The sequence below is a fragment of the Leptopilina heterotoma genome, unplaced genomic scaffold (assembly GCF_015476425.1).
Source record: "Leptopilina heterotoma isolate Lh14 unplaced genomic scaffold, ASM1547642v1 Lhet_81, whole genome shotgun sequence".
Lineage (NCBI taxonomy): Eukaryota > Metazoa > Arthropoda > Insecta > Hymenoptera > Figitidae > Leptopilina > Leptopilina heterotoma.
In genome coordinates this window covers 786,900-909,194 of record NW_025111185.1, presented here as the reverse complement: position 1 = coordinate 909,194, position 122,295 = coordinate 786,900, and the positions used below count along the sequence as shown (strand labels likewise).

General features: G+C 22.7%; 9 protein-coding genes, 2 long non-coding RNA genes and 4 other non-coding genes across 18 annotated transcripts in view; 6 read left to right on the top strand and 9 right to left on the bottom strand.

Moving 5' to 3' along the window:
- Positions 1-3,317: 3,317 nt before the first annotated feature.
- On the top strand, positions 3,318-8,245 carry LOC122511158 (probable cytochrome P450 6a14). The gene is made up of 6 exons (XM_043626225.1): positions 3,318-4,247; positions 4,839-5,202; positions 5,613-5,947; positions 6,151-6,384; positions 6,691-6,942; positions 7,783-8,245. Exons 1-6 carry the CDS (start codon positions 4,061-4,063, stop codon positions 7,950-7,952), a joined length of 1,542 nt encoding a protein of 513 aa, XP_043482160.1. The 5' UTR covers positions 3,318-4,060; the 3' UTR covers positions 7,953-8,245.
- Positions 8,246-10,666: 2,421 nt separating this feature from the next.
- Positions 10,667-28,178, bottom strand: LOC122511270. Of its 2 annotated transcripts, none has more exons than XM_043626415.1 (3): positions 28,116-28,178; positions 15,168-15,699; positions 10,667-11,522 (listed from the first exon to the last, which is right to left on the bottom strand). In XM_043626415.1, exons 2-3 carry the CDS (start codon positions 15,672-15,674, stop codon positions 10,923-10,925), a joined length of 1,107 nt encoding a protein of 368 aa, XP_043482350.1. In that variant the 5' UTR covers positions 15,675-15,699; positions 28,116-28,178; the 3' UTR covers positions 10,667-10,922. The 2 variants fall into 2 exon arrangements, with proteins under 2 accessions (XP_043482350.1, XP_043482351.1); XM_043626416.1 differs by lacking the exon at positions 28,116-28,178 and adding an exon at positions 19,383-19,478.
- A 4,261-nt stretch (positions 28,179-32,439) lies between these two features.
- LOC122511196 lies at positions 32,440-33,328 on the bottom strand. Its single transcript, XR_006302496.1, has 2 exons — positions 33,253-33,328; positions 32,440-32,584 (listed from the first exon to the last, which is right to left on the bottom strand). It is a non-coding gene; the product is annotated as an uncharacterized LOC122511196 (long non-coding RNA).
- A 1,101-nt stretch (positions 33,329-34,429) lies between these two features.
- Positions 34,430-34,498, bottom strand: LOC122511395. Its single transcript, XR_006302510.1, has one exon. It is a non-coding gene; the product is annotated as a small nucleolar RNA SNORD31 (small nucleolar RNA).
- A 291-nt stretch (positions 34,499-34,789) lies between these two features.
- LOC122511195 lies at positions 34,790-36,104 on the bottom strand. The gene is made up of 4 exons (XR_006302495.1): positions 35,861-36,104; positions 35,531-35,575; positions 35,266-35,319; positions 34,790-34,832 (listed from the first exon to the last, which is right to left on the bottom strand). It is a non-coding gene; the product is annotated as an uncharacterized LOC122511195 (long non-coding RNA).
- On the bottom strand, positions 34,907-34,976 carry LOC122511394. The gene has a single exon (XR_006302509.1). It is a non-coding gene; the product is annotated as a small nucleolar RNA SNORD31 (small nucleolar RNA).
- On the bottom strand, positions 35,393-35,462 carry LOC122511393. The gene has a single exon (XR_006302508.1). It is a non-coding gene; the product is annotated as a small nucleolar RNA SNORD31 (small nucleolar RNA).
- Positions 36,105-43,530: 7,426 nt separating the features above from the next.
- Positions 43,531-61,536, top strand: LOC122511222. The gene is made up of 4 exons (XM_043626352.1): positions 43,531-44,275; positions 47,040-48,611; positions 56,884-57,265; positions 61,402-61,536. Exons 1-4 carry the CDS (start codon positions 43,680-43,682, stop codon positions 61,525-61,527), a joined length of 2,676 nt encoding a protein of 891 aa, XP_043482287.1. The 5' UTR covers positions 43,531-43,679; the 3' UTR covers positions 61,528-61,536.
- A 42-nt stretch (positions 61,537-61,578) lies between these two features.
- Positions 61,579-66,730, bottom strand: LOC122511224 (coiled-coil domain-containing protein 124). Its single transcript, XM_043626354.1, has 4 exons — positions 66,574-66,730; positions 65,865-66,030; positions 64,525-64,793; positions 61,579-62,384 (listed from the first exon to the last, which is right to left on the bottom strand). Exons 2-4 carry the CDS (start codon positions 66,021-66,023, stop codon positions 62,189-62,191), a joined length of 624 nt encoding a protein of 207 aa, XP_043482289.1. The 5' UTR covers positions 66,024-66,030; positions 66,574-66,730; the 3' UTR covers positions 61,579-62,188.
- Positions 66,308-69,844, top strand: LOC122511226 (UPF0235 protein C15orf40 homolog). Its single transcript, XM_043626355.1, has 5 exons — positions 66,308-66,551; positions 67,640-67,730; positions 67,804-67,931; positions 68,064-68,169; positions 69,602-69,844. Exons 1-4 carry the CDS (start codon positions 66,408-66,410, stop codon positions 68,151-68,153), a joined length of 453 nt encoding a protein of 150 aa, XP_043482290.1. The 5' UTR covers positions 66,308-66,407; the 3' UTR covers positions 68,154-68,169; positions 69,602-69,844.
- Positions 69,301-82,760, bottom strand: LOC122511223 (arrestin domain-containing protein 17). Its single transcript, XM_043626353.1, has 6 exons — positions 82,193-82,760; positions 79,066-79,190; positions 77,110-77,327; positions 73,862-74,008; positions 71,726-71,947; positions 69,301-69,773 (listed from the first exon to the last, which is right to left on the bottom strand). The coding sequence occupies exons 1-6, from the start codon at positions 82,303-82,305 to the stop codon at positions 69,582-69,584; spliced, it is 1,017 nt and encodes a 338-aa protein (XP_043482288.1). The 5' UTR covers positions 82,306-82,760; the 3' UTR covers positions 69,301-69,581.
- A 1,767-nt stretch (positions 82,761-84,527) lies between these two features.
- On the top strand, positions 84,528-91,300 carry LOC122511295 (BUD13 homolog). The gene is made up of 5 exons (XM_043626446.1): positions 84,528-84,719; positions 85,884-87,348; positions 90,017-90,171; positions 90,524-90,708; positions 91,028-91,300. The coding sequence occupies exons 1-5, from the start codon at positions 84,619-84,621 to the stop codon at positions 91,195-91,197; spliced, it is 2,076 nt and encodes a 691-aa protein (XP_043482381.1). The 5' UTR covers positions 84,528-84,618; the 3' UTR covers positions 91,198-91,300.
- Positions 91,301-95,132: 3,832 nt separating this feature from the next.
- On the bottom strand, positions 95,133-96,528 carry LOC122511314. Its single transcript, XM_043626473.1, has 2 exons — positions 95,538-96,528; positions 95,133-95,220 (listed from the first exon to the last, which is right to left on the bottom strand). Exon 1 carries the CDS (start codon positions 96,526-96,528, stop codon positions 95,551-95,553), a length of 978 nt encoding a protein of 325 aa, XP_043482408.1. The 3' UTR covers positions 95,133-95,220; positions 95,538-95,550.
- A 21,071-nt stretch (positions 96,529-117,599) lies between these two features.
- Positions 117,600-117,681, top strand: Trnas-gcu. The gene has a single exon. It is a non-coding gene; the product is annotated as a tRNA-Ser (tRNA).
- Positions 117,682-120,975: 3,294 nt separating this feature from the next.
- Positions 120,976-122,295, top strand: part of LOC122511172 (nucleolin) — a 165,912-nt gene continuing 164,592 nt past the window's right edge. The window contains exon 1 of one of the 3 annotated variants that reach the window (XM_043626264.1): positions 120,976-121,072. The gene's annotated coding sequence lies outside the window, so the exon portion shown is untranslated. Of the gene's footprint in view, positions 121,073-122,205 lie in introns of those variants that run through there. The other 2 variants (XM_043626267.1, XM_043626266.1) reach the window with 2 other exon arrangements.

Sequence of the window (122,295 nt, the reverse complement as noted above, 5' to 3'; positions counted from 1 at the left end):
CAAATAAAATTTATTTGAAACAAATCAAATTTATTAGCGCAATAAAATAATAAAATTTATTTCGAAACAAATAGAATGTTTTTGGAACCAATAAAATTAATTAGAAAGAAATAAAATTTGTTTGTGCCAATAAAATTTACTTGAAGCAAATAAATATATTTCTTGGCGCAAATGAAATTTATTTCGAAACAAATGAAATTTCTTTTTTGGCATTACTCACAGACAAAAGTAGCGTTGGTCAGTGTTTTGAATAAATTTCGAGTGACTTTGGGACCAAATACTCCAGTGCCACTTGTAATTAACGCACAGTCAAGTGTCACGTACTCATCGAAGGAAATTAATTTGCGCTTTGAGCGATTGTAAATATAAACATTTTAAAAAGTTATATTTAAATGAAAAATGTAAATACTCCAAAAAAAGTAAAATTAAAAAGTATAAAGATAAAAGTATCAAATAATATAAAAACTGTAAAAAGTATATTACAAAAAGTAAAAGTAAAATTAAAAACTAAAAAATAGCAAATAATGAAGACTGTAAAAATAAAAAATACCTACAAAAAGTGAAATTGAAAAATAATAAAGACTGTAAAAATAAAAAAAGTAAAATTAAAAACAAAAGAGTAGCAAATAATAAAGACTATAAAATACAAAAAGTAAAATTAAAAACTAAAAAGTATCGAATAATAAAGACTGTAAAAAATGAAAAAAATTTGAAAAATAAAAAAGTTTATTTAAAAAAAATTCACGATCATTTCCCGGTCCATTCCCTGGTCATGAATTATTTTTCCCGGTCATAAAGAATAACTCTGAAAATAAATTATTCCATGAAAAATTGAAAGAATTCCCTGATTCTTGGACAAAACTTTGACTTTTTCCCAAACCCAAAAAATATTTTAATTTACTCTAAAAATAATTGAAACTCCAAAATATGTTTATAATACATTTTTTTGAATTTCTTTAACTATGTAAAATCATTTAGAACTTAAATAGATTTTTTGAAATAAATATTTAATTATTATCCATTATTTTTCCATATAGGTATTAAGATTTAAAAAAAATTCAAATTTCAAATCCTTTAAAATCGAATAATTTTTAAGAATTGCTACTGTAACTTATTAAAAATTATTTTCAAAATTTCAATTCAATTATTTTCTAGAAATTTTAACTAAAATATTTCTAAAATCCACTTGTTTACAAGACAATTTCATGAAATTTTGAATAATTTAAAAATTTTTCAATTAAAAATTATATATTTAAAAATATTAATTAATTAATTAACTATATAATAATTTGAATGTTATAATTTTCATTTATTAACTTTCATTTAACTTTTAATTAACTTTCATTCATTAACTTTTTCTGTCCCTCACACTTTGAAGTTGTCTTTTGTTTATATTTTTGTTTTTTGTCATCTTTAGATAGATTGTAGGTATATTTATATTATTATGTTATAATTAATTCAAAATTGTAATGAAAAATAGAAATCATCAGAATTTTTTTCACTTCTTTTCATTAAAAAACTAAAATTTTGTTAAATATTATGTTTTGTCAAATTGAATTTATGCAGATTTTTGTTTTTTACTTCTAAACAAAATTAGAAAATTGTTAAACAACTGTGATTAAGAAATAGAAAATTTATTTATTTTGCATTATTTTTGTTTATGAATCACAATTTTTTTAACAAAATTATTATTTTGTTTTAGAAAAAGAAGAAAAATATTTGCACAATTTCTATTTTTAATATTATTTTTGGAACAGAATTTTCCACAGGAATTAAGACATTCAAAAATTTTAAATTCAAACCTTTTTTAAATTAAACAATTTATAAAAATATTTGTTATAAAACATGAAGATATCGATTGTGCAAAAATTAAAAAATAAATAAATAAAAAATAAATTGTGCAAAAATATTTGCACAATTTCTATTTTTAATATTATTTTTGGAACAGAATTTTCCACAGGAATTAAGACATTCAAAAATTTTAAATTCAAACCTTTTTTAAATTAAACAATTTATAAAAATATTTGTTATAAAACATGAAGATATCTTCATGTTTTATAATAATTAAAAATGACCGAGTGATAAAATCATTTTCATCATTTTAATTCAATTATTATTTTCTAGAATTTTAAATTATTTTTTATGAAAATAATTGAATTCCTTAAAAAAGTTTTATTATTTATGAAAATAATTAAATGTTTGCATACAATTTTATTAAAATTTTTTTTTAAATAATTGAATTTTTTTGGGGGAATTTTATTAAAATATTAGATATTGAAAATCATTGAAATTAGAAATTTTTTAAAAATAATTGAAATTAGGACAAGAATTTTATTAAAATTTTTGAAAATAATTTAACTTTGGAAAAGAATTTTGTTATTTATAAAGATAATTGGGATTTTTACGAGAATTTTTTCCAAATTTTGAACATATGTAGTTTAATTTTGTTTTTTTTTTAAATAATTGAATTTCTTAAAAAAATTTTATTATTTATAAAAATAATTGAATTCCTGTGAAATTTTTATTATTTATGAAAATAATTAAATGTTTACATACTATTTTATTAGAATTTTTTTTTAAATAATTGAATTCGTTTTGGGAAATTTTATTAAAATAGTAGATATTAAAAATCATTGAAATTAGAAAAATTTTTGAAAATAATTAAAATTAGGACAAGAATTTTTTTTTTGACAGTTATAAAAATAATTGAACTTTGGAAAAGAATTTTGTTATTTATAAAGATAATTGGGATTTTTACGAGAAATTTTTTTTAAATTTTGAACATAGAATTTTAGAAGAAGAATTTTTTTTTTTTTTTTTGAAAATAATTGAATTTCTGCAATTATTTGTAATTTCTCCAAAATTGAAAATTTTTTTAGTGTTTTAAACAAAAATTTATATTAGAAAATTTTTAAAATTACTAATTTTATATAAAAAAGGCAGTAAGAAGTTAGCCACGCGCGAATTGTTGCTATTTACATAAAAAATTTATAAATCTAAACATATAAAACACTGAGTAATTATTCGTAGTTTTACTTGAAAGAAAAAAAACCTGAGGTCACACAAAGAAATGAGAATGATAATAAAAAAAAAATGTTATGCAAAAAGGACATAATTCTTTGATAAATACTTATTACTTAATTGTGCAAATAAGTCCATAATACGACGATTCATGAAATATTGAGTGCATAAAGAATAAAAAAAACATGTCATTATATGTTATCAGGAGCGTACCCTTATACCAGCACTGCCTCCCACTACCCACCTCTTGTCTTAAATTACTTTTATAATATAACTTACCTAACAGTTCGTTTCCATCGCTTGGCATAACGACTTATGTGTATATAATATAAACTCGAGTCACGATCACTTGCAATGCGCAGTTTTTATTCTCAATTTACTTCAAAAATTTTTTTTTTTTAATTTGCCAGATCACTTTAATTAATAGTAATGCCGTTACTGTGTGTTATTAGAAATTTTTTTTTTCAAAACCTTTCGTGATGTTAAACGCTAGTTTTAGTTTGATTTTCATCGTGCAATGTCAATAAATTTTTGTAAAAATTATTTTTTTGCGAAAAAAAAAGAATTTAGTATTTTTCAATACTAACGTAAATTTTTTCATTAACGTAAAAAAAATTAATTTGTAATGTGTTTATTTGTTAAGTGAATGAATTTAAGTTAACTCGATGAAATAAATTTAAATTAAATGAATTGTGATTTATTGTTCCGTATAATTCTCAAAACTAAATAAATAGATAGATAAATAAAGAATTAAATAAATTTATTAATTAATTTTAAGTTAAAGAAGTTGTAAATAAATTTAAATTTAAGAAGGTGTAAATAAGTTTAAATTAAAGAAGGTGTAAATAAGTTTCAATTGAAGGAGTTGTAAATAAATTTAAATTAAAGGTGTTGTAAATAAATTTAAATTAAAGGAGTTGTAAATAAATTTAAATTAAAAAAGATGTAACTAAATTTAAATTAAATAAGTTATTAAAAAAATTTGAATGAAGTTTTTGAAAATCGAGAGAAATAATTATTTTAATAAAAATTGACGAATATGGCAATAATTATGAGTAGTTTTGTTCTGGAATTTTTTGGAGTTGTGACGATAGTGCTCCTTGGTGTCTACTTGTATTTTAAATTATTTATTTACAATTATTGGGAAAAAAATGGAGTCCAATATATAAAACCCATAGTGCCAATTGGGAATATTTTGAACGCCGTTATTGGAAAAGAGCACATTGGTATTTATTGCAACATAAATTATTAGAATAATAAATAATAGCAAAAAATAATAAAGAAAGAAAAAAAAAACTATTAATATATGCATAAAAATAAAAAGAGTCCTAAAGAAAAAATTACAAAAAACCTATTAGAATGAAATAATAATAAAAATAAATAGTAACAAAAAATAATAAAGAAAGGAAAAAAACTATTAATATGCATCAAAATAAAAAGAGTCTTAAAGAAATGATGAGAAGTACCTATTAGACTAAAATAATAATAATAAAAAGCCATTGAGTCAAATCGGATCAAGAAATATTAAAATATATTTGAATAATAAAAAAAAAGTTTTATTTGTAAAAAAAATAAAAAATAATAAAAAATAATATTGAAGAAAATAATAAAAAACATTTGAATAAAATAGAATAAGAAAATAATAGCAAATAAAATGAGTGAAAATAAATAGATATAAATAGATTGAAAAAAAAATAAACTTTAGAATAAAGTAGAATAAATGAAATGAAAATGAAAAAAAAAGAATAAGAAGTAAAAAAAATATTTTGGCAATAAAAAACAATAAATATTGGAATTAAATTTTTTTTGTTTTTCAGGTGTTTGTTTTGAGAAAGGCTATGAGAAATTGAAGAAATATCGATATGGTGGACTGTACACATTACACAAACCAAGTTTACTAATAGCCGATCTTGATTTAGTAAAAATGGTGTTGACAAAAGAATTCGCACATTTTCACGATCGGGGTCTTTATTGTAATGAATCATTTGATCCTCTCTCGGGACACATTTTTCTACTGTCGGGACAAAAGTGGAAAAATTTACGTGCAAAATTGACGCCAACTTTTACTTCGGGAAAATTGAAAGGAATGTTTGGAATTTTAACAGGAAAGGGCGATCATTTGTGTGAAATTATAGAGGGTCACAATCAGGAAGTTATTGAAGTGAAAGATATGATGGCACGGTAACTATTATTATTAATTAATTAGTATTTAAATCAATTTAAATTTAAGTCAATTTCAATTAATCTAAGTTAAACAAATTTTTACTTTATTTTATAACTTTATTATTTATGAAATAATTTAAATATTTGAAATTTGAAGCAAATACCATTTAATTGAGGCAAATAAAAATTATTTCTGATTCAGGTAAATATTTAATTGATTTTACTTTATTTGAATTGATAAATTAAATTAAAGTAAATATTTAATTGATTTTACTTTAATTTAATTGACAGATTAAATTATAATACTAATTAAAATTACTCAATTAGTCAAGTGATCGGTTATATTTGAATAAAATAATTTTTTTTTTCGTTTTCATTGCCATTTATCATTTGTAGATAAAATATTTAAGATATATATTTTTTTATAGATACGCAACTGATGTGATTTTTACAATAGCATTCGGAGTGAATCCAAATAGTCTTGATAATCCACAAAGTGAATTTCGCTATTATGGGAAAAAAATATTTGAAATAAGTTCAGTGAAAACTGCCCTCGCATTTTTTGGACCAAGTATTATGGATTTTTTCAAAATCCCCCTCATCGATAGAGGTAGTAGTAAATTTTTCATAAAAGTTTTCACAGAAACCTTTGAATATAGATTAAAAAATAATGTAAGAAGAAAGGATTTTTTGGATTATTTATTGCAACTTGTCAATTATGGACGTTTAGAAGAAGATGATGATGAAACATCAACGATAGCGGGTAATTTATTTTTCGAAATAAAAAAAAACATAATTTTAAAAAATAACAAAATAAAGAATGTAAATAATAAATTTAATAAAAAAAATAATAAAATAAAATAAAAAAATAATAAATGAGAAAAATTAAAAAAATAAAATAAAATACAAAAATAATAAATTAATATAAATAATAATTATAAAAATGTCCTTTGAATTTATTTCCAGATTCTTTGCATGGTAAAATAACATTTTTGGAAGCTGCGGCGCAAGCTTTTGTTTTCTATTTAGGCGGTTTTGAAACTTCATCGGCAACAATTTCCCATTGTTTATACGAATTGGCCATTCATCAGGAAATACAAGAAAAAGTTCGGGAAGAAATTAAATTAGCTTTGGAAAAACATGGACAACTTAGTTATGACAGTTTGAATAGTATGTCATATCTTCATCAATGTGTTTCTGGTAAAAACATTAAAAAATCAAAATTTTAATTGAATTTTATTTTAATTTTAATATTTAATTTAATTATTAGTTTACTATTTAATTTTATGCAGGTATAAAAATCAAATATTAAATTTAACATAAAGGGAATAATTAAAAAAAATTTTTATAAAAATTAAATAAATATATCAAAAATCAAAAATTTCATAAATAAAAATTAAATAATAAATATTAAAATCGAATATTAAATTTTACATATAATGCAGTTAAAAATATTGTATTTAATTTTTAAGAGACTTTTTCTAATATATATTAAAACTATTTTAGAAACTATGAGACTATATCCAGCGTTGGCCATTTTAAATCGCGTGTGCACGAAGGATATCGATTTACCAACAACTAATTTACATGTGAAAAAGGGTGTCGACGTTGTAATTCCTGTTTTGGGAATTCATTTGGATCCGGAAATTTATCCCGATCCTTTGAAATTTGATCCTGAAAGATTTACTCCAGAAAATATTGCCGCTAGACATTCATACGCTTATTTACCCTTTGGCGAAGGTCCAAGAATTTGCATTGGTAACGTTCATTTTTTTTAGTAATTTTACAATTAAAATATTAAATTACATTACAGTATTTAATTAATATATTATAGTAAATAAATAAGTTAATTAATTTATAAGTTAAATTATATTTGAAACAAAGAACTTTGTTGCAGTAAATAAAATTTATTTGAAACGAATATTAATTTCTTAGCTCAAATAAAATTTATTTGAATCGAATAAAAATTTTTTAGTTCAAAAAAAGTTTATTATGAAAGAAATAAAAAAATTTCTTGGCGGTAGTAAAATTTATTTGAAACTAATAAAAATTTTTTGCCCCGAATAAAGTTTATTTGAAAGAAATAAAACTTTTTTGGCGCAAAGAATATTAATTTAAAAGAAATCAAAATTTCTTAGCGCATGTATCTAAAATTTATTTGAAACGAATAAAAATTTCTTGGCGCAAATAAAATATATTTGAAACGAATAAAAATTTCTTGGCGCAAATAAAATTATATTTGAAACGAATAAAGAATTTTTGGCGCAAATAAATTTAATTTGAAACGAATAAAAATTCTTGGCGCAAATAAAATTATATTTGAAACGAATAAAGAATTTTTGGCGCAAATAAATTTAATTTGAAACAAAAATTTCTTGCCGCGAATAAATTTTATTTGAAACAAATAAAAATTTCATGGCGCAAATATTTTATTTAAAACAAAAATATTTTTTTGAGTTTATTTTATTATATTTAAAACATTTAATTTTTTTTGAGTTCATTTTATTGTATTTAAAACATTAACTTTTTTTGAGTTTATTTACATAATATGAAGAAATATTTTTGAATAATATTCAAAAAGAATTGAATTTTTTTCAGGAATGAGAATGGGTTTGGCACAAACAAAAGTAGCACTGGCCAGTGTTTTGAATAAATTTCGAGTGACTTTGGGACCAAATACTCCAGTGCCACTTGTAATTAATCCAAAGTCCAGTGTCACCTATTCATCGGAGGAAATAAATTTGCGCTTTGAGCGTTTGTCAATATAATCATTTTCTAAAAAAAATTGTTCAAAAAAAATATTTACAAGTAAAAATACTTGTAGTTATCGTAATTTAAATTATTTTAAAAATAATTTAAAAACTTACACCTATCGCAATTTACAATAATTGTATAATTCCTATAATTTACCATGCTTCTCATTTCGCTTCGATGAAAAATTTACGAAAATTAATTATATTAGGTAATTTCTAAATGATATAATCAAATCAAATCAGTTATATCACTTTATAAACCTAAAGAAATTGCAATCAAAATAAGTAAATAAATGTAAATACCACAATATTGTAAGAATATTTTTTTTAATAATACAAAATAATAATAATAATAATATTGTATGTTCTAAAAAACAATAAATAGTATATTTTATAAATTTGAGTTTATGTGATTTATTTTTAATACTAATAAATATTATTTATTATTTCATTTAATAGAATAAATAAAGAATTCGATCGACTGTGACGTAAAGAGAATTGTATTTTTACTTTTTAAAGATTTTATCATGAGTAATGGTCGCATATTAGAACTTGTGTAGTAACGAATAGATTTTTTTTATTTCTACACTTTTTATGAATCATTGACTTTCACTCTCATTTATTTCTAAGACCTAATAGGAGAGTCAACAAATGATAATATTGAAATATAAAATGGCAACAATATTTTTTTTATTTGCACAACACAAATTGATAAAAAAAAAACTACCAAAAATTATTATCCAAATATCTAGTATGTGGAATAATTTATAAATTTACATTATCAAAATGAGAAATGTTGACAAATATTTTTTTTTTTGTATTTTATCCTGGAAACTATTTTCATTTGGTTCGAAGGATAAAAAATTTTTTTGAATTAGGAAATTTTTTAATTTCTTTGTCTTTATGACTGTTTTTTTTTCTGTCTTCTTCTTCTGCTTGCACTCAGAAAAAATTTATTTTACTCGGAAGCTTTAGAAACTTTTTATTATTTGTGAAATAAATTTTATTTGGTTAAAGCAATAATTTTTAATTTGGTTCTAATAAGAATTTTTTTAATTGCTTCAAATTAAATTTGTTAGTTTAAATCAAAATTGTTTGGTTCAGTTCGAATAAAGTTTATTCGGTTCAAATAAAGTTTATTTGGTTCAAATAAATTTTGTTTTGTTCGAATAAAATTGATTCGGTTCAAATAAAATTGATTCGGTTCAAATAAAGTTAATTTGGTTCAAATAAAGTTAATTTGGTTCAAATAAAGTTTATTCGGATCAAATAAATTTTTTTTGTGCAAATAAATTTTATTCAGTTCAAATAACAATTTTTTTATTTGACTCAAAAAAAAATTTTACTCACTTCAAATAAATTTTATTCGAATAAAATAAATTATATTTGGTTCAAGTAACAATTTTTTTGGTTCAGTTCCAATAAAGTTTATTCGGTTAAAATAAATTCTATTTAATTGAATAAAAATTTTTTAATTTGTTTAAATAAAACTTTAAATTTTTAATTAATTTGCATTTTATTTGTTTCAAATAAACTTTATTTGATTCAAATAAATATGTTAATTGGTTCAACTAAAAATTTTACTTGGTTTAAATAAAGTTTATTCAGATCAAATAAATTTTTTTGTGCAAATAAATTCTATTCAGTTCAAATAACAATTTTTTTATTTGACTTAAATAAATTTTATTTGTGCCAAACTGCCAACAAAATTTCATTTGCGCGCAAAATTTTTTAGTTGCAAAAAAGTTTTATTTATTTCAAATAAATGTTATTCGGATCGAGTAAACTTTATTTGGTTAAAAAAAAAGTTATTTGATTCAAATAAAAATGTTATTTGGTTCAAAAAAAAAAAATTTTACTTACTTCAAATAAATGTTATTCGGTTAAAATAAATTCTATTTGATTGAATAAAAATTTTTTAATTTGTTCAAATAAAACTTTAAATTTTAAATTAATTTACATTTTATTTATTTCAAATAAAGTTTATTCGGTTAAAATAAATTTTATTCGTGTTTAAATAACAGTTTTGTTACCAAGAGAGTTTTATTTCCTTCAAATAATCTTTATTTAGTTAAATTAATTTTTATTTGCTTCAAATAAATATGTTATTTAGTTCAACTAAAAATTTTACTTGGATTTAATAAATTTTATTCGATTCAAAGAAATTTTGATTTAGTTTTAGTTAAATTAATTTTTATTTGCTTCAAATAAACTTTATTTGATTCAAATAAATATGTTAAAAAAATATAACATAAATAAAATTTTACTAGGACTAAAAACTTTACTAGGATTAAATAAATTTTATTCGATTCAAAGAAATTTTGATTTAGTTTTAGTTAAATTAATTTTTATTTGCTTCAAATAAACTTTAATTGATTCAAATAAACTTTATTTGATTCAAATAAATATGTTATTTGGTTCAATTTAAAGTTTTACTTGGATAAAATAAATTGTATTCGATTCAAATAAATTTTGATTGATTCTGACTGAAAAATATACTTTTATTAAATTCAAGTAAATTATATACTTGATTCAAATAAAATTTTTTCTGGGTGTGCCGATTGGAAATTATTTTTGTCTCATAAATTATTTTTTTTCTAAAAAGAACAATTGCTAAAAAAATAATAGGTAAAAAGGACAATTGGTAAAAAAAAACAATTAATAGCAATTGAAAATTGCTGAAAAAAATTGGTAAAAAGAAAAATTGCTAAAAAGAATAATTGGTGCAAAGAGAAATTGATATAAAGAACAATTTTTTAATAAAACAATTGGTAAAAAGAAAAATCGATTAAAAGAATAATTTGTAAAAAGAAGAATTAAAAAAAGAAAAATGAGTAAAAAAAGGAATTTTCTCTCTCAAAAAAAGAAAAAAACATTCAAATGATGGAATGTGAAGAATCGCTTTCGAGGCGCATCAAATCGACTAAAATGAAGATAACCTTCTCTCCGGATGTGCGAATGATTGATGATAATAATTGATGAAATTTAATAACCATAGTCTAATACCCTTGGCGAGCTTTTATAATCGTAGTCTAAGGACGTCGATGATGGATAGGACGAGGGTGCTATCGCGGACGTTGTATAGGGACTGGCAGTTTCGTAGGAATTCGTAGAATAATTTTCTTCGCTGCCCGGTCCATTCAGGGGGCCACTCTGGTCCACTGGACCCGCGTCCTGAGCGACGGAATTCGGTTGCACATTAATCGAATCGCGAATGAGGAATTTGGCGAAAGGATGCATTTTCACGGAATTCTGAATAGTATTCTGAAGAGCCTCGTGGTCGTTCTTGGTGGCGACGGCTTGCGCCGCAGCCTCACTCGCGGCTTGAGCGGCATGAGCGGCAGCCGCAGCGGCGTTGCTCTGCGCCTTTTGAGCGAGGGCCGCTGCTTTTTGAGCGGCAGCTTGCGTCGCCTCAAAGTCAACTCTAGCGGCCTCCAATTGCTCGTCGATCGCTCGAGCGCTGGCCTTGGCCTGACCGAGCATTGTTGTTTGCGCCGCTAATTCGGCAGCGGCTTCGGCGGAAGCCTGAGCCGCGTGTTCCGATGTCACTTGAGCGGCATTCAAAGCTGTTGTTATTATTTGTACCTGCGAAAAGAAATCGGGCTCTGAAAAATATTGAAATTTGGGAATTTTGAAACTTTAAGGACGTTTATCCAAAGAAATTTTGCAGACCTCTATAGAAAAGAAATTAATTTCTGTAGAATTTTTTTTTTTAAAAATGATTCGATTTTAATGTAATTTTGACTAATTTTCTTCAAAAAATAGTTCTCAACAACTTCACCATTCAGATTCTTAGTTCAGATTTTTAAATATGATGAAAAATTTGAATCTATTATAAATTGTTAAAATAAATAAATTTTTCGATTGCCAATTTTTTTTCATGAAAATTGATAATTTAATTTTTATAGAAAATACAATTAATAATAATATTTAAATTACTCAGATGTTAATTAATTTCTTTTCTAGAGATCTGCATTCTATGAGATGAACCACCTTAAAGGTGACCACTTAAATCTGTCTCTGAAAAGTATAAAAATTCAAAAATTTGGATAATTTAAAAGTGACTTAAATCAGTCTCTGAAAAATATTAAAATTCAAAAATTCGGAAACTTTAAACGTGACAACATATTTTTAAAAAAATAATTACAGTAGCTAACTTCTGTTGATTATTTTCAAAAATTTCAATAAACTTCTTTAGAAATTCAATTATTTTCTATTGAATATTTTAGCAAAATTTCAATTATTGTAAAAATTTTCAATTAAACTAGAATTGTAAAAATTCAATTATTTTTAATACAATTCTTAAAAAACAATTCTAAAAAAATACAATTCAAAAATTATCAATTACTTAAAGGTAAAAATTTAATTATTTTTTAAAGAATTTTAACAAATTTTCATTAATTCAAAAATTTTCTACTTGTTGACTTAAAAACTTAAATTATTTTTTTAAAGAATTTTAGGAAATTCCATTTATTTGATACTTAAAATTCAATTATATTTAATAAAATTTTAGTAAAATGTTCAATTATTTTCAAATTTTTAATTATTTTATTGTTAAATTATTTTTTATAGAATTTTAAAAAATTTATATTATTTCAAAAATTTTAATAACATTTTTAGAAAATAAAAATATTTTCAATGTTTTTCAAAAACTTTTCAAAAATTCAAATATTTCTAATAAAATTTTAGAAAATTCCAATTTCTCCCATTATTTCAATTACTTAATAGTAAAAATTACATTACTTTTAATTAAATTTTAAGAAAGTTCAATTATTTCAAAATTTTTCAATCACTTGATTGTAAAAATTAAATATTTTATAGAATTTTAGAAAATTTTCCATTATTTCAAGACTTTCAAATTAAAATTCCATTTAACAAATTTTAATAGAATTTTAGATAAATTCAATCAAATTTGATAAAAATTCAATTATGATTAATAAAATATTAGGAAATTTCAATTATTTCAAAAACTTTCAATTACTTGATTGTAAAAAATCAATTACTTTCAACAAAATTTTAGAAAATTTCAACTATTTCATAAATTTCCAACGAATTGATTTAAAAAATTCCTATATTTTTTTTAAAAATGTTATCAAATTTCAATTATTTCATAAATTGTTAGCTACATGGTTTGAAAAAATTCAATTATTTCTAATAAAAGTTTAGGAAATTTCAATTATTCACAAAATTTTAATTACTTGATAGTAAAAATTCTATTACTTTTAATAAAATTTTAAGAATTTTCAATTATTTAAAAAAAATTTCAATTATTTGATCAAAAAAATTAAATTAATTTTAATAGAATTTTAATAAAATTTGAATTCTTTCAAATTCAATTGTTTCAAATTGAATTTTAAGAAATTTTAATTATTTATAAAATTTTGAATTATATTTGATTATTTAAAAATTCAGTTATCTAAAAGAAAAAGAACTGAAATATTTTAAAAACACAAGTGTTCATAATTTTGAATAAATTTGTTAATCTAAATATTTTCAAATAGTATTTTAAACATTTCAATTATCTCAAAATATTTTCAAATACACTTGATTGTAAAAATTCAATTTTTTGGAATCGAAAATTTGAAAAAATCAATTATTTCATAAATTTTACAAAATTTTAATTAACTTTTTAGCTTTTCAGTTAATTTTCTTTTGAAAAATTCAAGTAATTTTAAAAAATTAAATTCAAATTTCTCATAAAACAAAATTTTTTCAGAATTTTTTATAAAATTATTTAAAACACAAATAATATTTTAATATAATTTTTTTTTAATTTTCTTTATACAGAACTTTAAATTTTCGAAAAATTTCTGTTTAAAACCTTATCTCAAATGCAATTATTACTGAAAACAGCAACTATTTTTTATATAAAATTGTTTTTATGCTAAATATAAATTTTAATCTGTTCTTATTACTATAAATTCATACTTTTTAATAATTAATGAATGATTAATTATTATCAACAAAACGAAAATAGAAAAATAAATAAAGAAATTAATAAAATTATTATAATAGAAAATAATATGAAATTTTAATTTATAATTTTTATTAATTTCTTTATTTATTTTTAATGTTATTAATAATTGTAATTTATAAAAAGAAAAGCGTTTAAAATAATTTAAAAGAGTGATTAAACTGACACATGAATAGAATAGAAAATAATTGTAAATTAAAAATAGTTGTAAAAAAACGTATTTCATTCCGAAAAACTATATTGTTTGGATTGAAAAATAAAATTAGAAAAATTAAATTAGGGAATTATGAAAATTTTAATGTAATTTATTGAGTCATGTGAGTTCTTTAGTGAGTTTTTTTTTGGGAAAATTTAATTCATTTTGAGTTCTGAGCAGAGTTCTGGTATCAGTAATCAGAGTTCTGCACACAATTTCAATAAACTTCTGTTCTAAACTTAAAATCGAAAAAACTACGGAACTTTGACAATTTATTAAAAATAATATTTTTACAAAAAATTCATTCTTCATGATTTTTGAGCAAAGTTCTGGTATCAGTAAAAAGAGTTCTATACATATTCTTAACAAACTTTCCTTCTGAACTCAAAAGTGAAAAAACTACAGAACTTTGAAAATTTTAAAATGTAGAGTTCTGAGAGTTTTAGCATCGGCATAAAGAGTTCTACAAGTAATGCCTTATTTTTATGCCGATGCCAGAACTCTAATCAGAACTCTAAATTTTTAAATTTCAACATTTTTTAAAATTTCCTAAGTTCTGTATTTTTTTCAATTTTGAGTTTAGAAAGGAAGTTTGTTGGAAATATGTATAGAACTCTTTTTACTGATACCAGAACTCTGCTCAGAGCTCTTAAAGAATTAAATTGTTGCAAAAACAATTTTTTTTTGTAATTTTTCATAGTTCTGTAGTTTTTTCTATTTTAAGTTTAGAAGAAAAGTTTATTGAGATTATGTGCAGAACTCTCATTACTGTCACCAGAATTCTGCTCAAAACTCAAGAAGAATTAATTTTTTGGAAAAAAAAATTGTTCTTGAAATTTTTCAAAGTTTTATAGTTTTTAGTATTTTACGGAACTATTCATTTTTTTATGAGAGAACTCTAGAACAGTTAATTAGCTATCAGAATACCATGTTAGAACTCTTTTTGCGAAAATTGTAGTTCTACGCGAAATTAGCAACTAATTTTTTCATATTGTTTTTTAGTGTCAATTTTTTTTTCTTTTTTTTTTTTTGAAAAATCAGGGAACTCCTAAAAAAATACCTGATGCATAGCCTGTTGAGCGGAATTTTGAGCAGCAGTGGCAGAACGTTGGGCCTGTTGCAATTGTGTTTTTTCCGAATTGACAGCCTGATGAGCATTGTAGGACTGTTGCTCGAGGCCCATGAGGATAATTTGCTTTCCCGCGAGAGCAGCGGCTGCAGTTGCGGCTGATTGAGCGGCAGCTTGAGCCAATGTGTTCTTGGCAACGTAGGCAGCTTGTCCAGCAGCCGAAGGTTGATTCACAACTGAATTGTGAGCAGCATTGGCTGCACCCTGAGCAATGCTCACCAATCCACCACCCACGCTGAAACCAGTTTTTGGTCTTGGTTGAGCCAAGGGCACAGGTGCTTCGGCATATTCGGCCGAATATCCCGGATCCTGTTTGATATAATCAAAATCTAATCCCTCGATAAGTTGGTCAACTTGTTTCTTGTCCAGGACGTGGGACTGCTTCGTGGGACCCGCCACTACCAACGTCACGCAAAACGATATCAACACTAGCTTCATTGCAATCCTTATTGTCTTAATTTCTCTGAAAAATTTCATATTCATTAGAAATTGTGTCGAAATCAGCAGAGGATTTACACAAAATAGTTATTATCGTATCAAGGGCGCAAAATAGGTGATTGGGACGATGGCGAGATGAAGGGACCGAGGGGACATTTTCGCGTCCGAGGCGAAGCCGAGGGTGCGAAAGTGTCCCCGAGGTCCCGAAATCTCGCCAAAGTCGTAATCACCTTTGCGCCCATGTTGCGAACATAATTTTTTGTCCTAACTGCATGAAAAGTATGGCATTGAGGGCACGAGCGAAGCGGGCGTAAAAGTACTTTTGCGCCCGCTTGTGTGACGTCAGCGGGCGTAAAAGAACTTTTGCGCCCGCTTCCCCGACCCCGGGCGAGAATCAGTTACTTTGCGCCCACTTTAAGTGCCCGAAATGACATACTTTTCGTGCAGGTAGGAGAAAAAATTCATTTTGTTTTTCCCTGATTTTCAGACAAAATTTTTATTTTTTCCCTGATCCTAAAGAATATTCTGATTTACTATAAAAATTATTAGATATACTCAACAAAAATTTTTGAATTTTTGTTTCGAATTTTTTTTATTGTAACACTCGGCAAGCCCACAAGTCATTTAAGAAAAAGAAGAAGAAGAAGAATAACTTCTTTTTTAAATAAATATTTAATCATTATTTTTTCACAGGAATCAAGATTTTCAAAATTTTAAAATAAAAACCTTTTGAAATTCAATAACTTTTATAAATATTATTAAAAAACATATAGATAACAAACACTCCGAGTCGAAGACTCGGAGTGCTCGTTATCCTTATGTTTTATAATAATTTTAATTTACATAAAATTTTTCAAAAAAGAATTAAATTATTTATAATAAAATCCTTCGCAACAATTCAATTATTTTTATAATACAATTTTCACATCAATTAATTTATTTTAGAAAATGTAATAAATAAAATTCGTTGTAAGAATTCAATTATTCTTATAAATAATAAAATATTTCATAGGATTTCAATTATTTTTAATACAATATTTTAAATCAATTGCTCGAAAAATATAAATATTTAAAAATTTTTTTCAAGAATACAATTATTTAAAAAAAATGTAATAAAATTCGTTACAAGAATTCAATTATATTCATAAACAATAAAATTCTTTACAGAATTTCAATTATTTAAAAAAAATTTAATGTAATTCGTTGCAAGAAGTCAATTATTTTCTTAAATAAAATTCTTTACATGTAGTCAATTATTTAAAAAAATGTAATAAAAATTCGTTGTAAGAATTCAATTATTTTCATTGTAAATAATAAAATTTGCATAGGATTTCAATTATTCTTATTTTATTCGTTACAGGAATTCAATTATTTTCATAAATAATAAAATTTCCATAGGATTTCAATTATTTTTATTTTTTTTTCGTTGTAAGAATTCAATTACAACTCTTTACTCTTTACAGGATTTCAATTACTTGCAAAAAATTTCATATAATTCGTTCCAAGAATTCAATTACTTTCATAAATACTAAAATATTTCATAGGATTTCAATTATTTTTAATACAATAATTTAAATCAGTTGATCGAAAAATGTAAATATTTAAAAATTGTTTTCAAGAATTCAATTATTTAAATAAAATGTAATAAAATTCGTTACAAGAATTTAATTATTTTCATAAATAATAAAATTCTTTACAAAATTTCAATTATTTAAAAAAAATTTTAATGTAATTCGTTGCAAGAATTCAATTATATATTCTTCAATAAAATTCTTTACACGTAGTCAATTATTTAAAAAAATGTAATAAAAAATTCGTTGTAAGAATTCAATTATTTTCATAAATAATAAAATTTCCATAGGCGGATTTCAATTATTTTTATTCTCTTTCGTTACAAGAATTCAATTATTTTTATAACTAATAAAATTCTTTACAGAATTTCAATTATTAAAAAAAAAATTAATAAAATTCGTTGCAAGAATTCAATTATTTTTACAAGAAAAAAAATTCTTTACAGGATTTCAATTACTTACAAAAAATTTAATATAATTCGTTGCAAGAATTCAATTATTTTCCAAAATAACAATATTCTTTACATGAATGCAATTATTTTTATAAATAATAAAATTTGTCGTATGATTTCAATTAAAAATGTAATTATTTCCAAAATTTTTTGCAAGAATTAAATTACATTTTTCAAATAATGAAATTCTTCGCGGAAATTAAAATATTTTAAAAATCTACTATTTTAATAAAATTTTTCAAAAGAATTCAATTTAAAAAAAAAAATATATTATAATAAAATTCGTTGCAAGAATTCAATTATTTTTATAAATAATAAAATTCTTCACAGGATTTCAATTATTTTTAATACTTTTTTTGCAAAAATTTCTTGAGAATTTTCAAATTCATTTGTTTAAAATTCAATTTTACAAAATTTCGATTATTCAGAAATTCTTCAATTATAAATATTTAGAGAAAAGAAAACTTGAAATAATTTCAAAAGAAAAAAATTCAATTAAACTTTTTCATAAAAAATAATTCTATACATATAATATATTTTCAAAGATATTAATATAAAAACTTTTTAAAATTCAATTATTTTTGAAAATTCATACAATAATGTATTTAAATTTTTAAATAATTGACATTCTTTGAAGAATGTTAATAAAATTTTCAAAAATAATTACATTTTTGGAGGAATTCGATTAATTCGATTAAAATTGTATTGAAAATAATTGAAATTCTATGAGTTTATTAGTCATGAAAATAATATTGAACCTCGTTAAAAAATTTTTATTATTTATGCAAATAATTGAATTATTGCGAAGAGATTTATAAAAAAAAAATTTGTAAATAGTTGAATTCATGTGAAATTTTTATTATTTATGAAAATAATTTAATGTTTTCTTTGAATTTTATCAACACTTTTTTAAATAATTGAATTTTTTTTTTGAAAATTTTTTTTAAAATAGTTGATACGGAAAATTATTGAATTGAGGAAAACTTTGGAAAAATAATTGAATTTTGGAGAAGAATTTTATTATTTTTAAAGATAATTAAAATTTTTACAAGAATTTTTTTCAAAAAAAAAAAAAAAGTTTTGAACATATATAATTGAATTTCTGCTAAGAATTCTATTACTTTTGAAAATAATTGAATTTCTCCAATTATTATTTTTAACTTTTTCAAAATTCAATTTTTTTCAGTACTTTAATAAAAATCCATGACTTTTTCCTGAAGTTCCTGACCAGAATTGGGTTCAAAAATAATTTCAATATAAAATGAGGGGAAAAAAATAATTAATTAGAAAAGTTTTCGTAGGAGAATAAATTTTCAAAAATGACTTTTCTCCCTCTTATTCAGAGGCAAATTATTTAATTAACAATTAACATATTGAAAAAAAGGAAAATAATTACAAAAAGTTTAGAAAAAAGAGAAGAAAAAAATGTTTAAAAAAAAATTGAAAGACTACATATTTGAACTCATGTTTAAATTATACGCATATAACAAGCGAGGTGCAATCAAATTATCCTTTAATTTATTCGAACAAATTTTTCTCCTTTTTCCAATATATAATAATATCTTATGTCAGAAAATGCGAACAGCTCGCCAGCGATTTTTTTTTTCCAACGACAATTTTCATCAGTACCCACTCATATCAAGTTTAAACATATAAATTGAAATCTAATAGTTCTTGAAACAGACCTTCGTCTATGAGAACTGCTTTACGCCTTGTCGATTTTCTTTAGATGTAGATTATTTCTCATAAATAGTATATAACCTATGGTAATTGTAAAAGCCACATACATACTAATACACTTTGAGTCCGCGGGGATTTGAAAGGGCGGTGTCTGAAAAACTTTTATCTTTTACATACACACACTTTCCACCACAGATAATAGACAGACGGATATATATTTCTCTCTCTCTCTCTCTCTCTCCTTGAAAGAGAGAAAAAATATATAGCTATATATATAGAGAGAGAGAGAAAGAGAGAGAAAAAAATATATATATTTTTCTCTCTCCTTGAAAGAGAGAAAAAATATATAGCTATATATAGAGGGAGAGAAAGAGAGAGAAAAAAAATATATATTTCTCTCTCTTTCTCTCTCTCTCTCCTTGAAAGAGAGAAAAAATATATAGCTATAGAGAGAGAGAGAGAGAGAGAAATATATATCTACATATAGAGGGAGAGACAGAGAGAGAAAAAAAATAATATACATATAGATGGAGAGAGAGAGAGAGCGAGAGAGAGAAATATTCTAATACACTTACAAATATGCGTGAGTAAATTTAGCAAAAAAAAAAAAAAATAAAAAATGTACAACTGTTAAAGGCTATTAATGCATACAACACGATTACAAACAAACTATTAATGTACGTAAAGCATTTACATTATATAGAAACTTTTTAAAAGTGTCGAGTCGGATATTTTTGAGTTTCAACAATTGCAATAACCCTGCTTGCGAAATAAATGCTGCCCTGGAAAATAGTCACGCTCAAAACTGTTTGGCTTTTAACATTTTTGCCGTGAGACATGCAGCAGTTGTGACCAATCCTTATTTAAAGATTATGTTTAGAAAAAAAAAAAAAATAGCACGAACCGTTCTCATTGTTGAAAGTAAAGTCGCGAATCAGGTGGAGTTGCGATAAATCATTTCGTTCATTTATTCTCCTTGAATATTTATAAAAAAAAAATACAAAAACGGAATATATCATTTTTCTTTCGCGATATTATTAATTCAAATATAAATGTTTTCTATTTATTTATTTAACACTTTTCAATTTTCTCACAAATGATTTATGGATGTATAAAAAGTAAATATATTAATTGAAAAGAATTATTTATATTGAAATACATGGACAGAGACCTTTTGATATAATTAATTATGTTGATTTTTCTATAGTGAAAGGAATAGTTTCATTTTCGATTTCAATTTAATTATATAACAAATTAACAGGGTTGCGATACAAAAATTTTATTTTATTTTTTTCTGATTTCCAGACAAAATTTTCACTTTTTCCCTGAACCTATGAAGAATATTTTCTGATTCACTCGAAAAATTATTAGACACAGACAAAAAATGTTCTATTACATTTATTTACGAATTTCTTTAATTGTAAAATTATTCTGTTTCATCAATAACTTCTTTCTCAATAAATACTAGCAACTAACTTCTTTTACTACCTTTTTTTTAAAAATAAAATTAGTAATTTTAAAAATAATAGAATTTAAAAATTTTCTAATTTAAATTTTTTGTTGAAAACACTAAAAAAATTCAATTTTTGAGAAATTACAAATAATTGGAGAAATTCAATTATTTAATAAAAAAAAAAAATTCTTATAAAAATCCCAATTATCTTTATAAATAACAAAATTCAATTATTTTCAAAAATAAGATGCATTTTTCTATAATTTCAATGATTTTCAATATATCTACAATTTTCATAAAATTTCCCAAAAAGAATTCAATTATTTAAAAAAAAACTTTAATTAAATTGTATGCAAACATTTAATTATTTTCATAAATAATAAAAATTTTACAGGAATTCAATTATTTTCATAAATAATAACAATTTTTTAAGGAATTCAATTATTATTTTCATAAAAAATAATTTAAAATTCTAGAAAATAATAATTGAATTAAAATGATGAAAATAATTTCGAAGAAGTTAGAGTAACAATAATTTTATATAAAATAATAATTTTTTCCCTGAGTTATCGTTAATTATTATAAAAACATGGGTTGCAAGAAATCGATCACTCCGAGTCTTCGACTTGGAGCAATCGATATCTTCATGTTTTATAACAATACTTTCAAAAAATTGTTAGAAATTTAATTTAATTCCTGTGGAAAATTCTGTTCTAAAAACAAGATTAAAAATAGAAATTGTGCAAATAATATTCTTGTTTCTAAAACAAAATAATAATTTTGTTAAAAAAATTGTGATTCATAAAGAAAACTAATGCAAAATAAATAAATTTTCTATTTCTTAATCACAGTTGTTTAACAATTTTCTAATTTTGTTTAGAAGTATAAAGAACAAAAATCTGCATAATTTCAATTTATCGAGAATTCAATTATTTAAATGCAAAAATAAATAATTTATTAAATAATTGAATATTTCTTAAAATTGAAATTTTATGAAGAATTTTATCAAAATTTTTTAAAATAATTGAATTTCAGAGAAAAATATTATTTATTTATGAAAAAAAATTAATTTATTCAAATTTTTTAAAATAATTGAATTTCTCAAATTTTATAAAACATTCTAAGTTATAAAACTTTTTTTAAATAATTAAATTCCATCGAGAAATTTCATTAAAAAATTGAAAATAATTGAAATCTGGCGAAGAATTTTAATAATTTTTTTTTTAAATAATTGAATTCTTTTGTGAAGAATTTTATTAAAGTTTCTTAAATAATTGAATTGCTTTGAAGAATTTTATTTTTTACGAAAATAATTGAATTGTTACGAAGATTTTTACAAACATTTTATTGTATTCTTATGAAGAATGTTATATTTTACGAAAATAATAAATTGTATTCTTTGATCAATTTTCAAATTTCATGAAAATTTTTTAAAATAATTAAATTCTCGAGAAAAGTTTTATTATTTATGAAAATAATTGATTTCTTGAGAAGAATTTTATTCAAACTTTTTTAAATAATTGAATTCCTATAAAAAATGTTTTATTTGTGAAAATAATTGAATTCTTAAGAAGAATTGTATTAAAAATATTTGAATTGTTAGGAAAATTTTATTAACTAACTCTTGTAAATAATTTTTTCGAAATTTTTTTAAATAATAGAATTTTTAAAAAAATTTTATTTAAATTTTTCGGAACAATTGAATTTCTCAGAACTATTATTTTTTTTCAATTCTCTGAATATATTTGAATTCTTTCGAGAAACTTCATTAAAAAATTAAAAATAATTGAATTGGTGCGAAGAAATTTATAAAAAAATTGATAAATAATTGAATTCTTGGGAAATTATTATAAAAATTTTGTTTAAATAATTGAATTTCGGAGAAGAATTTTATTACTTATAAAGATAATTGAAATTTTGACGAGAATTTAACAAAATTTTTTAACACAATTGAATTGATGCGAAGAATAGTTTATCACTATTGAAAACCTTTGAAGTTCTTCTATTTATGAAGATTGTAAACTCAACTCTTTTAAAATCCAATTAATTTAAAAATTTTCAAGTAAAATTATTCATTAAATAATTTATAAATAATAATTTTATGATAGTTCTTCAAGAATTATGTTATTTAAACATAAATTATTGTCAGAAATAGAAAAAATTTTAAGGTTTTGTATTAAAATTCTTGGAAATTTCGACCTATTTCAAGAATATTTGAATTTACAATGTTAAAAGCAAAAAATGAAATTAGGAATGTTGAAAAAAAAATTTAATTAGTTTGTGATAAAATGTAACATTCCCAAGTTTAAATTAGAGTTCAGGATCACAGAACAATTGTAGATTTTTAATTTTATAAATGATTTAATTAACCCAAATTTCACTTTTATGAAATTTTTAAACGTTTTAAGATAATTCTTTATTCCAGATTTCAATGAATCTTCATTTGAATTACTGGAAATATTTCTTGATAAACAAAATTATAATTTAAAATTATAATCGATCTAAAATTGAAATTAAGTTTAAATGTAATTAAAATTATGATTATCAAAATTTCAATTTTATTAAATTTTATTCAATATTAAAAATTTTAATTAATAAAAATACCAAAATTCCAATCTTAATTAAAATTTCAATTTAAATAAAAATTTCATTTGAAATTGTTATCGACTGAAACTAAAATTGATTATTATTTTAATTAATCTTCACTTAAATTAATACTTAATACTTTAATTTAATTATTTCAAATTTCAAATTAGCAAAATTTTAATTTCATAAAATTTTATTCCATTAAAATTTTTAATTATTAAAAATTTCAATTTTATTCAAATAATTCAATTTTTAATTGATACATATACACTTTTGGTTAAATTCTTATTATTTTCAAAATAAATTTGTTTTTAGTAATTTTGGAATTATTTTGAATTTAATTGTTTCTATATTGAATTTATTTCTATTTTAATAATTCATTTTATTTTTCTTATTTAAATTTCAATAACCATTTTAATTTTACTAAAACTCAAATTAAATACATTAAAAGTTAAAGGTTGAATATGCAAATCCTTAGTCTTTGGTGTAAAGAAAAAAAAATCTAACACTTAATTTTATATAAATATTATTATTTTGTAATATCACTTACACAATAGTGTTATATATATTTTCAAATCCTCTCTGAGATAACTTTTTAATTACTATGGTACTTGATTGCAAATAAATTAGAAAGCGATATCTTTTTTTTGCGAAAAAAGCATTCTCTCTCTTTTCATATTTACTCTCAAGAAATTCTAGAGGGAAAATTAAAAAGACACCGCAATTGATGAGGGGAGAAGAGGAAAAATAAATAGGATAATTTCTTTTTCCTTTGAAATCGATCAAAAAGTATACGTCAGTTCCGTTTAGTATATAATAATCAACCGAGCAGATTGCCTACCTTATTTTATATATATAGAGAGAAATTGGCAACAATCAAAGAAAGAATTAAAGAAAAAAGTCTTGCAAATAAAAAGTTATTGTATAATTTTCAGGCATAAGTGACAATTGGAAGTATTATAGAGCATTGCTTTTCAATTTATTCCAACTCTATTATGTCTCTAGCTAGATACTTTCATTTTCTATCCTCATTGTCATGGGAACTACTGAATTTATAATTTATTATCGATCACGCGCTTATAACGGTTTATGTATATATACATCTAGTGTTTATAATTGGGTTATGCGGTAATCGATATGCGTGAGTGATTTTCGCGATTTAAATTTAAATCATTGAATTTATTTATTTTTATTTGCGAAGCGTATTCGATTTAATTTAATTTCAAAGAATTCTATAATCTAATCAAAATTAAATTTAGACGAAATATCACACATTAGAATTTTAATGAGTCGAAATTTTAAATTTCAAACTTTTCATTTTTTCGGATTTTCATTTGTCCGAAATATTTATTTGCACGAATTGCTATTTGATATGAAACTCTTTGAAACGAGGAATAAAGATTCTGTAAATTTTATATTTTTGTCATCTTAAGAGTTCCATTAAATGAAAATTCGGGCAAATAAAAATTCGGACAATTGAAAATCCGAAAAAATGAAAATCTCTTAAATTTAAAAAATTCGGCAATAAAAGATCCAAAAAAAAATAAAAATCATAAAATTTGAATTTTCCCAGAATTTTTCACGAAAATCATAAAAATAAAATCACCATAAAAATCATCCACAAAAAATGCATAAAAAAATAAAAATAAAAAAAAATATAATAATTTAGAAATGAAAATAAATAATATATTCATTATTTATTTTTATAATAATAAATATTTAGAAAAATTTATATTTACATTGTGAATATTTATTATAACATTAATATTTATATTGTGAATATTTATTAATATTAATATTTATATTCTGAATATTTATTAATATTTATTTACTATTTATTAATTAATTACTTATTTATTATTAAAAAGACTTAACAATATTCCAGAAAATAATATTGCTATAGGAATTTTCAATATTGAGAGAACAACTTCAACTTCTGTAATAATTTTCATAAATAAATAATTGCGAATAATTTTCATTATTAAAAGAACAACTTCTACTGATTATCCTTTTGTATATTTTATGTTATAATAATTCACAAGCGAGTAAACAATTTTTATTTAAATTGTTTTAGGTACGCATTTTATTTCCTTCTTTCTATTAACATGTAACTTTGTTTGTAAAATGTTTCCATTATCGTTGAAATATTTCTATCTCTCCATTGTAGTGAAATATGAATAAATTACTACGATATTATAAAGTTAGTGGAATTAATTATTCAACTTCAAAAAAATAAAATTAATAAATAATCTGTAACTGGAATATATAAATTATAGGTTGAAAACTTTTCTTTTAGAAATAAATATTTTTGTAGGTATGCGTGAATAAAATTCTGAAAATATTTTATAAATATTTTACAAAATATATATTCTGATTACTTTACAAAATTTTTAAATAAATATTTAGCAAAATATTTTATAATTTTTCTCAAAAATATTTTATACTTTTTTTCAAAAATATTTTTCACATTTAAAAAATGTTGAAAACAATTTTTATCAAATAATTAAATCTCAATTATCGTTGATAACAATTATGATTATTAATGAAAAAAATAAGATTAGAAAATATTAATAATTTTTAAAAATTCCATTAAACTTATTGAGAAAAATTAATTCTATAGAATTCTTAATTAAAAGTATGAAAAGTTCAAATTTTCAAAGATTTCAATTTGAAATTCATTTTTGAATCAATATTTATTGGAAAATTTTACGAGAATTTCAATTATTTAACTATAAAAATAAATATTTTATTAAACAATTGAATTTTCATAAGGAATTTTATCAACAAATTTTTAAATAATTGAATTCTTTTGACAAATTTAAATAAAATTTTTAAAAATAATTGCATTTTTCGAGAAATTTGATGAAAATTGTATAAAAAATAATTGAAATTCTGACAAAAATTTTATAAAAAGTTTTGAAAATAATTGAATATCGGAGAAAAATGTTATTATATTTATAAAGATAATTGAAATTTTTACAAGAATTTTTGTAAATTTTTAAACATAATTGAAATTCTTTGAAGAATTTTATTAAAATTATTTTGAAAAAAATTGAATTGTTACGCAAAGAATTTCATTAAAATTTTTGAAAATAAATTTATTCTTTAAAGAAATTTAATTAAAAATGTATATTGAAAATAATACTTAAATTCTAATAAATAAATTGTAGTAAAGGTTATTAAAATAATTAAATTTATTGATAAATATTAATAAAATTTTTAAGAATAATAACTTTTTTCGAGGAATTCCATTAAAATTATATTAAAAATAATTGAAATTCAGCATTGGGTTTTATTATTTATGAAAATAATTGAATGTTTGCGTAGAATTATATTAAAATTTTTTTTTAACTAATTTGAATTCTTTTAGGAATTTTTATTAAAGTTGTAGATATTCAAAAACATTAAATTGAGGAAAGTTTTTGAAAGTAATTAAAATTTTGCCAAGAATTTTATTAAAATTTTTGAAAAATAATTGAATTTCTGAGAAGAATTTTACTACTTTTGAAAATAATTGAATTTCTGCAATCATTCGTAACTTCTTCAAAACTCAATTTGTTTTAGTGTTTTTAACTAAAATTCTTCTATAAAAATTCATTATTTTTAATAAACAATTAAATATAGATAATATTAAAAAATTTAACTAATTTCAGAAGAATTTTATTTAAAAAAATTTGTTTTAAATCTAAATTTTTTTATATTTCTAATTAAATTCATTTAAAATTAAAATTTTACAAGATTTTTAATCAAATTATTATGTTCTTAAATTGTTTTATTTTTTTTTTTATTTATAGTTTCATTTTTCGCGTTTTCATCAAAATGAGAAAATAAATTTGAAAATTTTTACAATAAACTACCAAAACATAAATGAATATCAAAGAATTTGCAAATTTTAATTGTCTTATTCTTTTTTGTAACCATATAAAAATTGAAGAGTAAAAAAATAAATAAAAAATAAGAGTAAAAAATATTAAAATTAAAAAATAAGAGTAAAAAAATAAATAAATAAAAAATAAGAGTAAAAATAGTAAAAATAAAAAAATAAGAGTAAAAAAATAAATAAATAAAAAATAAGAAATAAGAGTAAAAAATAGTACAAATAAAAAAATGAAATAAGAGTAAAAAAAATAAAAAATGAGTAAAAAATAGTAAGAATGCAATATAATAAAAAATAACAGTAAGAAAATAAAAAAATAAGAGTAAAAAAATAATAAATAAAAAAGAACAAAAAATAAAAAAATAAGGGCAGAAGCTTTCCAAAAAAAAAAGAAAGAAAAAAGTTGAACGAGGTTCTACTGTACTTTTGCGAAAAAGAAGTAATTGTTTAAAACTCGTATTGAGTTCGAAAAAAGCACAAATACTGAAGAAAAAACACTCGCGTTAAAGATTCATAAAAAAAAATATGAAAATCGTCCAATTATTTAAAAAAAAACACTAAAAAACGACACTCGTTCACAATATTTTGCACTACGATTTTTTTTCTCTAATTTTTCCCTCCTCACTCTGAGGAAGTTCTTTTGTATAATTAATATTGTCGCTCACTGTGAGAAAATCGCGGTTGTTCTCTTCGACTTTGAACTTGAGGCCAACATCCTGATGTCGCTTACAATAAATCACAAATGAAGCATTTTCCGTTTTTCTTTTTTCTATTTTTTTTTTTTTTAAATTTATCTATCTACTAATTCTCTGATATACTTACAAATAATAATACACCAGACTTTCGCTTGAAATTTAGAACTGTCCTTGCTCTGGGTAGAAGTTAAGAACTGGTACCACTTTGTTCAGACATTGAAGCTCTTATAGTCTTGCTGGTCCAGAGAGTTTGATCCTTTCGGACGAAAGGGATTGTGTACATTCGAAATAGGCGTGTGCTTAACGTTTGTTTATTCATCATTTTATGTTTAAATAAATTAATGCAATTTAATTATAATTGAAAATAATTCATTGAAAATCAACAGAAAATTAACCAATTGAAAATAAATAATGGAAAATTAATTAACAGAAAATTAGAAATTTAATTGTTTGAAAATAAATTAATAGAAATTTAAATATTTGAAAATGAATCAATATAAAATTAATTAATTGAAAATAAATAGTAAAAAATTAATTTTTAGAAAACTAACTAATAGAAAATTAATTAACAGAAAATTTAATTATTAGAAAATTTATTAACAGAAAATTAATTAATTAATTGAAAATAAATAATAGAAAATTAATTAATTGAAAATAAATAATAGAAAATTAATTTATTAAAAATAAATAATAGAAATTAATTAATTAGTTATAATAAAAAGTAATGAATAGAAAATTAATTTTTGAAAACGGAAAAAAATTGAATGACCATTGACGTTGAAAATTAAAAAGATTAATCTCTAGGAATTCTTTTCTCGTTCAGGTATTAAATGATATACTAAAAATTGTGATTTGTTTTAAATCGGAAAGTAAAATTCTATATTTAGCAATGTGGATAATAGATTTACGATTTTATGATAAACTTGTGTTTATTTAAATTATTCGAGACCGCATGTAAATTATGCAATGCGATCAGGGTTATCTTGCAAGGGGTTAAAAAAAACTGTCAAGAACTGTAAAATATAAACCTATAAAATAAAAAAAAAATGAAAAGAAATTAAGTTTTTTTCTTAACCCTTGCAAGAACTAAAAAACTAGAACTACAAAAAAATTATTTAATTATAATTATTATTATATTATTATTATTATTATAAATAATAATTAAATAAATATAAATATAAAATATAATAAAACTACATCAAAAATTTTTAAACAATCAATTAATTTAAACTCTAATTATTTTTTTTTAATTAATTAATTAATTTTTATTTAAATTCTTTTATTAATTTTAGTTAATTTTATTTTAATTGAGTCCCTACGTTAATTTTTTTTATTTGAAAAGAAAAAAATATTTTACTCTTCAAATTTTTGACTGGAAATTTGACATTCAATTATTCATCAACAAATTCAAAAAATAAAAATTTGTAAACAAAAACTATTGTTTTTTGAGTAAAAAATATTTTATTCTTACAATCGTTGGATCATAAACGTTGTGAACTTCACAAACTTCACAAATTATTTATGTAAACAATAAATAAATTAATTATTCATGTGGATAAATTAATTTCTTATTTTATATAAACAATAAATTAATTATATTTTGTAAATATAGTAAATTATTGAATTATTTATTTTAACAACAAAAAAAATGAATTATTTACACAAATAATAAATTAATTGCTAATTCATGTAAGTAATAAATAAATTAATTGTGTAAATAATTTAATTGCTTGTTTTATGTAAATAATAAATAAATTATTTATGTAAACAATAAATTATTTTTTATAAATAATAAATTAATAAATTATTTAAACAATAAAAATTAATTATTTATGCAAATAGGTAAATTATTATAAATAACAATTGCAATAACAAATTCACATTGCAGTATTGAAGTTTAGTATAATGATTATTTCGTGTGAAACGAAATGATTGCTGTTCAAACAAAGTAAAAGTCAACAGTTTCCTATTAGATCATTAGAAGCGATATTGTCTACTACCTTTAAGTATAAAGACTACTAACACTATGACCTGTTACACAAAGAAATGTACCGTAACGAATTTTTATTCTTTATATTCAACAAAACATCTATCGATGAGTTAATAGTTATAGCACAACTACTAATTTTCTGCATTTTCACCCAAATTCTTCAGTTTCTTAATAAAATTTAATGAAAATTACCCGCAAATGAGTTTTTTTTTACCTAAAATATTTAAAACATATAAAAAAGTATATACATACCTATGAATAATTATTATAATTAGTTAATGTTTTCTGCGAATTGAAAATTGTATTCCATTTCTCAGAAAAACTTGTTTAATGGACAAAAACTCCTAGAAGTGATAATGAAAGTAACTCGTTTTAATTTACACAATGAAATAAATTTGCGAGGATATAAATAATTGAATATGTAAAATTTTAAGTCTTGACTTTCAATTTAATCCTAATTGAATTGAATTTTAATTTTTTACTTGAATTGAATTTTTATTTTTTAACTGATTTGATTTATATTTTAATTTAATTTTTATTTTTTAATTGAATTGAATTTTTATTTAATTTGATTTGAATTTTTAAATTGAATTGAATTTCAATTTTTTAATAAAACTAAATTTCAATTTCTAACTCTTAATTCCAATTTCTCTTGGAATTTAATTCAATTCAATTAAGAAATTGAAATTTAATTTAATTAAGAAAATTAAATAAAATTCAATTAAAAAATTGAAATTCAATTTTTAATTCTTAATTCCAATTTCTCTTGGAATTTAATTCAATTTAATTAAGAAATTAAAATTAAATTCAAATAAGAAAGTAAAATAAAATTCAATTAAAAAATTGAAATTCAATTTAAAAATTTTTTCAATTTTTTAATTGAATTGAATTTCTAATTCTTAATTCCAATTTCTCTTGGAATTTAATTCAATTCAATTAAAAAAATTAAATAAAATTCAATTAAAAAATTAAAATTAAATTAAAAAAATTTTTCAATTTTTTAATTGAATTGAATTTCAATTTCTAATTCTTTATTCCAATTTCTCTTGGAATTTAATTCAATTCAATTAAGAAAATTAAATAAAATTCAATTTATTAAAAATTTGAAATTAAATTAAAAAAATTTTCAATTTTTTAATTGAATTGAATTTCAATTTCTAATTCTTTATTCCAATTTCTCTTGGAATTTAATTCAATTCAATTAAGAAATTGAAATTAAATTTAATTAAAAAATAGAAATTCAATTTTAAGCATTTTTTAATTGAATTTCTAATTCATAATTTCAATTTCTCTTGGAATTCAATTCAATTCAATTGAAAAATTCAATTCAATTCAATGCAATTTTTTAATTGAATTGAATTTTAATAGTTTAATGATTCTAAAGTTACGAACGTTCAAATGAACGAGATTTATTTGTTTCTTCTTCAAATAAAATTTTAATTACAATAATTTTGCGTCGAGTAGCAAAAGAGGAAAATTAATTATAAAGTTTCTATAAATTTTAAATTTAGTTTTTTAACTTTCATTACAATCAGTAATATTTGAAATAAAAAATATTTCACTCATTCGAACGTTCAAAACATGTCGATCAAAAGAAGTTTTTGATTTAATTCAATTTTAAATTTAAAAGGTACTAAAAATTCAAAACCATCGTTTCACCTTTGTAAAAATTTAATCCTTTTGAATTTAAATTATAAAAATTATTATTTACAAATGCCAAAAATTTTAAAACTGATTAATAGAATTATATTATGTATATTGTATCACGTGGTTTGAATTTCATGCACATGTGAAATTTAAGATACACTGGTCTAATAATTTCATTTTTCGTTTTTTTTTTGCAACATTCACAGCACAGTTGAAATTTAATATGTGCGAACCTGTATATGTGAAAATGTAAATTTCCGACTCTACTGGGCATTTTAAAGTAAAGAGTAAACTAAATATTTCGTGATATATTCAATGAAACGACTTTTAGCCCTATTTTATGTATTATTTTCTCACGGTCACAGGAGAAATGAAAGTGTGCACTATATATGAAACTTTATCAATCACAAAGATATAAATTTATAGATATACAGACGGATATATCAAGAATCAAAGGCGTTATAATATTATTAGAAAATGGATTTTCATTTCCATTTATTAGAATTTTACTGAAAGCAGGCGAATATTTTTTCTTTCTGTTTTTATTTAATAAAAACGTTTCTCTGAATTAATTTTTTTTAACTGCTTCCAGTAAATATTTTTTCTATGCAAATTTAATTTTTAAAGGATGATAAATTAATAGATAATTAAATAAATTGAGAAATAGAAAATAGAAAATAACTAAAATCAAAATATAAAAACATAAAATATTTAAAGTATAAAAAACGAAAAATAAATAAAAATACAATTTTAATAGTTAAAATTGTTATAGAGTTGTAAAAAAAAACTTAGAGGAGATTAAGAAATACCATCATTTATCAAGAATTCATTTATTAAAGGAAAAATGTCTCCTTCGATAATTCGAAATTCACTTGGAAAATAAATTTCGAATTAATACACAAATATTAAAATTCAATCTACATCACTATTTCTAAAAGGGCCGCGACTTGGATCCACAACTGAAAATGAAAGAAATTTTCTGTTAAATTACGTCTTATTAATCAAAATACTTGATAAATTTTGTATAAAAATTCAGAAATGAGTTGAGTTCACAGAAATTCATTGCGTATATTAAAACATCATATTTTTAATACACTGAAAAAATATTTAATTCAAATAACCAATGAATTGTCTATCAAAAAAATATTTTACTTGAATCGAATAATTTTTATTTAAAGCAAAATTTTTTGTACCTTAAATTATTCTATTCAAAGCAAAATAAATTGTATCAATAATTTCAAGCAAATTATTTAATTGATTTACAGTGAAACCTGTCGAAATGCAACTCGATTTTAAAAATTTTATAACAGTAAACACCAAGAATTTTTTTTTTTTATAATTTTGTAATATTTTTACAATATTCTGTAACTAAGTGAAAATAATTCTTGGACATTTTTAAATATAAAAAAAATTTTTTTAAATAGAGTTCCATTCCAACAGATTCGACTGTAAATGAAAATTATTTGATAAAGACAATTTTTTTCCAGTGTAGAATGCAAATAACAAAATTTTTATACGATATTTATTTATAAAATACTAATTATTAAATTAAATAATCAATATTAATTTTAATTATTAATATTAATTATAAAATGTAATTGTAGGATGCGATATAAATTAAACTTACATAGAAATATTGATATAGAAATTGTTCCATAGAATTTTTCGTTTTGAGAATATTCTTGTAGCGGTAGAATAAATCTGAAACAAAGAAAAATGAAAATTTTAAGACAAATTCCAGATGGAAAGTGGTAAAATAATTTGATATTTTGTACTAATAATCAGTGAGGGCAAGTGCGAATCATGCGGTATCATAATAGCGTATAATTTTGTAACATCATCTTGATATGAAATTGTAAAAAATCAAGAAATTTGAAATTTTTGAAAAATTACCTTATTCACTGGCTGATTGATGAAAAATTACAATTTCCGAGTTCGCAGCAAAAGGAGAAACTGTGAAAAGAAAAGATAATTTATAAAATTTCTGTTTGGAGCAATTTTTCAAAAGTAAAATTCAAAATTATGGGAGAGATCAGTTAAAAGTGTGACATCAAATATGTTCAGTCATATGCTTGTCAAATTATTTTACATCATTTTGTAACTATTTATAAAAAATATTGTTTATAAAAATAAAAATTAACATTTTAAGTAAAAATAATATAATTAAATGTAAATAAACGAAATTTTTTTCAAAATTTAAATATTTTCCGATAAATTTGAAATCTTTTGTATTTGATATTTTCAAAAATTATTATAATTATGGAAAATAAACATTTTCTTAATTAGGAATTAATTTGTTGAATAAACGAAATAATTTTATTTTTAATAAAATACGAACTAAAAATTGTTCGAAACTAGGAAATTATAAAAAATATACCTTTTTCCATTTTCCACTAATGATCTCTCGTAGTCCTTCGCCTCATACTCAATCGTCTCTGAAATAAAAAAACACTTGTTATTAAATATTCTTTTTTACAATATTAATAATTAGTCATTTTTAAAAAATTTCAGATAAATGTATCACCACATTTATGTATGACAGGGATAACTAAAAGCTCATCATTTTAAAAAAAATTCAAAATACTGACAAATTTAAATGATAAATTCGGTAATTTTTGTACCTTAAATTTAATTGTCATAAAAATAAAAATTAAATAATACACACCGTATAAAAGTTGGGATCCTTTTTGAAAACGGTATTTTCCGACTTCACATCGACTATCTGTAAAAAAAATGACAAACTTATTAATTAAATGCGTTAAAACATTAAAATAGCTAATTAAGAATGTTATAAAAATTTAATAATTTTATCAGAATTCTCCAAACAGTCATAGAATTCAGACTGGGGCGGATATTTTAGCATCATTTAAAAAATTACAAATTTTAATTTCTATTTGCTTAGTTAATAAATTCAAATCTTGTATTAATTTAATTTTTAATTAAAAAAATTAAAATTTTATTATTATTAATTCAACTTCTTATCAAAAATTAAAATTTCCTTATTATTAATTTAATTTTGCATTTTAAAAATTAAAATTTATTTTCTTACAATTAATTTTTTCTGTCCAATTTTGTAAATATTTAAATAGTCGAAAAAAATGGCTAATTAACATTTTTTTTTTGCAATACACACCTTTTGATCCACAACCGAATTCTCCTTTAGTTTCCATTCATTCCATGAATTTCATTTAAAGTTCATTTCATCTCCTAAACAGAAAAGAAAAATTGGTTAAAAAAGAATTACGAAATAGAAAATGTGCAATTTATTTTTCTAAAGAGAAATTTAATCAGAATACTTCCAAACAGTCACAGAAATCAGACTGGGGCGGATATTTTGGCATCATTTTAAAAAAAATACTTGAAAAAATTATTTTTTTGATGTTCCTCAAGTTTTGAACGCTCAAACGAACGAAATATTTTTATAAATTACTGATGGTAAAAAAAAACTAAAATTTTACATTTAGAAACACTGAAATTCATTCTTTTTACAGTGACGCAAAATTATTGTAATAAAAATTTTATTTGAAGAAGAAATATATTAATTTCGTTCAATTGAACGTTCAGAATTGTAGAAACATTTTTTCGGGATTTTAAAAGTAGTTAATAGTATTTTTCGAACCGAAAGATTCGTAATACATACCATATTCTTTTTCCACTGAAATTCCAGTTCATCTCTCCTTTTATTGAAAGGATTCTAAAACGATAAACAAATTTAATTGATAAATTATGCCTATTAATTAAAAATCAATTTTTTTTCAAAATGGAAAAATTTATCAGAAATCTACCGATCAGTCACGGAATTCAGACTGGGGCGGTTATTATAGCATCATTTAAAAATAATAAAAATAGAATTTAACTAATTTCTTATACTTTAAAAAATATTTTATTAAATATTAAATTATCACCTTTTTCGTTTATCTTCAACAAAAAGCGACATTCTCGCCAATTACCTTTAAAAGAAAAGAAATTTCTCTTTTAAGCAAAAAAATAAAACTTTCTCTTTATAGAAAATAAATTAAAAATTGCAAAATCAGTAAATGTAAGTAATCATTAATTCATACGAACGAGACTAAGTTTTCATCATTAAAATCAAGTAGAAGAAATAAAATATTCCACGTTTTGAAATATTAGGAATATTTGCAATTTATTTACAATAAAATTTTATTAAAAACTTATTAATTCAGAAGGATGTTCATGGATTTTAATTTAAGAACATAAAATGAAAATTTACTCACCACGTGATTAAGGACGCTATCATTAGATTTCCTCTCATCGTTGTATTCTCTTTTTCGTGGTAGAATTAATTATTTTAGAAATAAAACACTGATTAATTAAATTTCCACTAACAAAGTTTGAAAAACTATCGTTACTAAATTGAAAATACATGATTTTAGTAAAAATTTTGATTAAAGGAAAAAAATTCACGAGAGATGTTTTCAGCTCTAAGTCCAGCAACAAAATGGACGAGGAGACGCGTTTCGTTTGTATTTATACTCAGGTAGAAAGTGCTGCCAATAGGAGGAGATAAAAATTACCAATTTAAATATTGGCGCAAAATTTTAAACTTTCCTCTTATTCATTACTTCTTATTAAATATTATTTATTATCATTAAATAATGATTAAATTAAAATAAAAAGAATTATTAACAGAAGAATTATTATTTATTACATTATAATAATACATAAATAAAAATAAATAAAATTATAAAAATAAAATAATAAAAAAATAAATTATTTATTAAAATTGATTAAAATTATTTATTAAATATTTTAAAATCAAAAAAGAGAAAATTTTATTAAATATAAATTATATTTAATTTTATGAAATAAATTAAATTAACTATATAAATACAAGTTACAGAATTATAAATACAAAATCGATGGAAGAATTAAAAGAAGATTTACTCAACTTATAAAAGTTCGATGCACTGTATTATAATCGTTCTATTGTGAAAAGTATCTAATACTTCAAAAAAAAATTTTTTTTCACATTCCGATAATGAGCCTAAAATCTCACACGGTCCATTCGAACCTATGAAAAAAATTTTAATGGTTAATCTTATAATATTCTCACTAATGGTACTCAATAGAAGGGGAAAATTTAATAAGACGGGTAATTAATGGTTATCTTCTGTTCGCTTTAGAATTAAATTAAAAATATTGATCTTCGTTCTAAATTTCTTTTATATAAAGAATACCATTCAAATATAATTATATACACAAAAAATGAACTCAAGTTAATTAGGAAATTATTTTTTTTTATTAAAAATTATATTTTATGTAAATTTTTATTATTTTACATTATTTTCTATATATAAATTTTATTATTTATTTGATTTAAATATAAAAGTTGAGTTAAAAATGATTTGATTCAAGAAAAAATCGAGATAAAAATTATTTGATTCAAATAAAAATCGAGATAAAAATTATTTGATTCAAATAAATATTTCCTTGAATCAAATAATTTTTATCTTGATTTTTACTTGAATCAAGTAATTTTTATATTGATTTTTATTTTGAAATCAAATAAATTGTATTTGCTTCAAATACTAAAATTATTGTTTCAAATGCAATTTTTTCGATTCAAATAAAAATTCTTTAATCCAAGTATGTATATACGATTACTTGCGTCTATTATTTGATTAAAAAATTAGTTGATTCAAGTAAATATTTATTTGAATCAAAGAATTTTTATCTCGATTTCTTTAATTATATTTATTATTTTTCTAATATAAAATATTGCATAAAAATCACTATAGTAAAAGTTATATTTTCTTCAATTCAACAAGAAAAATAATAATAAAGAAATATGAAAAGGAAAATAAAATTCATCTATTGTCAAATTATCCGAATAAATTGCAAAATAGAATTATCTATTATAACTCGGTTATAAAAATTATTAGCGCATAAATTTCAATTGACAGTGATTATAATTATTGTTGAAAATTATTAAAGCATAAAAAAAATGGGGACATCGAACAGTAATTGTACCAATCAGCCCTAATATCTATTCGCCATTTACCGTTGACCGAACGGAAATGCTTTAGTTGAAAATAAAGAAGTAATTAGCATGCTGCACAACAGGTTACTTAAAAAACAAAACCTCATTGAATAAAATCTGTTCCTTTTGTCTTTTTATAAACCAAATTCAAGTCACAACTGAAAATCAATTTTTGCACTCAAACCGCTCGTCCCGTTTACAAACAAATAAATAATTGATTTTTTAAAATAAAATTATTAATTAAATAAAAGTTTAAATAACATTTTTCTAAGTAAAAAGAATTTCCTAAAATTTTCTTTTATTTATTTTTAAATAATGTCAATAAATGTAAATAAATAAATAGTGCAAGTAGGTGAATAATGTAAACAAATAAATAATAAATAATAATAAAATAATAAATAAATAGTGTGAATTAATAAATAATGTAAAAAAGTAAGTTAATAGTGTTAAATAAGTAAATAAATAGTGTGAATAAATTAATAGTTTGAGTAAATAAATAATTTGAGTAAGTAAGCAAATAGGGTAAATAAAAAATATTGTAAATAAATAAATAATGTAAACGAATAATGTAAGCAAATAAATATTATGTTTAAATAAATAGTGCAAATAAATAAATAATGTAAATAAATAAATAGTGTTAAAAAATAAATAGTGTAAATAAATAATGGAAGTAAATTAACAAATATTGTGAATAAATAAATAATCTAATAATAAATATAAATAGATAAAGTAAAAAAGGCAAATAAATAACGAAAAATGCAATTAACATTCAATACAAGCATAATATTCTTTATAATCTCATTAAAAGCAATTAATCACAATTAACATCGTTTTCACATATGAAAAACCTTTTATCCAAATATAACAGTAAATTTAATAGGTTTTTGGGTTTCTTTTTAAAATGAGGGTTATTATATATACATGTATATCGGTAAAAAGAGAGGTGGAGGGGGGTGGAGAGGAGAAAAGCAGCAGCAGGTGGTGGGAAAAGGGGGGAGGATTGGGCCCCACCTGATCTAACCAGACTACGATCCTGGGTCTTCTATATGGCTGCCGTGATCTTAAGCATATAAACGTCGATCGTTCTCAACGCGTTTACAATTTTTTTTCCTCCTTTTATTATATACATATATATATCTATATATGTATAAACAATAAATATAAATGTAGTCTACGAGTTTGTTTTTTTATTAAAGAAAAAAAAAAAATACAATAATAAACAAATTTAAAAATGTGTCCAAAGTTAAAATTTCTCCAAAGTGAATCTCTTGATATTATTGTGTTTGTTGTGTTTAAATCGCGAAATTATAAAAATATATTTAATTTCTCAGTGTAAAATTTTTATAATTCAAAAACAAGTGCTGAGTGCATAGTGCATAATGCTGAAATTCCTTTGTCACTGTCTACTCATTATTGATAACATAATCTCACGACGAATTCAACACCATATCCTGTATCATCGTTATTTTCTAATTGTCGACTAAAATCGAGGATCTAATTGTTTTTTGAGTGTTAGTTTTGTTTTTGAAACAATGGGAAAAAATGTAAGGGAATAAGGAAGTGGATGATAATAGCGAAGGAGAGAAAAAGGGAAAGGATTTTATTGGAGAAGGAATACAGGAAAGGATATAGAGGAGGAAAAATTTTGTAAAGAAGGCAAAAATTATAGAGAGGGAGAGAGAGAAAGAAGAATTGTTTGCAGAAAGAAGAATAAAAAGAAAGAGAGAGAGAGAGAGAGGAATTATATGGAGAAAGAAGAATTATAAAGAGAAAAGAATTATATAGAGAAAGAAAAATTACATAAGGAAAAAATAAACAAAGGAAGAAAAAATATACAAAGGGAAAAAATTCTAAAGGAAGAGAAAATTGTGTAGAGGAAGAAAAAATTACGTAAAGAAGAAAAAAATGTTTAAAGAAGGAAGTAAGGAAGGAAAAAATTTGTAAAGAAGAAAAATTATTTAAAGAAGAAAACAATATTTGAAAAAGAAAACAATTTAAAGAATAAAACTATTTAAAGAAGAAAACAATATTGAAAGGAAGAAAAATTATATGAAGAAGAAAAAAATATTTAAAGAAAGGAAAACTGCATGAAGAAGGAAAAATATTCAAAGAAAGGAAAATTATGTGAAGAAGAAAAAAATATTTAAAGAAAGAAAAATTATATGAAGCAAGAAACAATTTTGTAAAGAAGGAAAAAATATTTAAAGAAAGAAAAATTATATGAAGCAAGAACAAATTTTTTAAAGAAGAAAAAAATATTTACAGAAAGAAAAATTATAAGAAACAAGAAAAAATTTTGTAAAGAAGGAAAAACTAGTTACGTAAGGAAAAATTATTTACAAAAGGAAAAATTATATGAAGAAAGAAAAAATTAGTAAAGAAGAAAAATTATTTAAAGAAGGAAAAAAATATTTAAAGATGGAAAAATTATAAGAAGAAGGAAAAAATATGTAAAGAGGGAAAAAATACACAAAGAAGGAAAAAGAGAATATTAAAGAAAAAGCGTAAAAGAGAAGGATGCAATAGGAATGTTATAAAAAGATACAACAGAAAGGAAATAAAAAAGAGAAAGGTTCAAGTAGGAAAAATTATTGTTGCAGATAAAACATCGGAGAAAAAATAACAAGATTGACCAAATAAAATATAAACTCATTTTCTTGAACGTAAATAAATAATTCCAATAAAAAAATGAAGACATAAAAAAAGGATTTTTAAACAGGAATAAAAGATAAGTATAAAAAAAGATAAAGAAGAATAAAAAAAAATACACACGAAACAATTGAAAAAATAAATAAATAAAAATAAGAGATTAAAGAAGAATAAAAAGTACCTAATAAAAAATACAAACGACACAATTGAAAAAAGGAAGACACAAACAGGAGGAATTTTATTCGAAACAGAACAAAAAAAAAAGAAGAAATTTAAGAAACTGAACGATAAAATATAAAATTATAATAATAATAATTATCAATTCGTTAAAAAATCGAAAAACTAAAAGGAAACTAAAAATCGACTTTTCCGTTTACAAGGGAAAAGAAAATCAACATTTTTGTTTTACAAAGGAAAATAACACCAACTTTTTGTTTCGCATAGAAATTAAAATCAAATTTTCGTTTTGTGAGGGAAAATAAAATCAACTTTTCGTTTTTCGAGGGAAAATAAAATCAACTTTTCGTTTCACAGAGGAAAATTTTTAACAAAATATAATTAACGTTACAAATTACAAAAGTACAAAAAGCAAATAATACGAAAAGAACACTGTCCTTTTTGTATACACAAAATAAAATCGAAAATATTTGATATACAAAAGTAAAAAATTACAAAAGAAAAAATCTCAGAAGTTGAAAATTACAAAAGAAAAAGTACAAAAGTTAAAAGTGACAAAAGAAAAGGTACAAAAGTTGAAAATTACAAAAGAAAAAGTTACAAAAATTATAAAAGTGACAAGAATTAAAAGTTACAAAAATTAAAAGTTACAAAAATTAAAAGTGACAAAAATTGAAAGTTACAAAAGTTTAGAGTGAAGAAAGTTAAAAGTTACAAACTAAAGTTACAAAAGTTAAAAATTACAAAAAAAATTTACAAAAGTTAAAACTTACAAAATAAATTTACAAAAGTTCCTCCAAAAGACTAACAAAATCCAAAGGTGAAAAAATTACAAAAGCAGAAAATTCGAGACGAACAAAAAAAAAAAAAAAAAATTCGGAACAAAATTTTCAAGAAGAAAGAAGAGAGAAGAAAATCTGTTTTTTTTCGTTTGAAAAAAAGAAGAATGTAAACATTCAAGTTGAGCGACCCTGTCGATGCAACAAGTTGTGTACCCGTCAGCAGCCATATATATATAAGCGGAATGAAAAAAATACTCTATAGATGTAATTTAACGTTTGAATAATAGACTCCTCACATCGTCGACGAATTGGCACTTGTGAACGACAAGAGAGAGTGACGAGGAGCAATAATTGTGCCGAAACGTCAAAAAGGTCTCGTCAAGCAGATGATATTTGCTGTCGCGTCACGCCAACGCGCGCCCTATGATTCACACAATTTCCGCACCTGTATAATACCAACAACAATTTTTCTCCTCGTCCATATATATAGTGAGAAACAATACTCAAAACGGGAATAATTCGCGAAAAAAGAAATTTTTAATGACAATTTAAAACCAATTTTAAAAAATACAATAAAAACAAAAAAAAATAATAATAATAAACTATAAAACAAAAACAATTAAAACGATGAAACAATAAAATAAAAAACAATAAAACTGAAGAGCAATAAAACAATAAACAATAAAACTGAAAAAGAATAAAACAAAAAAAACAATTTTCGAACGAGAATAATTTACGGAAAAAAAATTGCTAAAGACAATTTGTAATAAAAAAATTTTTGTGCGCGTGTAAATAATGTTTTTGTTGGACAATGAACAATTTTTATTGAACAATCATCAAAAAGTTAAAAATTGTTAAATTTAAATAATTTAAAAGTGAAAACAATTAAAGAATTAGAGAATTAAGAGAACGAGAATTTGTTATCGAGAATTTATTATTAGTCACGAGGAATATTTTTTCAAGACTGAGAGACATTTTTTTCAAATAATCGCGATTTTGAAAAATATGCAAATAATATTTGTATTTTGAAGAGAAAATTCATAATATATGCGGTTTACAAAATTCGAATATAATTATTTTATAATTCGAAAATAATTATTTTTCGATTCAGTTATAATTATATGAAATTAATTATTTCGGTCAAATATAAATATTTCGATCAAATAAAATTCTTTAGCTCAAATATAATTACTTGAATCAAATATAAAAAAAATTGTTTCAATCGCATATATAATTTAATTATTCGAATCAAATACAATTATTTGAAAATATTCAAATATCTGCTACCAAAAAGAGAGAAGAAATGACGACTCATCGTTTGTTGCTTAGAACATTCCTGCGAGTACAAAGACGATCCTAAGGAAACTAAATAGAATAGAAAAGTTCAACTTCACTTCTAGATTGAAGATTTAGAAGATATTTTCAGAGGCTTCGATAAGTAATTTTCAAATTAATGTTAAAAATAGCGACTTTTTTTCTGGTAGAAAAAAAAAGGAGGAAGTAGTAGTAGAAGAAGAAGAAGAAGAAAAAGTAGAAGTAGAAACAAAAAAAGTAGAAAAAGAAGAAGTAGTAACAGAAGCAGAAGAAAAAAAGAAGAAACAGTAGTAATAGAAGCAGAAGAAAAAACAGTAGCGGAAGTTGAAAAAGAAGAAGTAGTAGTAATAACAGAAGCAGAAGAAGAAAGAGAAGAAGAAGTAGTAACAGAATCAGAAAAAGAAGAAGTAGTAGCAGTAACAGAAGTAGAAGAAGAAAAAGTAGCAGAAGTAGTAAAAGAAGAAGAAGAAGTAGCAAAAGTAGTAACAGAAGAAGAAGAAGTAGTAACAGAAGAAGTAGCAGTAGAAGTAGAAACAGAAGAAGAAAACGAAGAAGAAGATAAAACAGAACCAAAAACAGGGGAAAATTTCCAAAAAGAGGAAAGAAAATGCAAAATGCCGAGAATATTATTCCTTTATAAAGAAAGAAAATCTCAACAGCAAACTTTTACCCGATTAATTATAAGTGTAAATAAGAATCGGATAATAAATTCCTGATCTTCGTTTGTTGAATTGAATGAGGCATCGTAGCGTGAATGGGGAGAGCATGCGTAACGTTATAATACTTTCGTTTTTTCCAGTTCTTCCCGAGCCACTTGAAAAGCGCGGTAGTCTTTTATTCCTCCATAACCGGTCAAGGCTGATTTTACAAGAATTTAGAAAAAACCAAAAAAAAAAAAAAAATAACAACAAAACACAAAACTAACAATACGAAAAAAGAATAAAACCGCAACATTGGAAATTTTTCATTCCACAACAAAAAAAAATGTACATTTTCCCAGCAGTTTCTAATTTAAAAAAAATCTACAAATGAAGAAGAAAAAAAACAATTTTTGATCTAGTCCCCCCCCCCCCCGAAGAAATTTTCAAGATCTTTTCAAGATTTTTAATGAGTGTTTTTTAATAAGTGACAATGGACAATGAAATGGAAACAAGATCGATGCCACCATGGTATTCGAAGTGTTTTGAATATTTGCGAAATCGAAATCGCATTGGTCCGGGAAAAGTGGAATTGCCGGAGTGTGATTTTTTTTTTGTTGAACCGAGGCGAACATTGAGAATATTGAGACCGGCGTTGAAAAGTGGTAGATTTTATGAGACGAGCGATCACGATAGACCGGAATCGGTGAATGATAATTTTTTTTCACGTTGGTCGAGGAGGCCACATCCATCGGGCAATTGTCGATGTTCATTTCGACAATCGAATAATATTAGTAGACTGAGCACCACTGAGGAGCAAATTATTTCTGCAGAGATTAATCGAATTAGAACGAGTCTTTGTGAGGCGAAAACAGGAGAGGACATTGCTGAAATTGAAAAGAGACTCTCAATAACATTGGAAAATTTGAGGGTCAACAATGCTGATGCTGAGACAAAAATTAGGGATGAGAAAATTTTTGAGAAATCACTGCAGCAACAACAACAACAACAACAACAAAAATTGTGTTGTGATGATGATGATGTTGATGAGGTGGCTGTTAAAAATAAAATTGTTCGTGATTTAGAAAGGTATTTGGTATTTTTAATTTCTTGTCTGTTCTTTTGTTAAATTTCGTATTTTTTTCCCTTTCTTTTGAAATTTATTATTCTTTTCTTTTCTATTGTCAAACTTCTTATTTTTTACTTTTCTTTCTTGAAATTTGGCATTTTTTCCTTTTCTTTTGGGAAATTTGGTATTTTCTTGTTTTCTTTTTTAAAATTTAGTATATTTTTTCATTTCTTTTGGAAATTCAGTACTTAGGGTTGCACGGAACAATTTGTTTTGTTTTTCCTTGATTACCAAACAAAATTTTGACTTTTTCACAAATTTCAAATTGAAAGCCTTCTTAAAATCAATTCTTCCTGGGAAAAAGTTTATTAGTTATAAAAATAATTGAATTATTTAGGTAAATTTTAATATCAATTTGACTAAAATTCTTTATATGAGAATTCAATTATTTTGAATATAATTTGTATTGAATTCCATAAAAAATTTCAATAAGATTCTTCGCAAGGATTCAATTATTTTTATAAATAATAAAATTTTTCGTAAAATTCAATTATTTTTATAAATAATAAAAATTTATTACCTACAGAAATTTAATTATTTTCAATACAATTTTAATAAAAATTCCCAAAAGAATTCAATTATTTTCATAACAAATAAAATAAAAAAATTTTCACAGGAATTGAATTAAATCAAAAAGATTTTAATAGAATTCAATTCGTTATAAAAATAATTGAATTCTTTTGGAAAATTTTAATATTAATTTGACTAAAATATCTTGACAGAAATTCAATTATTTTTAATACAATTTTAATAAAATTTCCTGAAAAAATTCAATTATTCTCAGAAAGCTAGTAAAATTTTTCCTAGGAAATGAATTAATTCAATAAGATTTTAATAAAATTTCTCGTGAAAATTCAATTATTTTTAAAAATAATAGTAAAAATTAGTTATAAAAATAATTGAATTCTTTTGGGAAGTTTTAATATTAATTTGACTAAAATTCTTTACAGAAATTCAATTATTTTTAAAACAATTTTAAAAAAATTTCCCGAAAAAATTAAATTATTTTCATAACCTAGTAAAATTTTTCCCAGGAATTGAATTAATTCAATAAGATTTTAATAAAATTTTTCGTGAAAATTCAATTATTTTTAAAAATAATAGTAAAATTCTTGAAAATAATAAATTCAATTATTTTCGAAAATATTAATAAAATTGTTTAGAATAATTGAATTCCTTTGAAAAATTTTATTAGTTATAAAAATAATTGAATTCTTTTGGTAAATTTTAAAATTAATTTGACTAAAACTCTTTACAGAAATTCAATTATTTTTAATACAATTTTAATAAAATTTCCCAAAAAAATTCAATTATTTTCATAACTAGTAAAATTTTTCCCATGAATTGAATTAATTTAATAAGATTTTAATAAAATTTTTCGTGAAAATTCAATTATTTTTACAAATAATAGTAAAATTCTTGAAAATAATTCAATTATTTTCGAAAATATTAATAAAGAATTAATTTTCTAAATAATAAAATTCTTTACAGGAATTCAATTATTTTCAATACAATTTCAATAAAATTTTCCGAAAGAATTGAATTATTTTTATAACTAATAATACTTTTCACAAAGGATCCATAATTATTTTCCATATAATTTTAATAAAAAATTTTCCAAAAAAATGTAATTATTTTCAAAAATTGTGTTAAAGTTTATTTATTAGAAATTAATTATGTTCATTACAATTTTTAAATGATTTCCTTGAAAGAATTAAATTATTTTCCTAGTTAACAAAATTCTTTAGAAGAATTCAATTATTTTGAATAAACTTCAATAAAAGTTTTCGAAAAATTTCATTTATTTTCATAAATAATAAAATTGTTGGCATGAATTCAATTATTTTCTTAATGAACTAGATTCTTCAGGGGAATTTGATTATTTTGAATAAAATTTCCCGAAAGAATTCAATTATTATCATAAAATAATACAAAATTCTTCGTTGGAATTCAATTATTTCAATAAATAATAAAATTCTTCGCATAAATTCAATTATTTTTATAAATAATAAAATTCTTCACTGGAATTCAATTATTTCCATAAATAGAACAATTCCTCACAGAAATTCAATTATTTTTAATACAAATTCAATAAAATTTCCCTATAAAGAATTGAATTATCTTTATAATTATAATAAAATTATTATTTAAAAAAGTTGTGTTAAAATTTTGTTTATTTGAATTTCATTACGTTCATTACAATTTTTTTATTAAATTCCTTGAAAGGGTTAAATTATTTTCCTAATTAATAAAATTCTTCAGAACAATTTAATTGTTTTGAATAGAATTTTAAAGAAAATTTTTTCTCTTTCTTTTGAAATTTGATATTTTTTTATTTGAAATTTGATTGAAAAATAAAGAATATAATAAATAAATGCAAATATAAATAAGAAATAAAAAAAAACGAATTTAGAACTAGTTTTATTATTTTCTGTCTCAAATTATGTAACATTTATGCAATAAATTATTATACACTGAAAAACGTGACAATAATTAAAAATTTTCTTCTTCCAACTAAAATTGTGGAATTTTTTTTTCCAACAAACAATAGCTATAGTAGTCCAATTTTCGTTTATATATAATTTAAATTTTTAACCGCTACTGTATTATTATATTTGCAGAAGAATGAAAATTTTTATTTTTCACAAATTTAAAAGACAGAAATATATCTATTTTAAATATAACACTACTGATTTGTTTTGTTTTTTTTCTTTTTCGCTACAGTTACATAAACGACCTTCTAGAAGAGATTATGAGCGACACGATCAAATTCATATCCGAGGCTGGGAATTCCTTGGGCAGGAAGTGCTGCAGATCAACTGAAAATATTATTATTAATGACAATAATAATAAGAAGAAGTGTCTTAGGGAAAAAGAAAATTCGGAAAATTCAGAAAATTTGAAAATTGACAAATTTGAAATTAATTTTGCCTTTCCCGATGAAAAAAGTGAAATAACAACTTTTCAATCATCATCGACGAGTGGCTACGTGAATCCTGCTTTCGATGGCACAACTCAGGAACCCGACGCCCTAAATTTCTATCTACGTCGTCAACTTGGCTCGGAAATTATTCTCGAACAATTGGATTGCATTGATTCGGGAATTAACAGCGTTGAAACTGTCGAACTTCAACAGGAACAGGAACCGAGTTTAGAGGAATCTCTCTTGGAGATAATCGACGCCAAATTGGGTCGGACGCCAGTCGGCAAAAGTTGGGAGCATTTGGATCAATTTGAAAAAATTGATAAACAAGTCGAGGATAGTGGGGAGAAATCGAAGCTAAACGGGGAAAAGGGAGAAATCGAGGCGAAAAGTACAGAAGACGAAGAAAAAGGAGAAAAAAAGGCGAAAAGTACAGAAGACGAAGAAAAAGAAACAAAGGCGAAAAGTACAGAAGAAGAAAAAGAAGAAAGAAAAGCGAAAAGTATAGAAAAAAGTAGAGAAAACGAGGCGAAAAGTACTGAAGAAGAAGAAAAAGAAAAAAAAGCGAAAAGTACAGAGAAAAGTAGAGAAAACGAGGCGAACTATACCGAAGAAGAAAAAAAGGAAAGAAAATCGAAAAGTACGGAGGAAAGTAGAGACAAAGCAAAGGAACAAAAAGAAGAAGTAAAAACCCCCCAAAGTATTGAAAAAAAGCCTTTCGAAACAAAAAAGACTGAAACCCTAGAAAAATCGACGATTACCCTCGACACTGTTGATTCAATACCAGAGGATTTTCGCGAACTCGAAGATCTCGTTGACGATCAAAGTTTTGAGAGGCTTCGATTAGAATTTAAAGAAAGTACAAGTACTCCAAAGGCAAAGACAAAACGAATGTCCGTACTCAAAGAAAAATTAGTGAATCGTTTCAATAATACAAATAAAAATCATCGAACATTAAAATGTACAGCAAATCTAACATCATCGTCATCATCATCATCGCCACTTGAATTAAAGGATTATAGGAAAAAACAATGGACAAATTTTGATGTGCCTAATAATAATTCAACTGCTGTAGAATCATTGTGCTCGGATCCAAATGATTTTGTTGTTTTTCGTAGGAATCGTAAACCGACAATTGTATTTATACATGGTTTTGGTTCGTCGGCTGAAATATTTGCACATCAATTGGAATATTTTTCAAATTTAGGATATCCCTGTGTTGCACCTGATTTATTGGGTCATGGAATGAGTTCGGCGCCAAATCGATCGAGAGATTATCATTTTGAGAAATTACTGCAGGATCTTGATTTGGTTTTACATCATTATGCATTTAAACCGGAGCAGAAATGCGTTTTGGTGGCACACAATTATGGGTGAGTTTTTGTTTTATGGATTTTTAGTTTAGTTTTTAATTATAGTTTGAAATTAATTTGAGGTTTTTTTGAATTTTCACTTTGTCTTTAATGCAAATTGAAATTAATTTGACTCCAATTTATTTGGTTTGACTTCTTTTTGATTTAACAAATTTTTTCAATTTTTACTTCATTTTTAATATAAATTAAAATTAATCAACGTTTTTTTAAGATAATTCACTTATTTAATACAATTTAATTCATTAATTGTTTTTTTGTGAATTGGAATCAATTTTTTGAATTTTTAATTCATTTTTATGACAAATTTTAATTAATTTGAGTTTTTTTAAATTTTTTATTTATTTTTAATACAAATTAAAATTAATTTGCCTTTTTTTCATTTTTCAATGCAAATTTAAAATTTATTTGACTTTTTTTCAATTTTTACTTCATCTTTAATGCAAATTAAAATTAATTTCACAAATACAATTAAACTTTCAAACTTATTTTCAATTTCAACAAATTTCATCAATTTTTACATCATTTTGAATGTAAATTGAAATTCATTTGAGTTTTCTTCAAGTTTAATTAATTTTTAATGCAATTTAAAATTAAATTGATTTTCTTCAAATCTTACTGCAATTATTCAATTCTTTAATTAATCTTTTTTTCAATTTGAATCAATTTTTTTGAATTTTTAATTCATTTTTAATTCAAATTTTAATTAATTTGAGTTTTTTAAAAATTTTTATTTATTTTTAATACAAATTAAAATTAATTTTCCTTCTTTTCAATTTTTAATGCAAATTTAAAATTTATTTGACGTTTTTCCAATTTTTACTTCATTTTTTTAATGCAAATTAAAATTAATTTGACAAATCCAATTCTTCGGTATTAAGCTTTTAAACTTTTTTTCAATTTCAACAAATTTCATGAATTTATACATCATTTTAAATGTAAATTGAAATTCATTTGATTTTTCTTCAACTTTAATTCATTTTTAATGCAATTTAAAATTAAATTGAGTTTCTTCAATTTTTATTTAATTTTTACTGCAATTCAATTTTTTAATTTATCTTTTTTCAATTTCAAACAATTTTTTCAATTTTAAATTCGTTTTTAATGCAAATTATAATTAATTTGAGTTTTTTTCAGTTCTTAAATCATTTTTAATACAAATTAAAATTAATTTGCTTTGTTTTCAACTTTTATTGCAAATTTAAAATTTATTTGACTTTTTTCCCATTTTTACTTCATTTTTAAAGCAAATTAAAATTAATTTGACAAATCCAATTCTTCAGTATTAAAATTTTAAATTTTTTTTTCAATTTTAACAAATTTCATCAATTTTTACATTATCTTAAAAATGTAAATCGCAATTCATTTGAGTTTTCTTCAAGTTTAATTCATTTTTAATGCAATTTAAAATTAAATTGAGTTTCTTTAATTTTTTTTACTTAATTTTTACTGCAATTCAATTCTTTAATTTATCTTTTTTTAAAATCAAACAATTTTTTTCAATTTTTCATTAATTTTTAATGCAAATTATAATTAATTTGAGTTTTTTTTAGTTCTTAATTCATTTTTAATACAAATTAAAATTAATTTGTCTTGTTTTCAATTTTGAATTTATTTTTAATGCAAATTGAAATTAATTTTACTTTTTTCCAATTTCTACCTCATCGTTAATGTAAAATAAAATTAATTTCACTTTTTTAAAAATTTTTAGTTCATTTTACTGCATAAATTATAATTTATTCAACAAGTCAATTTCTTTAATTCCTAATTCTTTAATTTCAACAAATTTTCTTCAACTTTTACTTATATTTTTAATTAAAAATTAAAATTCACGTTATTTTTTGTTTTTTCATGTTATTTTCTTTCAATTTTTACTTTCTTTTTATGGCAAATTAAAAATTGATTTCACAAGTCAAATTAATTCGCCTTGTCTTCAAATTTCAAAATTTTTTTTATTCTAGATCGTTTTTTTACAAATTAAAATTAATTTGAGATTTTTTATTTTTAATTCTATCTTAATTGCAAATTAAAAATTAATTTAAGAAGTAAAATTTCTCAATTCGCATTTTTAATTTTTACATTTTCTTTATTAGAAATTTAAATTAGGCAATTAATAAATGATAATTTAATAATAATTTTAAAAATTAGAATAACAATAATAATAATAATAATAATATTAATTATAATAATAATAATATAAAAAATAATAATGATAATAAATGATAGTAACAGTAGCAATAATAATATTAATAATAAAAATTTAATGAACATCAAATAAAATTTTATACAATTTGTTATTTCTATATTTTTAATAATTAAACAATTAATTTTGTTCCAAGTCATAAATTTTTTATATAAAACTGCATTTTTTCTCGAGATGAAGAAGAAAAAAATTGTGATTTATTAATTAAATTTATTTAATTAGAAAATAATTTACGATTTCCATTATAAAGTTATGTTTTTTTGATGAGAGAAAATTGATATGAACATATAACATCTCTATTATTCGTATATATAAAATAAAAATAATTGAATTTGTATACTTTAAATTTTGTATATATTTAAAGAAAAGAAAAAGTTGCTTTTAAAGAATTTTAAGGCATAATACCATAGATAATAGTAAATTATTCGCAGAGATAAAAATCTACTCGTAAAACTAATTATTTTGACGTCATTTTAAAATTTCCACTTTCGCGAGTTTCAATAGCGTAAAGAGTTACACGGAAACTTACTTATTTTAAATTGATATACAAACTACAAAGAAGGATATATAATGAAAATTTAACCCAATTGTAAATCAATTTCCAAGAAATGCAATTTACTTCTAGATATTGATTTATTTTTTTTTATTTATTTTTCTCGCAAAAATTATTTGTTTGATAAAAGAAAATTTATTTACGGTAATTGTTATATTTGTTGCTATAATATTTTTTTATATTACTCGAAAATTATTATTTCGCTAAAAGTAATTTGTTACTTAAATAATTGTTACTATAATATTATTTTTTTATTCTCGAAAATTATTATTTCGCTAAAAATAATTTATTATATTATAATTATTACTGGTATTATTATTTTTTTTATATTATTATAATTTATTTTACAAAAATTTAGTTTCCAAAAATTTACTCTCAAATTTACTTCAATAAATTTTAATGTTTGAAGTTTTAAGAAATTTGAATTTAAATTAATAATTTTGTAAAAAGTAATTGAATGTTAAATAGAAAAATGTCAAATGGAAAAAAATATTTTCTTTGTTTTATGAAATATTGAGTATATTTCTTTATTATCGAACTGTTCGTTTTCACAATGAAAAAAAAAAAGTTCATTGAAACCTATAATTAGGTCACAATGATAATTAAGATGTAATCAAGACAAAACGTGCGTCTAGGAATATTATAATATTAATCTATTCAAGCCCTTCTTGGAATTTAAAATATCAAAACGTTTTTATTATTTCGATTGAGTATTTTAAAACCGGTATTCCAAACTGATGGCCAAAGGTTAAATTTTTTCTTATCTCACGTGCATGCCTAAAATAAAAATATACCTGCCCAAATTTACTATCAACTGCTTTAAATATTTTAATAAAGAAAAAAATATTCTGTTTTTGGTAATATTAAAATATTATTATTATTATTATTATTATTATTATTATTAAATACTCGATTAAATATTAATACTATTATTTATTATTAACATTCGAATATAAAATCTGATTTTAGTATTGTTTCATTAATATTATTAACAATTACCATTGTTCATTATTATTAATATTTATTATTAATAATTAATTAACTTAATTAATTAATTTATTAAATAATAATTTTTTATTAAAATTATTTTACTCTTAATATTTTTGTTAATGAATTCTGACGATTAACTCCTTAATTTGCAATACTAAAACTGATTACTAATTTAAATTAATAAATTTTATTAATAAATACAAATAGTAATTTGTACTAAATTAGTAAAATTTTCAAATTCAAAAGCAAAAAGTTCAAATCAGTAAAAAATTTTACTAATTCGTATTTAGAGAGAATTATTATTAATTATTATGAATTAGTAATTAATTAATATCAATTAAAGTTCTTGAAAGTAATCTTTTACAATTAATTATATTAACATGCGTATTTTTCTTAATCAATACATTATTGTTAATTTTATTAGTAAAATAATAATAATAGTCATCTTCTTCTTATGTAATAATTGTTGTTTTTTTCCAAACAAGAATATTAAACGAATAAAAATAGTAAATTTTCGATAATATTTATCTACTAATTACAAGAAACGCTAAAATCTCTTATTTGCAAAATTTATTAAAAAAAAAAAAATTGCCAAACCAGTTGTTTAATGTTAAAAGAACTGGTTTGAAAGTTATAAGCTATTTATGTAAATTAAGCCATAATTTTCATGAAAATAAACTGTCATCAACAATTTATGATTATATCAATAATATACTTTCACTTTAATACAACTATGATATCAGCGAAAGTGTTTTTTTCCCCCGCAACCAATTTGACATTGAGGAAGTGTTTCCATTATTAAGAATAAAAAGGAAAAAAATTCTATTGATTTGCAATCAAAATGCAATTTAATCTCAAAACAAAATTTTTTTTCTATACTAATTTCTACGCTACGGAATTCGTTGACCGATAAATGAAATTTCTTTTTTCCTTATACTTTCGAGCGAGAGTTGACAATTTAATATAATATCTTATCTCTACAAGTGTTTCTATATAGGGGCTAAGGAAAAAAAAATGCAATGATTTTCTATAACGAAGGTGTGTCTATTTATACGAAAACGATGTGAAACTTTTAGAGATGTATTAAATATATTAAAGAACGTTGCACTCTTACGTGTACATTTCTTTCGCAAATATGATGTATGTCTGAGAGATTCTTTTTTTATGACTGCACATTGCATCGTATTTTAAATTTTCATCCGCAGACGGGGTTATTAAATGTTTTTTTTACAATTTTCAAAACAACAGGTTTTCATCATAAATTTCAATAAATAATCATAAAAAAATAATAATAAAGAGAGAATAATAGTTTTTTCTTAATATTTAAATTAATAAGTCAAATAAATTAATACAGGTTTGCCAACAAAAAAATCAAAAATTTTTTAAATGGAATTTTGAAGAATTTCAATTATTTCAAAAATTGCAATAAAAATTCTTCGGAAATTCAATTATTTTTAATGGAATTCTAATTTCAAAAAACATTCAATTATTTAAAAATTCATTTCTATTTAATGGAATTTTAGTAAAATCCAATTATTTCAAAAATTTTATTCAATTATTTTTATTAGGATTTTAGAAAATTTCAATTATGTAAAAAGTTTAATACTATTCTTAAAAAAATTCAATTATTTTTAATGACATTTTAGAAAATTTCAATAATATTCTTAAAAAAAATTAATAATTTTAAATGGAGTTTTGGAAATTTTTTATTAATTTTATTTTAAAATTTCAACATGTATAATTATAAAAAGATTCAATTATTTTTAATGGAATTTAAGAAAATTGCAATTATTTCAAAAATTTCAATAAAATTCAGAAAAAATTCAATAATTTTTAACGGAGAGTTTTGGAAATTTTCAATTATTTAAAAAAAATTCAGTTTACAAATTATTAAAAGATTCAATTACTTCTAATGGAATTTAAAAAAATTTCAATTATTTAGAAATTCAAAATTCTATTTAAGGGAATTTTAGTAAAATTCAATTATTTAAAAATTTAATAATAATAATCTTAAAAAAATTCTCAATTATTTTTGTTAGGATTTTAGAAAATTTCGAGTATTCAAAAAGTTTAATACTACTATTTTAAAAAAATTCAATTATTTTTAATGACATTCTAGAAAATTTCAATTATTTCAAAAATTTCAATAAAATTCTAAAAAAAAATTAATAATTTTAAATGGAGTTTTGGAAATTTGCAATTTTTTAAAAATTTTATTTAAAAAGTTCAACATGCAATTATTAAAAGATTCAATTATTTTCAATGGAATTTTAGAAACTTGCAATTATTTCAAATATTTCAATGAAATTCTGAAAAAAATTCAATAATTTTAAACGGAGTTTTGTAAATTTTCAATTATTTAAAAAATTCAGTATACAAATTATTCAAAGATTCAATTATTTCTAATGGAATTTTAAAAAATTCAATTATTTAGAATTTCAATTATATTTAATGGAATTTTAGTATAATTCAATTATTTAAAAATTTAATACTAATCTAAAAAAAAATTCTCAATTATTTTTAATGACATTCTAGAAAATTTCAATTATTTCAAAAATTTCAATAAAATTCTAAAAAAAAATAATAATTTTAAATGGAGTTTTGGAAATTTTTAATTTTTTTAAAATTTTATTTAAAAAGTTCAATTATTCAATTATTTTCAATGGAATTTTAGAAACTTGCAATTATTTCAAATATTTCAATGGAATTCTGAAAAAAATTCAATAATTTTAAACGGAGTTTTATAAATTTTCAATTATTTAAAAAATTCAGTATATTATTAAAAGATTGAATTATTTTTAATGGAATTTTAAAAAAGTACAACTATTTCAAAAGTTACAATAACATTGTTAAAAAATTTTATTATTTTTTAATATAATTTTATAAAACTGAAATAAAATTACATTTATAAATTGAATTATTTTTAATAGAGAATTTTAGAAATTTTTAATTAATTTAAAAGTTTCCAATAACTCCTTTATAAACATTCGTGTCTTGTTAAAAAATACAATTTAAATAATTTTAAAAACTTAAGTTTTCAGAATTTTGAAATAAAACTTTTTGGATATTTATTTTGCAAAAAAACTTGGAAATTAAAATTTTTTGATATTAATTAATTGACAAAAATTTTAATTGTATAACTCTTTTAAAGTTCAATTATTTAAGAATTGAATTTTTGAAATTTTTTTTTGAAATTTCTTAAATAATTTAAATTTTCTAAAATTCTATTCAAGAAAATGGAGTTTTTCAAAAATTTTATTTGAATATTCTAAAATTTCATGAAAAAAATAATTAATTTTTATCAAAATTTTCGAAATAATTAAAACTTTCTAAAAGTTTATTGATAATTGAAATTTTTAAGAGTTTTATTGAATTATTCTTAAATTGCATTAAAAATAAATTAATTTAATTGTCTTAAAAAAAATGTAACGAAAATTTTTTAGAATTTAATTTTTTTCATTTTAAATAAAATTATTTTAAACTTTAAAATAAATGTTTAATTGCTATTTAATTCTTCACAGCAAATTATTTTTAAAAAATGTTAGTTCTTAAAGCCTTCTAAAGTTAAATTATTTTTGAAAATTTAATTTTTTTTTTTACTAAAATCTGTTTTAACTTCTAATTTAATTATAATTAATAACATTCAGAAAGTTATTATAAAATTTAATCATTTAAAATATAAATTTAATTTTTTTTTAATTCAATTCTACAAAATTTAAATTAATTTGATAATTCTGTAATACAATTTTTTTTTCAAAATTCAAGTATATTGAAAGAATTGAAATAAAATTGCCTAAAAGCTGAAAGTTCTCTGATTTCCCTGACCAATTTTATTTTTCCTCACTTTTCCCGAATTTTCCTGATTTATGGCAATCCTGTAATAAAAATAATAGAGGTTTTTGTTTTGCTTTTAATATTTAAATTATTAATTAAAATTCAACATGTTTTGAATATTTTAAATAATATTTGAATTTTTCATTGAAGAATTGAAAGAAAAAAAATTTTTCTCCGAGAAAAATGACACATTTAATCTTAATGAAATGATGAATAAAAAAAAAGTGTTTTGTATTGAAATGAAAAATTATTTAAAATATTTTAATTTTTCAATAAAGAATTAGAGGAAAAAAAAATTCCTCGCAGAAAAATGGGACATTGAACTTTAATGAAATGATGAATTGAAAAAAAACAATGTTTTTTATTGAAATGAAAAATTATCTAATTATTACATTAATATTTAAACTTTTCATAGTAAAGAGAGTTAAAAGAAAAAAAAAATTTCCTCGCAGAAAATTGGCACATTGAACCCCAATGAAATGATGAATTGAAAAAGAGTGTTTCACATTGAAATATGAGAAATGACTTGAAGTGTAAATGAAACGACCTACGCTTCTCGAAGTTTCAATAAAGAGACAATGAATTCCATTTATTCTCTATTAATTGCAACATGCCTCTCGTGGGTCGAAGTGATGTGTTTTAATAAAATGATATACTCATTGAGTGGATTAAATAGACATTTGTTTTCCATATAGATGTAGCTTCGCCACGGCCTTGGCCTGCAAATACGAGAGCAGCATTCATCAATTGGTGTTAATATCTGGCGGTGGACCAACGCCATTGGCACCTCCGAGCAACGAGAGCGCCGGACACTGTTGTCTGAGGGCAATGCTCACGCCATTTCTTGTCTGCGGACTTCATCGTGACATTTTGTATTCGGCGAGGGGGCGACAACATCCTTATTGTGGCTCCGAATCAGAGGAACAATGGCCCTCGCACATGAAATACGTATTGAAGGGAATGGCATGGCCGGAAGGCGATTACGTTTTCCATAGAAGGATCTGTACGCCGACACTTTTAATACACGGACTCAGGGATAATAAAGTGTCACTCGTCCAGGAATGTCAAATGGAACGAGTAAGTTCCCGATTCTTATTGTCTACACTGGGAAAAAAATTATTTTATTCAAATCACTCATTTAGTACTTGAATCAACTAATTTTTTATTTAAGTCAATTAAATTTTTACTTGAATCCAATAATTTTTATTCGAGTCAATTGAATATTTACTTGAAGCAAACAATTTTTATTTGAGTCAATTAAATATTTACTTGAATCAAAAAATTTTTATTTGAGTCAAATAAATATTTACTTGAATAAAATAATTTTTATTTGAGTCAAATAAATATTTACTTGAATAAAATAATTTTTATTTGAGTCAATTGAATATTTACTTGAATCAAACAATTTTTATTCGAGTCAATTAACTGGTATTTGAAATACTAAATAATTTCAGTAGATATTTGAAGCAATTACCAATTATTTGACTCAAATAAAAATTATTTGATTCAAGTAGGTAAATATTTAATTGATAATAGTCAAGTAATTGCGGTTATTTGAATCAAATAAATATTTTTTTCAGTCTAGAGTTGTCACAAAAATTCCATTTACATTTTCCCTTAATTACAGAAAAAAATTCAACTTTTCCCTGAGAATTGTAAAAAAAATTTTCAAGGGAAGATCAAAAATACAAAAAGGTTATTTTTAGAAAGGAAATCTTTAATTCTATAAACTTGAAAATTTACGTATTTTACTTTTTTAAAGTTTACCTACTTTTTAAAATAAAATAAATTGTCTCCTTTGACTATTTTCAAAAATTTTAATAAATTTCTTTAAAAATTAAACTGTTTTTAACGAAATTTTAGAAATTTTCAATTATTTCCAGAATTTCAATAAAATTCTCCAAAAATTCAATTATTCTTAATGAAGTTTTAAAAAATTTCAATAAAATTCTACAAAAACTCAATTCTTTTAATGGAATTTTAGAAAATTTTAATAAATTTCTCCAAAAATGAATTAATTTTTAATGAACTTTAAGAAAATTTTACTAAAATATACTTTAAAAATCCAATTTTTAATAGAATTTTAGAAAAATTCAATTATTTCAAAAAATTTTAATAAAAATTTTTAAAAATCTAACTATTCTTAATGAACTTTTAAAAATTTTTACTAAAATTCTTTAAAAATCCAATTTTTTAATGAAATTCTATAGAAATTTTCAATTATTTCAAAAATTTCAATCAAATTCTCCAAAAATGTAATTATTCTTTATCAACTTTTAGAAGATTTCAATAAAATTCTTCAGAAATTTAATTTTTTAAATCAAATTTTAGAAAATTCCAATTATTTCAAAATTTTTAATAAAATTCTCCAAAAATTGAATAATTTTTAATGAACTTTAAGAAAATTTTACTAAAATTCTTTACAAATCAAATTTTTTAATGGAATTTTAGAGAAATTCATTTATTAAAATTTTTCAAAAATTCAATTATTCTTAATGAAATTTTAGAAAATTTCAATCATTTAAAATGTCTATTAAAATTCGTCAAAAATTTAATTACAGGGTGGCCACTTTTTTTGTAAAAAAAAATTCACGGTCATTTCCCGGTCCATTCCCGGTCATAAATAATAACTCTGAAAATAAATTATTCCATGAAAGATTGAAAGAATTTCCTGATTTTTAGACAAAACTTTGACTTTTTCCCAAACCCTAAAAATATTTTAGTTTACTCTAAAAATAATTTTGAACTTAAATAGATTTTTTTAAATAAATATTCAATTATTATCCATTATTTTTCCATATAGAAGGTATTCAAATTTCAAAAAAAAATTCAAATTTCAAATATTTAAATTTGAATAATTTTTAAGAATTGCTACTGCAACTTATTAAAAATTATTTTCAAAATTTCAATTCAATTATATTCTAAAAATAACTAAAATATTTCTAAAATCCACTTGTTTACAAGACAATTTCATGAAATTTTGATTAATTTGAAAATTTTTCAATTAAATATTACATATTTAAAAACATAACTAATTTGAGAAAATGTGAATAAAAATATTTTTAAAGACTAAATTATTCAGAATTTTTAATTAAAATCTTTTAAAATTCAACTTTTCTAAAACTTCAATTTGAAATTTTTTAAAATTCAATCTATAATAATATTAGTATGATATTAATTTAACATTCAAAAAAATCGAAAAATTTGCTTATGAATAATTGTAAAAAAACTAATTGATATTAATGAAAAATACGGTTTTTTAAAATTTCTTTTCTAAGAAAAGAAATTTTATTTATTTTTATTTACTTTATTTATTATTCAAAAATTCATTTTTATAAATTTCGTATCACTTTTGTTCTAATTAGTTCAAATTTTTAATAATTCTTATTTGTTTTGTTATAATATTAATTGCAAAAAATTTTTAAAATGATTTATTTTTCATTATTTTATAGGATGTGAAATTTTTTCTCTTTGAAATTTTTTTGACAAATTTAATTAAAATTATATTTTGTTTAATTATTGTTAGAAATAGAAAGAATTTAAAATTAAATTTAATATTTTCTTTTTCTAAGTCTGTTACGTTGGACAGCAAAATTCATAATTTTCTTATAAATTCTAGAAATTGAATATTTTTATAGTACTTTTTATAAAATTCTCTGACAAAATATAAATAGATTTTATAGAAGATCATTCAATCTTTTTTAATGAAATATAGTTAATACCTAAATCTTAAAATAAATATTTCTATTTTTTCTCACAAAGTAATGTGTGTTTTTAAAAAAAAAATTCCAAAATCCCGGTCAAGATCAAAATTCACTGTCATTTCCCGGTTTTTCCCTGTCCAAAAAAATTCACTGTCATTTCCCGGTTTTCCCGGTTTCCCGGTCCAGCGGCCACCCTGAATTATTTTTAGTAAAATTTCAGAAAATTTCAATTATTTAAAAAATTCCAACAAAATTCTCCAAAAATTACAATTCAATTCTTTGTTCAATTTTTAATTTGAAAAAGATTTAAATTCAAAGTTGTTTTTTAAATAAATGAACTTTCAAATTCTAAAAACTTAAGTTTTTAAAATATTTATATATTATTTTTTTTAACAATAATTACCCAAATGTTTACAAAGAAATTATTGGAAATTTTTAAAATAATTGAAATTTTCTATAATTCCATTAAAAATAATTTAATTGAATTTTTTAAGAATTGTATTGAACTCTTTAATAGTTGAAATTTTCTAAAATCCTATTAAAACAATTGAATTTTTTTAAGAATCAGTAGTTTATTACACATTTTAAATAATTGAAATTTTCTAAAATTCCATTAGAAATAATTGAATTTTTAAAGAACTTTATTGTAACTTTTTTTAAATAATTGAAATATTTTTAAATATCATTAGAAATAATTGATTTTTTAAAGAATTTTTGTTATAAATTTTTAGAATTAAAATTTTCTAAAATCCCACTAAAAAAATTAGATTTTAGAAGAATTTTATTAAAATTATTTAAAAGTTTATTAAGAATAATTATATTAAAGAATTTTATTAAAAATTTTGAAATAATTGATTTCTAAAATTACTTTAAAAACAATTTAATTTTGGAAGAACTTTATTGAAATTTTTTAAAAGTTCATTGAGAATTATTGAATTATTTGAAAATTTTATTAAAATTTTTGAAATAAAATTGAAATTTTGTAAGACACCATTGAAAATAATTAAATTTCTGAAGAATTTTTTTGCAAATTTCTAAAATAATAAAAATTTTCTTTAACGAATTTAATTATTTTCACCTCAATTTCACAAAATTTTAATTCATTTGAAAATTAATTAATAGAATTTTTTCTAAAAATTTAAATATCTGTAAGCAATTGAATTGAAATTTTTTGAATTTTTGATTTTTTTTTCAAATTTTTTAAATAAAGTTATTCAAAACTTAAATAAATTTTTAAATATTCATAATTATTATATTAATTTCCTTGCAGCAATTGAATTTTTTAAAATTTTACTATCAAAACCTTCTGAAATTCAATTATTTTTGAAAATTGCCTTTTTTCCAAAATAAAGTCTTTTCTAATTTAATAGAAATATAAAAAATGTTAATGTTTAAAATAAATTTAATAGTTTACTAAAAAAATATGTAAAAACCAAAAGTAGTATTTCAATTTCTTCTTGTCCTCACAAATTTGTCGTCCTTTTATCAATTCGAATTTTATTTTTCCAGACCATGATCAAGGCATTTCTCGAAGCATTGCCTTCAGCTGGACACATACCAATGACGGACTGTCCAAATCAAATAAATCACATGATTCACTGTTTCATCGACCTCTGGAAGAATAAAAGATGGTGACTAAAAAGTGCAATAAAAATATAAAAAGCAAAGAAATGAAGAACAAAAGTGTTCTTGTTTTCATAAATTATTTTTACTGTACCAACTTAAAAGACTTTTATAACGAAAAAATCTGTAGATAGGTAGATATAGTTCACGTTTTTTTTGTACATTCTGATATAATACTCTTTTTTAATTTCCCCATTTCTTTTTTTTTTGTTTTTTGTTTTTTTACAAGCGCGCTGAGTCGAATGCCACTTTTCACAAAAGTGACGCCGTAAATGTCACGAAAGACACACAAAAAAGTGTCACAAAAAAAGACACTTGTCAAAATTGTCACATCGTAATAATTCTTGTGTCAAAAAAGGCAAAAAAAATACCTTTTTTCAAATGTAAAAAATATTATTTAAAGTGCGCACGTTGTAATTTGTACCAAAGTAATAATAATGTTTATATACTTAACGACTTTTACGGTACCGAGTAATAAATTATTATTAATTTACAAAACGAAAAAAAATTGAGTTATAGATTAAATTACTATTTATATACTCCTTGACGATTTCTCAACCATTTGATGATGCGATGATAATAATTTTAAATAAGAGAATAAAAGAAAATTAAAATCAGTCGTTTTTATATGCACAATTTGCCAGTGTTTCTTTTTTAGAAATAAAATTAAAGACTAGCTATTCAGGAGTCTTTGATTGAGGGGATTCTCGGGCGATTTCATCCATTCTTTCCTTAAAATTTGTTTTAATTGGCTAAGTCTTAGTGTTGGATTTTGATCTTTTATTATCGGCATCATTTTCTCCTCGAATGCCGTATAGGCTGCTTTCATTCTTCTTTCTGGATGTTTGTCAACTTCCGGCGATTTTACACTGTGGAAAAATTAATTTTTTTAATATTTATTTTTATTTTATATACACTGGAAAAAACATTTATTTGATTCAAATAATTGATGAATTGATAATAATCAATTAAATATTTACTTGAATCAAATAATATTTATTAAAGTCAATTAATTGGTTATTTGAATCAAGTTAATATTTTTTTCAGTGTACAGTTTCCACAAAAATTATATTTACATTTTCCCTGAATTCCAGAAAGAAATTCAACTTTTCCCTGATTATTGTAAAAAAAAACTTCAAAGGAAGATCAAAAATACAAAAAAGGTCATTTTTAGAAGGAAAACTTTGATTCTAAAAACTTAAAAATTTACGTATTTTATTTTTCAAAATTTACCTAATTTTTAAAATAAAATAAATTGTCTCCTTTGACTGTTTTCAAAAATGTTAATAAAATTCTTTAAAAATTAAACTGATTTTAACAAAATTTTAGAAATTTTCAATTATTTCAAAAATTTTAATCAAATCCTCCCAAAATTTAATTATTCTTGATGAACTTTTAGAAGATATCAATGAAATTCTTCAAAAATTTAATTCTTTACATGGAATTTTAGAAAATTTCAATTATTTCAAAAAATTTTAATAAAATTTTTTTAAAATTCAATTATTCTTAATAAACTTAAAAAATTTTTTTTTTTAAATTTAATTATTCTTAATAAACTTTTAAAAAATGTTACTAAACTTCTTTAAAAATCTAATTCTATAATGGAATTTTAGAGAAATTCAATTATTAAAATTTTTCAAAAATTCAAACATTCTTAATGAACTTTGAGAAAATGTCAATAAAGTTCATCCAAAATTAAATTATTTTTGAAGTAATTTTAGAGAATTTTAATTATTTCAAAAATTTTAATAAAACTCTCTAAAAATTGAATAATTTTTAATAAACTTTTAAGAATATTTTATTAAAATTCTTTCAAAATCCAATTTTTTAATGAAATTTTAGAAATTTTCAATTATTTCAAAAATTCTAATCAAATTTTTCAAAAATTTAATTATTCTTCAAAACTTTTAAAAGATTTCAATAAAATTCTTCAGAAATTTAATTTTTTATATCAAATTTTAGAGAATTCTAATTATTTCAAAATTTTGAATAAAATTCTCCAAAAATTTAATAACTTTTAATGAAATTTAAGAAAATTTTACTAAAATTCTTTCAAAATCCAATTTTTTAATGAAATTTTAGATATTTTCAATTATTTCAAAAATTCTAATCAAATTCTCCAAAACTTTTAATTATTCTTGATGAACTTTTAGAAGATTTCAATAAAATTCTTCAGAAATTTAATTTTTTAAATCAAATTTTAGAGAATTCTAATTATTTGAAAATTTTTAATAAAATTCTCCAAAAATTGAAGAATTTTTAATGAACTTTTACAAAAATATTACTGAAATTCTTTAAAAATCCAATTTTTTAATGGAATTTCAGAGAAATTCAATTATTAAAATTTTTCAAAAATTCAATTATTCTTAATGAACTTTTAGAAAATTTCAATAAAGTTCTTCTAAAATTAAATTATTTTTAAAGTATTTTTAGAGAATTTTAATTATTTTAAAAATTTTAATAAAATTCACCAAAAATTGAATTATTTTTAATGAACTTTAAGAAAATTTTACTAAAATTCTTCCAAAATCCAATTCTTTAAATGGAATTTTAGAAAAATTCAATTGGTTCAAAAATTAAAATCTTTGCAATAATTCAATTATTCTTTATAATTTTTCAGAAAATATTTTTTTTTCTTTTAGTCATTGATTCTAAACGTTGTCAGTTTCACCAATTTTTTTATTAATAAGTTTAATTTGAAATAAGTTTTTCCTAATGAGTTTAATTCTAAATATTAATTTTTTTAATAACTTTAATTTGAAATAAGTTTCTTTGTAACAATTTTAATTTGAAATACGTTTTTCTTAAAGAGTTTCAATCTAAATAATATTTTTTGGTAATAAGTTTCTTTGTAACAAGTTTAATTTGAACTAAGTTTTTCTTAATGAGTTTAATTTTAAATAATAATTTCTCTTTAATAACTTTAATTTGAAATAAGATTTTTTTAATAATTTTAGTATGCAATAATTTTTTTTTAATTTAAAAATTTCGGTTTGTAGAAAAATTAACCTCAAGACAGAGAGGGCCTCGTCAATTCCGTGAGCTGTTTCGCCCTCGAGAATAATTCGGTTGAGATTCTCCTCAATTGGTTTCTCCTCTTCTTTTTTCTTCATTACAACTTGATTACGTTTTTCAGTTTCGGCCATAATTTCTGCCCGAGTGACTTTCGCTAATGGTTGCTTTCCACCAACTTTAATGGAAGATACTTCTTTTTCTAAAAGAGCTTTGACCTCTGCTTTCTTTTGTAACTGTTCCAGACGTTTCTTCTCCGTCTCCTCCTATGAATGAGTAATATTTTTTACTTTTACGTTTATATTTTTTTATTTCAAGTGAAATTAAAAATTTCAATAATTAAATTTTCAAAGAAATTTCTTAAAAATTATTAAAATTTGTAATGAATTTAGAGAAGAATTTTAGTTGGAAAATTCTAGAAATTAATTGAATTAAAATCTTGAAAATTATTTTGAAGAAATTACAGTAGGTAGCAATTCAAAAAGTTTTAAATTGAAATTTCAGACAATTAAAGTTTTAAATAATTTTTATTAAAAATTACTCCAGAAATTAGTTTTTAAAAAATTTTTTATTTGTCCTTTTTTAAAATTAGTTATAATAATTTTTTTTTTATAATTAGTTAAAATTTCATAAAATTGAATTTTTCATTAAACTTTTTTTAAATTAGTCGAATTTTTAAATATTTAAGTAAAAAATTGTCGAATATTGAATTATTAAAGTTTTAAATAATTTTCATTAAAAATACTCAAGAAATTAGTTTTTGAATATTTTTTAGTTGAATTATTATGAAATTTGATTTTTTTTAATTAAGATTTTTCGAATATATTTAACTGAAAATTAATTTTGAATAATTGATATATCGTAAAATTGAATTTTTAGTTAAATTTTTTTGTAAACAGTTGAATTTTTGAATATATTGAATAATTGTCGAATAATCGAAATTTTGATTGATCAAAAAGTATTAAAAATTTAGTGAAGAATAAAACATTTAGAGAAGAATTTTAGTTGAAAATTCCAGAAAATAATTGAATTGAAATTTTGAAATTAATTTTGAAGAAGTTAGAGTAGCAATTCTCATAAAGTATTAAATTTCAAAAAGTTTCAATTTTAAAGAATTTTAATTAGAAATTCAGAAGAAATTAACTTTTGAAAAACTTTTAGTTAACTTTTTTTGAAATTATAGTTGAATTTTTTACTATTATATTTAACTGAAAAATTTTCAAATAATCCAAATTTCGTAAAATTGAATTTTTAGTTAAAATATTTAATGTGAACTTTGATTCTTTCCTAGAAAATTATTGAATTCTCAAAACATTATTGAAAATAACTGATTTAACCTGTTTTTGTTTCTTCTTTAATAATTGCTTATCGTCATCTTTCCACGCTTTGTCTTCGGCTTCTTGAGCTTTTTTTGAGTTTTCAGATTCTTTAACGGCAGCTTTTCGAGCACGAGCCGCAACAGCTTTGCTGTTTTCGCCAACAAATTTCTTAGGCATGATTATTCTAAAAAATATTAATTATTTAATATCTACTTACATTTTTTTTCTTTTTTGTTGCATAAAAAGCAAATTTTGTCCGTCTTCAAAAAGATTTCAAATCAAGCGTAAAAAATAATTTCACTGAATCGTTTCATTCACTTAAAATAGAGAAGAAATAATAATAAAAAAAAATAAGGAAAGATTAAAAATAATAAAAATTTTTTTTTGAAAAACCAGGAAGAATTTAAATGTTTCCCGGTTAAATTACGTTGGCACAACTGGTGCACATGCGTGATGTCAAAAAAAAAAATCTTGTAGAGGTTAAGAAACTACATGACAACAATTTTCAACAAATTTCATTACAAAAAGAAACATAAATTTCAGTAAGAAAATTATGATTTTATGAAGAAGAAAAACTTCTTAATGTTAGCAATCGGAAAGCAATTAATAAATACAAGAAGAGTTTTAGATTTTCAAATAGTGCAAAAAATGTCTAAGAAGGTGGCAAAGAAAAATGAAAAGTCTGTGTCGACGAAAGTAATTGAGGTAAAAAAAATTTTCTACTCACATTTATATCAGTTTTTTCTAAATGTTGTTTCTAATAATTTTTTTTACAGTATAATCATCTATTTAAATATGAATTTTGCATCTTCCACAAACAATGTTTTCTCAGATGTGTAATGACTTGAGAGTTGAGATAGGTTCAGAAACATTACCAACAATTACCAGGCGTACCAATCGCGGAAAAATTAAATTTCACTTGTCCCCTTAATATTGATTTAAAATTTAATTTTTTAAAATATTTTTTTTAGACAAAATTTATTTATTTATTTATAGAAAAAAAATTTATTCAATTTAAATAAAAAATTTCCTGAATGATTAAATATAATATAAACAAATTTTTTTTTTATAAATATTATAAATTAATTTAATTATTTATCGAAAAAAAATTTATTCAATTTAAATAAAAATTTTTCACAATATATTCTCGTGAAAATTAACTTCTATAACAATATAATATATTGAAGGAACAATATTTATTTTATTTATTTATTTAAATATTTTTCAATATTCAAAATTTATTTATTTTTTAATTTACTTGACAAAAAATCAGTTATTTTGTATTAAATAAATTTTTTCTTCAGTAAAATAAAAACTTTAATTTCAATTTAATTCCAAACAGAAAGAGGAATTTAAAAAAAATTTATTTGATCCAAATAAACGATTATTGTTAAATAAATATTTATTTTTTGTGAAATAACTTTTATCTGAGTCAATTAAATTTTCTTTGATTCAAATACTAGAATTATTGGTTCAAATAAAATTTATTTGATTTCAGTAAAAAATATTTAAAGTAGAAATTATTCAAATAAATATTAATTTACTTGATTTTTTTTTATTTATTTACTTGAATCAAATAAATATTAATTTACTTCAATTTTTTTATTTATTTACTTAAATTAAAGAAATATTGACTTGGATGTTTTTATTTATTTACTTGACAAAAAATCAGTTATTTTGAATTAAATAAATTTTTTCTTCAGTGAAAAATAAAAACTTTAATTATTTAATTTAATTCCAAACAAAAAAAGCAATTTTTCCATGTAAACTGAAGAAATTTTCAATATTTTTAGAAACCTCAAGGACCGATTTCTCTCGAGAAAGATGGAACGATATCAATTAGGATTAAAGCGAAACCAGGTGCAAAACATAATAATATAACAGGTGAGAAAAAAAATTCGAAATTTTGACTAATTGGATAAATTTAAAAAAAAATTTTTTTCATCCTTTTGCATAGATATATCCGAAGAAGGTGTAGGAGTTTCGATATCAGCCCCACCAGTTGAAGGAGAAGCGAATACCGAACTCGTAAAATATATGGCATCTGTTTTGGGTTTAAGAAAATCAGATGTATCCTTGGATAGGGTAAAATTAATTTTAATTATCTAATTAAATACCACATTTCGATGGAAAAAAAATCCAATTAAAAAAAAAATTATTCATAGAAAAAAAATTTATTTAAAGAAAATAATTCATAAAAAATAATCTCATCCACAGGGCTGTCGAAGTCGTCAAAAGAAGATTCTCGTCACTGGCACTAGTATAGAAAAAATAATGGAAAAATTAAAAGAAGAAATGAAGAGTTGACTTTAATTTCTTTGAGGTAAAATCATCGCATTTTCAAATTCATCAATGTACAATATTAATTTATTATTAATCACATTGACATTAGATTTTACATTTCTCTATTGCACTTTCTTATAAAATACAAAGAGCATTGGTCACATATTTAATACAACAAAATCAATAATTCTTCACTGTTAAAGAAAAGTGCTAATACAGGGAAAGAAAATAGATATTAAATTTTACAAAAAGTATTTTACAATTTGGGGAGAAAATTTTACAAAAGTGGAATTTTGAAATAAAAATACAAAAGAAAAAATCTTTTCTTTGCAATTTAGAATAATTATATACCAAATATCAAATTTTAATCAAATTTTACTAAATTTCTTATATTTTTATTATAATTGAAACTCAATGCCCGTGGATAAATAAATAATTTGTAATTTTGTCTTTTGTAAATAAAAATTTCGCTTTGTCGCATTTTTTCTCCAAATTATGTAAAATACCTTCAAAAAAAATTATTTCTTTTCTTTCCATGTAAAAACAGAACTGATTTTAGTATTAAAATAGAACTAAATGACGATTTAGTACAAAAATCAGTATAAAAAATTAAATCCCCCTTTTTTAACAGTGATTCTAAAAGACACTCTCATTTACCCACTAATTATGGCAGTTTTGTCTTTAAACAACATTTGTAAACGTATTACATATAAATGAGGTATAAACATATAAATACAATTGTAAAAATTCGATCATCGTTGTATATAAAATTGATCAATTGGACAATAAGAATTATTCTTCTAAAAAAGAAGAGGTATAAAATGCATTATTTGCAGCATTATGATATCTGTTTCTCGATAAGGACAAACATATTGACGTTGCTTGCTAAAATCGGTATTTTTACATTCTCATCACGTGAGAAGGTATTATTTATATTATATACGGTTTTTTTATATTATATATTATATAATATAAATATTAATACACTGAAAAAAATTTATTTCATTCAAATAACCGATTAACTTGTTTATTAAATAAATATTTACTTAAATAATTTTTATCACAAATAATTTTTAAAGAAATCAAATTTCTGAATCAATAATTTCAGTATTTAAAGCAAATACGATTTGAATGAATTCAACCATTTAATTGACTCGAATAAAAATTATTTGATTCAAATAAATATTTAATTGACAAAAGTCAGATCGGTTATTTTAATGAAATAAATTTTTTTTACAGTGAAGATTTCGTTTCGTGTATTGATTATATATAAGTTTGAAAAATACTCCCTCCATGAGGAAAGTACAAAAAATGTCTGTTAATATCTAAAATTGCGAAGCTGAATTCTTTTAGTATTTGTAGAATATTATACAACTGAAAGTCCTTTAAGTTTTACTTTAAAAAAAAAATGTAAATATACGAGTGTCGTGTGTGTGTTTTTATGTAAAATTTTTATTCCTGAATTTCAAAAGCCTTGTCATCGAGCCAAGGTCTGAAAATTGGTAGAGTCGATGGATAATGAGCTCCTCTCTTCGATGGAGCTGTTCCCACTGGGGCTCCCTCCTGTCTCAGAGGATATGTTGCAAGGACAATAGGAATCTGTAGTTTTATTTCCTTATCCAGGCTCTTTGGACTTATAACGAACTGCGATAAAATACGTTTCATTTTATTCAATTTCAAAAGTGTTTTAATAAATATTTTTTATAAAGTTTTAACATTATTACATATTTTCATTCTCAAAGTTTTTCTCCAGATATCAAATTGAGACAAAAGACGAATCAAAAATGTTGCCTCGCAACACTTTTGATTCGTTTTTTGTAATAAATAAATATTAATTAAAAAATAATTGAATTTCAACGAAGAATTTCATTAAAATTGTCCAAAATAATTCAATTATTTTGAGAAATTTTATTGGAGCATTGATTAAAATTTAATTTTATTGACAATTGAAAAAATAATTGAATTATTTCAAGGAATTTAATTCAAATGATATTAAAATTAATTGAATTCTTTCAAAAAAAATTTTATCAAAATTTTTGAATGTAATTGAATTATTTCCCATAATTATATTAAAATTGAATTGAAAATAATTTTATACTTTCGAGGAATTCAATTATAATTGTATTGAATATAATTGAATTATTATAAACTATTTTATAATATTTTTGCAAAATAATTCAAGAATTCAAGAATTGTCAAAAATATAATTGAATTGCTTCGAAGAATATTATTAAAGTTTTCGATAATAATATTTGAAAAAATAATTGAATTGTTTTCGAGGAATTTAATGCAAATTGTATTTAAAATTAATTGAATTCTTATCAAGATTTTTGAATTATTTCGAGAAATTCTATTAAAAAATTGTATTGAAAATAAATGTATATTTCCGAGGAATTCAATTAAAATTAAATTGTCATAAACAATTTTATAAAATTCTTTAAAAACAAATGAATTTCAACGAAAAATTTGATTAATAATAATTCAATTTTTTCGAGAAATTTCATTAGAGCATTGATTAAAATTGAATTTCAGTGAAGAATTGTTAAAAATAATTGAATTGTTTCGAAGAATTTTATTAAAATTTTCAAAAATAATAATTTGAAAAAATAATTGAATTCTTAATTGAAAAATTTAATTCAAATTGTATTAAAATTAATTGAATTCTTACAAAAATGTTATCGAAATTTTTTAAAATAATTGAATTATTTCCAAATATTTTTATTAAAATTACATTGACAATAACTATATATTTTTCGAGGAATTCAATTATAATTGTATTGAATATAATTGAATTTTTAATTAATTGAATTCTTTCGAAGAATTTAATTCAAAATTGTATTATAAAATTAATTGAATTCTTACAAAAAATGTTATAAAAAATTTTTGGAAAATAATTGAATTCATTTCAAAAATTTTATTAAAATTGTATTGAAAAATATAATTTTAAATTTTCGAGGAATTCAATTATAATTGCATTGAATATAATTGAATTTTTATAAAATATTTTTAAAAAATTTTGGAAAAAAATTTAATTTCAGCGAAGAATTGTCAAAAATAATTGTATTGTTTCGAAGAATAGTATTATAATTTTCGATAATAATAATTGAAAAAATAATTGAATTTTTTTTGTGCGGAATTTAATGCAAATTGTATTAAAATTAATTGAATTCTTATAACAAAGAATTTTATCACAACTTTTGGAAAATAATTGAACTATTTCGAAAAATTTTATTAAAATTGTATTGAAAATAAGTGAATGCTTCTGAGGAATTTAATTTTTATTGTTTTGAATATAATTGAATTCTTTAAAACAATTTTACAAAAATTTTGGAAAATAGTTAAATTTCAGCAAAGAATTTTATTAAAATTGTAAAAAATAATTGAATTGTTTCTATGCTTAAATAAAGTGTGCTAATTTAAAATTAATATTAGTGTTATTTTTATTATTATTATTAGGGCTGTTAATATTATTATATTATTGTTATTTAATTAGTATTTATTAGTAAGTAATTAATAATTAATAATAGTTAGTAATTATTAATTAATTAGTGCGTTAAAAATTGATAAGTATACAATTATGTCCCCTCGGTACTCACATAAACATGATAAAGAATATTAATTAAATGACAGCCTCTCAGGTTCGTTGGAGGCAGGGGTGGAACGTACATTTGTTCATTCAACCACTCTTCACCCTCTCCTGGTCTAATTTTCCCCCTGGAAACACTCGCGAGTTCTCGAGTTTCACTCGCCAGTACTTTACCCCTACATAAATATTGAATTGTTTCCGTGAGCGATGCTTTGGTTGACTTCATTGTCACCTGAGAAAGTAAGCATTCACCATGAGAATATCACATTTCTTCTACAATTACAACAAGATTTTTGAACATTTGAAACATTGAAAAAAAAACTAAAAAACTACAGTAAAAAAAATACCATAAATTTTTGACGAAACTATAAAGAAATAATTAAAGTGGTTCATCCCATAGAATGCAGACCTCTAGAAAATTAATGAATCTTCAAATGGCTTTCAAAATTTTTATTAGAGTTTTTATGAATAATTACATTCTTTTTACGAGTTTCTTTAAATTTTTTGAAAATAATGTTTTTTTTAATAATTTTGATTAACAATTTGAAAAATAATTGAATTAAACAAAGAATTTTTTCATTTTTTTAAAATAATCTTGTCTGTTTATAATTATAATTGAAAATTTGATTAATTTTAATTTTATTAAAATGTATTGATTCTAATTGAATTTCAGCAAAAAATTTTACTATTTATAAAAGTAATTAAATCCTTCAAAAGAATGTTATTATTAATCAAAATAGTTAAATGTTTGCGTTGAATTTTATTTAAATTTTTGAAAATAATTGAATTGTGGAGAACAATTTAATTATTTACAGATGAAGATAATTAAAATTTTTAGAGGATAATTTAAAAAAATTTTTAAGCATAATTGAATTTTTGCGAAGAATTTTATTACTTTTAAAAATAATTGAATTGTTTTTTAGAATTTTATGGAAATTTATTAAAATAATTGAATTCTTGTGAAGAATTTTTTAAAAACTAATATTCAAAAGAATTTAGTAAATCTGAAGAATTTTGCTATTTATGGAAATAATTGAATTCTTGAGAAGAATTTTTTTTATAGTTTTTAGAAATAATTGAATTCTTTCGACGAATTTTAATAAAATTTTTGAGAATAATGACATTTTTCGAGAAATTTGATTAAAATTGTATTAAAAATAATTGAAATTCTGCAATGAGTCTTACCATTTATAAAAATAATTGAATATATTGCGAAGAAATTTTAAAAAATAAAATTATAATTACGGTGACTAACTTCCCTTGATTATTATCGAAAAATTTAAATAAAATTCTTTAAAAGAATTTAATTATTTTTAATAGAATGTAAAAAAATTTCAATTATTTCAAAAAATGTTCAATTATTTGTTTATAAAAATTCAATTATCTTAAAACAATAGAATTGAAAAATTTCAAAAATCTTATTTTTCAGAATTTTCAAAAAAACTTTGCGAAAATTCAATTTTATTAAAAAATTTTAAGTGTGTATCTTTTTTTAAATTAACTAATAAAAATTTTAATTATTACTCTTCGCGCTGAAAAACATGAATACAGAATGTGATTCTATAAAATTCAATTATTTATCAATTATTAAATTAAAATACTTTGAAAATTCGATTTTTTCAAATTTTTAATGAAATTCTTTAACAAATTTAATTATTTTCAGTTCAATTTCACAAAATTTCTATTAATTCGATAATTTTTTGAAAACTTATTTACATACTATATTTGAATCAGTGACTGATTTTTTACAATCAAATCAATTATTTGGAACTAATTCAAATTTAGAGAACATTATAAATATCAATAAAAGTTGAAATAAAAATCGATTTTTTAGAAACAAATTAAAATAATAAAACTATTTTGAATTTGGTGAAAAAATTCCCGGTTTGGCATAGAATTTCCGGCTATTTCCCGGTTAGTATATAGAGAAGCTGTAAATTTTGATAAATTGACAGATAAATATATTGAAAATTGATTTGAGCAGTAAACGAAGGAAAAAATATGCTGTCGATTTGAATAATGAAAAAGTATAAAAGTATAATAATTGATGATGCAAAGGCAAAATGATAAATGAATGGGATTTGACACTGTTTTGCCAAGAATGCATATTGTGAGAGGTGTAATTGATGATGATGAGGACACACACCTTGCTACGATTGCTGACAGTAGCTGAAATACCAATAGTTTCACCAGGGACATATCCACCTCTATCTAAGCTCACTCTACAGAATACAGGTCCACTCGAGACACAAGATACACCTACGCGTTGTTCAACCTCTAATCTTGCCGGTTGCTGCACATAAATATTACACAAGGTATATAATCATATACATACCGATATACAATACTCTCTCTTTCTCTCTCTCTCTCTCCCCGCCGCTTATTATAAACACTATATACTTTTACATCATCTTTCTCTCGTTACCATTATATTTATACTTTAGAAAAGAAGAAAATAAAAATATACTCTTATTCATAGGCAAATTTTTTCTCACTATTCTCTTCTTTTCAGACAAAAAGAGAAAGAGAGAGAGAGAGACTTCTTTTCATGGGTTTTCTTTTCTTGGGGGAAAATTATTTTTTATTAATATTAATTCATTATTAATTAACAGCAAAAACTAAATAATTAACAGGATTTGTTTTCTTTATTCTCTTGTTATTTCAAAGATTCTTTTCTGTAAGAGTTCTCGTCTAATACTCTCTACATTTGAATTAGTAAACATTTTTACTAATTTGAATTAGTAAATTTTACTAATAAATAGTCAATTTTACTAATAAATAGTAAATTTTACTAATAAATAGTAAATTATACTAATAAATAGTCAATTTTACTAATAAATAGTCAATTTTACTAAATAATAGTCAATTTTACTAATACAAAGTCAATTTTACCAATAAATAGTAAATTTTACTAGTAAATAGTAATTTTTAATTAATAGTAAATTTTACTAATAAATAGTAAATTTGACTAATAAATAGTAAATTTAACTAATAAATAGTAAATTTCACGAACAAATAATAAATTTTACTAATAAATAGTAATTTCTAATTAATAGTAAATTTTACTAGTAAATAGTAATTTTTAATTAATAGTAAATTTGACTAATAAATAGTAAATTATACTAATAAATAGTAAATTTTACTAATAAATAGTAATTTCTAATAATTTATTAGTAAAACTTACTAATTCAAAAGCAAAAACTAAGTCACTAATATTTAAATTAGTAATCATTTCTTCTATTTTAAATTTAAAGAATGAAAGGAAAGAATGTTTAGTTAATTTAAAATCACCATTAATTTTAATTAACTATTAATTAACAGTTAATGTATATAAATAATTAGAACTTGAAAAAAAATTAACAGAACTTTTTCTTTTTATTCTCTTCTTTCTAAAAAGTATATACGTGTTTTGGCTACCTGCTATGCAACAAGCCATGTAACCAACAAAAAAAAAAAAAAAAAAAAGTATATTCTCTTCAAGAGTCCTCTTCTAAAGAAAAATAATTTTCAGTTAAAATTATTTCACTGTTAGTATTAATTAACCATTAATTATAATTATTAAATACTATAAATTAAGAGTAAAAATTAAAATTAATCGAATGTTGATAAATAAGTAATAGAATTTTTTTTCTTTAATTCTTCTCTTTCTAAAAAGTCTTCTTGTCAAGAGACCTCTTCTAAAGAAAAATAATTTTTAGTTTAAATTTCTTCACTGTTAATATTAATGAACTATTAATTAGATAATTAATTCCTACGAATAGATTTATTAACATTTTTTATAATATTTCAATTCCTTCGAGAAATTTTAATGAAACAATTTGTTTAAAATTTGATTTCATTGGAAATTGATAATAATTGAATTGTTTCGCATAATTTTATTATTTATATATGCAAATAATTGAATTGTTTCGAACAATTTCATTATTAATAAAAATAATTGAATTGTTTCAAACAATTTCATTATTAATCAAAATAATTGAATTGTTTCGAAGAATTTTTTTAAATTCTTCAAATTTATACTGAACTATTTCGTAGAATTTAATTAAAATTGTATTGAAAATAATTGTATTTTTTCAAGGAATTCAATTATAATTAAGAATTCAATGTAATTGTATTGTTATAAACAATTTTAAAAAAATTTTTGAAAATAATTGAATTTTAGCGAAGAATTTTATAAAAATTGTAAAAAATAATTTAATTCTTTTGAGAAATTGTATTGAAACATTTTTGATCAAAATTTGATTTCATTGACAACTGTAAAATGAATTGAAAATAATTGAATTGGTTCGAAAAATTGTGTTATTTATGCAAAATTCTTGAATTATTTAGAGAAATTTTGTTAAAATTTCCAAATTAACTGAATTATTTCGTTGAATTTTATTAAAAATATATTGAAAATTGTAGGTTTTTTTTTTTTGAGAAATTCAATTATAATTTAATTGTTATAGACAATTATTTAAAATTCTTTAAAAATAATTGAATTTTAACGAAGAATTTGATTAAAATTGTCAAAAATAATTGAATTCTTTCCAGAAATTTTATTGAAACATTATTTAAAATTTCATTTTACTGACAATTGAAAATAATTGAATTGTTTCCAAGAATTTAATTAAAATTTTCGAAAATAATAATTGAAAAAATAATTGAATTCTTTCGAGGAATTTAATTCAAATTATATTAAAATTAATTGAATTCTTACAAAAAATTTTATCAAAATTTTTGAATGTAATTGAATTATTTCCCATAATTTTATTAAATTGAATTGAAAATAGTTTTATACTTTCGAGGAATTCAATTATAATTGTATTGAATATAATTGAATTTTAAAAACTATTTTATAAACTATTTTATAAAATTTTTCGAAAATAATTGAATTTCAGCGAAGAGTTGTCAAAAATAATTGAATTGTTTCGAAGAATTTTATTAAAACTTTTAAAATAATTGAATTATTTCGACAAAAATTTGATTAAAATTGTATTGAAAATAAGTAAATACTTCCGAGGAATTCAATTTTAATTGTTATTCAATGAACATAATTGAATTCTTATGAACAATTTTATAAAAAATTTTGAAAATAATTGAATTTCAGCGAAGAATTTTATTAAACTTTTTAAAAATAATTTAATTCTTTCGAAAAATTTAATTGAAGTATATTCATTAAAATTTGATTTTATTCAGAATTGAAAGATTTTATTGAGAATTAAAAATTTTATTGAAAATAATTGAATTCCTGTGATGAATTTTATTATTAAATTAATGGAATTCTAAATAATTGAATTCTTGAGAAGAATAAATTGTATGAGAATTTTAGAAATTTTTTTTTTAATTGAAGTTAAGATTTATGTTTTTTGTAAAACATTTTGTTCCGATTGTTGTTGTTGTTTGTTTACTCACGGCTAAAATCGGTGGTTCAAGATTCAAGTCAATTGGATTCATGACAATGAACACCTGTTGATTCTTGTGAGTCAATCCGCCAGGTTCCCTGAGCGCGGCCTTGCAATAATACTGAACCCAACCATTTTTGCCGAGAAATGTCGATGGTAATCCTAATGGTAATCCCAACTTGAAAGGAAAACTGTGAATTCCAGGTGACAGTATCGACGGTCCCTCACCTGAGTCACGTAAAAATTTGAAAAGAAAAAGTTGCATCATTATGCTGCGCACGTTACGCTTTTCCAAGTGCAACCGTGGTTAATTATTACCGCAAGAGGTATTTTGAAAGTGAACTTCGGAATTCCAGTTTCAACGAATTATTATAACGAGCTTCGAGTCCGTTACTCATTAAATGAATAAATAAATAAATAAATAAATAAATAGATAAATAAATAAATAAATAAATAAATAAAAACAAAATTAAAATAATGAAATAAGTAAATGAAAAAACAAAATGACTAAATAAGTAGATAAATATAAAAGCAAAATGACTAAATAAGAAGATAAATAAAAGCAAAATGACTAAATAAATATAGATAAATAAAAACAAAATGACTAAATAAATAGATAAGAAAAAAAAATAAATTACTAAGTCGAGAAAAAAAACAAAAAGCAAATAATTAATAATAAATAATAATTACACTGGGTTACAAAAAAATGGTCATATCGTGTTTATTCAAAGTTTCCTGTATTTATTTAAAGTTTAAGTGTCACTGAATAAGAATATACCAGAAAAACATTTTTTCATTCGGTCATTCCCTTAAAAAACGAGTTTAAAGTTTCAAAAAACCGTATTTTTAGCACTTTTTGAGGCAGCGTAACAAGAAAACGCAACATGATAAAAATCTCTACAAGAGCTTAAATAAAATCTTAAACCTTCAACTTTAAGGCTCAGAACTGAAAAGTACTTAAATAATCAATGAAAACCTCCTTAATCAAGCAGTCGCTACATAAAATTGTCAAAAAAAGCTAGAACAGGAAGCAATTGGTAAAAATCGATTTCCCTAACCGGATTCGGTTGCAACTTGTTACTTGAGGTTTTTTGAGGTTTCTAATGACGAATTGGAACTTAGATTTAAAAATTTCAAAATGGCAGACTGAAAATAATGAGTTCACTTAATTTTTCAAAATTTGCGTTGATAATTTTAAAAAATTGAGTCTGCCATTTTGAAATTTTTAAATCTAAGTTCCAATTCGTCATTAGAAACCTCAAGTAACAATTTGCAACCGAATCCGGTTAGATGAATCGATTTTTACCAAGTGCTACTTAACCCAGCTTTTTTGATAATTTCAAATAGCGACTGCAGGTTTTCAGTGCTTATTTAAGTACTTTTCAGTTCTAAGCCTTAAAGTTGAAGGTTTAAGCTTTTGTTTAAGCTTTTGTAGAGATTTTTATCATGTTGCGTTTTCTTGTTACGCTGCCTCAAAAAGTGCTAAAAATACGGTTTTTTGAGACTTTAAACTCGTTTTTTAAGGGAATGACCGAATGAAAAAAAGTTTTTCTGGTATATTCTTATTCAGTGACACCTAAACTTTCAATAAACACAGTAAATTTTAAATAAACACGACATGACTATTTTTTGTAACCCAGTGTTATTATTCAAAAATAAATAAATATACACTGAAAAAAATTTACTTGATTCAAATAAATATTTACTTCAATCAAATAATTTTTTTTAAACCAATTAAATGACATTTACTTCAAATACTGAAATTATTCATTTAAATAAAATTTATTTCAAAAACAATTTCATTTAAATAAAAATTATTTGATTCAAGTAAATATTTATTTGATAATAATAAAAAAGAAAACGGTTATTTGAAGCAAATTTTCCTTCAGTGCAATTTATTATCATTTACTTTATTTACTAACACGAAAAAGCTATTCCTAATTTCTTTTTTGAAAAACTAATTTACCTGGATCTCCCAAAAGTCTCATTCGAAAGTCGATATAATTTTCCTTATCGTAAATCCTTTCGGACCGATGACTTCGAACTCTAACTACTCCTTCTCCGATAACGTGAAAATGTAAACCCGAAACACTAAAAAAAAAATGGAATAAATTTTTCTTTTTCCCAATTTTCATTAAATTTATCAAAAAACAAGAAATTATTTTCGAGACAAAATGCAAATTATAAAACTTTATCAGATTTCTCTAAATTTTTCAACTTTTAAGTGGTAATAAAAAATTCTTTTCTACAGCTTTATACAAACTTTTGTAATCGATATTTTAAATTTTACGAACTACTTTTCTTATCCAAATTTTATTAAAAATAAATAATTAACGAAAAATATTAAAAAAAAAAAAAAAAAATTTAAGAAAAATATTAATATTAACGAATAAAAATAGAATGAAAATAAAAATAATACATTAAGAATAGGTAAATAAAAAAATAAGATAAGAAAATAAGTGTATACAAATAAAAATACAAAATAAATAATAAGTGAACAATAAAAAATACAAATAATTAAAAAAATAATGTAAATAAAAATACATGAAGAATAAAAAATGAAACTAAATAAAGATAAAATCAAAAATGCTATTGATATTGCAATATAAATACAATTTTGAATAATTTTCATCTAAAATTATCGCTTGAACTGGATGAGAAGAATAATTGAGGGTTTCCTCTCAGAATAATTTACATCTGAGACAATGAAATTTGCTTTTGAATTTTTCGTCCTCGAAAATAGAAACTAAAAGTGATCGCTCTCAACGCGTATGGATATATGTAACACGTCAGTTCTCACAATACATTTACCTGAGAAAAATTTTCCTTTGTCGATTAAATTACATTACTTCATCTTTTTTTAGATGCATCTTAATTTGCATATTGGTTACGTATAGAACGGTAATAATTATTCGCAAATATTTTCTCTAAATGCCAATACAGTTATAAACAAATCGTAAAAATAAGTTACTAATAATAGACATTACGAATTAGTGATTATTACCAGTTTTTTACTTTTCAATTACTAATTTTTAATTGCTAATTTTCAATTACCAATTATGTAATAATAATAATAATAAATAAAATTATTTAACGCAAAAAACAGTTAAAAAATATTTCATTTTTTTCAAAAGCACAGAATATAGAAAAACTTCCAATAATATTCTCTTAAATTAATTTCTTCTTATGTGACCCAATGAAACTATTTTTACTGGGCAATAAAATATTCATATCCTCTCGCAAATATAGGAAAATCAATCCCGACATCAATTAAGTAAGTTCAATCACACGAAAATCTGCAGTGTAATAAAATAATAATAAAATACGAATCTTGATAAAGAAAATTTAATTTTTTTTTCTAAATCAATAAAAAGAATCCCAGACGCTAAATAATTATAATAATGATAATAAATAATTAAATTAAAAGACAAAAATAAACAATGGAAAAAAATTTATTCGATTCAAAATAATACCAATAATTTGTCTATTATCAAAGAAATATTTACTTAAATAATTTCCATTTCAAATAATTTTTATTGGAACCAATTAAAATCGTATTTGAACCAATAATATTTCAGTAGTTGGGTTTGAATATGCAATTTATTTGATTTAATTTTTAATTCCTGAATTTATTGGCTTGAATACAATTTATTTGATTTAAATAGGAAAATGATATGATTAAAAGAAATATTTATTTGATAATAGGCAAGTAAATTAGTTATTAGAATCAAACTCTCTAAATTTGAATTAGTAAAAATATTTATTAATTTGAATTAGTGACTGACTTTTTGGTTTTTAATTAAAAAATCTAACTAATTAATAGTAATTTCTACTAATTTATTTTTTAGGCTATTTTTTATATTTTTATTTTTAATTTTTACTAATCAATATAGTAATTTATACTAATTCAATAATTAGATTTACTAATTGAATTAGTAAATTTTACTAATAAGTAGTACTTTCTACTAATTTATGTTTTACTATTTTTTTAATTTCATGTGTTTTCATTTTCATTTTTTAAGTTTCCTAATAAATAGTAATTTCTACTAATAGTTTTACTATTTTTTTAATTTAATTTTTTTATTTTTATTTTTAAATTTTACTAATAAAGAGTCATTTTTACTAATTTATTAGTTAGATTTATTAATTGAATTAGTAAATTTTACTAATAAGTAATACATTCTACTAATTTATTTTTTATTATTCTCTTATTTTCATTTGTATTCATTTTCATTTTTAAAATTTAAAGTTTCCTAATAAATAATAATTTATACTAATAGTTTTACTATTTTTTTAGTTTCATTTTTTGAATTTTTATTTTTGAATTTTACTAATAAATAGCAATTTCTACTAATTGATTAGTTAGATTTACTAACTCAATAGCAAAATGTCAGTTAATAATTCAAATTGGTAAACATTCTCCTAATTTAAAGTTAGAAAGAATAAAATTTCATTTCAGTATAATAATATTAAAAAAAATAAAATTAATAATAGTAAAAAAGATGGTAACGATCACTCTGAGTCAGGTTGAATAAAAAATATTTTTTATAAATAAATAATTAAATAATTAAATAAAATAATAATAATAATAATAATAATAATAATAATAATAATAATAATAATAATAATAATAATAATAATAATAATAATAATAATAATAATAATAATAATAATAATAATAATAATAATAATAATAATAATAATAATAATAACAGTCTAAAGAAGATAATTTTATGTAATTCATCAACTAAAATTTATTTACATTTCTAAATTTAATTTAAAAGAAAAATTCCTTGTGTCTACTATTTTACAAATGAATTCTACAAATGAGAGATAGGTTTTTCAATTTTCAAGGTCTCAGATGTAACAAAATGTGGGAGGCATTTACGCAAATATAACGAAATGGAATTACATTAAATTTTTAACACACTAAACTGGTTGTCGTTTATAAACTTTCTAAATTACAATTAAACAAATAAGAAAAAATAAAAATGATTAAAAAATTTTAGAGAAATATTTGAAAGTCACGGAGAGAATATTTTTTTTCCATATATACAAAAAGAGAGAAAAATATGAAATTCTTTGAAACTTACTATGCTTCATCGTCCAATTCGATGAGGACCCTCCCAGACAAGAAATGTCCCGGAAAATAAAGTAAATTTGTATTATCAAAAAGAATTAAAAATTTACTCAACTTGCGAGTCATTTTCGATATAGGCGATTATATTTTATTTTCTCTCTGAAATTCTATACTTTTTCCAACTTTGAATAAAGCAGTGATGTTGTAATCGTTACGAGGTTTGACCACTGAATGTTGCATCAAGGATGAAGAGTACTTCATATGCAACTTTTAATGGAGAGAGATATCACACTTTTCTGGATCTAGTTTTAGTTTACCATAGCTTTAACACGCGGTTTTTCTTTTATCTCTTCACTCTTCTTTTTTTTTAAAGAAATTTTTCTCTTTTTTCCACTTTTTTAGTCTCTGGTAAAATGTGAATTATCGTCTCTTGGTGTGAATTTTCGTTTTGCCATTTTTTTTTTGGTGTTGGTGGCAAGTAGAGTTGAATTTTTCTTTTTAGTTATATAATAAGTACGTTAATTGTGTTTTTTTTGGAATGAAAATTCGTGGCATACATGCTTGTCAAAAGGCAACTGCATCGGCGCGTGAAACTTTCTGCTGGAGACCACATCAAGGACCCTACCTCTTCCTGCCCATTCTTGGTGTTCAGTTCACTTTCGCTCCCCTACCACATTCACGCTCTTGGTTCTCCAATCGTTGATGTTACCTGATATACCTGGTCTCGACTTGGGCCAATCCTAGGAATTCCCATTGATTCGCTGCTGCATCTCAATTTTTTATCTCTTCTTTAATTTCAATTTTTTTGATTTTTCCATTTTTTTTCTATTTTTATTTCTTTTCCTTTTTTTCGATTTTTTTCTCTTCCTATTTTTTTCTATTTCGATTTTTTTCTCCTTTTGATTTTTCCCCTTTTTCGATTTTTCTTCTTTTTTGATTTTTCTGTTTTGATTTTTTTGTATTTCGACTTTTTCCTCTTAGTTTTTTTCTATTTGGATTTTATTTTTATTTTTTCTGTTTTTATTTTTTCCTATTTCGATTTTCTTTCTCCTTTTGATTTTTCCCCTTTTTCGATTTTTCTTCCTTTTTGATTTTATCTGTTTCGTTTTTTTTTCTATTTCGACATTTTCCTCTTTTGGTTTTTTTCTATTTGGATTTTCTTTCTCTTTCGATTTTTTTCCTCTTTTCGTTTTTTTCTATTTCGATTTTTTTCTATTTTAATTTTTTTCTCTTTCTATATGTCTTTTCCTTTTTCGATTTTTTCTCTTTTTATTTTTTTCCATTTCGATTTTCTTTCTCCTTTTGATTTTTTTCCCTTTTTCGTTTTCTCTTCCTTTTTGATTTTGTCTGTTTTGATTTTTTTCTACTTCGACTTTTTTCTCTTTTGGTTTTTTTTCTATTTATTTGATTTTCTTTCTATTTTGATTTTTTTTTCTCTTTTTATGTCTTTTCCTTTTTCGATTTTTTACTCTATTTTGATTTTCCTTCTCCTTTTGATTTTTTCCCTTTTTCGATTTTTCTTCCTTTTTGATTTTTCCTGTTTTGATTTTTTTCTGTTTCGACTTTTTCCTCTTTTAATTTTTTTCTATTTGAATTTCCTTTTTCTTTTTATTTTCTTCTCTTCTTATTTCTTTCCTTTTTTCGACTTTTTCTCTTTTTATTTTTGTCCATTTCGATTTTCTTTCTTCTTTTGCTTTTTCCCTTTTTCGAATTTTTCTGTTTTAATTTTTTTCTATTTTGAATTTTCCCTCTTTTGGTTTTTTTCTGTTTTGATTTTCTTTCTATTTTGATTTTTTTCTCTTTTTATTTCTTTCCTTTTTTCGATTTTTGATCTTTTTATTTTTTCCCATTTTGATCTTCTTTCTCTTTTGATTTTTTTCCTTTTTTTTATTTTTTTCTATTTTGAATTTCTTTCTCCCTTTGATTTTTTCCCTTTTTCGATTTTTTTCCTTTTTGATTTTTTCGACTTTCTCCTTTATTGGTTTTTTTCTATTTCGATGTTCTTTCTTCTTTTGATTGATTTTATTATTTAATATTAATATTTTTATTTTATAAACTAATATTTACTAAATAGTAAATAATAAAGAGTAAATAATAAATATCCTAAATAATAAATAGTAAGTAGTAAAAAATAAGTAGTAAATGATAAATATAGTGAATAGTAAGAAAATAGTAAATAATAATCCGTAAATAGTAAAAAAATAAATACTAAATAATAAATAATGAACAATAAACCGAAATTAAGTAATTCAAACATTTGAAATTCCCCGCCTCGGTCACTGTTGCCACTACATTTTTCAACAGGTAACCACTGTGACCACCACCAAAACAAAAGACAGAAACGACCATGAAACTTTGAAACGACAACGACAGAATGACAGAAACATAACATAACCTCGAAATGTCAATGTTTTGTTCCGTAAAATCACGAAAATCACAATGTCAACAGCAAAAATCAATCAAAAAGAATATCTGAAGAGATATCTCTCCGGCGATGACAAAAAGAAGAAGAAGAAAAAGAAGAAAATAGGTGTACAAACGTAAGTTGTATTCTGTATGGTCCTTTCACTATTTTTACTTCGATTATAAAGTTGTCTCTTACATTTTTAGGTTATCTTGATAATTTCCCAATAAAAGCAACCTCTCCGGACGTGAAATATTTGGAATATTTACGTGAATTTTCATACAATTTCACTTTCGTGTAAAATTGAATGACACGCAATGAACAACAATTACAGTAATTTCAATAATTAGAATAATTACAGTAATTAGATGAATTACATGCGGAACGTTGTAGTAGTGTCACTATACTCAAATTTTAAACCTATTTTGCCTTTGTGCATTTTTAGAAAATCCCAAAATTACATATTATAAAAAATGATAAATTAGAAAATTATGAAATTATAATTTTTCTAAAGTTTTGAACGTTTAAATGAACGAATTTTTTTTTTGTTTGAATATTTTCTAAACAATCTATATTAATAATAATCGTTGTATTCCGGCAATCTGTTCGCAGTTTGATCTTTTGTTTTCTAACATTTGAAATAATTTTTCTTTTTAAATGTTTTTAATTTTAAAATTAATTTACTGCCAATCATTGAATTCTTGCAAAGTATTTATCAAAAAATTTGAAAATAATTGAATTCATTAAAAGAATTTTATCAACATTTTTTTTAATAATTGAATTCTTTCGACAAAATGTAATTAAAATTTTATTGAAAATAATATAATTATTGCTAAGATTTTTATTCAAATTCTTTAAAATAATTGAAATGTTTTGAAGAATTTTTTTTTCAATTTTCTTGAAAATAATGCAGTTTTTTTTTAATAATTTATTTTCCTAGAAATTTTATTAAAATTGGTTTGAAAATAATTAAATTATTCAGAAGAATTTTATTATTTATAAAAATAATTGATTTCTTGTCAAGAATTTACAATTTTATAAAAATAATTGAATTGTTTCGAAGAATTTTATCTGAATTGTTGATAATAATTGAATTTTTATGAAAATTCTTCTAAATAATTGAATTTATATTAAAATTCTTGAAAATAATCGAATTTAATTAATATTTTCAAAAATAATTGTATTCTTTAGTAAAAAAAATTATCGTTTATTTGAACGTTCAAAAACTTTAGGAACATAAATTATATATTTAAAAAATTATTTCGTCAGTTGTGAAAATTTTTAAGTATGTTTTTTCTAGAGTGAAAATCATTGATGACGACATAGACCTGCAGAAACTCAGACCCCTAGACGACGCTGAATTTGAAATTCTAAACAACACAGAGGATGCTCCGCAAATTGTCGGCATTGTCGATGATCGAGGACCAACGGATTTTTCCGACAAGAGTAAATGGAGAATTATCGCTGACGATGGAATGGGTGATATTAGCATTAAGGAGCAGAGGACCAGTAGAAGAGACGAAGATAATGATTTCGATGAAAATTCGCGGGAGGAGCAACAAGAAGAGACGGGGAAAAATAATTCTGATTCTGCCGACGATTTTAGTCCACCGAGACAGAAAAAGCAAAAATCGAGTAAACGAAGAGATTCTTCCGAATCGAGTCCAGAAAGAAGTGGAAATATTTCCAGTCCACCTAGAAAATCGAAAAAGAAGTCAAACGATTCCGATTTGAGTCCGCCTAGAAAATCGGGGAAAGCAAAATGTGATTCTGACTCGAGTCCACCGAGGAAGGCGAAAAAGAAAAATTACGATTCAGATTCGAGTCCACCGAGGAAGTCGAGGAAGGAGAAATACGATTCAGATCCAAGTCCTCCGAGAAAGACGAAAAAGAAAAATTACGATTCTGATTTAAGTCCACCACGAAGAAAATCTAAAGAAGGAAAATCAAAGAGTAGAAATTCCGATTCCGATCAAAGTCCACCGAGAAGATCCAAAAAGAAAAATTACGATTCCGACTTGAGTCCACCGAGGAAGTCGAGAAAGGAAAAATACGATTCAGATCCAAGTCCTCCGAGGAAGACGAAAAAGAAAAATTACGATTCAGATCTCAGTCCGCCAAGAAGGGACAAAAAGAAAACCTACGATTCAGATCTAAGTCCCCCAAGAAAGGAGAAATCAAGAAAGAAGGCGAACAATTCCGATTCCGATCTAAGTCCACCAAGAAGGGACAAAAACAAAAATTACGATTCCGATCAAAGTCCCCCAAGAAAATCGAGACAGAACGACAACAATTCAGATCTGAGTCCACCTCGAAGGGGAATGAATAAAAAATACGAATCGAGTCCGCCACGGAGGGACAATAGAAATAAACACGAGAAATTTGATTCGAATCGAAGAAAATATGATTCACATTCGAAATATCATGAGGTGGAAAGTTCCAGGAACAGGGAGAGAAGGCAGGATAAAAATGAGAGATTCGACAGGCAGCGAGGCGACAATAGACGTAATTTCGAGAGGAATTCACCGGAAAGGAGAAATAGAAGGAGATCAGAGTCACCAGCAGCAGCAGCAGCAGCATCATCGTCAAGACAGCCGAGAAAATCGAGATGGAATCGTGAGAGTAGATCAAAAAGTCCGGAAGTCGACAGGGATAAGCGAATGAAGAAGACTTTAGACGGTAAACAAGCGGGATTACAGGACGCAAAAGCTTTACGAGAGGAAACGGCTGCTCACAGGAAAAGGGAAGCTGACATGTTCAATAAGGTATTTATTTTTATTTTACAAAGTAATAAATTAAAAATTTAATTAAATTACGGAAAATTGAAACTGAAAAAAATAATTTCAAATTATTTTTTGTTTTTACATTTTTTTTAATTCAGGTTAAATGTCAGGGAATTTTATAAACCTTGAAAAAAACCTGGAAAAGTAAGGAAATTTTTATCGGAATCCTGGAAAATTATTGTTTTCTAAAGTTATTGTGCTTATTCTTGAAATCTAATTTTTCTTAAATATTTCAAAATTAATTCAATTTTAAAAGAGTTGCGTTTACAATTTTCATAAATAGATCAACTTCAAAAGGTTTTAATTTAAAATTTTGTAAAATTTCAATTTTGAATGAATTAATTAAATAATAAAAATTTCCCAGGAATTCTATTATTTACAAATTCTTTACATAAATTTCAATAATTTATCAAAATTCAATTATTTTCAATATCTACTATTCCAATAAAATTTCACAAAAGAATTCAATTATTTAAAAAGAAATATTATTAAAATTCGTCTCAAGAATTCAATTATTTTCAAAAGTAATAAAATTTTGTCGCAGAAATTCAATTATGGTCAAAAGTTTAAAAATTATAGTCAAAATTTCAATTATCTTTAAAAATAATAAAATTTTTCTCCAAAATTCAATTATTTTCAAAAATTTTAATAAAATTCTTGGCAAAATTTCAATTGTTTTCAAAAACTTTTCTCAATTTAATCAAATTTTTCACAGAGATTCAATTATTTTCATAAATAATAAAAAACTTTATGGGTTTTCATTGATTTTTATAAATAATAAAACTCATCGCCGAATTTCAATTATTTTTAATAACAATTTTAATGGAATTTCACGAAAAATGTAATTATTCTTAAAAATTTTATTAAAATTCATCAAAGAAATTCAATTATTTTAAAAAACCTTCCTATAATTTATTTATTAGAATTTAAGTATTATTGTCAATACATTTTTAATTAAATTTCTTGAAAGAATTAAATTATTTTCAAAAATTTTAATAAAATTCTTTTTAGAAAAGAAAAAATAGAAATTTAATTAGTAGAAATTTAATTAGTTTTCAATAATTTATCAAAATTCAATTATTTTCAATATCTAGTATTTCAATAAAATTTCACAAAAGAATTTAATTATTTAAAAAGAAATATTATTAAAATTCGTCTCAAGAATTCAATTATTTTCAAAAGTAATAAAATTCTTCGCAGAAATTCAATTATGGTAGAAATTTTGAAAAAATCTTTTCAAAATTTTAATTATTTTTATAAATAATGAAATTTTCCTCCAAAATTCAATTATTTTCAAAAATGTTAATAAAATTCTTGGCAAAATTTCAATTATTTTCAAAAATTTTTCTCAATTCAATCAAATTTCTTTAACAGAGAATCAATTATTTTTAATACAATTTTAATCTAATTTCTCGAAAAATGAAATTATTTTTAAAAATTTTATTGAAATTCGTCAAATGTATTTTAATTATCTATTTAAAAATTTGTTGATAGAATTCTTTAAATGTAAACATGTTTTCTGATTTGAATTAGTGACTGACCTTTTGCTTTTGAATTAGCAAATTTTACTAATAAATAGTCGTTTCCACTAATTTAATAGTAAAATTTACTAATTCAAAAGCAAAAAGTCAGTCACTAATTCCAATAAGTAAACATTTTTACTAATTTAAATTTAGAGAGAAAGTATTATAGCGTGAATATTTAGAAATAATTGAATTTTTAAAAGGTATCAAATTATAATCTTTAAATGTTTGAATTTTGTAAAATTTACCTGAAAATAATTAATTTTTTCAAGTATTTTATTACAATTTTTGAAAATCAACTTTTAAAGAATTTTAATTGCAAATTTTGAAAATAATTGAATTCTCAAAAATTTTAATGAAAAATCTTCAAGTGTAAATTTATAAATATGAAAATTAGCTTCTAAAAATTATATTAAAATATTTTTGGAAAAATCTAATTTTTAGAACTTTTTCCTTCTAATTTTTTAAAAATCAATTATTTTCAAAATTTCAATTTTATTTTTATAAGATTTTACTAAATTTCAATTATTTGGAAATATTTCAATTGTGTAAATTAAAAACCTATTTAACTTCCAAAAATTATTTAAAATTATTTCAATATTTTTGGTTAAATATTTTCTGTAATTAATAACTTTTATAAAAAAGGACGATAATCAATTACAATTATTATGAAAAATTGATTTTTTATTTATTACTATTATTTTTTTTATTAAAAAATATATTTATTCGGATTAATTTCTGGAATATTAATTTCTACTATTTTTTTCTATTGTTATTTTTATTTATTGATATTATTCACTGAATTTTTATTTACTGCTATTATTTATTGAATTTTTATTTATTTCTATTATTTATTCCATTTTTATTACTATGTTTATTTTTTACTATTCTTTATTTTATTTCTAACGTTTCTAAAGTTTTTGACGTTCAAATGAAGGACAATATTTTTTTTTTAATTTGTATTTTTTTTTTCAAAAAAATTATTTTGTATATTTTATTTTTATTAATTTATTCGCATTAATTTCTGGGCTATTTTTCGAAATATTTTATAGCCAATCAAGAAACAATAATATTTATATATAATGAATTGTGTGGTATTTTTCTAAAATTAATTAAACTTGTTTCAGTTAAGTGCAGAAGTAAGTGGACAGGGTCAATCGATTGTTATTCGAGACAGAAAAACTGGAAGAAGACGAGATTTGCAAGCGGAAGCTGCTGTGGAACGTGAAAAACAGGAAAAACAGCGAGAAGTGAATGAACAATATGCAAAATGGGGACGAGGGTAAATGAAGAATTTAATTTAATATAATTGTGTGTAATATGATACAATTTAGTTTCGTATAATAGAATTTAATTTAATAAGAATTCAATTAAATTAAATAGAATTTAATTTAATACAAATTTAATTAGGTAAATTAAAATTACTTTAATAAAAATTTAATTGAATTGAACTTAATTTAATAAGAATTCAATTAAATTGAACTGAATTTAATAAGGATTCAATTAAATTGAGATTAATTTAATAAGCATTCAATTAAATTGAAATTAATTTAATAAGAATTATTTAATTAAATTATTGAATAGTTGTTGTTAGTAAAAATCGAACGAAACAATAAGTGGGAATTTTCTTTTAGACTGAAGCAAGATGAAGATCGTGAGGAGAAATTGAGGGACGACCTCCACGAAATGAAGAAGCCTTTAGCTAGATACGAAGATGATGAGGATCTTGTGAGATTGCAGAAAAATACAATTCGCGATGATGATCCTATGTTGCAATTCGGCAGAGATAAATTGGAAGAGCAAGGCCTAATTAAAACAGGTGCAATTTATTTCACAACCTCCTTGAAGTTCACTAAATTTATAGTTAATTTTTAGACGCAAAAAAAAAATTATTTTTGAAAAGAAGAATTTTTTTGTTTAAAAATTTCCTTCAAGGTTTTTCAAAACGAAAAAAAAATGTATTTTAAATTCATATTGTGTTTGAGCAATTGTCCTTTAAGTAAAAAGTAATATCTGAAAAATTTGAGATAAATTTAAATTGTAAAAAAATTCTGTTTCGTTTTTTTGTTCTTTTAAAAATTTCAAAGAAATAATCGATAAAAATAATAATAATTAATAGCAATTGTTTTTGTTTTTAGCTACCAAGCAGCAACTATCAGCACCTCCTAATCGCTTCGGTATTTTGCCAGATGAAAAATGGGATGGTGTCGATCGTAGCAATGGCTATGAGAAAAAATGGTTCGAGGCACAAAACGCGAAGAAAGCCCGGAGGGAGGAAGCTTATAAATACAGTACTTCTGATATGTGAAACATTTTCCATCTATTTTTCACGAAATTTGTAAAAAAAATCTGTCAATAAGTTAATTATTGCAAGGAATTATTATAATAAAGCAGTTATTGATTCCGTAAAATACAATAATTTTTTTATTCGAATTAACAACCAACCAAAGTTACAAATTAATTTAAGGGAAAAAAAATTATTTTTTCACTGTATTTTAAATTAAAATTGCTAAATTAAAGAAATTTGGTTCTAATTGAAGAAACAAAATTGTTTTGTAAGAAATAAAATTGATTTGATAGAAACAAAATTGTTTTGGAAGAAATAAAATTGTTTTATAAGAAACAAAATTGTTTTCTAAAAATCAAAATTGTTTTATTAGAAATAAAATTGTTGTTTAAGAAACAAAAATGTTTTGTAATTAACCATATTATTTTTGTCAAAAACAAACTTATTTTGTGTAAAATAAAATTATTTTTCAAGTAACAAAATTGTTTTATAGGAAACAAAATTATTTTCTAATAAACAAAAATTTTTCCCACAAAACAATTTTGTTTTTTGGAAAATAATTTTGTTTCCTACAAAATAAGTTTTTTTTTGTAAAAGTCAAATTTTTTTTGTAGAAAACAAAAATTATTTTTGCTAAGAAACAAAATCGTTTTGTAAGAGATAAAAATGTTTTACTGAAAATGAAATTGTTCTGTAATGAACAAAATTATTTTGTAAAAAACGAAAATGATTTTCCAAAAAACAATATTATTTTGTAGGAAACAAATTTATTTTGTAAAAAATAATATTATTTGTGAAAAAACAATATTTTTTTGTAAAAACAAACTTATTTTGTGTAAAACAAAATTATTTTCCAAAAAATAAAATTGTTTTGTAAGAAGCAAAACTATTTTCTGATAAACTAATTTTTTTCCAACAAAACAATTTTGTTTCTTAGATAATATTGTTACAAACATTGTTTAGTAGTGTTACGATCCTAATTATTATAATTTCCCTAATGTTTCCCGATTTTATTTTAAAATTAATTAAAATAGGGACGGGGTAGTAAATAACAAGAAATTACTTTAGTTGAACCAATATATGAGGCATTTTACGTGAAATGTCCTAAGTTGAAATTTCAACTTCTTGAAAAAAATTGAAACTCGAGGAATTTGTTGTTCTATCAAGTAGAAATGTGACCCAAAAAATATTTTTGATTTTTTCGAAAAATTGGAGGGGGTAGAGGGGGGTCAATTTGACCAATTTTGCCAACATCGGCTACTTTGTGAATTTTTTCTGAACATACTTGTAATGGGAAAATTTTTTTAGAATATGTTTCTGAAAGGTTTTTTCGTCCTCTTTCCAATGGTGTATTTTATTTTTTAATATTTTAAAAATTTACCCTAATTTTTGATAATTTATATTTAATTTTCAATTTCCCAAAAATCGGTCCGTTTTTTTTTAAAATAAATTATTGCAAACGAAAGCTGAGGTTTTTTCCTATCGGCATGTAAATTTTCAGAATGCCCTTTTTTTTTGTTTTTGAGTTATTGAATTTCAAAGAATAAATTGCGGCGCGCAGCGTCCCGGGCGCCTCGTCTCACGCCGGTTGCCATGGGTTGCCACGCGGCTCAGTGCAACCGCGACGCAGCGCGCCGCAATTTATTCTTTGAAATTCAATAACTCAAAAACAAAAAAAAAGGGCATTCTGAAAATTTACATGCCGATAGGAAAAAACCTCAGCTTTCGTTTGCAATAATTTATTTTAAAAAAAAACGGACCGATTTTTGGGAAATTGAAAATTAAATATAAATTATCAAAAATTAGGGTAAATTTTTAAAATATTAAAAAATAAAATACACTATTGGAAAGAGGACGAAAAAACCTTTCAGAAACATATTCTAAAAAATTTTTCCCATTACAAGTATGTTCAGAAAAAATTCACAAAGTAGCCGATGTTGGCAAAATTGGTCAAATTGAACCCCCTCTACCCCCTCCAATTTTTCGAAAAAATCAAAAATATTTTTTGGGTCACATTTCTACTTGATAGAACAACAAATTCCTCGAGTTTCAATTTTTTTCAAGAAGTTGAAATTTCAACTTAGGACATTTCACGTAAAATGCCTCATATGTGTATTTTATAAAATAAGATAAAATTGATGAAAATAAGAGATGGACATAGGCTTTCTAATGTGAGTCTTAGAGTGGTTGATTGTTTACCTTGGGACAAAGGGTGATGCTAGTCGCTCAGGTATAATGGCACTAATGTCCGCACAGAAAGTCTTTGCCCCTCAAAATTTGTTGACTTTGAAAGCTTATAATTCTATTAAAAAAAATTTTTCAATTTTGTAATAAACAGTAAATAAAGCCTAGTTTATCTGCGCAAATAAAGATATGCTATTCATAAACAGAAAAAATTTTCTTTCTTATTTGTAATCAAATATGTATAAAAATGTCCCTTAAAAATGACACTTTATAAAATATATGCACTTTCACTAGTCCCTGTGATGTTATTAACAATGGAAAAAATTTACAAAATGTATAGCAGATTTGTTAATATCTAACCTTTATAAAGAAGTTTAAAAAATCCTAAAATTATGTTAATTAACGTTGTAATGAGCAATTTTATGCTAATGTGCTATCTGGCTTTAGAATAAAGATACAGCTTCGCGATAAATTGTAAAATGTATATTTTGGAAAATTAAACAAAATTTGAAGACTTGTATCTGAATGCAATTTAAATTTTGCTCTCTATCCCTTTAGAAAGTTTTCAATTTTTAATGAGGTGTCGATTTCACTTTTAGCAAAAAAAAACGTAGAAAAAAAGGGTCGCATAGACAAGTGCAACTTGCCGACCGGAGAGTTTCTTACGGTCAATTTCAAGGCCAATCCCTTGTAGGCCTTTAAAGTCAGGGATGTGTCATGGAAAATCGTCGGCTGGGTACAGAATGGTGCCAATTCAGACTAGTCGTGAAAAACACGTGAGAAATCTACCATTTGAGCTGAGATTTGGAAAACATGCTAAATTGCTAACTCAGAATTGACGTTCATTTTTTTAATTTGAAGTACAAGAAAGAGGTTGTTCATCAAATAATAAATAATCAACAAATTAATTTAATAAATTAGTCCAAAATATTCCTTTAAAAAAAATAACAATTATGCAAAATGCAACTAGAAAAATCATTTTTGTATAACTTTATAACCTTTTCTTCAAATTTTTTCTGTACTGACAAGTGTCAACCTAAAATAAAAAAATGAACGTCAATTCTGAGTTGGCATGTTTTTCAAATCTCAGTTGAAATGGCAAGTTTCTCATGTGTTTTTTGAAACGGCACGTTTTTCACGACTAGTCTGAATTGACACCTTTCTGCACTCAACCGACGAAATCAGAATAGCTGAAAACCCTTCAATGCTGTGCCAAATGTTAATATTGTCATGTAATAATACCATGTAATATTAACATGGTAATATTAACATGGTAATATTACATGATAATATTACATGGTAATATTAAATGGTAATATTACATGGTAATATTACATGGTAATATTAAATGGTAATTTTAAAATGGTAATATTAAATGGTAATATTACATGGTAATATTAAATGGTAATATTACATGGTAATATTCAATGCTAATATTACATGGTAATATTAAATGGTAATTTTAAAATGGTAATATTACATGGTAATATTAAATGGTAATATTACATGGTAATATTACATGTGAATATTACATGGTAATATTACATGGTAATATTACTGTGATGTTACAGTAAAAGAAAGAACGCAAAATTTTGTATAAGAAGAATTTTTTATACTCTATTATTATCGTGCAACATTGTTGTATCATTACCTATAATATTACTTGCTACTTAGGATAATAAATAGGCGTCATGAAATTATTATAATTAATTTTTTTTTTACTATTTGTACATATTTTATTTTTCAAATTTTTGTAAATGTTTTTACTTTAAAATAAAATTACTGAACAGCCATTGAACGTATTATGTTAAATAAAATGTGCTCGTGCATTATAGGTTTCCAATGCTGCTGTACCATTACCTGCGCAGAAATAATAATAGTAAAGATAATAATAATAAATATAATAACCCAGACAGCACATAACCTTGCGGCAACATTGTCGCAATGTTCCCACGTAGTGTAAGCAATGTTGCAGTAAGGTATACTTTGTGACTACATTGCACAATAACTTTGCAGCAACTTTACACGGCATGATTACTGTTCAATTTTGTGGCAACGTTGCATTTCAAGGTTGCGAGGTAAGACATATTTAGCTCGCATAAACATTGCAGAAATTTTGCCTCAAGATTATGTACTGTCATGGAATAATAATATTAATAATAATTACAAATTCTCACCATTAGAAACATTTTAATATTCTTCTAAATCCTCATTTTCGCTACTATTGTAGCTATCTGTGTCACTATCGTTTGCTCTTACTTGAATTATGATATTATCAACATTGTGCTGTACTATTGATTCTGATTCTCTGTATTTATTTTCTTCTTTTAAGGAATGATTACAACACTTTGACCACAAATCTTCAGGAACATTCTCCATTGCATGCACACACAAGTTATAGACATCTTGCAATTTAAAAGTTGTATTGTGCTTCGCTACATAATTCTTAACAAATGCCCAAATTAGCTCTATCGGATTGAATTCGCAGTGTGCAACTGGTAACCAAAGTAGCTTAACTTCATCACCACGAATTTCTTTTGTAATAGTGTCTAATTTATATATTTTCGGGAAATGGTACGGACGACATCGCTCAATTAATTGTGGTTTTGTAAGGGAATAATACGTTAATCTTCCTTCTGGCAGAGGAACTTTGCGATTCTCAGCCCATTCTATTATATCATCTTTTCTCCATGCTGTTGTTGGGTTCCGAAATTCAGGATCGATTGTTGTGTGATAGGTTGCTTGGTCCAAAACTATCACTGACTTTGAAGGGATTAAATTTAAAATTGTACGAAACCATTCTTCATAATGTTGTGAATTCATTTCATTATGATAGTCTGCTGAGTCTTTTTTTGCAATGAAACAATTCATACCGTTCGGTAAAAAGCCATCAGAACTTCCAATATGAAGAATTATAATTCTTTTTCCTGCTCCTGACGGTTTCACAAATCCACCACGAAATCCGTCAATTTCTTGAACTGATCCTCGATATTGATCAAAATTTGAAAAATCTTTCTCTGAGATTTTTTCTATCCAACCAAATTGACGTGTATGGTTTTTTCCGCACCAAGTCTCATCGGTATAATAAATTTTAAAATCATTCTCCCTATGTTTTTCAATTTCCATAAGATAATCTGCCCTTTGTGCACGTATTTTATTACTCTCCATCCAAATTGGCTTATGTCTAAGTTTGGTAAACGAAAATTTTAAGGTTTTTCATCCAATTGCGTAGTGTGCTGTCGCTAAATTCTGGTAGGTCAAAAATATCTTCCCTTAATTTTGTGTGGAGGTCTGTCACTGTTGGATATTGCTTTTGAACATAAAATTCATAAATTTTCCTTCTTATTGCATTCTGTAAAAATTCATCACATTCAATAGGAGGTCTTCCACTTTTTTCTTTTTGCTCAAACAGCTGCCTACTTTTCCACTGTTTACTAATCATTTTCACTGTTCTTTCAGAAATTTTTGTACACTGAGAAGTCCGTAACACTACTTGATTTATATCATTTGAATTTCCAGCATCTTTTTCTGCTTGAAAGTATTTCCTTACATTGATTATTATTTGCTTTTCTCTGGGTTGAAAATTTTTTTTACAATAACTTAATTCGGCTGGATCTATATTTTCAATATCGCTTATGTCACTTTCTTCTGTAGATACTGACAAGTCAATAGTACTATCACAAATTTCACTTTGTAACACAGGCATTGATAAGTCAACAGGAACTTCAATAACTTCACTTTCTTCTATTCCAATAACGTTGCAATTGTCATCAGAAACTTCACATGTTTCCATAATTTCATTTACAACTTTCGGAATTAAAAGTTGAAAATGTCCAGTATTACTGTTAGCAGTATGCATTCCTGTCAGAAGCAGGAATATTGTTGGGGAGTTTGTATTTATTTCAAATGGTAAAGTAAAGAAATCCTTATTTTGTAATAACCGAATAACAGTCACATTAACGTTATAACATTCAGAAGCCGCCCGACATTCTAATAACGAAGCATAGACATTACTTTTGTTCATAAGATCTCTATACTTTGCAGAGGTACTGCAATCAAGAACATTTTTTATTTCATCTTTGTAAACAGGCCAATTGTTAATAACATGCAACACTATTTTTTGGCGAATTTCATATGCACTGCGAATATTTTAAGCAATAGAAAGAGCGTGAAAAAAACAGTTCCCATTGCGATTGGTTTCTCGTACTTCAAACTCTTTATTATTCACAATTATTGATTCAACCATTTTGAACACACGAAAAATAAATGCACTCAAAAACTATTCACCTTGTCATAACAGCAGAGTATGCAAAGAGAGACTAAATTGGAAAATTTAGACTTGCTTTGAAACCAAAAGTAAAACCCTGCCGTTACTGAACCATTACTTTTTACTTAGAAATTACTTAAAATCTAATTAGGAAGTATACACTTAGGCCTAAAAGTTTCAACCATCATATAATCATTAAATATTTCTTACAGGCTAACCATTGCATATAAAATTGTGCAAACACTTGTTTTACGTTTCGCAATAAAATGATTTTACTCTCTAAATCTGAATCAGTGAAATTCCACTGAAAATCAGTGAAATTTGACTGAGAATCAGTGACTCTATTCTCGCGATTTGAATCAGTGGAATTTCATTGAAAATCAGTTAAAAATAACTGAAATTTCAGTCATTTTCCACTGATTCGACAATTAAAAACTACTGAAAATTTCAGTTATTTTTTAATTGACCAATCAGTGAAAAAGGACTGAAATTTCAATAAGGGGCTGTCCATAAATTACGTAACACGTTTAGGGGGGAGGGGGGGTTCGAGAAAATGTTATCATATGTTACATGGGAGGGGGGATCAATCATCATTGTTACGTAATATTTATAAAGAACTTAATCTCTTTATAATGGATAAATTTTTGAAAAGCTGTCCCTTGCCGCCACTTCAATATAAGTAAAAATCGAATCATTTCGCGAACCGATTCTTGGGAATAATATACAATTTTTATTGTTAAAAAATCAATGCTATATTTTTGGTTGTTCAGTATGATTAATAAAATTATTCCTCTAAATGTTTTTTATATTTAACTTAATTTTGTATTGCTATTGTACGATATAAATACTAAAAATAACAGTAATAAACAAATTTGTTTCGAAAAACGTTAGTAAAAAAATATTTTTAAAAATTACGTAACATTGATAAGGAGGGGGGGTGTAAAACGATTTTGTTACAACTTGTTACATAGGGGGAGGGGGGGTTCAAAATTTCACTAAAAACGTGTTACGTAATTTATGGACGGTCCCTAATTTTAAACTGATCTTCAGTGAAATTTCACTGATTCAAATCGCGAGAATATAGTCACTGATTCTCAGTCAAATTTCACTGATTCAGTTTTAGAGAGTATATAAATTATGCAAAAATCTCAAGTAACACGCAATATTAATATAATATTTACATGCGATATTAAAATATTACAATTTAATATTATAGCGATATTAAAATTTGCTCCTTAAGATAATATCACTGGTAATATTACATGGTATATATTGTAATATTACTGTAATACTGCAGGTAATTTGACAACAATATTATCGTAATATTACATTAATTGTACTATTAATTAATTAATTATTAATATTACAGTAAATGTACAAAAAATTCTACATACGAAGAATTTTATGAAATTTTCACAATTACCATAAAATATAACTGTAATATTACCTGTATTATTACCTCTTTGTGGATATTTTAATATTACTGTAATAATACATTGTAATATTACATGTAATATCATAGTAATTATACAATGAATTATTACTAATATTGCAGTAACATATATTACGTGTTACTTGGCTATTTAGCCGTGCAATAATAAATATTTGAATTTTTTAAATTACTTTTTTATACCTATAATTTAAATTAAATTTATTATTAGTATTTATTTATTATTATGCTTAATTATAAATAATTAATTATTTATCAGTTTTCATTTAGTCTTAAATATTTTATGCTAAAGGGGCCTTCACCTACTGCAATATTCCATGATACATCCCTGACCCCAAAGCCCAGATGTAGTACTGGTGATCCCTGTTTCCGAGCAGCAAGTGGCAGTACATTTTTTTGACATTTTTTTTCTATTCAATATTCAATTCAAAAAACGCTTTTTTCTTGAACATTTAAATTGTTAATTAACAACTTGTTAACTTAAATAGTTTTGAATATTTTACTTGATATTTTACAATTTATCGCGAAGCTGTATCTTTATTCTAAAGCCAGATAGCACATTAGCATAAAATTGCTCATTACAACGTTAATTAACATAATTTTAGGATTTTTTAAACTTCTTTATAAAGGTTAGATATTAACAAATCTGCTATACATTTTGTAAATTTTTTCCATTGTTAATAACATCACAGGGACTAGTGAAAGTGCATATATTTTATAAAGTGTCATTTTTAAGGGACATTTTTATACATATTTGATTACAAATAAGAAAGAAAATTTTTTCTGTTTATGAATAGCATATCTTTATTTGCGCAGATAAACTAGGCTTTATTTACTGTTTATTACAAAATTGAAAAAATTTTTTTAATAGAATTATAAGCTTTCAAAGTCAACAAATTTTGAGGGGCAAAGACTTTCTGTGCGGACATTAGTCCGTTAATGGTTGACTAAGTGGATGCAGTATTGTGTCTCGAGAAACACACGGAGAGAAAAATCAAGCGTTTGTAGTATGGACAGTTAAGCTTATTTCGTAAAAGAATGCACATGCGCAATATGCGTAAAACTTCTGCTGTATTTGTATAAATTTCTACGTTATCAGCATAAAAGTTCTACCTGTAACGCATGGGACGTCAGTATACTACGATTGCAAGAGATCCATGCTTTTTTAGTATATGTTTCATGCAACTGAGGTATAAAAACATGCCTCTTTAGCAGGACGTTCATACAAAATTAGCATAGGAAGTCTCCATACTACAAACGCTTGATTTTTCTCTCCGTGCAGGAACACTCTTTTCAAATGGCAAATTTGACTTCTAGATTGACTTTCCAAAATGCACTTTTGAAATATACGTAGAGTAAAGGACAACTACTGAAACTGGGTTTAGAGCACTGTATCGTGAAGAACCACTTGTTATAAATAAAATTTTAAGACTAAAGATCGTTTGATGGTCTAGTCCTTCTAATACCCAAATTTCCTGTGTATTTTAGAAATTGTTCGACTTTTCATGTATTTTAGTTATTTAGTATTTTTGTATTTTTGCGTATTTTTTTAATTTTGGTGTATTTTTGCGTATTTTTCTAATTTTGGCGTATTTTTTTAATTTTGGCGTATTTTTCCGTATTTTTCGTATTTTTGCGTATTTTTTTAATTTTGGTGTATTTTTCCGTATTTTTTGTATTTTTGCGTATTTTTTTAATTTTGGCGTATTTTTCCGTATTTTTTGTATTTTTGCGTATTTTTTTAATTTTGGCGTATTTTTCCGTATTTTTTGTATTTTTGCGTATTTTTTTAATTTTGGCATATTTTTCCGTATTTTTTTAATTTTAGCGTATTTTTCCGTATTTTTTTAATTTTAGCGTATTTTTTTAATTTTGGCGTATTTTTCCGTATTTTTTGTATTTTTCCGTATTTTTCTAATTTTGGCGTATTTTTCCGTATTTTTTGTATTTTTGCGTATTTTTTTAATTTTGGCGTATTTTTTTAATTTTGGTGTATTTTTCCGTATTTTTTGTATTTTTGCGTATTTTTCCGTATTTTTTTAATTTTAGCGTATTTTTCTGTATTTTTGCGTATTTTTTTTAATTTTAGCGTATTTTTCCGTATTTTTTTGTATTTTTGCGTATTTTTTTAATTTTGGCGTATTTTTCCGTATTTTTTTAATTTTAGCGTATTTTTTGTATTTTTGCGTATTTTTTTAATTTTGGTGTATTTTTCCGTATTTTTTGTATTTTTGCGTATTTTTTTAATTTTGGTGTATTTTTCCGTATTTTTTGTATTTTAGCGTATTTTTCCGTATTTTTTGTATTTTTGCGTATTTTTTTAATTTTGGTGTATTTTTCCGTATTTTTTGTATTTTTGCGTATTTTTCCGTATTTTTTTAATTTTAGCGTATTTTTCTGTATTTTTGCGTATTTTTTTAATTTTATCGTATTTTTCCGTATTTTTTTGTATTTTTGCGTATTTTTTTAATTTTGGCGTATTTTTCCGTATTTTTTTAATTATAGCGTATTTTTCCGTATTTTTTGTTTTTTTTTAATTTTGGTGTATTTTTCCGTATTTTTTGTATTTTTGCGTATTTTTCCGTATTTTTTTAATTTTAGCGTATTTTTTTAATTTTAGCGTATTTTTCCGTATTTTTGCGTATTTTTTTAATTTTAGCGTATTTTTTTAATTTTGGCGTATTTTTCCGTATTTTTTGTATTTTTCCGTATTTTTCTAATTTTGGCGTATTTTTCCGTATTTTTTGTATTTTTGCGTATTTTTTTAATTTTGGCGTATTTTTTTAATTTTGGTGTATTTTTCCGTATTTTTTGTATTTTTGCGTATTTTTCCGTATTTTTTTAATTTTAGCGTATTTTTCTGTATTTTTGCGTATTTTTTTAATTTTAGCGTATTTTTCCGTATTTTTTTGTATTTTTGCGTATTTTTTTAATTTTGGCGTATTTTTCCGTATTTTTTTAATTTTAGCGTATTTTTCCGTATTTTTTGTATTTTTTTAATTTTGGTGTATTTTTCCGTATTTTTTGTATTTTTGCGTATTTTTTTAATTTTGGTGTATTTTTCCGTATTTTTTGTATTTTTGCGTATTTTTCCGTATTTTTTTAATTTAAGCGTATTTTTCTGTATTTTTGCGTATTTTTTTAATTTTATCGTATTTTTCCGTATTTTTTTGTATTTTTGCGTATTTTTTTAATTTTGGCGTATTTTTCCGTATTTTTTTAATTATAGCGTATTTTTCCGTATTTTTTGTATTTTTTTAATTTTGGTGTATTTTTCCGTATTTTTTGTATTTTTGCGTATTTTTCCGTATTTTTTTAATTTTAGCGTATTTTTTTAATTTTAGCATATTTTTCCGTATTTTTTTGTATTTTTGCGTATTTTTTTAATTTTGGCGTATTTTTCCGTATTTTTTGTATTTTTGCGTATTTTTTTAATTTTGGTGTATTGTTCCGTATTTTTTGTATTTTTGCGTATTTTTCCGTATTTTTTTAATTTTAGCGTATTTTTCTGTATTTTTGCGTATTTTTTTAATTTTAGCGTATTTTTCCGTATTTTTTTGTATTTTTGCGTATTTTTTTAATTTTGGCGTATTTTTCCGTATTTTTTTAATTTTAGCGTATTTTTCCGTATTTTTTGTATTTTTTTAATTTTGGTGTATTTTTCCGTATTTTTTGTATTTTTGCGTATTTTTCCGTATTTTTTTAATTTTAGCGTATTTTTCTGTATTTTTTGTATTCTTGCGTATTTTTTTAATTTTAGCGTATTTTTCCGTATTTTTTTGTATTTTTGCGTATTTTTTTAATTTTGGCGTATTTTTCCGTATTTTTGGTATTTTTGCGTATTTTTCTAATTTTGGCGTATTTTTCCGTATTTTTTGTATTTTTGCGTATTTTTTTAATTTTGGCGTATTTTTCCGTATTTTTTGTATTTTTGCGTATTTTTCTAATTTTGGCGTATTTTTCCGTATTTTTTGTATTTTTGCGTATTTTTTTAATTTTGGCGTATTTTTCTGTATTTTTTGTATTTTTGCGTATTTTTTTAATTTTGATGTATTTTTCCGTATTTTTTGTATTTTTGCGTATTTTTTTAATTTTGGCGTATTATTCCGTATTTTTTTAATTTTGGCGTATTTTTCCGTATTTTTTGTATTTTTGCGTATTTTTTTAATTTTGGCGTATTTTTCCGTATTTTTTGTATTTTTGCGTATTTTTCTAATTTTGGCGTATTTTTCCGTATTTTTTGTATTTTTGCGTATTTTTTTAATTTTGGCGTATTTTTCCGTATTTTTTGTATTTTTGCATATTTTTTTAATTTTGGTGTATTTTTCCGTATTTTTTGTATTTTTGCGTATTTTTTTAATTTTAGCGTATTTTTCCGTATTTTTTTGTATTTTTGCGTATTTTTTTTAATTTTGGCGTATTTTTCCGTATTTTTTGTATTTTTTTAATTTTGGTGTATTTTTCCGTATTTTTTTAATTTTGGCGTATTTTTCCGTATTTTTTGTATTTTTGCGTATTTTTTTAATTTTGGCGTATTTTTCTGTATTTTTTGTATTTTTGCGTATTTTTTTAATTTTAGCGTATTTTTCCGTATTTTTTTGTATTTTTGCGTATTTTTTTTAATTTTGGCGTATTTTTCCGTATTTTTTGTATTTTTTTAATTTTGGTGTATTTTTCCGTATTTTTTTAATTTTAGCGTATTTTTCCGTATTTTTTTGTATTTTTGCGTATTTTTTTTAATTTTGGCGTATTTTTCCGTATTTTTTGTATTTTTTTAATTTTGGTGTATTTTTCCGTATTTTTTTAATTTTAGCGTATTTTTCCGTATTTTTTTGTATTTTTGCGTATTTTTTTTAATTTTGGCGTATTTTTCCGTATTTTTTGTATTTTTTTAATTTTGGTGTATTTTTCCGTATTTTTTTAATTTTGGCGTATTTTTCCGTATTTTTTGTATTTTTGCGTATTTTTTTAATTTTGGCGTATTTTTCTGTATTTTTTGTATTTTTGCGTATTTTTTTAATTTTGGTGTATTTTTCCGTATTTTTTGTATTTTTGCGTATTTTTTAAATTTTGGCGTATTTTTCCGTATTTTTTTAATTTTAGCGTATTTTTTCGTATTTTTTGTTTTTTTGCGTATTTTTTTAATTTTGGCGTATTTTTCCGTATTTTTTTAATTTTGGCGTATTTTTGCGTATTTTTTTAATTTTAGCGTATTATTCCGTATTTTTTGTATTTTTACGTATTTTTTTAATTTTAGCGTATTTTTATGTATTTTTTGTATTTCTGCGTATTTTTTTAATTTTAGCGTATTTTTTAATTTTGGCATATTTTTCCGTATGTTTTGTATTTTTGCGTATTTTTCTAATTTTGGCGTATTTTTCCGTATTTTTTGTATTTTTGCGTATTTTTTTAATTTTGGCGTATTTTTCTGTATTTTTTGTATTTTTGCGTATTTTTTTAATTTTGATGTATTTTTCCGTATTTTTTGTATTTTTGCGTATTTTTTTAATTTTGGCGTATTTTTGCGTATTTTTTTAATTTTAGCGTATTATTCCGTATTTTTTGTATTTTTACGTATTTTTTTAATTTTAGCGTATTTTTCCGTATTTTTTGTATTTCTGCGTATTTTTTTATTTTTAGCGTATTTTTCCGTATTTTTTGTATTTCTGCGTATTTTTTTAATTTTAGCGTATTTTTTAATTTTGGCATATTTTTCCGTATGTTTTGTATTTTTGCGTATTTTTCTAATTTTGGCGTATTTTTCCGTATTTTTTGTATTTTTGCGTATTTTTTTAATTTTGGCGTATTTTTCTGTATTTTTTGTATTTTTGCGTATTTTTTTAATTTTGATGTATTTTTCCGTATTTTTTGTATTTTTGCGTATTTTTTTAATTTTGGCGTATTTTTGCGTATTTTTTTAATTTTAGCGTATTATTCCGTATTTTTTGTATTTTTACGTATTTTTTTAATTTTAGCGTATTTTTCCGTATTTTTTGTATTTCTGCGTATTTTTTTATTTTTAGCGTATTTTTCCGTATTTTTTGTATTTTTCTGTATTTTTTTGTATTTTTTTGTATTTTTTGTATTTTTGTGTATTTTTTGTATTTTTTTGTATTTTTTGTATTTTTCTGTATTTTTGTATTTTTCTGTATTTTTCTGCATTTTTTGTATTTTACTGTATTTTTTGTATTTTTCTGTATTTTTTTGTATTTTTCTGTATTTTTTCGTATTTTTTGTATTTTTTTTGTATATTTTGTATTTTTTTAATTTTTAAAAATTTTTTAAATATTTTTTTAATTTTTCTGTATTTTTCCGTATTTTTTGTATTTTTGCGTATTTTTTTAATTTTACCGTATTTTTTGTATTTTTTGTATTTTTGCGTATTTTTTTAAATTTTTCTTTGCTGAAATTAAAATATTTTCCAAATCTACTATTTTAATGAAATGTCTTAAATGAATTTAATTATTTTTTAAAAATGTTATAATTTATTAAATAAATTAATGTTAATCAAAATTTAATCCTTATAAAGAATTTCATCGACAAATTTTTAAATAATTGAATTTTTTCGCCTAATTTCAATAAAATTCTCATTTAAATTTTTCGAGGAATTTTACTTAATTTGTATTAAAAATAATTGAAATTCTATGATGAGTTTTATTATTTACGAAAATAATTTAATCTTGGTAAAAAATTTTAGTATTTATGCAAATAATTCAATTATTGGAAGAAATTTAAAAAAAAATTGTACATAGTTGAATTCCTGTTAATTTTCTATTATTTATAAAAATTATCAAGTGTTTGCTTAGAATTTTATCAACACTTTTTTTTAAATAATTGAAATCTTTTAAAAAAATTTATTAAAATAGTAAAGGTGACTGTCTTAGAAAGTGAACTGGTAGATCAGAGACAAGTAATTGTTCAGTTGGGAAAGCTTTTAGAAAAATCCGTATTTTAAAAAATTATAAAAAGTTGTTTTATATCAATTAATTTATATTATAATAATTTAAGTTCTACAAATTGACAAACATTGTTCTTTGCATTTGAATTAGTTAAACATAACTAATTTGATAATAAAGTGTCATTTCCTTATTCAAATAGTAATATTTTCTAATGAAATAGTTAATGGTAATTAATTATTATTTTTTTCTGGTCAAAATAAATTCCTGGCTTTTTCCCTGTTTTCCACTTTGGTAGACACACTCTAAGTGTATCGGTAGAAAATAAAACCCGTCGAAGACGGGTACGACAGTAGCTAATTTTGTATGAAACAAAATTATTGTTTTTTATGAAAACAAAATTGTTTTTTAGGAAGCAAAATTATTTTGTAAAAAACAAATTTATTTGGAAAAAACAAACTTATTTTGTACAAAACAAAATTATTTTACAAGAAAAAAAAATAATGTAAAAAATAATAATTTCTCGAAAGTTAAACAAAATCCCCCCCTCGCTAATAAAGAAGTCTAGAATTTTGATTGAACGAAGAATAAGTTCCTCCTAAGCATGCTAAATCAATTAATACAATCGGAAATGAAGAGATTTCCCTTACGGAAGAGGGAAGAATCGTTTATTATTTCTCCACGCAAATGGATTTTCATTGTCTGACTCTGAAACCCTTTAGAGTAACGAGAAATGACTATAGGCTAGATTAAATGATCGCTGCTGGAATTTCGATCGGTGTACTTGGAATGGCGTGGTTGCTGTTTAATGTTAGACTAGATAACAGACAGCTCACTAAATGTAAGTTTGCTTTAGAGTGTACGTTAAACGAGTACATCCAAAGTGCCTCTGGTATTTATATATTTATATGCAATCCTTCTATTCTATGTACATAGTGTGAGACTCAATATTTTATTATATTGGAAATTTAGTGTAATTTCTTTTGATTCGAAAGAGACTACTTGATATTTTCACTATTATATATGTCGGTAAAAGAAATTCAATTTCACATTTTTTTTTCATTTTTATTTTAGAAGTTTATTCGATTTAGTAATTTTTTTATTAATTAACTATAATAATTTGAATGTTCTTTCATTCATTCACTTTTTCTGTCCCTCACACTCTGAAGTTGTCTTTTGTTTATACTTTTGTTTTTTGTTCAAAATGACAAATAGAAATTATAAGAATTTTTTCACTTCTTCTCATTAAAAGACTAAAATTTTGTTAAATATTATGTTTTATCAAATTGAAATTGTGCAGATTTTTGCTATTTACTTCTAAACAAAATTAGAAAATTGTTAAACAACTATGATTAAGAAATAAAAAATTTATTTATTTTGCATTATTTTTCTTTATGAATCACAATTTTTTTTAACAAAATTATTAATTTGTTTTATAAAAAGAAGAAAAATATTTACACAATTTATATTTTTAATCTTATTTTTGGAACAGGATTTTCCACAGGAATTAAGACATTCAAAAATTTCAAATTCAAACCATTTTTAAATTAAACAACTTATAAAAGTATTCTTATAAAACATGAAGATATCGATTGCTCCGAGTCGAAGACTCGGAGTGATCGATTTCTTCATGTTTTATAATAATTAAAGATGACTGAGAGATAAAATCATTATTTTATATTATAAGAATATTGTTACTGCGACTTCATCAAAATTATTTTCATCATTTTAATTCAATTACTATTTTCTAGAATTTTAAATTATTTTTTATAAAAATAATAATTGAATTCCTTTAAAAAATTGTATTATTAATGAAAATAATTGAATTTCTGTGAATTTTTTATTATTTATGAAAATAATTAAATGTTTGCATCCAATTCTATTAAAATAGTAGATATTGAAAATAATTGAAATTAGAAAAATTTTTGAAAATAATTCAAATTACAATAAGAATTTTTTTTTACATGTAGGATAAAAATAATTGAACTTTGGAGAAGAATTTTGTTATTTATAAAGTTAATGGGGATTTCTACGAGAATTTTTTTCAAATTTTGAACATAGTTGAATTTTATTAGAAGAATTTTTTTTTTTTTTTTTTTTGAAAATAATTGAATTTCTACAATTATTTTTGAATTCTTAAAAGAATTTTATTACATTTTTTTTAATAATTGAATTGATGTTAAAAATATTAAAAATTGTAAAAATAATTGAATTCTTAGGAAGGATTTTATTTTAATTTTTATAAATAATTTAATTTTTGTTTACAATTTTTTGTATTTTTTTGTATTTTTCCATATTTATCGTATTTTTCCGTATTTTTTGTATTTTTGCGTATTTTTTGTATTTTTTGTATTTTTTCGTATTTTTTGTATTTTCCCGTATTTTTTGTATTTTCGCGAATTTTTTTTTATTTTTCCGTATTTTTTGTAATTTGCGTATTTTTTGTATTTTTTTGTATTTTCCCTTATTTTCTGTATTTTTTGTATTTTCGCGTATTTTTCCGTATTTTTTCGTATTTTTTTGTATTTTTCTGTATTTTTCTGTATTTTTTTGTATTTTTCTGTAGGTATTTTTTGTATTTTTGCGTATTTTTTGTATTTTTTTGAATTTTTTTGTATTTTTGCGTTTTTTTTAAATAATTGAATTTCTACAATTATTTGTAATTTCTCCAAAATTAAATTTATTTTAGTGTTTTCAACAAAAATTTTAATTAGAAAATTTTTTAATTGTATATTAATTTTAAAATTGCTAATTTTATTTATTACTCACTTATTTTATTTCACTTATTTTATTTTATTGACTAATAAATTAGTAACAAATATTTAATTTATTTAGTAATTTATTTTGCGCTTGAATTTATTTAGTAAAAAATATTAATAAGTTTGTAAGAAATATTTAGTAATAAATATTTAATCTATTTGATAAGAAATTAATAACAAATATTTAATTTATTTACTAGTTTCTACATTATTTTATTTAATAATTTCTTTATATTATTTAAATTTATTCAGTAATTTATTTTACGTTTCAATTTATTTTAGTAACAAATATTTAATTTATCTGGTATTTTTTTTATTTATTAATTTTATTTTATTTAGTGATTTATTTAGTATTTTAATTTATTTAGTTCTATATTTTATTTATTATATTGGATTCATATGTATGACCTTTCGGCCTTTTACATTTCCCGTACATAAATATTTTCTTCGAATCTTTAACATAAATAACTTAAATTAATTTAACACTAGATTTTAAACATTTAAATATCTTAAATTATAAACCGCTTTGTTTACATTTTGATAAATCTTCAAAGGCTCTTGCGTATCTGCAGAGAGCGAGGATCGGTTTGCCAGACATTGTTGACCAAATTTTTTGCAAGCTTAAATTTTTGCCGCAATCGGTCCACTTATCAACTTCTTCCACCCACTTTTTATCAATTAGCTCCCTAGCTTTTTTACACACCCAAATATGCTCTATGTTCTCTGTTTCTGATCCACAGAGTCTACAACTTACATCTGTGAAACCCTTATTCCCGGCCCTCCCTACATTGCCACATCTAATCCGAGCCCATTGTTCCTTGTCCTTGAAACTTAGTTCTTTAATTTCCCAGTAATTTTCTCTCCCTATTTTAGATTTCCATTTCCCATAATTTTTGCAATATGAAGACTTATCAATTTTATACCACTGTTGTTGAATGTCCTGATCCATTTTGACTTTTATATTTCTTTTTATATTTTCGGAAATCTCTCTCATATTTTCTTCTGGACCCAATAATTGAATTGTTCTGCCGTCTCCTACTTCGCTAAGAACTTTTTGGACTTTTGCTCCCCATGCTGATGGAAAATTGTTTTTAATGCCTCTTAGTTCCTCATTTAGGCATATTCTCGGAAGTCTGTTTTCTTCCATGTTTAAAATTTCTTTGAGATATTTAAATACCCTTCGTTTAGCTTCTACATCTAGACTAACTCTTCCAGATTCCATTTTCCAGATGTAATCTGGGGTGTTGATGTCCAGTCCCATCGCCATTTTCACAAATCTTCCTTGCGCTTTTTCCATTGTATCCCATTTTTCCCATCCCCAAATTTCAACTCCATATAAACCTCCCGATTTAGACAAAATATCCATAATATAAAGTCTTGTATTTAGTCCCCCTATTCTAGCTCTCGTTAAGACGCCCCAAGCAGCATTTGTTGCTTTTTGCATTTTACCTGCCATTTTTTTTACGTGCCTTCCATGAGATCCTTTTGTAGAGAACCAAAAGCCTAAATATTTGTATTCGTTGACAATTTCTAGTTTTTCTCCGAATATTTCCCATTTTTCCCCTTTCTTTAGTTTACCCCCTTTCCTAAACACTATGACCTTCGATTTTTTAATATTAACTTCTAATCCATTTTTTGTAACGTACCCTTCTAGTGATTTTAGCATTTGCCTCAACCCTTCTGGAAAATCTGCCAATAATACTAAATCGTCTGCGAACTTCAAAGAATAAATTTTAACTTTCCCTATGACCGTGCCACCCTCTTTCTTAATTTCCCAAATTTCATCCATGTCCTCTATAAAAATGTTAAACAATGTAGGACTAAGAGGACATCCTTGCCTTACTCCTCTATTTGTTTCAAATGAGTCCGTAAGTCCTTCTTCAGTCACTACTTCATTCGATGTTACTCTATATATTTCCATGATCATTTTGAGCATTTTTCCTTTTATTCCTAAGTTCGACAGCTTCCTAAAGAGAATTTCTCTATCGACTGTGTCGAAAGCTTTTTTAAAATCAATAAATGCGGCGTGTAGTTTACCTTTCTCCCTTTTTAAGTTATTTTTTATCAATGAATTTAGGACAAAAATATGATCTCTGGTTGACCTTTTTTTGCGAAACCCTGCTTGATTTTCTTTACACAATTTGTTTTTTTCTAACCAGTTTCTAATGCGCTCGTCTAAAAGTGAAGCTAAAATTTTGTAACCCGTATCCAGCAAAGATATACCCCTGTAGTTATTTGTGTCATTTTCGTCTCCATCCTTATAGATAGCTATAATTCTCGCTTTTTCCCAACCTTTTCCTAATTTACCTTGATTCCAAAAACCGTTTATTATTTTATGTAACTCTAAAGCCCATACTCTAGGAATTCCTATTATGAACTCTATTGGTACCCCATCTTCTCCAGGAGCTGTCCCTTTTTTCATTCTCATGATACATTTAGCTAATTCATCGAAAGATATATCTGCATTTAAGTCGTTGTCATCCTCGTCATTGTCTGTTTCTATGCTTGAACCTACTTCTCTATTTTCTGAATTATTATTCCCTGTTGCATTTTCCCTAGTTGTTTCATTTATATTTTCATTATTCCCATTTAATAATCCCTGAAAATGATGCAACCATCTTTCTTTTTTTACTGCCATCCCTCTTTTCTTTTTCTTTCGCGGTCTAAAATCCCCTATCGCTTTCCAGAAACTATTCATGCTTTTGCTTTCTTTTACTTTATTCCATTTTTCCTCTTTTATTTCTTTTTCTTTTGAATCGCATAATTTTTTCAGTTTTCTTTTTTCCCTTTTTAATTTTAATCTACTTTCGTCATCTCTTTTTTTACGAAATTCTTTTAAACTTTTCCATACTTTCGATCTCTGTTCTACGCAATCCTTATCGAAACCTGTTTTTACTGTAAAATTTCCATTACTTTCCTTTCTTATAAGCCCTACTAATTCCGCAGCTTTCCATATGCTTTGTTTAAAATTATTCCATCTATCTTCCCAGATTTCGCTTTTTTCCCCCTCGTCCCATAAGTTCTCCATTTCCCTTCTATATTCTTCTTCTTTTTCTTTTTCCCACTTGAGAATGTTTCTCCTTTGTTTCCTAACCCTATCCTTCTGGTCTACTCTAACTAATTTACCCTCTAATTCTAAGTTAAAGCAAATTGGAAAGTGGTCCGATTCAATTCTAGGTTCAACTTCCAATTTCTTTACTGGACATTCATCACTGTTTTCCATTACTATTATATAGTCCAAAACCGATCCCCCCTCTCCACAGATACACGTCCAATTTCCTTCTGTATCTCCTTCTATTCTACCATTCAAAATTCTTAAACCTTGTTCTTCACAAATTTCCAAAAGTTTTTTGCCTTCAGCATTAAGAACCTTATCCTTAGATTTCCGATCTCTAGTGTACCCCCTGTAAGGATCTAGTCTATCCCATTCACATCCTCCCAATTCCTCCCCCGTTCTCGCATTCCAATCTCCTACAATGATTAATTCTTCCCCTTCACGTCGAGATTTTTCTATACATTTAATTAGTTCTTCTTTTAATTTAGATATACCAACATTGTTATAAGTAGAAATAATACGCACCTTCTTTCCGTTTGCTTTCCACCCCCCATACAATATCAAACCAAATTCCCATTCCTCAAATTTCACTTTATCACTCACCTCTTTTTTTACTCCAATTAATATCCCCCCTTTAGCTCTACCTTTTTTACACTGTCTAGTTGCTGATTTAGTCGACCAATAAAAATCTTTACTTAACTTATTCTTAAAGTCCGCTACGTTTTTCTCCTCCAACCAAGTTTCTTGAAAAATAACGAGATCGAAATTTTCCCAAAAGTTCTTCGAATCCAACACGTTTTTAGTTCCAGCAATATTCCAAGAAATAACTTTGATAATCCTTTCTTCTTCATTACCTCGATTGACGAAACCACTTGTCTTCGGTTATTCCTTCTTCTTCATTCCAGCGAAAATTGCGATTCCCCACTGTCCACCTCATATACCGGTACCTGGCTTCAAATCCTTGATTTTGTACTTTTTTAACCTCTTGCCTTATCCATTTCTTGATTTCCTCCTCTCTAGGCGTTAAATCGTCTTGTATCCAGATGTCCGTTCCATGTAATTTACCTTTGTTTCTCAAAAGATACTTTTTTTCTTCCAAAGAGTACAATTTTACTAGAATTCCCCCTTCAATAACCCTCACTTGTTTTATCGTAATTTGAACACCGGTTAGTCCCCTTAAGACTTCCTGAATTTCGTTTTTCATATGTGGCCCTCGTACAACACTGAATCCCGTCACTTTTATCCAACATCTTCTTTTTCTTCTTTCTTTGAATTCCCATTCTAATTCATTTTTTTGCAAGAGTTCGGGTATTTTTGCTCGATTATCCTCGCTTGTTAGATTTATTTCTTCCTCATTTTTGTTTTGAGTATCATCGCTGTTTTCCATTCTCAATTGAGTGTTGTCTCCTTCTTCCTGGCTTTGGTTTCTCGGATATTGGTTAAATTCGCTTAAATTTCTTCCGGGCGTTCGCTTCTTTTTTCTAGCTCCATTCTCTAAATTTTGAATTGATGAATTTAATTTTTGAACTTCCTCTTTGAGTCGATTGATTTCAGCCTTCAATTTAATTTCTCTTTCTCTTGCTTTCCTTACAGCTGTTAATGCTGCTTCCTCTCTCGTGATCCTTTCTTCTTCAGCTTCTTGCGAGACCGCATCTTTTTCTGCACGTTTGAGTAACTCTGTCAATTCTTTTGTTTTTTTGTCCCACCATGTATCCAAAATTTTTTCTAACTCATCTTCCTCAATAACACACACTTCCTCTTCAATATTAGAGTTCTGATCTAGCAATTTATTTATCGTTTCACTTCTTGATTTTTCTGTGTCTTTTTCTGATTGTTTAGATGCATTTCCACCACTATTTACAAACTCACTTTTCCCTGTTATTTCGGACATTTTTTCATCCCATTTCTTATTAAAATACTTATCTAAATTTTTAACACCCTTGTTGTTTTTCCTTTTCGCAAGTTCCGCCTTGGAAGGTCGTCCTCTTTTTTTTTTTATTATTACTCCTTTTGTACTCCCCCTTTTCGTTGACTCCAAAACTGCGCCACGCGGAGAATCTACTTTATCTTCCGTAGATCGGCTTCTATTAAATGGCGTCATCTGTTGGGACTCTCTTGAATTATCTTCGTCTTCCATGTTCGCTGAACTTGCTATCGACATAACCTCAACTATCTCCAGCTCCACTTTTTAATAATCAAATTTTTCATCATTCATTCAATCCCCCACTTTACAAACATTTCCTTGAACAACTCACACCTCACTTTAATAACTGCAATAAAAATCGCAAGTCCACTAACCCTTTAAACCAAAAAGAAACAACTTTTTCAGCCCGCGGTTACCCGACACGTATTGCTCGCGTAAAGTCTCAACCGGAAGTCCCCATTTAGTTCTATATTAATAACAAATAAACAAATATAACGAATGTCAATTCTTTGATTTCTAAATCGTTTCAGTAGTAGAAGTCATTTTTGTCAAGACTAGTCATTTTCCCTGTCGTCGACATGGTGTTTGAGTAGTAAGAGTCAGTTTTAGTCAGACGCGCCCTTTCCCCTGTCGGCGAAATATTTTTGCAGTAGTAAAAGTCAATTTAAGTCAGACATAACTTTTTAATGTTTTAATATTAAATCAGTAGTAGAAAAGTACTTGTCAGTCAGACTGGAAAATTATTTTAAACTAATACCAGTAGTAAAAATCAATTTTAGTCACACTTGTCATTTACCCAGTCGTCAATATGTATTTTTTTAGTAGTATAAGTCACTTTTAGTCAGACCAGACATTTTCCTTGTCCTTCGAATGTTATTTCAGTAGAAGAAGTCATTTTCAGTCAGACATGCAATTTTTCTTGTTCAAATGTATTTTCAGTAGTATAAGTCAGTTTTAGTCAGACCTGTCATTTTAATTGCGTTATCCAAATGTTATTTCAGTAGTAGAAGTAATCTTTAAGTCAGAATTGTCATTTTCCCTGTCGTCCAAACACAGAAAAAATTATATTCTAAATTTAAAAATACAATCTTGGCTCCTATTTCAGTATATATTTGTCATGCGTTTTATTCTTAAATAATCTTAAATGTTAGGATATATTACTCTTAAAATAGGAGGAAGTTTCTTAAAATAAGAAATATATTTTGATTTTAAGAAACTTTTTTCTATTTTAAGAATATTATATTCTAACTTTAAGAATAAAACACATGACAAATATATACTTGAATAGGAGCCAGGATTATATTCTTAAATTTAAAATATAGTTTTTTCTGTGAATGTTTTTTCAGTAGTGTAAGTTAGTTTTAGTCAGACCTGGCATTATATTTTAATTGTAACATGTTGCCTTAGTAGTATAAGTCAACTTTAGTCAGACAGAAACCAGAAATAGCAGTAGAAGACACTTTTAGTCAGACTTTTTATTTGCTCAATCTTCTATATATTGTCTCAGTAGTAAAAGTCAATTTTAGTTAGACAGAAGTTTATAAAATTCTATTACAGGGTTTCTAAAAATTTCACATTATAAAATTCCATGATTTTTTAATGATTTCCAGGTGATAATTGATAAATGGTAAAATTTCCATGAAACATTAAAATAAAATTTTTGTCAGTTAAGTCAGGTAAATGTCATGTAAAAATATTTTTGTCCGGGAAATTAAGAAAATTGAGACTTTTTCGACTTATATTTAATTGAAAAAAATTAATTTATTTCAAGTATCTTGTTACAATTTATGAAAATCAACTTTTGAAGAATTTTAATTGCAAATTTTGACAATAATTGAATTATCAAAAATTTTAATGTAAAATCTTTAAAGGTAAATTTAAAAATGAAAATAAGCTTCTAATTTTTTCAAATTCAATATTTTTAATATTTTCAATTACATATTTCCAAAAATAATAACATTTTAGAATTATTTTTAACATTTTGGAGAAAACCATAATGTTCAAAATTTTTAATTAAAATTCATCAAAAAATTTATTAGTTTTTTTAAATTATACAAAAATTCTTTTAAGAAATACAATTATTTTCAAAAAATTAAATTAATGAAATATTTTTAAAAACTAATTATTAAATATTGTTTTCTTCCACGACAAGATAATTATTTACAAAAATAAATTGTCTTTATTAGTGAAAGAATTTGTTTTCATAGAAAAATAAATTTTTTCCTTAAAAGAATAATTTTTTATTAGATTTTTTTATTAGAATTTTATTAGAATATTTTTTTATTAGAAAAATAAGTTTTCTTTATTTTTATTTTTTTTATCTAACTTTTATATATATCTATATTTATTTATTTTAAATAGAAATATAATTCTCTTTGTAAAGTTGAATGTGTGATAGAAAATAGAAATTTGAATGAAGAGAATAGAAAAATTACGTGGATAGTATATTAAAAGTTTTTTTTGGGAAAAACAAGTTAGAAAACTTTTTTTATCAAAGTTGACTTTCCCCTTGACATATGTCGTTTAATCGTTGGGAGAAAATTGCACTTCTCAAAAAAAAAAAAAAAAAAAAAGTGTCATTACCTATTATTATGCTAATGTACTTTTTTTATTTTTGATGACACTTAATAGTAGGCGGGACAAATCAAACTTGATGTGATACACATTATATGATCGATACAAAAGAAATGACACCTGTCCTGTGAATTTTTTCTTTTTCATATTCTATATTCAGTCTCAGTATTATTTCGACCACTTTGAAGAGCGCAGCTCTTTTTGGGGAACAGAAATACAAAAAGTACATATAAGAATAAGTAAATAAAAATTTTCGAAAATAAAGAAAATTTCTGTTTGGGAAAACATAAAGAACTCTTGTTGAGACTGATAATTTTTTTTACTAAAAGAAATGGTAAGTAGGTAAACTATATATTTTTAGCTAATTTTTTTTTCAACGTAAAAAATATTTATAAAACAATATTTATACTTTAAGCTACTAAAGTTAAATTATTTTAACGTAAAAATATTTTACGCTAATTTATTGCTAATATTTATAGCTAATTTATTGCTAATTTATAGCTAATTTATTGCAGCTACATTTATTTATTAATAAAATATTTAAAACCACATACTTTTAATAAAACTTTTTTCGCGTAAAGAAATATTTAGAATTCTGTTTAGCGTGATTAAAAAATATTTAAAAAACTATATATTTTTAGCTAACTTTTTTAGCTTAAAAAATATTTGAAGTTATATTTTGAACTAATTTTTTTAGCTTAAAAAATATTTAAAGTTATATTTTTTGCTAATTCTTTTTTAAAAGGTAGGTAGACGCGAAAAAAAATTTAACTCCATTTTTTTAAAGGTAGGTACTTAAAAATATTTCAAATTATATTTTATATTTAAAATGTGGAAAAATTTTCAAATGTTCAAAGTGTTTGAAAAAAGCTTCGAATTATGAAATAAAAATAAATAAAAAAATGTATTAAAAAGATTTGAAAAGAAGAAAAAAAAGAAACAGTAGAAGAAATAATAATAATAATAATAATAATAATAATAATAATAATAATAATAATAATAATAATAATAATAATAATAATAATAATAATAATAATAATAATAATAATAATAATAATAATAATAAAAAATAATAATAATAATAATAATAATAATAATAATAATAATAATTAATAAAAATAAAATATATAGTATATTATAATTATAATAATCAATAAAATATAATTAACTATGGACTTAATTACACACAATATGTGTTATATTGTGTTTAACGAAAATTATATTTAACATTTAATTGAAGGTAAGTCGCAAATAATTTACTAGTTACTTAATTATATTTTATGAAAAAAAAATTGTAATTTATTGATAACATATGACGAGGTGGCCGAGTGGTTAAGGCGTTGGACTGCTAATCCAATGTGCTCTGCACGCGTGGGTTCGAATCCCATCCTCGTCGTGTATTTATTTTATTAAATTTTTTTTTATTTTCGATTAATGAAAATTATTAATTTTTATGTCAATATCACATAAATAAACAGATTTAAATATATTGGATAAATTTAATAAAAACATTTTAAAATTAAAAACAATTTTTTTTGGTACTTTTTCTACAAAATCCGAACAACTAATTCACAATTAATATAAGAATACTCACTTTTGACTGATAGTAATTTCTACTAATTTATTTGTTGTTAAAAAAGTGAATTTTACTAATAATTATTTTTACTCACTGTTTTTCTGGAAATATCAAATTGAGACAAAAATCAAATCAAAATTGTTGCATCGCAACAATTTCGTTTTTTGTCTCAATTTGATATTCTTAGAAAAACTGTGAGCTAATTTACTTATAATTGAATTAAAAAATTTATTAATAAAAAGTAAATTCTACTATTAGTAAAATTTAGTAATTCAAAATTCGATTCGTTTTGTGTCTCAATTTGATATTCTTAAAAAAACTGTGAGCTAATTTACATGTTATTGAATAAGTAATTTCTACAAATTTATTAGTAAAATCTACTAAAATTCAAAAACAAAAAGTGATTAAAAAATTAATGATTCTCTGTATCGAAAATGAGATTTATTATACCAATATAGTAAAAATTTATGTTCTATATTTACCACCACCCCTTCAGGTATAAATATTAATCTAAATTAAAAAGAATTTTTACCCGCGTGTATATTTTTTATATCTAAAGCGAGTTCTCTTGAAGGACAAGGCTATAACTATCACGAAGCTTGTCATTTGCGCCTATTCAATGTCATTAACTAATTAGTGGCACTAAATACAGTTCTGTGTTCAGAAACCTACAATGAATATCAATATTCACGCACATGTAGGTATAAACAAAACTCCCTTTTCGAATCGAAGAAAAAGGGTTTAATAAATAATGTTATATAGAAAATATTGCGAAATAAATTTACTCCATACTTTTTTTCTTTGATTAAATATTTAAAAATATTACCTGAAAAGTAGAAGAACACTTTCAGTTATTTAATGGATTATTCACTCACCTGAAACAGAGAAAAAAAGAAAATTTGGTAAATAATTTAATCACAAAGGGTTAAAAAATATAAAAATATAAAAACAAAAAAATTAAATAAAAAAGTACGTAAATATATATATATTTATGTACCTTTTTTATAATAAAAACATAAAAGTAAGTAATAAAAAATAGTGACTGACTTTTTGCTTTTGAATTAATAAACTTTACTAAAAAACTAGCAAAAAATTTTAGTAGTAAATTTTACTTAAAAAATTAGTAGAAAATTTCCCTATGAAATTTTACTAAAAAATTAGTAGAAAGTTATACTAACTTATTAAGTTATTAACTAACTTATAAAATTAAATTTACTAGTAAATTTTACTAAAAATATTAGTAGAAAGTATTACTAGTAAATTTTAATACAAAAATTAAAAGAAAGTTTTACTATAGTAAATTTTACTAAAAAAGTTAGAAAATTTCCCTAGTAAATTCTTCTAAAAAATTACTAGACAGTTATACTAACTTATTAACTAACTTACTAACTTAAATTTACTAGTACATTTTACTAAAAAAAATTATTAGAAAGTTTTACTAGTAAATTTTTCTAAAAAAATTAGTAGAAAATTTTACTATAGTAATTTTTACAAAAAAAAATTAAAAAATTTCCATAGTAAATTGTACTAAAAAATTAGTAGAAAGTTTTATTAGTAAATTTACTAAAAAAATTAGTAGAGAGTTGTACTCGTAAGTTTTACTAAAAAAAATAATAGAAAGTTTTACTAGTAAATTTTACTAAAAAAATTAGAAAACTTCTATAGCAAATTCTACTAAAAAAAATAGTAGAAACACTAGAAAGCTTTACTAGTAAATTCTACTAATAAATTTGTAGAAAGTTTTACTAGTAAATTTTGCTAAAAAAAAATTAGTAGAGAGTTGTACTAGTAAGTTTTACTAAAAATAAATAATAAAAGGTTTTACTAGTAAATTTTACTAAAAAAATTAATAAAAAATTTTTTTATATTAAATTTCACTAAAAAAGAAGTAGAAAATTTTTGCTAGTAAATTCTACTAAAAAATTGGTAGAAATTTATACTAACTTTTTAACTAACTTACTAACTTAATCTTGCTAGCAAATTTTACTAAAAAAATTAGAAATTTCTCATAGCAAATTCTACTAAAAAATTAGTAGAAAGTTTTACTAGTAAATTTTACTAAAAAAATTAGAAAATTTCTATAGCAAATTCTACTGAAAAATTAGTAGAAACACTAAAAAGTTTTACTAGTAAATTTTACCTAAAAAAATTAGTAGAAAATTTTACTATAGTAATTTGTACTAAAAAAATTAGAAAATTTCCTTTGTAAATTCTACTAATAAATTTGTAGAAAGTTTTACTAGTAAATTTTACTAAAAAAAATTAGAAGAAAATTTTACTATAGTAAATTTTACTGAAAAAATTAGTAAATTCCCCTAGTATATTCTACTAAAAAATTAGTAGAAAGTTTTACTAGTAAATTTTACTAAAAAAAAAATTAGTAGAAAGTTTTACCAGTAAATTTTTCTAAAAAAAAATTAGTAGAAAGGTTTACTAGTAAATTTTTCTAAAAGAATTAGTAGAAAATTTTACTAGTAATTTTGATTAAAAAATTAGTAAATATGACTATTTGTTAGTAAAATGAACTATTATTGAAAAGTAAAATGTCAGTCATTAATTCAAATGTTAGTACAAATTTTTACTAATTCAAACTTAGAGAATAGAAAAATAAAATTAGATAAAATAAAAAGAACTCTCAAAATTTATCTATAGAAAAAAATATTCTTTATAAATCATCAATCACAGAAGAAGTGAACTTCACAATATTACCAATCAAGTACTCAAAGAAAAATTTTCTTTCAAAAAACTACCAGTCCACAATTATAATATACTTGACAATAATCAATCATAATTTTTTTTTTTTTTGAAAAAAAACAAAAGACTCACGCGATAAGTGACTATAATATTGATTATTAAATCAAAGAATATTAATTTACCAGATTTATATCGAATATAAATTTCTCTACCCCCCCCCCCCTCCCCACCCTATTGTTAATCTGAAATTATCATCAAGTTAATTCATATTTTCAGTGTGTATAACACGGGGGTACAAGCCACGTTAACGACTCTGCTATACGCCATCCAATAATCCTTTGTTCAGGGTAGTTTTTTTTCTGATTCACTCGGTGTGTGCGTTTTAGTTCTATATACATATATATCGACGTTGGCAGTCGCGACGCAAGGGCAGGGTCGGCGAATAGTCTCTTCAGTATGGCCCGCGAACGGCGACGGGCATGTTCTATTCTATCTCGTCTAGTTTTATCATTCGCCGGTAGTACTTTATAATAACGCTAATTACACACCAAAAAATTAATAACAATTGAAAATTAGTAGATAAATGGGAAAAAGTAAATCGGAAATAAATAATCAAGAAATAAAAAATTAAAAATAAATAACAAGTAAAGAAGAAATGAATATGAAATTAATAAAAAATAAATAAGAAATAAAAAATAAATAAATAAAAATTAAAAATAATTAAGAAATAAATAAGAAAAATAAATGAGAAAGAGATAAGAAATTAATTAGAAAAAACAAATGAGAAATACCTAAATAAAAAAAAATAAGTGAAAAATAAATAAGAAAAGAAGGAACAAAAAATAAATCTCAACAAAAAATTGACTATAGTTCCAAAGGAAAAAAAAATGTGTGCGTGAGGCCTAAGTAAAAATAAAATTCATTCAATTTTAATTAACACACATCGTCCAGAGCGCACAATCTGCCGGTATTTCGAAAATATTGCGAAAAATAAACAAAAAAAACAAGAACAATAAAATTAAAAAATAAAAGCCTAACTATGCTAACAAAAAAAAATTGCCTCTACTTGGACTGCCTATAAACTAAAAGAAATTAAAATTTAATTTACAAGTGAAATTAACAAATAACATAATTTACAAAATTAAATTATAATTAATAAATAAAATTTACAAAATAAAATTTTGATTTATAAATAAAATTTACAAAATAAAATTATAATTTATAAATAAAATTTACAAATAAAATTGTAATTCACACAAAAAAATTTACAAATAACATTTTAATTTATAAATAAAATTTACAAAAAAAAATTATAATTCATAAGTAAAATTTACAAAAAAAAAAGATTAAAATTTATAAATAAAAATTACTGAATAATAAAAATAAATATTAATAAAATTAATAATTAAAAAAAGTAAAAATTAATAATTAAAAAAGGTAAAAATTAATAATTAATAATTAACAATTGATAAAATTAAAAATAAATTATTATTATTATTATTATTTTATATTAATAAAATTAGTAATGAATAAAATTAATAATAAATAAAATTAGTGATTAATAAAATTAATAATTAACGAAATTAGTGATTAATATAATTAGTGATTAAAATAAAATAATTTTTAAAAAATTAATTAAAACAAATCAAATTAAAAAGAAAATCAAAAACAAATTTTCTCCACACGATAATATAATTATTAAAAGTGTATTATTTCACAATCGGAATTAAACCCGATAAG

Excerpts from the sequence above, each read along its gene's own strand:
- LOC122511158 (XM_043626225.1), top strand. The coding sequence starts at position 4,061 with ATGGCAATAATTATGAGTAGTTTTGTTCTGGAATTTTTTGGAGTTGTG. Across the intron at positions 5,948-6,150 it reads TGAAACATCAACGATAGCGG|ATTCTTTGCATGGTAAAATA; the intron begins GTAATTTATTTT and ends ATTTATTTCCAG. Across the intron at positions 6,943-7,782 it reads AGGTCCAAGAATTTGCATTG|GAATGAGAATGGGTTTGGCA; the intron begins GTAACGTTCATT and ends AATTTTTTTCAG.
- LOC122511270 (XM_043626415.1), bottom strand. The coding sequence starts at position 15,674 with ATGAAGCTAGTGTTGATATCGTTTTGCGTGACGTTGGTAGTGGCGGGT. Across the intron at positions 11,523-15,167 it reads CTCAACAGGCTATGCATCAG|GTACAAATAATAACAACAGC; the intron begins GTATTTTTTTAG and ends TTCTTTTCGCAG.
- LOC122511295 (XM_043626446.1), top strand. The coding sequence starts at position 84,619 with ATGTCAACAGCAAAAATCAATCAAAAAGAATATCTGAAGAGATATCTC. Across the intron at positions 87,349-90,016 it reads AAGCTGACATGTTCAATAAG|TTAAGTGCAGAAGTAAGTGG; the intron begins GTATTTATTTTT and ends AACTTGTTTCAG. Across the intron at positions 90,172-90,523 it reads TATGCAAAATGGGGACGAGG|ACTGAAGCAAGATGAAGATC; the intron begins GTAAATGAAGAA and ends ATTTTCTTTTAG.
- LOC122511226 (XM_043626355.1), top strand. The coding sequence starts at position 66,408 with ATGAAGAAGAAAAACTTCTTAATGTTAGCAATCGGAAAGCAATTAATA. Across the intron at positions 66,552-67,639 it reads TGTCGACGAAAGTAATTGAG|AAACCTCAAGGACCGATTTC; the intron begins GTAAAAAAAATT and ends CAATATTTTTAG. Across the intron at positions 67,932-68,063 it reads CAGATGTATCCTTGGATAGG|GGCTGTCGAAGTCGTCAAAA; the intron begins GTAAAATTAATT and ends TCTCATCCACAG.
- LOC122511222 (XM_043626352.1), top strand. The coding sequence starts at position 43,680 with ATGGACAATGAAATGGAAACAAGATCGATGCCACCATGGTATTCGAAG. Across the intron at positions 48,612-56,883 it reads TTGGTGGCACACAATTATGG|ATGTAGCTTCGCCACGGCCT; the intron begins GTGAGTTTTTGT and ends TTTTCCATATAG. Across the intron at positions 57,266-61,401 it reads AGGAATGTCAAATGGAACGA|ACCATGATCAAGGCATTTCT; the intron begins GTAAGTTCCCGA and ends TTATTTTTCCAG.
- LOC122511224 (XM_043626354.1), bottom strand. The coding sequence starts at position 66,023 with ATGCCTAAGAAATTTGTTGGCGAAAACAGCAAAGCTGTTGCGGCTCGT. Across the intron at positions 64,794-65,864 it reads TAAAGAAGAAACAAAAACAG|GAGGAGACGGAGAAGAAACG; the intron begins GTTAAATCAGTT and ends ACTCATTCATAG. Across the intron at positions 62,385-64,524 it reads GAGGCCCTCTCTGTCTTGAG|TGTAAAATCGCCGGAAGTTG; the intron begins GTTAATTTTTCT and ends ATTTTTCCACAG.
- LOC122511314 (XM_043626473.1), bottom strand. The coding sequence starts at position 96,528 with ATGGAGAGTAATAAAATACGTGCACAAAGGGCAGATTATCTTATGGAA.
- LOC122511223 (XM_043626353.1), bottom strand. The coding sequence starts at position 82,305 with ATGACTCGCAAGTTGAGTAAATTTTTAATTCTTTTTGATAATACAAAT. Across the intron at positions 74,009-77,109 it reads TTGAACCACCGATTTTAGCC|CAACCGGCAAGATTAGAGGT; the intron begins GTGAGTAAACAA and ends ATTTATGTGCAG. Across the intron at positions 71,948-73,861 it reads CTGTCAGCAATCGTAGCAAG|GTGACAATGAAGTCAACCAA; the intron begins GTGTGTGTCCTC and ends TTACTTTCTCAG.